We start from the raw sequence: 115,537 nt of genomic DNA, 5'->3' as shown, positions 1-115,537 counted from the left end.
TTACACCTATTCCCACACACTTGTGATAGTGGGTGAACTTGGTTTTTTAAATAACTTGCCATTATATGTCCCCAGATAGTAGTTAGAAATTTGCTGCTAATCTGCAATCCATGACACCAAGCTAAGGACTCTTTATGATCCACTTCCCTGGAACTAATAGCACCTCCACACCATTCACGCGCCGAAACACCCCTTCCCGAACCAAGCGGCACTTGTTGTACCAGCAGTAGGCACAAAGGTGCTAGACGTTAATCAGCGAGTTAGGACCCGGCATCTCTGTAGTGCAATCCGCTTTTGTTTATCCTAATGGCACGACTGAACCCACTAAGTTACTCCAGCACGGCTGAAACAACTATCGTCAAGTATAAACCAGGGCAGCTGGCAAGTCTTCTGTGTCTACCACATATTGTACAGTAGAACCATTTTAACAGAAAAGATTCTTTGTTAAAAACATTATCTGTTCAATGTTCTGATAATGAATTTGCATTGTCAAAAACGTGTCTTCTGTTTGCTTTCTTTCTAACAATAGCTTGAGGCCTTTAATCTCCGAGCACCAATCTTGGGACAATGTGTTTGCTGCATATTACCAAAGGTGCAGGCCGGGGCACTTTATAATTAATAAGGTTTCAGGGACATGGTGCTTTTGTTCAGGCAGGCCGCTCTAATCCTGCCTTATTACAGTCTTGATCACGGAACTGATAATGGGTGGAGTACACCCCAATTTTAGCGCTAGTTGATAATGGTGTTCTGAAAAAAGTATTAGTGCCTTTATGAAAAGCATGCAGTGGACATCTGAAAATCTACATGTGTGGTTGAGGGAAATGGCATGCCGCTGGTAGAGTTTTTCTCTGTAAGAGTCAGAACAACTGATAGTGCAAACCACCAATACAGTAGTTGCCTGAGTACTCCAGGATGCATTCTCAGAACAAATAAATAACTATCCGTGGAAAAACAGAGAAAAAACAGGTTCTTTGTAGAATTTAGTATGGGGAGAGTCGACCCACCACTGTGGCCAATTGCAGCCTCGATTGTTGAGGTTTCAGGCTGGGGCGGCCCACACACAACCGTGAACAACGTCCAATCCTAATTGTTGCATGGCTCAGTGGGGTATGAACATGCGAGCGCGCACAATGTCGTGGCTACCCATAAGGGTTAAGATGAGTGACCAGCAGTTCACTCAAAGCAATTGGGATTGATACTCAGGACTGCAATCCTGGTTGGCACGATGTGTGCGTGCCATTGCTGTGTACTATCAGCAGCTGCTTCTTGTTATTGTTGAGGAATCTCCTAGCTGTGAAGCCCCGAACAACCAAACTCGAAATGAGGAGGTGGCAAGTCAGCTTTCCATCATTATTTCCAATGAGAAGTGTGAGAATGACCATATGATTGATTGGTCTTCCAACATATCCAAGTAACGGCAGTGCCAGCCCCTTAGCAGTTGCTCCTTCCTGTTGTTGCTGGGCCAAGGTGCCAATGGCTGAAGACTGCATTTTAGCCTTGAGCTGCCGCACCTTTTCCCCCAGCCATTCAAATACTTTGTCCTTGCAGGCAGTCTTGGTGCGTTATTTAAAATACATAACATCCTTCACCATGAGATCACCGTCTTGTTGTTTATGGAAGTGCCTGGAGGGCCTGATTTACATCAGAATTCCACTGCACACGTCTGATTGGATATTCTTTTAAAAGTATATTATTGTGAGTGTTTCATCTTCCAGGACCTGTAGCGCCGCTACAATTAATCATCCAGAACTAAATGAGATTCCAGTATATGCAGAGGCTAGAACAATGCTTCCAATAGGCTTTAAACTTTCTTTGCTTTTTGGACTACTTGCGTTTATAATTGAAGCAATTATAAACCTGTTGAATATGCAACAAAAAAAGTAATATTCCAGGTCAACGTTGTACTATAACAATTTTTACGTTCTACAAGTGATTAATTTGTCAGAAGTTTTCAGACCTTTCAGCCCCCCTTTTCACTCACTTCAAAGAATTCTCAAAAGTTAAAAAACTCAAGAATGAGGACACTCCCTTGTTATGCTGCTTTACTTCCCCCATGTACCAGGACATTTAAACTGCTGGAAGCTGTAGAGACTGAATGTGGCCTCAACTTGCTGATTATGTCTAAATCTCATAGCGTCCAGGCACAAGTTTTCATGCATTAAACTTACTGTCTGTTCATGGCTACTCTGAGCAATACTAAACTACAGGTAATTTGTTTACTGGGGTAGCTCGGTTTTTCATGGTACAGTAGATCCTCTTGCTGCCTGCTTAGCGAAGATATGCACGCCTTTTTTGAAGCATTATCTTATTGCAACCTATATTTCTCACTTGCATAAAAATTAATTAAAAAAAAAACCTAATTTGAATTAACGATAGTCTTTCCTTGGTTAAAATCATAAAATCTTTCTTTCTGCGTCATCTCTTGGCGTTTGCAACACTTGTAAGCAAATAAAACACAGTTTGTTCTGAATCTGCGAATACGTGCTATATAAATAAAATAACTTACTTACTGTATTTGAAACTGTAAATAACATCTCAAAACTCATTTTCCTTTTTAAAAGAAAAATGTCATTTATGTTTGGCCCTCACATTTGTATGTTAAAGGGAGTCTGGTTCACAACCATTCCTTCCTTCATAGATGTGGCAGGTCATGCATTAAAACATATTGTAATAAAATGTGGGCAGAGCTATTGCCAGAACCAAACTGATGCAATTTCCCAGTAGTATAATAACTAATAATAATAATAATAATATATACCTTTATGGTCATTGCACAGAGGTACAACAAGATTTGGTATGCAACTTTCATCCGATGTAATAACTTAATTAGCTAAAAATTTAGACACCCAAAGAAACAAGATTAAAAAAACAGTTAATGCAGTATTAAGTGCAAGTAGGTCTGTGCCGGGTCGATGTGCGATGTGACCATCCGAGGGAGACAATTTATGGGGGGGTACACAGCAGGACCGGTTCAGAGCAGCTATAGCTCTGGGGATGAAGCTGTTCCTAAGTCTGAAGGTGCGGGCGTAGAAGGCCTTGTAACGTCTGCCAGGTGGTAGAAGTTTGAACAGACTATTGCAAGGGTGTGAGGAGTCTTTATGAATGCTGATGGCCTTCCTGAGGCACCGTGTATTGTAGATGCCCTCCAAGGCTGGTAGCTGTGTTCCAATTATCTTCTGCGCTCTGTGGACGACTCGCGGAAGAGCTCTCCTCTCCGCCTCCGTGCAGCTGAGATACCACACAAAGATGCCATATGTTAGGATGCTCTCTGTGGTGCAGCAGTAGAATATTGTCAGCAGCTGGTGGGGCAGAGCAGTCTTTTTCAGTGTTCTCAGGAAGAACAGTTGTTGCTTTATGCAATTCATCTCTTGAAATAAGCGAGTTTGGTCATTTTAACTGCGGTGCCCAGGTCATAGGTCATTCGGGATAAACATTCTCGCCAGCTGAGCTGTGTGTGTACGGACCTGCATATTCATTTCAATGAGATTTATAAATAAATTTGTCCGTCAAATTTGGCAGCAACAGGCCCAACGAACCAGCCTTGAAAACGCAAGAATGCCTGGAACGAACCTGTCAATTATCAAATCACTGGCATTAGCCTCACAGACATTCAAATTCGATATTAATTTACACGAATTGCAAGTGATGTGGTCAACCAATTTGAGACAGTCCTTACATTCCTATCTAAACAACCTTCCTGGATTGAAGGAAACATAGAAAATAGGTGCAGGAGTAGGCCATTCGGCCCTTCGAGCCTGCACCGCCATTCCATATGAGTGGGAGCATTTTCTCAGTCAGACCTTGTCGTTAACAATTGGGGGTGGGGGATCTGGGAGAGAGAGAGAGCCGGCGATGCCGCACAGTTAGAACAGTTGTATAACGACCCATTAAAATCCGCCTTTCAGCCACTCGGCAACCTGGGCTGATCTCATCTGACAGCCCTCTCTCTAGCTCGCTGCATGCCCGATCCTAACGCAGAACATCCACAAAACCTTTGGGCTTCAGGTAACACCTGCACAGAGAGCCTCTGCTAACAATGGCTGGCGAAATGCTGGTCAACGTGGGCACTGGGGGAAACGCACCGCAAACACCGCAAACTTGGGAACAGCACGGATTCTCCACTCAATCTATCCAATACTAACGGGCATGCATTTCGCAGTTAATTGTCTTTTACCGGATTGGCGGCTCCTTCTCAGGGCCAACCCAGTACTCGGTTTTCCTCGGAGATCTATCCCTTAGCGGTACATTCACACCGCCTGTAGGTACAGCATCAGTCATGGTGGCGCAGCGGTAGAGTTGCTGTCTTAGAGTACCTGAGACCCGGGTTCAATCTCGACCACGAACCGCTGTCTGTACGGAGTTTGAATGTTCTCCCCGTGACCTACGTGGGTTTTCTCTCCGAGAACTTCGGTTTCCTCCTCCCACATTCCAAAGACATACAGGTTTGTAGGTTAATTGGCTTGATAAATGTAAATGTAAAAATTGTCCAGTATAAAATTGTCCAACTTCCAGTGTAGTCCCTGGTGGACTCTTCGCAAGGTACAAGGTACATCACACTGAAACAGTCGCTGCTGCCTCAGATTAAATATATTTTTACCCATAAATTATGAATAAGATAAGAAAATGTTTCAAACACAAGTAATATTTGCTTATTCCAGTAGCAAACACATTAAGGATTCAATAAAAAGAATAACTTCTTTAACGTTTTTGAATATCTCATAATTGCAGATTAAAATGAACCGAACTAGAACTGGGACTGTAAGTAGTGTGTGAACCAGCAGAATAAGAATGGAAGCTATTGAGTTGACAGAATTCTACATTATTTCCTTGGTAGAATAGTTAACAATTTATATACAGTTTATACCACGCTGCGTTTGCTTTTTGAAAAATCCCGAATGACCTTTGACAAATCCCATTATTCCTTATGTTTATCGAAATACCAAACTCGCTTTATTGTTAAGAGTCGATGGAGGACATGCAGAACCTCATTAGTTCTTCTGAGGAAGTAGAGATGGACATAGGTTTAAGGTGAGGGGGGGAAAATTTAATAGGAACCTGTGGGGCATTTTTTTTTGCACAAAGGGTGCTGGATATATGGAACGAGCTGCCAGAGGAGGTAGTTGAGGCAGGTACTATTACAACATTTAAAAAAGACATTTGGATAGGAACATGGCTAAGATAGGTTTAGAAGCATATGGGCCGAACGCAGGCCGGTGGGGCAAGTGTAGATGGGGTATTTTGGTTGGTCAGTGACTGGAAAGTGAAGCATTAAAAATGTATACTAATGCAATTAAATGTTAAGTAAATAATGCTCACTATAGATAGTACTCAGAAAATTATATCAAGTACAGTGTGTACTTCAGAGCAGTTGATCAAAGATCCAAATGCAAAGTTTGAATTTTTCAAAGGTATTTTGTTTCCTTATTCTTTTATTCGTTTTTTTAGGATTTGGGCATTGCTGGAAAGACCATAATTTGTTATCCATCTGTAATTACTATTGAAAAGATGGGGGTGAACTGCCGACTAAGTTCGAAGTTCAAATCAAAGTCTCAGCAATGGAGGGAATTTCATCTCTGCTTTTTGTAAACACCAGAGTAGATCACTGGCAACAAAAACACAATCATAAATCAGCAAGCTTTTCTGATCAAAATGAACCATTTTACTCAGAGCATAAAATAAATAGAATGAAAAATCATTGGAACAATAGAATTCTTGAAGTTAAGGTGCTATTTTTCATAGGGAGCTTATTTCACTTGGAAGTGTTTGATCCTGACATTAAGTAAAGTGGAAGTATTTTCGCACATCCAACATTGATGTGATTTTTCTTTGAGATTTCAAATGTAAATTACTGCACTTTGATCATAGTGAGAAAACATGCTGTAGCGTGAATTTATTGGAGAAAAGATTTATTGTGCTATTTTAATATATTTTTGTTTTCTTAAAACTCCAGACCTAATCCCACTGCCAGTGTTCAGGTTCTGCAAGAGGTATCCATGTCACGTTACATCCCACATCCTTCACTTGTGGTATCAATAACTTTGACTTCTGTGAGAACAGAAACCGGCATCACCTTGAAAATGCCACAGCAGGTATCAGTCACTATCTATGCAATTCTGATGCTACTGTTTCATATGGTCATTAGTTCATGTTAATTTTACAAATGATATTTTGATTCATACTTTGTTGCAGCAGATCACATGTCGTCCCGAGATATTTGGGATTTAAAAAAAAAAATTACAGCTCATTTAAATTACTAATATTGGGATAGATTCACTGAAATAGGACATGCTCTTTCTTTAAATGCAGTACAAAAATTGCTCATCTATAGAAAATGTGACAAAATAAAATATGATTAGTCTAAATGGGTACATGATGGGTGGAGTAGGTTTGGTGGGCTGAAGGGCCTGTTTCCACACTGCATGTTTCTAGGAATCCATCTTTTTCCAGAAGGTCTCACCCTAACAAATAACAGAATTTGATAAACTCCAAGATTCTCCAAATTACTACATGCTGTAGATAGCTAGGCCTTTCCTTCTCGCTCCTTGCTACATAAATGATTTGATATCCTGCCAAACAATTTTATTGTTTTCATGACAGCAGATCAATCCAATGATTTGCTGCCTGCAACTTTCTCAAAGGACTAGAATATCACATGCCAGAAGGTAAATATGTCAACCTGCATTTTTAGCATTACCAACAGCATTGAGTTGACAGGTACAGTGCAGTCAAAAAGTATTCAGACCCCTTCCATATTTTGTTACGTTATAGTCTTATTTTAAAATGGATTAAATTCATTGTTTTAATCATCAATCTACACACAATACCCCAGAATGAGAAGCAAAAACAGGTGTATAGAGATTTTTGCAAGGTAATTAAAAATAAATAACTGAAAAATCACATTTATGTAAGTATTCAGACCCTTTGCTATGACACTCAAAATTGAGGTTATGTTCATCCTGTTTCCATTGATTATCCTTGAGATGTTTCTACAACTTGATTGGAGCACCAGTGGTAAATTAAATTGATTGGACATGATTTGGAAAAGCACACACCTGTCTGTATATAAGGTCCCACAGTTGACAGTGCATGTCAGAGCAAAAACCAAGCCATGAAGACGAAGGAATTGTCCGTAGACCTCCGAGACAGGATTGTGTCGAGACACAGATCTGGGGAAGGGTATAAAACAATTTCTGCAGCATCGTAGGTTTCGAAGAGCACAGTGGCCTCCGTTATTCTTAAATGGAAGAGAGGTGACCAAGAACCCGATGGTCACTCTGATAGAGCTCCAGAGTTCCTCTGGAGTGACCAGACGGAAGCTACTCCTCAGTAAAAGGTACTTGACAGCTGCTTGGAATTTGCCAAAAGGCACCTAAACGACTCTCAGACCATGAGAAACAAGATTATCTGGTCTGATGAAACCAAGGTATAACTCTTTAGCCTGATACAAAAGCAACTCAGTGGTGGAACATCATCACTAATTTTTGCACTTTACCATAACTCCACAGATCTGAAGCAGAATACTAAGTGACAGTGATTTATCACAAAACATAACATCTGCTTCCCTTATTGTTAAAGAGCAATTCATTAGATTAGAGTTTTTAAATGTTCAAAAATATGTTTTCCCACCAAGAATTCTCGTAAGTTTCAAAATTAAGAATGGTAACATTATTTTGGGGGATTGATTTATCATTCACAGCACTTAAAAAAAAATATTTACGGTACATCACCTTCGTTTAAAAAAAATAAAAAGCTGTTCCACAGTAACACTAGCCAGCATAAACATGAACACTGAAGACATTTTATTTTGAAACTCCATAGCTGTTGGTTATGCAGTTCAAATGGACGTTGATTATTGTGAAAGTAAACTGAAAGCAGTTAATAACGTTAAATTTTACTTTTTAATATTATTTACTGCTAAGGAAATTCCTACTTTATTAAGTGCCTTTGCCTAAATAATTTATCTTTCAGGCCTGTGCTGCAGAGAGCATTATGCTAAATTTGGCAGGTCAGCTTATCATGCTACAAAGGGATCGATCAGGTCCTCAGGTACGAGAGAAGGACAGTATTTCCAAACATAAGAAGCTGGTAAGTAAACACACTGGAAAAATGACCAAGCAGACTAGCAGAAAAGCATTACACACAGTGCCATCCACAATGTTTGGGACAAAGACCCATCATTTATTTATTTGCCTCTGTACTCCACAATTTGAGATTTGTAAGTTAAAAAATCGCATGTGCTTAAAGTGCACATTGTCAGATTTTATTAACGGTCATTTTTATACATTTTGGTTTCACATGTAGAAATTACAGCTGTGTTTATACAGTCTCCACATTTCAGGGCACCATAATGTTTGGGACACATGGTTTCCCAGGCGTTTGTAGTTGTTCAAGCGTGCTCAATTGCCTCCTTAATGCAAGTATATGATAGCTCTCAGTACCTAGTCTTTCCTCCAGTCTTTCCATCACCTTTGGAAACTTGTATTGCTGTTTATCAACATGAGGACTACATTTGTGCCAATTAAAGTAAAAAAAAACATTATGAGACTGAGAAACAAGAATAAAACTGTTAGAGACATCAGCCAAACCTTAGACTTATTGGCTGTTTGGAACTAATTAAGAAGAAAGAGAGCACTGGTGAGTTTACTAATTGCAAAGGGACTGGCAGGCCAAGGAAGACCTCCACAGCTGATGACAAGAATTCTCTCTATAATAAAGAAAAATCCCCAAACACCTGTCCGACAGATCAGAACCACTCTTCAGGTGTGGATGTGTCAATGACCACTGTCCGCAGAAGACTTCATGAACAGAAATATAGAGGCTACACTGCAAGATGCAAACCACTGGTTAGCCGCAAAAATAGGATGGCCGTATTACAGTTTGCCAAGAAGTACTTAAAAGAGCATCCACAGTTCTGGAAAAAGGTCTTGTGGACAGATGAGACGAAGATTAGCATATATCAGAATGATGACAAGAGCAAAGTATGGAGGAGAGGAGAGAAGCCAAGATCCAAGCATACCAGCTCATCTGTGCAACATGATGGTGGGGGTGTTATGGCCTGACATGTATGGCTGCTGAAGGTACTGGCTCAATTATCTTCATTGATGATTGAACTGCTGATGGGAGTAACATAATTAATTCTGAAGTGTATAGACACATCCTATCTGCTCAAGTTGAAACAAATGCTCAAAACACATTGGCCGGCGGTTCATTCTACAGCAAGACAATGATCCCAAACATACTGCTAAAGCAACAAAGGAGTTTTTCAAAGCTAAAAAATGGTCAGTGCTTGAGTGGCCAAGTCATCACCTGATCTGAACCCAATTGAGCATGCCTTTTATATGCTGAAGAGAAAACTGAAGGGGACTAGCCCTCAAAACAAGCACAAGCTAAAGATGGCTGCCCCGAAAAGTTGCCTATCTCCTTCGCTCCATAGATGCACCCGCTGAGTTTCTCCAGCATTTTTGTGTACTTTGGCTGCAATACAGGCCTGGCAGAGCATCACCAGAGAAGACACCCAGCAATTGGTGATGTGCATGAATCGCAGACTTCAAGCAGCCATTGCATGCAAAGGATATGCAAAAAAATACTAAACAAGACTACTTTCATTTACATGATATTACTGTGTCCCAAACATTATGGTGCCCTGAAATGGGGGGACTATGTAAAAACACTGCTGTAATTTCTGCATGGTGAAACTAAAATATATAAAAATGGCCTTTATTAAAATCTGACAATGTGCACTTTAACCAGATGTGATTTTTTTCATATTGCAATTCTCAAATTGTGGAGTACAAAGGCAAATAAATAAATGATGGGTCTTTGTCCCTTATGGAGGACACTGTATGCTTTAAATGTTTGAGTATTTTGGTCATTATAAATTAAAATAACCTGAAATAATATAGCTAATGATATTTTTGAATCACTTAAACAACTCTTCGGAGCAGCTCTGCTAATTTCACAACAAGAATTTTGTTATGTCTTTTAGCTCCCATCCTGTGCACCCATTGTACTTGCACAGTGTGTTGAAAATGTGTGGACAACTTGCCGATCCAACAAACACAAACGTCATTTGCTCGAAGCGCTCTGGCTCAGTTGTGGAGAAGCAGGAATGAAAGTTTGGCTCCCTCTTTTTCCTCGAGACAATCGCAAACCACATTCCTTCCTATCCAGGCGGATTATGTTGCCATTCCAAATCAATATCTATCCCTTGGCTGTTCTATTTGAAGATGCCCTAGTCCTTGGCGCAGTGAATGAAACTGTGCTATATGATAATTTATATGTACATAACAGTGAAAACGAACCATTAGAAGTCCTATTCCCTTTTTGTACTGTTGAGAGGACTTCCCAAATCTACCTCCACCATATTCTTCGCCAGCTCCTCGTCAGGAACCTTGGTGAGCAGGCTCTGCTCTTAGCTCAGTCCTGTGCTACATTGCCCTATTTCCCTCATGTACTGGAACTGATGCTTCACGAAGTATTGGAAGAAGAAGCTACCTCCCGGGAACCTATTCCTGACCCATTGCTTCCAACTGTGGCAAAGTTCATTACCGAATTCCCTCTGTTTCTGCAGACAGTAGTTCATTGTGCTAGAAAAACTGAATATGCCTTGTGGAATTATCTGTTTGCTGCTGTAGGCAATCCTAAAGATCTGTTTGAGGAATGTTTACTGGCACAAGATTTGGACACTGCTGCGTCTTATCTCATCATCCTGCAGGTAGGAACTTGGTGTATACTGATTTTTTAAATAATCGCAGGAAAAAAGGTGTAGCTTTGAAATTTACTGTAAATGCTTCAGAGTGTATGTTTTTGACATTTAAATCAAAATGTTGACAGATCCCAGTACTCTCAACTATTTCACATATATCACAGAGTGAATTGAATTGGCTAAAGTCTTCTGTGCAGGTGAGGACCTCGAAAGAGACCAAGATGGATCATTCATTCAGCAGTGATAGACACAAAAAGCAGCAGTAACTCAGCAGGACAGGCAGCATCTCTGGAAAGAAGGAATAGGTGACGTTTTTGGTCGAGACTCTTCTTCAGCAGTTCTGGCCGAAGATAATTGTAAATGCTTTTAAGCTTGGCTTTAAGAGGATGCGCATGCTCAAACCATCTTCACAGTAGAAGGCACTAAAAACACTCCAAACACAATAGATAATCAAGGGGCTATGGGGCAGGAGGAACGTAAAACAAGTTCTATCATTTGAGAAAAAACAGACTAGATAATTTAATGCGACCAAAGATGTAAGTCTCTTGGGGTGTGGGAGTGTTTGTTGTAATCTTCTAAAAGTGTCTGGATTTTGGAGAGGCCCTGGAATTGGAAAACCACAACTGCAATACCTCTTCTCCAAGGCACATGAAACACAAAACGTGCAGCTACAAGTAATTAGAAACGCTAGTGGAATGTTGGCCATTATTACATGTTTCATAGTATATATAAGATAGCTCGGATGTAGCCTTGCAATGCACTGGTGAGATTGCACCTTTACTTTACACTGTAGGCTTTAGAGATACAGCGTGGAAACGGATCCTTTAGCCCATCGAGTCCACGCCTACACTAGCACTGTCCTAAACACTAGGGACAATTTACAATTTTTACCGAAACCAATTAACCTACAAAGCTGTACGTTTATAGAGTGTGCAAGGAAACCAGAGGACCTAGAGAAAGCCAACGAGGTCACAGAAAGACATACAATCTCCATACAGACAGCATCTGTAGTCGGGATCGAACCTGGGTCTCTGGCACTGTAAGGCAGCTGCACCACTGTGCCACATCATCACCTGGATGGAAAAAAGATTGTTTAAGAAATGATGTGATTGAGGCAATGCAGAGAAGGTTCTTTAGGTTGGTTTGAAGGGCATATGAAGGAAGATGAGAGGTAATCTTGTTGAAGCATGTAAGATTCTGAGATGGATTGACAAAATAGATTTTCAGATCACCCTAATGGAATGGAGGCATCTAAAACTAGGGGGCATAGTTTCAGAATAAGGATTTGTGCATTTAAATCCAGGGTAAGGAGGTATTTCTTCCTAGGAGGTTGGTGATTTTATGGGAATTCTCTACCCCAGATGTGGAATCATTGAGTCACAGATTAACAGACATTAGAAATACAAAGGCATCAGAGTGGTATTGAAGAGAAAAACAGGCTTAAGCAGCCTAAAAACTTAGCCCTGTTTGTGTTTCTTATGATCTCATTTAAAAAAATATATATTTTGCTGGCTTTTTAGTGAAGCAGCAAATTGTTCTTGGGTTATTTCCAAGTAGGTAATTTCCATTGAAAGTTTCATGAGCTATTGTGCAATACTGTTTTAAGTTACGGTCCTTAGGAGCAGAACACATCTGCTGACAGATTAAACAAGCGGGCCTTGTGCACGTTTCATAAAACATGTAAAAATATTGAAACTAAGAACAGAGGACGGCCACTCCATCCTTCGAGCTGCTCTGCCATTCAACACAATCATAGCTGATCATCCATTTCAGTACTCTATTCCCACCTTCTTTGCATATCCCTTAATCCCTTTCGCATTAAGAAATATGCATGCTTCCTTCCTGAATATATTAGCCACTAAAGACTTAGCCACCACTGCCTTAATATATTTAAAGATTTTGCCACTGCTGCCATCTGAGATAGATTTCCATTGTTCATCACCTAGATGAAGACATTTCTCCTGATCTGCATTCTGAATGGTATATCCTGTATGCAAGGCTTTGGTCCCTGCTTCTGAATTCTACAACCATCAGAAGCATCCCATACTTAGCCTGCCTAGTGCAGTTGAATGTCTATGTTTCAATTGGATTCCTTTTCAGTCTTCTATAGTCCAGTGAGTATTAGACTAACCAATCCAATTTCTCTTTGGTGAGGCCATGTCACATGCGCAGTTTTGCATGCACAGTTGGTTTTAGTTGCCTTTTCTGAAGAAGGATGTTCTTGTCCTGGGGGAAAGTTCAACAAAGGTGTACAGACTAGGTCTTGGGACAACAGGACTGATGGAAATGGGAAATTTGGATCTTGTGCTTGTACTAATTTCCTCATATTGAACCCTCATTCTTGACGTTCTTTGAATTTTATTCATTACCAAATGAACTTACGATAGGAAAAGTTCTTCAATTCATACTTCATATCCCTAATTCACACTTCATATCCCTATAGTTACCTTTGTTCTGAACAGTCCGCATTTCTTGAAACTTTAGATTCCAGAGTGTGTACCTTGTTCTTGGGGTTGAGTCTAATTTATGGACTTATTACAACTTATCGTAACTACTTTCTCCAGTCTCTTCATTTTCTGTAGTTGTTCTTTGTTTCATTTTGGTTTTTTTTTCTCTCTTCAATCAAATTATAAAGTTAATCCATTTTTCCCAGTAACTCAATGGAGCCACAATTAATATGGTTTCACAAACAGTGTTGGTAGCAGTAGTGTTAAAGAAGGAACTGCAGATGCTGGAAAATCGAAGGTACACAAAAATGCTGGAGGAACTCAGCGGGTGCAGCAGCATCTATGGAGCGAAGGAAATAGGCAACGTTTCGGGTCAAAACCCTTCTTCAGACTGGCTTCAGACTGGACCTGCTGAGTTTCTCCAGCATTTTTGTGTACCTTTGGTAGCAGTAGTAATTGTTGCAAACAAATTTGGAAATCAGCGCTAAAAACAAAATGAGCCCTTGCAGTACTGATGCAAGAAAATACAAGCTCAAATGAGAATTTCACTGAATGGCACATACAGTTTTGACAAAATGGCAATAAATGACAGATGATTGATGACCCAGTGAAAGTCACCATGAACACATCTTGTGTACTAACAAATGCCTACTATTCTATATTGCACATACCTTACTGCACATACAGTAGCATAGTGAGATCCCTCAGAACATACAATAAATAAAAGGTTCCTTTGAAATCTTTAAAGTACAGAATAGAAAGACCAGATCAGATAGCATCTGTGGAAAGACAAACAGATAATCTACAGTTGTAAACTGACTGAGTGTTACAACAATTTCTGTCTTTATTTTAGATTTCTTGCACCTTATTTTTATTGTATACTAGACCAAGTGCAGACCCTTTGGGTCGGTTCCCCCAACGCGTGGTTTGCGGGGGAGGGGGGATGGGCTGGGGGGGGGGGGGGGGGGGCATGCGGCGTCACACACACTAACTACCCCCCCCCCCCGCACAAACGCTAACTGCCCCCCCTTAATATTATATTTATTATTACTTTGCTCCTTTTACCCCATAACCGCCCTATCCACTGATGCATAGCCCCCAACTCGCAGGCGCGTCTAGAGAGGGAGGGGAGGGGGGGTACAGAGTGAGGGCAGAGCGAGAATGGGGAGAGACAGATACAGAAGGGCAAGAGACAGAACCTGTGACAGGTAGAGAGCAAAGATCCTATAGGACGACAGATGGCGCAATGGGCTAAGTGTTCGTCTGGCAACCTGAAGGTGGCCGGTTCGAATCCTGCTTGGAGTGTGTACTGTCGTTGTGCCCTTGGGCAAGACACTTCACCTACCTTTGCCTGGGACTAGAGACGGAAATTAGCTACTGATTAGCTACAATCTCGCATATTTACATGCAAAATGTTAATTAATATGCACTGTCCCTATAAAAACAAAACATTAAACATTATAGCGGTATCAACAGCCGTTTAAAGCTGCTAAGGCAAGACGCGTTCGCCCAGGAGCGAGCGTTCACAGCAAAGAAGCACCGGCTTCTGACTCTCTGGAAACCCACGGCTGGGAGGGGCGGGGCTTCACAAGCTGCGCCGGCAGTGAGGGAAAGGTTCAGCGCGAGAGGCGCCACCGATCCGAGATCTGCAGAATCCTATAGCGGAACGGAGCTTTAGAATCTTTGTTCTGCAGAACTTTCTCAATCTTTCTGCGCCTTTAATCCGCAGCGGCGGGGGGGGGCGGGGCCAGGAGCCACGTGGGCCTTGATTGGTGGACATGTGGGCATTGTGATGTAGCAGCTAGCAAGCGGCGATTATATTTTAAAAAGTGAGTTTTGTGAACAACTTTATTCAAAATCTGGGGAAATAATTGACCGAATTTAGAGAGGAGTGCGTTTATGAAATTGTAAGATAAATCCATACCGAAATTGTAAAAATCTTCGCGTTTTTGCGTCTGGTTTTTGAGGAGATACGTTTCAAATGCAAAATGACATACACCCACACACACACAGAGTTTTAAAAGTATATAGATTATGGTTTAAAGTGCAGGGTATCTGCTATAGTTGTTAAATATAGTTTTTGATTATGTTTAAGATATGCTAGCCTTATATTGATGTTATTACTAATACTTTGGTTACATCGATTTTATTTTGCTGTAGAAACAATTTTTGAGTGCATTCCTCCGAAGAGAGAGTATCATTACTAATGTGTTGCTTGTAGTGTGAAGAACTAATGCTCTCCTGAATAAACTTTAAATCTCAAATACTGTAGTTGTTATGCAGGAAATCTAATAATCTGGCATCCGTTGGGTTAATAGCTTTCATCACTTTAATACATATCCAACATAGCTTCCAAAAACTAAGTTTGAGATTCTAAAATTGGGTTACCTGAATACCAGGTGTTCAGCGGCACAAATGTCATATTGGCTATGAGCTCAATATAAAATTTTAAATTTCCAAGCATATAGCTTGTGCATTTTCAATAAAGTCTATGGAAAGTTTTTGTTTAGTTCTATTTTCTCACCACTATTTCTCTCTCTCCTGGTAGAACATGGAGGTCCCAGCAGTTAGCAGACAGCATGCAACACTGCTCTTCAACACAGCTCTTGAACAAGGAAAATGGGATCTTTGTCGACATATGATCCGTTTCTTGAAAGCCATTGGCACAGGAGAATTAGAAACTCCTCCACCCACTCCGACAACTCAGGCAAGTATGAAAAATGCTTATTTTTGTGCATCATTTGAATGATTGACAGGTACAGTATTTAAGGCCCACCCTGATAGAGTATTATGGTAATGGTCTGTTGCTCCGCTGAACTACTGCACTCTTTGTGGTTTAGTATTTAGGCCCAACGATAGTGAAAGAATAGTGATGCATTTTTAAATGATAGCTAGTGGTTTGAACCAGAACTTGTGGTGGCATTCCTGATATCTTCGTGCCCTTGCTCTTCAGGAAATAGAGATTTCTGATTTGGAAGGTGGTATTGAGGAGGCAGAGCAAATTGCTACAGAGCTTTCTGTATGTGGCTGACAGTGTAGCCTTCTGCGGACGGAATGAATCTTCAGAATGCTAGATGAGGTGCCAGTGAAGTGGATTGTTTTGTTAACTAAAACATTCCCTAGGGATATTCGAGCTTCACTCACCCTAGCAACTGAAGAGTATTACATTACAGTCTTAAGTTTTGTTGAGAGTGGAAATATTTTGGAGATTCAAGAGGTGAGCTATTCTCGGCAGTAAACCTTGCCTCTTACCTTCCATTGATTCCACAATATTTATGTGATTTGATCCAGCTACATTTCTGGCCATCAATGATTCAATGTTGTTAGTGGGGGATTTGGTTCTGATTAAATAATTGAATGTCATGATTGAATTGAATTGAATCCTTTATTTATCATTCAGACCTTTCGGTCTGAACAAAATGTCGTTGCCTGCAGCCATACATGTAATAATAAACAACACACAATAAACACAAATTAACATCCACCACAGTGAGTTCACCAAGCACCTCCTCACTGTGATGGAGGCAAAAAGTCTTAGGGTTACTGTCTCTTCCCTCCTCTTCTCCCTTTGCGCTGAGGCGATACCCCACCGGGTGATGGTAAGTCAGTCCTGTGGTTCAAGCTCCGCGGCCCGGGGGTGGTCGAAGCTGCCGTCCTCCAGTCCAGCGGACACAGCTGCTGCCACGGGAGCTCCGGAAAACAGGCACCAGCCTGTGACCTGCGAGCTCCCGACGATGTCGTCCACTGGCCCGTGGCCGAGCCCCGGATTCAGGTCGTCGCCGCCTCAGCCACCGGAGCACCGTCTCCGCCCCGCACCGGGCCGCCCACACGGGTGCGTCTCAGCCCTGCACCTGGCCGCCCACATGGGAGCGCCTTCCAGCCGGGAGCCCGGAGCTGGGCCGCCCACACGGGAGCGCCTTCCACCCGGGAGCCGGGCTGCCCACACAGGAGTGTCTCAGCCCCGCGCCGTCCGCCCTCACCGGAGCGCCGAGTCGTGCCACTGCCCGAACGCTGCCGCAGCTTGAAGACGGCCAGCCTCGCGTTGGTAAGTCCTGGCTGGCTCTACCTCCGGAGCCTCGAGGTCGGTCGCAGGTTGGAGGTCGCCAGCTCCGCCATTAGGCCTCAGCTCAGACGGGGGGGGAAGAGAAGGGGGATACGACAAGAAAGTCGCATTCCCGCGAAGGGAGAGACAGAAAGCCCTGTTTTAGCCCCCCCCCCACACATACATAACACAACCTAATAACCAAAAGTATAACTGTACAAGACAAAAAAAAACAACACAAAAAGTAAAAACAGACAGACTGCAGGCGAGCCGCAGCCGTTTCACAGCGGCGCCGCCACTTCCGGAGAGAACGAGGAAGATGGTTGAGATGGTGAGATCAGTGCTTGGCATATATTTGGCACAAATGTTGCATGTTAAAAAATCAATCCTGATTCTTGTCCAGGTCTTCATATATGTAAGTGTAAACTGAGAAATTCATGACGAATTACAGTGCCCTCCATAATGTTTGGGACATAGACCCTTCATTTATTTATTTGCCTCTGTATTCCTCAATTTGAGATTTGTAATAGAAAAAATCACATGTGGTTAAAGTGCAAGTAGTCATGTTTAGTATTTTGTTACATATCTTTTGCATGCAATGACTGCTTGAAGTCTGTGATTCATGGACATCACCAGTTGCTGAGTGTCTCCTCTGGTGATGCTCTGCCAGGCCTGTATTGCAGCCATCTTTAGCTTATGCTTGATTTGGGGGCTAATCCCCTTCAGTTTTCTCTTCAGCATATAAAAGGCATGCTCAATTGGGTTCAGATCGGGTGATTGATTTGGCCACTCAAGAATTGACCATTGTTTAACTTTGTTGCTTTAGCAGTATGTTTGGGATCATTGTCTTGCTGTAGAATGCACCGTCAGCCAATGAATTTTGAGGCATTTGTTTGAACTTGAGCAGATGGGATGTGTCTATACACTTCTGATTTCACTCTGATCTGAAGAGTGTTTCTGATCTGTCAGACAGGTGTTTTGGGATTTTTCTTTATTATAGAGAGAATTCCTCTGTCATCAGCTGTGGAGATCTTCCTTGGCCTGCCAGTCCCTTTGCGATTACTAAGCTCACCGGTGCTCTCTTTCTTCTTAATGATGTTCCAAACAGTTGATTTTGGTAAGCTTACGATTTGGCTAAAATGTCTCTAACAGTTTTATTCCTGTTTCTCAGTCTCATAATGACATTTGACTTTCATTAGCACAACTTTGGTCCTCATATTGATAAACAGCAATAAAAGTTTCCAAATGTGATGGAAAGACTGGAGGAAAGACTAGGTGCTGAGAGCTCTCTTATACCTGCATTAAGGAGGCATTTAAACACACCTGAGCAATTACAAACACCTGTGAAGCCATGTGTCCCAAACATTATGGTGCCCTGAAATGGGGGGACTATGTATAAACACAGCTGTAATTTCTACATGGTGAAACCAAAATGTATAAAAATACCCTTTAATAAAATCTGACAATGTGCACTTTAACCATGCAATTTTTTTTCTACTACAAATCTCAAATTGTGGAGTACAGAGGCAAATAAATAAATGATGGGCCTTTGGCCCAAACATTATGGAGGGTAGAAACTTAGAAACATAGAAATTAGGTGCAGGAGTAGGCCATTCGGCCCTTCGAGCATGCACCGCTATTCAATATGATCATGGCTGATCATCCAACTCAGTATCCCGTACCTGCCTTCTCTCCATACCCTCTGATCCCCTTAGCCACAAGGGCCACATCTAACTCCCTCTTAAATATAGCCAATGAACTGGCCTCAACTACCCTCTGTGGCAGAGAGTTCCAGAGATTCACCACACTCTGTGTGAAAAAAAAAAAAAAACTGAAATGAAACTGGACAGTCATCAGTTGTAGCCAAATAGAAACATGAAAATAGGTGCAGGAGTAGGCCCTTCGAGCCAGCACCGGCATTCAATATGATCATGGCTGATCATCCAAAATCAGTACCCCGTTCCGGCTTTTTCCGCATATCCCTTGATTCCCGTAGCCCGAAGAGCTAAATCTAACCCTCTTGAAAACATCCAGTGAATTGACCACCACTGCCTTCTGTGACAGAGAATTCCACAGATTCACAACTCTCGGTAATAATGGGGCATGCTCATTAATGAAAATGGTTGGTCTTGGACACCACAGAAGACTGTCCTTATGATTAAACGATTGACCTCCAACAAACACTAATCTTCGGAATGTATTAAGATGTTGCTTTTTGCATCATTTTTTTAACATGAGTTCTTCTGTTATTTTGTGGTCTTTACAGTTTCAATTCCAAATGTATATAACTGACAAAATATTTTTTCCATAATACAGTATTGAGCTCAGCTTACAGAAATAAACTTAAACTTTGCTTTTTAAATTGGACATACCTTTAAAAGCCATCTGTCTAGTTTGTCTATTTTTCATGTGTGTTATTTAAACATTAGAGTATTGGGATTCTGGAGAAGTTTGGAACATGCAGATTAAGATGAACTTCACCCAGAATGAACAATCTTGCAATCAACATTGTGAATTAAATGTACTTGTTCTTATTTTACAAACATCAAACCACACTCTAATATAAACCTGAACCGTCGATCAGTCTTTCGTCCATCTTTACGCTGTAATGTTACAGGATGAAAATTGTTGGTTGTGTCTAATCTTCACGTAGTGTGGTTGATATGATTACTACTGCAAAATCAGTGAATAACCAAAACACACAGTACTAGTTGTAACTAGTTGAGGATTTAATTATTTATGTGGTCGGTTATTGAGAGAATTAGCTGATGAAACCTGAGGCATTCTTGAAGAACATTAGATGACTGAGCTGTCGGCTGTTGTGACTACTCTTACTGCAAATTTCATTGCTCATAGACCGTGCATTATCTAACTTTACCTTCACTTCGAAATTAATTTCAGGATGCTTCTAATGCTCGACCAGATAGTTTTCTGTTTGTTCCCAGGTGGTGTAAGGGAATAGAAAATATCTTGAATGTTTTTGAGTTAATGTATTGACTTTTGTTTCATCATAGGAACCTAGCTCAACTGGTGGTTTTGAGTTCTTCAAACATAGGAGCATTAGTTTTTCACAGTCAACAGAAGGGCTCAGTACTGGTAAATTTAACCTCCAGAAGACACTAAGCATGCCTTCAGGGCCCTCGGCCAAAAGGTAATCATACTCTTTCATTTTCCAATGAGATTTTTGAAGTGTTCAGATTGAAGTGTTTACGAATTATCGTAAATCATTCCTAGTTATTTGCCACTAATAAATTACACTGACCTACAAAATGCAAAGAGAAATTAAATATTCATCAAAATTGTCAGGTACCGCAAGACTAAATGCAGATTTATTGGCAACAATTGCCACAGTGAAACAAACTCATAAAAGATCAGTATTGATGTTACTTTGAACCACATTTCCTGGTTATCTGAAGAGAACATACATTAAATATTAGCAGTAGAAGCACGGAGAAGTTGAGAAAACTTTTTAAAAGTTCCCTGTGTTACATTATGTAAGTAGTTTTCCAAGTGTGGAATTATTTTAGATGTTCTAAGTCCCATTTAATGTTTTTGGCCCACTGCTCCCAAGTTTGGACTAAAGGGCCTGTCCCACTTAGGCGACTTTTTAGGCATATTCGCTGGTGATCTTTGGTGAGTCTCCTTCATGGTCTCGAGAAGTTCCCGCATTCTGGAAACTAGTCGCGGCCTCAGTATGGTCGCCACAAATTTTTCAACATGTTGGTCGCCATGGAGAAAATCGATAATCCTGTGGTCGTAGGTGCAGTTGTAGGGGGGTCGCCATGTAGTTATGGGTAGTCGAGGTGGTCGTAGGTAGTTTTAGTTAATCGCCTTTGCTGACCGGGCATTTTCATTGGCTCATTGGGGGAAAAAAAACATTTTCAGAACCAAAGAAACCGGTAATGTTAAATGCCCACCAAACTTCACAGCTGTGTATCTCTGGCTTATTAAAAGTTGGCTGGCTTCTTAAAAATGTCTCCACGCCTTCTCCCCATTCTCCCCATCCTTTTCCCCCCTTCTGATTCCATGCTGTATCTCAAAGCTAAACTAAATAATCGTAAACGCGAATTTTCCTCCTCCCACGTAATAACAAGCACATTAATAAACAAAAAAACACAGATACTGCTCTCAATGATTGGACATAATCTGCATGGAAAGAAACATGCTACCTGACTACTGAATATTTCCAGCAGTTTTTGTTCAGCAGATTTCCAGGTTTTGCTGGGGGGTGCTTTGCTTTATATTATTAAACTAACCTACACTTCCTGTTGACATTCACTAATAGAATATTTAAAAAGGTTGCAGGAATGTGATTTAGAAAATAAGTACAATAATTCCAAGCAACCCACTGGGGACAAATACTATTACTTTATATTTTTTCTTCAGGTGGAGTAAAGATGTTGATAGCGCTGAGAATATGTACATAGATGAAATGCTTTGGCGTCATGCACGAAGACTTTTGGAGGAGATGAGATTGAAAGATCTGAGCAGTTTTGCGGCACAGCTAGGTTTTGAGCTCATTGGGTGGCTCTGTAAAGAAAGGACTCGGGCAGCACGAGTTGAAGACTTTGTAAAGGCTTTAAAAAGACTTCATAAGGACTTCCTTTGGCCGTTTCCTGTTATTCCTTCCTGCTCCTTTGTAAACTCACCGTTCAAAAATGGTAAATACAAAACAGGTAATATAATTATTATTTCAGCCTGCATTTTAGAAAGATGCTTGTTATTTTATGTGTGAATGAATCACAGAATTTTCAGAATTATGCAACGTGCAAACACTGATGTGGTATCGTCAACTTTTAAAATGCCAGAGAAGATTTAATACCCACAGTGTAAAATTCTTTGAAGCTGTCAACCAAATGCAGCTTTTTCCGAGTGATTTTTCATATTTACTATAGACATTTAAGTTTGGTGTAGCTTTCAGAAGCCTACTTTATTTGTGTTCGTGCAAAATAAATGATTGTTTGCGACTTTGCTATGTTTCCTGCCCCCCTCATCTGAAGGGAATGACTCTTGCTAAAATAATGTACCATGAGTGCCTGGAGCCTCTGATAGCTCATCCAACATATAACCATATAACAATTACAGCACGGAAACAGGCCATCTCGACCCTTCTAGTCCGTGCCGAACACGTATTCTCCCTTAGTCCCATACACCTGCGTTCAGACCATAACCTTCCATTCCTTTCCCGTCCATATAACTATCCAATTTATTTTTAAATGTTAAAAACGAACCTGCCTCCACCACCTTCACTGGAAGCTCATTCCACACAGCCACCACTCTCTGAGTAAAGAAGTTACCCCTAAACTTCTGTCCCTTAATTCTCAAGTCATGTCCCCTTGTTTGAATTTTCCCTACTCTCAGTGGGAAAAGCTTATCCACGTCAACTCTGTCTATCCCTCTCATCATTTTAAAGACCTCTATCAAGTCCCCCCTTAATCTTCTGCGCTCCAAAGAATAAAGCCCTAATTTGTTCAACCTTTCTCTGTAGGTAAACCAGAAATAAACTATTGAATGAGGAAAGGTCCTGTGATCTTCTCCACACTCTGATCCAATAATTCCTGCAATACAACAGCGTAGCTTTTGAATGACTGGAGGAAAAGGAAATCTCCTGTATGGTGGGAGTGGGGATGAGTGGGTGCGATAGTGGGAGAAATTGGTCCACACTGGGCCAAGGAGGCCCAGGAAAACAAAGGTGGTGAGAAAAGGATAGCGTGTTACCTAAAATTGGAGAATTAATTGTTCATACTGCTGGTTTGTAAGCTACCCAAGCAGATATGAAGTGCTATTTCTTCCGTTTGCCTCACTATGACAATGGCAAAGGCCCAGGACAGAAAGGTCGATATGGAAATGGGAAGAAGGGTTAAAATGGTTAGCAACTAGTAGATCCAGCAAGTGGACCAAGTGCAACTGTTCGGCGAAATAGTCACTTAGTCCACACTTAGTCCCTGCAGTGCTGGGACCGCAGCTATTTACAATATACATCAATGATTTGGATGAAGGGATTCAAAGTAACATTAGCAAATTTGCAGATGACACAAAGCTGGGTGGCAGTGTGAACTGTGAGGAGGATGCTGTGAGAATGCAGGGTGACTTGGACAGGTTGGGGGGGGTGGGCAGATGCATGGCAGATGAAGTTTAATGCGGATAAATGTGAGGATATCCACTTTGGTAGCACAAACAGGAAGGCAGATTATTATCTAAATGGCATCAAGTTGGGAAAAGGGGAAGTACAACGGGATCTGGGGGACCTTGTACATTAATCTATGAAAGTAAGCATGCAGGTACAGCAGGCAGTGAAGAAAGTGAATGGCATGTTGGCCTATATAACAAGAGGAATCGAATATAGGAGCAAAGAGGTCCTTCTGCAGTTGCACAGAGCCCTAGTGGTACCACACCTGGAGTATTGTGTGCAGTTTTGGTCCCCTAATTTGAGGAAGGACATTCTTGCCATTGAGAGAGTGCAGTGTAGGTTTACAAGGTTAATTCCCGGGATGGTGGGACTGTCATATGCTTGGAGAATGGAGCAGCTTGTACACTCTGGAGTTTAGAATGATGAGAGGGGATCTTATTGAAACAAATAGATTATTAAGGGTTTGGACACACTGGAGGCAGGAAACATGTTCCCGATGTTGGGGGAGTCCAGAACCAGTGGCTACAGTTTAAGAATAAGGAGTAAGCCATTTAGAATGGAGACAAGGAAACACTTTTTCTCAATGAGAGTGGTGAGTCTGTGGAATTCTCAGGAACGGGGTACTGATTGGGGTTGATCACATTGAATGGCGGTGCTGGCTCGAAGGGCCAAATGGCCTACTCCTGCACCTATTGTCTATTGTTTATTGTCTATTTGGGCTCGCCAATATAAAAGATGCCACATCGGGAGCAGTCAGTGCAGTAGGTAACTTTACTGTAAGTGCAGATGAACCTCTGTCTCACTTGGAAGGATTGCTGGGGTCCCTGGATGGATGTGAGAGAGGAGGTATAGGTACAGTTGTCACATCTGCTGCGGTTGGAGGCGAAAGTTCCCTGGGAGGGGGCGTTTTGGATGGCAAGGGATTATTGAACCTAGGGGTTGCGGAGAGAGTGGACTGTGCGGAAAGTGAAAAGGAGTGGGGATGGGATGATTTGACAAGTGGTGGGATTGCGAAGCTTAGTTCTCTAATTTTTGTTTTAGGTTTTTATATTTTCTTTAGGTTTTTCACTCATTGAATTTAAGTGTCATCAATAAGGCCACAATATCTAAACTTGCCCCAAGAAGATGGTGGTAGACTTCAGGAAGTATTGCATCTTCTGAGATGTTGATGCTTCCACAGCAGTGGCCCTTCAGCCCCTTGTCAGTACTGCGCATCAAAAATCCATGCTTGTCCAAATCCTACTGTCATTTATTTTTTCCACATTCCCATCGACTGCCCCAGAATCTACTAGTCATCTCCACATGAAAGAAAATGTACAGTCTTACCAACGTGCACATCTTTGGGATGAGGAAGGAAATTGGAACACCAATGTGTGTGAGGAGAGGTTACAGAAAAACTTTGCAAAGTCCTCATAGACAGCATTGGACAGCACGGATGAACTTGAATCACTGGAGCTGTGAGGAAGCAGCTCTACCAGCTGTGTCACTGTGCTGCCCTTAATATTGTGTAGGAAAGTATTGTACAGAATATAGTTCCACAATACTCGCCTCTTGTAAGGGAATGGTGATGTATATCCAAGTTGTAATCATGCACTTCCCTAATGTTGATGCGATTTTTAGAAACATAGGCAGTCGGTGCAGGAGGAGGCCATTCGGCCCTTCAAGGCAATTGTGATCACGGCTGATCGTCCCCAATCAATAACCCGTGCCTGCCTTCTCCCCATATCCCTTGCTTCCACTAGCCCCTAGAGCTCTATCTAACTCTCTCTTAAATCCATCCAGTGACTTGGCCTCCACTTCCCCCTGTGGCAGGGAATTCCACAAATTCACAACTCTCTGGGTGAAAAAGTTTTTTCTCACCTCAGTCTTAAATGGCTTCCCCTTTATTCTAAGACTGTGGCCCCTGGTTCTTGACTTGCCCAACATTGGGAACATTTTTCCTGCATCTAGCTTGTCCAGTCCTTTTATAATTCTATATGTTTCTCTAAGATCCCCGCTCATCCTTCTAAACTCCAGTGAATACAAGCCTAGTCTTTTCAGTCTTTCCTCGTATGACAGTCCCGCCATCCCAGGGATCAATCTCATGAACCTACGCTGCACCTCAATCACAAGGATGTCTTCCTACTGATATCTATTGCAAAACTGGTAAATATAAATACATGCAGCAGGATTTATTTAGTCCCATAAAGAGCAACAGTGGGAACAGGTTATGAAAGGGTACCGTGTATATTTATACTCCTTGTACACTTAAAAAAAAATTATATTCTTCTACATTGTTCTGGAAAATTGTCAAACAAAATAACCCTACAAATAGATATCAGGGTAATGTGCTTTCACTGTGGCAGATTCATGCCGTAAATAATTAGTAATTATAATAAGATTGGATTTTTCAATTCTCAAGTGTTGAAAAGCACAGATGTTTTAATCAAAGGTAGACAAAAATGCTGGAGAAACTCAGCGGGTGAGGCAGCATCTATGGAGTGAAGGAAATAGGTGACGTTTCGGGTCAAGACCCTTATTCAGACTGATGTGAGGGGGGGGCGGGAAGAAGAAAGGAAGAGGCGAAGACAGTGGGGTGGGGGAGAGCTGGGAAGGGGAGGGGAAAGGAGAAAGCAGGGACTACCTAAAATTGGAGGTCAATGTTCATACCGCTGGGGTGTAAACTACCCAAGCGAAATATGAGGTGCTGCTCCTCCAATTTACGGTGTGCCTCACTCTGGCCATGGAGGAGGCCCAGGACAGAAAGGTCGGATTTGGAATGGGATGTGCAGTTGAAGTGCTGAGCCATCGGGAGATCAGGTTGGTTATTGCGAACCGAGCGGAGGTGTTGGGCGATGCGATCTCCAAGCCTACACTTGGTCTCATCGATGTAGAGCAGCTGACATCTAGAGCAGTGGATGCAATAGATGAGGTTGGAGGAGGTGCAGGTTTTACAACCTGGAAAGACTGCTTGGGTCCTGGATCTTTGCTGTTGTTAGACATTCTTTTTTTTAGTTTTATTCTATCCTGAATTTTTCAGCCGGTGTCATCCTACTCCCCGTAGAATCTTTCTCCTTTTTGGAATGAAAAATGATCCTGCGTCGTCTAGATAGTTCAGCCCAGAGATTGGTTTGGCACTAATGTGTCCACCATCATTCCTGCTAGATCTCTTTCCACAGCTACTTGGAGCAGATCCTCTCTTCAATGCCTTCATAGTTCCTTGTTCAACTGAGCACCCTTTGTGTCAATGTTTTGGTTCAAATTGTTTGGTCTATTTTTATTATTGTGGGTGGGGGGAATGTGTATTTGAGTTAATTTTTTTGGCTGTGGGAGTGTTGTGTATGTTTGGTTTATACAACTATGAGGGATTTTGTTTGTGATGGAAAGTGTTGTGTTATTGAGGGAGTGGCGGTGACGACAAACTTAAAAAAAAAAAAAAAAGAAAAAAGGGAGAGTTAGCCGCGAAATATGTGGAAGGTATTGAGAGGTGGGAAGACTCGGAGGATGGAGTTGGGGGCGGGGAGTACACACTCGGGGTAAGTCAAAGTTGAAGGGAAGGCACACAACATGGCAGAGGGACGAAGAAATGAATACACGTATAAAAGGGGTTGATTCAACGGAAAAGCAGAGAAGGGGAGCAATGACGAGATGCGAGTATGAAGCAGGGGGTTTTTAAATATAAGTGGGAGCGGGAACAGGTGGTTTTGAGAATGTGTGTTAGAGGTGACGGGAGGGTTGTTTGAGGAAAAAAAGAAAGCGAAGAAAACGATAAAACCAACCACCCAGCCACATTTTCCCCCATAAAAAGAATGAGCCGGCGAGGTAGCGAGAGGACCCGACCAGAGGGAGGCGGGGCGGGGAAGCAGTGAAGGGAGAAAAAGAAAGTGCAAAAGAAGGAGTGGGCGGTAATCTATTATTTGCATTGAGAAGTTAAGATTTTGTCACTTTTAAAGGCGAGGCGTTCACTTATGGGTATAAGGCTGTGTTGGAGCTGAGAACGACTAGGGGTGGTTTGTGCGGGGGCGAGTGCCGATGGAGATGGGGGTGCTGTGTATTTATGCATGTGATCTGGCGAGCATTAGGGGGAGTCAAGGGATGTGAAAGGGATACTAACGGAGGGTCTATACCTAGCCAAAGGGTTTGTCAAAGACAACAAACAATTTTGTTTCCTTTAAACCAAGATAAGGGGGTCCAGGGGTAAACGGGAGGAAACACGATGTAATGGGGGGGGGGAGAAAGGCACGAGGAGAAAATAAAGGGGGGGACAGGGGAAGGGGGAAGGGGAGGGAAAGTTGTGCGTGAACGTGTGAAAGGTGTTGTGTTGGTCGCTTTTGGTGGTTGGAAGCGGCAAGGACAGGCGCAAGTCGAAAAGAATGGATGGATACAAGTCGTGTCATGTAATGTGTCTACTGTGGGGTACTATGGGGAAACCGCTCGTAAGTGAGCACATAAGAATACGCCTAAAATAATCAGAAACTTGCATGGTTACTGAAGGGATACACATGGGGAGAAGGTTAGGACACAGAATAGGGAAGGGAAATGTGCAATGTACACATCGCGTTGTTCCCTATTGTTGTGAACTATACGGTGTGGAAAGTGTTGGGAAAGGGGGGGGATCTAATGAAGAGTTGAGGAATTTGAAAGTGGTGATTGATGCTTTTTAGGCAAAAGTAAAATGGGTTAGGATATACTACAAAAAGGAACTTCTTATCAGATAAGTCCGTAGATAGAAGTCAGGGGGTGAAAGAAAGGAGGAAAGAGGGAGTTTAAAAAGTTGTGGGGGGGTAGGTTGTGAAAAAGGAGAGGTGATGGGGTGGAGGAAATAGGGGGTATAAGGGAAGGGGTGAAGTAAGTCGTAGGGGAGGGAAAAAGAAGTCGTGGTACAGACTGTTGTAAGTGTGGTGCAGTGGAAATTAACAGGATAGGGGGAGGAGAGGAGAGGTTGGTAAAGGGAATGGGGGTGAACGAGTATTTAGGTTTGGAGATGTGTGGGGTGGGGAAGTTTTGATGTGGGGGTGAACCACTTTGTGACGAGTTGAACGTAGAGAACAAACTCGGGGAGGGGGGGTTTTGGGGACACATTTTGCTGTTATGTTGTTAAGAGGATCTTCCCAACAGCGGGACGCAGGGGTGTAGTGGAGACGGGCTAAGCATAGCGTAGATCAAACAAAAACACGGAGGAGATTTCAAAACTAATGCAAAGGCTGGTAAATAAACTGTGATTTGTGTGCAGGTGCTGTGGGGGTCACTAACTTGATCAGTGGAATGCAGGTGATGGTGGGACGGGGCTTTGGCGGGGGGTGATCTGCTGTCGGGGGGAGACGTGGGGAAATATAAATGTTGACAACGATAGGACGGGTGAAAAGCAAGTCAGTACGCGTTTCTTCTGGGTGGTCTTACTGGTTGTTGGGTGGAGAGCTTGGAAGGTGGGAAGATACTGGAGTGATGTTGTGATTTAATCTTGGGGTAAGGAGAGCATTTTTCGTGTTTGTTGTGGAAGTGTTGAAGTGAGCCTATTAACATGAGTTGGGGGGTTTGGAGCAAGATCTTTTTTCCAGACTGTTTCATATCACAACAAAATCCCCACTACGTCGCAGTGGTAAGTAGCAACGTCAAGAGAAACAGACCGTTGGGAGTGGGAGCTAAGCATATATGCCGAAAGGGGGTGACGCAACGGTTGTAGAAATACGACGAATGGTCGTCGACTCTAAACCAGAACATACCTCATCTGTCGGGGCGGGGCGAAGTCTCGGTTGAAGCATCCACCAGCACCACCTGTTACTTCTATAAATTCAGGATTTTGCAAGGCTTAATGGTGGGGGGATGAATTGGGGTTGAGGACATGGGCTAACAAGAGAGAAAAACGAAGGTGACAAGAGGGAGGAAATCATAAGCCCACAAAGAGACTAAAAAATTAGGTAAAGATAGATTGAAAGGCTGCCAAAGAACAAAGTCACTGGTGGCAAACGGCGAAGGCGAGATCCTACGAAAATGGGTAAAGAAAACCAAAATGAGGAACAGGTAAGTGAAGAAACAAATAAGCAAATGTGCAACGCGCGTGGAGAAGGAAAAACAAATACTCGAAAGGGCTAAGAACAATTATGGGGGGTGGGAGATACGCTATAAGATGCGAGTTTGCGGGTTGGAAGAAGGAAGGATGAAGCAAAAGGGGGAAAGTAGACATTGGAAATACATATCAAGTGAGGTAGCGTGGGAATATTAAGAGAGGTAACTAGTGTGAGGGCTGCAGAGTATAGGTTGTGGACACAACATAGAAGAACGACAAGCACCTTTTGTTTTACTTAGAGCCGTTTGGGGGGTGGTAAAAACACATTTTTCGGTAGTTTAAATATGATTAGGTGTGTAGACAATCAAAAAAAAAACGGTTGATGGTGTGATTTGAACTGGAACAGTGACAGGTTACACTCGGGTTCTTTGGTCAATGCTTCGCTTGGGTGACAAGCATCAGAGGGTTTGTTGGTTCACCGGACGATCGGGGTCCAGTTGTCCGTGGTGTAGGCGCCCTGAGCGGAAATACGGCTGTTGGGGAAAGGTGGGGTGGACAGTCTCAGACCTCGTTCCTAGAAAAAACACTCAAACAGAAGTAACGGGCCGGGGGAGCACTGTGAGAAGCAGTTTTCGCTCTAACTGCGCGTGGAGAACACGGGGGTTGTTTTCTATAGGGAAGTCACACGACGACTATTACACTAACTAACAGGCATGTTGGTAGAATATGGGGAGGCATTCCCAGACAGGAGACGACATAGGCGGGCAACTAAACGCGGCCTCGGTTCAGATGGGGAAAGAAACTACAGAATGAAACTGCTTATGGATTGTACTCATGATAGACCAAGTGGGTATGGCGCTGGGAAGGTGATACGTGATTTCCCAGGGAAACCAATAAACGCCGTTGGGCTGGGAGCTGGGCTCAAAATAAAACAGAAGACCGAGATTAACAGCTAAGTCAGAAGGTGGGAGGACCACCCTGCACAAAGTAAGCGACGGTGGGCTGTTTGGTTGAGCGGGCCCGATCGGATTAATCGGTTTGACAAATATACATCAGGAGATGGAGTGACTCTGCCGTGAATGGTTTTGAGGCTGTGACATAGGTTGTTGGGTTCGCGAAGTGCAGCTGAGGGTGCTGAACACATGGGTCAAGATAAAAGGGCGACAAGGGGACCACTAATGACGACACGTGATGTGGACATTGAGATGTAAAAACAACAACCTAATAACGCGACCGTGCGACGACGGGGAACACACGGAAGTCCAACCTTATAGGACAACGTCGGAGAACACTAAAAACCAGTGGCGAACGAGGGGAGGAAAAAGATCGGCAAGGAGAGAAAGAATGATATAGAAAATAAAACAGCTAAAACCGGTGAGGTGTGTTGCCTGAAGCGTGAAGGAAGCAAAGTCTGAAATTAATAGAAGACATAAGATGTGCAATGGCCAATGGAGACCGGGAGTAGGAGGCCAAGGACTTAAATGACTCCAGAGAATGGTGTGACCGATATGCTCATAGTGTGTGATTGAAACTGGCGGTCAAGTGAGGATTGGGACATCTACTAAAAGTCAGACTATGCATTGACCACTGTCTTAGATGTGAGCAGGTGACGCTCTTCACAAGGCAAAGCTGGCAGAATGGCACCAGTACGGGGCGACAGGCATATGTGTATCACATTCCTGCGCCTCCATAGAGAGCAAGAGCATGCCGGCCTATGACCCGCGAGAAAACTGAGGGGGTGTCGTCCTGACTGATAACTATGAGGAAGCTGTACAAGGTGGAGAGCGCTGTGAAGGGCATGTGCGTACCAGTAGCCTTATAATGAGATCTCAGAGTCGAAAGTCTATTTACCGATACCCCATGCTCAATCCACCACTGTCTCAGTTGAAATCAGCTAAATTGAGGTTTGAATGAGTGGAGTGAGAGGTGCCAGGCTGCACACACTTACAGGAAGCTTTGGAGAAGGTGTAGAAGAGGACGAGTTAGGAGAGTTTGGACAAAATTGGATGTTTGCTCTGGCAGGTTGGTGATTGGAGGGGGGGAGGGGGGGGGGGGGGGGGGGGTGGGAGAGAGACCTGATGGAGGCATAGATTGAGTAGATGGTCAGAGCTTTTTCACCAGGGTGGAAATGTCAAAGACTAGAGGGCATAGCTTTAAGAATCCTTCAAGGAGATGTGTGGGATAGGTTTTTTAAGTGGGTGGCTGGAACACATAGTAGAGGCAGATACAATAGTGGCATTTAAGAGGCTTTTAGATAGGCACGTGGATATGGTGGGATATAGATCACATGCAGGTAGAGACGATTAGTTAACATAGCATCATGATTGGCGCCGACATTCACTCTGTTTTTTATTAAACCTCTTGTCTGGAGTCCAGATGTTGAAATATTCGTACTTCCTTCTCAGTGCTGATCGTGGAGGGCAAATAAATGCAGCTGCTGTTCTCATTCACGCAAACTATTTTTGCAAGGCAGTTTCATGGTCAAATGAACAGTAACATATTTGGGAATGAAGCCAAAGTTACTGGGCCTAAAGAAAGGATTTGTGCATTTGCTCAATTAGGTCAAACACGACTAGCTGAAAAATCAAAATAAATTTGTGCACTTTTTACAATTTAGACAACACCAATAGCATTTATTTTGAGAGATCACACAATATGACATTAGCCTTCCATGCTTCTTTTGATATCTCTGTAAATTGTTAGTAACCTTGAGATTATTTTAAAACTTGTAACAGTGTGGAAGGAATGTTAAGAGTGTCTGCACTCGTTTATTTACATGTTATGAACAGCTGAATATATATTCCATTGGGGGAAAAAGACATATTGAAGGGGTAGCAGAATTCTGCTGTTGTTTCACACAGTATTCTTTCTTTATTTCCTATGCTGAATGAATGCGGCCAGCCCTGGATACAAGCCATTTCTGAATCGCATAAAGCCTCAGCTGCAAAAATTGAACACGGTCACGGAGGAGCAGATTCAGCCTGAAGCTTTTCAGCCTTCAAGTCGACTGAGCATATCAAAGGCAGTGGAGCCACCTAGTCCATGGTCAGAAGACAGTAGAAACACTGCGAGTCACGTTAATAGTAGCCAGAATGACAATGGTAGTGGCATCAGCAGGCAGGAAGATGATGGCCAGAGAGAGGAGGAAGAGGAACCACATGTGGATGAAGGGAGTTATGAGTGCTCTCTGTCGTGAATAGTTACTCTTCAGACAGCTGTAGTCCAAACTTTAAGAATGCAAATGAATCATTGGTGCCTTCCATCAGTGTTGTGCACATGTCTTGTGTGTTAAGGGAAAATTCCCTCTCACGTACAGAGCCAGTTTGCAACAAAATGTCAGCCTTCATAAAATCAAACTAGTGACATCTTGATCATTGAAAGAGACTGCTGATGTACATAATCTCTGGTAAGGTAACTCCACTCCTGTGATTTTTGTAAATACAATTTTTATCATTCTGTGCTCCTGGGCATCATGCAATGAAAATACATGAATTGTGCTAAGGACAATTGTATAAAAGTAACATCTTTCCAAAAGCCGTTTTCCATGCATTCATTGGAACTTGAGTCTGAAGCACCAGTGCCTTTTGAAAATGTGTTTTAATAATGCCTTGTTTTAGGCACAAGGTTGGTGTACTGTAACAGTGCTCACGGTTCAGATTCAAGTGTTTCCAAATTATTTTTTGGTATTCGTGGTCCGGAGAGCATTAAGAAATAGTACTGTACAAAACCGAAGATGATTTGGGTTAAGGCTCAAATTTTAGGCACAGATTTATTCATTGGCACTCATGAAACATTGAATGAATGGCCATATTTTGTGATATGAATTGAAACAAAAGTTTTTGTCCACATTTTCTAAGAAATGTTCTAAGGCATCAGTGAGAAATGCAGTGATTGCAGGAAAATTAGTTCTACAAAATTTATTACGTTTCTTTGTAGCACTCCACTTTAATTAATTTGGTTGCTTTAAGGATAACCAAGACATGTGATTTGTGAAAGATTACTTGCTTCCATGTAAAAATCTGAAGGATGAAACCATCAATCTAGTTAAAGAGCAACACTTATTATTGTAAAGCAAATTTTAAAAGACAGTGTTAAGTTCATTTGAAAGTGGACCCTAATTCTCCATTGTATTTGTTTTGCTTCCTGGCACTCAACCCTTAAATGACTCAAAATTTAGACGTTTATTCCCTCAAGTATTTCATTTTCACTTTATTTAGATAAAATGTATTACCACAGCTTTTGGTCATGAGTATCTCATTGAAATTGGTAATTAAATTGAACTTCTGGCCATAATTCTCCATTGGTTACCACGTGATTTAGCCCCAACTATAATTATAGTGGTCTGGAACCACTCAGTAATTAAGCTCTTAAAGAAATGGTTAAAAGAGAGGTCAGGAACTCTTTTCAAAATATCCGAGGTGATATAACCAACTGTACTCTCTGCTTGAACCCATTACCCCTGCAAAGTATGGGTTAGTACTACATAAGAACTAGGCATTGAAATGTTGGGATCTCTTCCCTCACCCCAGAACATCTGAATAGATTAATTGTTCATAACTGGAAGATTTGTAAAGTCAAGCACCTATTGGTAACAGTTTAAAATACGCTTGTTCTTTCTATCTGTGCTGAATTACCTGCTGGCTGGCAAGATCTTCTACAAATCATGCTGTTTGGTTCCACAATCACTGGATATTTCAATGCCACAAAATCACAGGTCATCAGCAAAACCCATTACCATTTTTGAAGTAAAAGACATGTGGGTGAGTTGTGAATGAGGCTCTATGTTAAACTTTGAAACCTGTGTTGGTGCTTAAGGAATTGATCTTCTGCCCTCAAGTATTTTATACAGAATTTTTTCTAAAATAAAGTGCATTTCAAATTTTGTTCAAAGCATAATCATTAACCAAACTGCTCATACATCTGTTTATATTGTATAGTGTTTGCGCATGTGTTGCATGAGCATTTGGCAGCTCAAACATTAAAATGTGATGCTGTTTGAATTTTGTACCCTGTTGTGAGATTTGCATTGTAAAATAAATACCATTGCTTTGTAGAAGGGAGGAGCTGGAAAATATCATTTATGAAAATTAGACCGTTTTAACAGGTTTGTGTTTAGAAATATCTTTATTTATTGCTTTCCCAAAAACTTAAGCTTTGTTCTAGATGCAAAAAGTATTTTTATGTAAATAAAATAAACCTATGTAATCATGGTTTTTTTTTAATACTTGGTTAGATTCTAGCAAGGTGTAAAATATGAACAGTAACAAGCAACATTATTTTAATAGCTTTTAACAAAACTTGTCATAACTAAAGCTTGATTATGATATTGATCCACTGTCAAGGGAATAAACCCAGACACCAATTAATTTCCTACTCAGATCAAAGTGCTGCCAAGTATGATCTTATGTAGTGGTACTATCTACATATCTTTTCCTTGCAACTCAATGCAGAAGTAAATGTACCTGAAGCAGTATTAAGAGAGCATATATTTGTTACTGTGCAATTTGAACAAAAAAAATGCAACATGTTGCTTATTTTGTACAACAATATTGAGTAGTATATTTTTATAGTTAAACTGAATTTAAATGAATTTTGATGTGGACCAAATTGGTAATCGTGCCCCAAATAATAATTAGTATATTAATTATAACTTTCAAAGATATGTTAGGCCTGTAGGATAATAATGGAAAGCTACAGAATTAATTAAAACGCAATATCTCTTTTAAAAGGGATTTTAACATTATTTTTGTTGAATGCTTGTTGGAATGGAGAGAATGAGTTGACACTGAATTAATATTGCACATGTACCATATAATAAGACTTAAGCTATTGTAATACAGCTAATATACACATGTGCATTATTTGGTTAACAGCCTCTATAATTGGCAGGGCTAAATTGAGGCCAGATTCTTAACTCATTTTGAAGTGTGCTTGGCTGCACATCCACACACGACAAGGTTAAGTATATTTTAGACAATCTTGTCTGTTTTGTGAGCAATTATGTTTTTTATGTGCGGTAGTAGCTTCATATTTAAATCTGCTTTTAAAGTTTCACGAGTGTACTCGATTCAGTTTGCTGACGTGACCTTCAAATAATTTACCTTTTAACCTGTTAAAACACCCCAGAGCAATTTGGAGCGCACTAAAATCTAGTTATTGCTTATTTAGAAAAACTTTAAATTAAGCAGTAATGCTACTATTAAGACATTTTCATTCAGTCCCAAACGTGATTGGAAGTCGTTTTTAGACATAAAGCTTTTAAATCAAAAAACAAAAATATCTACCTGTAACTGACAACTATTAAATTCATAGATGAGATGGTTAACAGCTGCACAGTTGAGCATGGTCTGGTGTTTAACAAGCCCTCAATGCTATAGTAACATGGGCATAGAGTTCTTTCTGCAAGAATCATTGATGGAATGAATGGCAGTTCTTCTCTGTTCTATTACTATCAAGATTATTTGCTTTTGTTTCCTGGCATATGTACAATTTTACAGCAATAAACATTTGATTACATAACTTTTGTTTATTGCATCATTGCATGTATGTGGCAGATATTTATGACAAAAATCATTAATCATTTTACTTCACAGGAAACAGTTCTGTTCCATCTTAAAACAAAAATTAGTGAAAACATCAAACTGCAAAAATACTAACACAAACATGTGTCTTTCTCTGCATAAAGATGGTTCTGTCTAACTATTTTTCCTGTGCAGTCATGACTTGCTTTAAATTTTTTAGATTTCTCATCCTTTCAGTGTGTTTAGTTACTGATACTGTCTGTGACTGAATATACTATAGTGGTTAACAGAATTGAAAGATTACATTGTAAACTGAGAAAACCCCATCAATTCTATTTTTCTTAAATGTAAACAGTCTAACTTATTTACTGAATATATTTCAACAAAATAGAAATGTAAAATGTGTGCATAAGGCCTGTAGAGTTATTTTCACAATAACCAAGGGCAGTTTGGTTCCAGTTAGGATGCCAGGACACAGATACAGGGTTAGATACGGCATTTGTAACCTGGCGGGGTTACACAAATTACGCCAGCATTGTGTGTCTATCTTTGGTTTAAACCAGCATCTGCGGTTCCAATTGCATAATTCAAACCCCATTTTCATTGTCCTGTAAAAGCCTGGAGACCTATTGTTTTCAACAATCCAATAAATAGTGTCATTTGAGGCGACTTGGTTAACCAGCTCTGTGCAAACTCAGATATTCACTGTCAATGATTCCACTAGAGTGCCCACCATAGTACTGCAGTATTAACAATTGCCCATCATTGAAGTACAACCAGCTGCTTAATTTGTCACAGAGCAGAAAAGCACCAAAAATAATAGCATCAGTGATCATGCAAGTTCAGCAGGTGCCACCCATCAAGTTGTTGAGACATAATGGATATCCAACTCGGAGTTTCCTTTCAGATTGCCCCTCAATTTGTGATCCGAGAGTAACAATTTCTACCTCAACAATCACAACATTTACTGGACACTTGGACAGGTGCATGAATAGGAAAAGTTTGGAAGGATAAGGACCAGCTCAGTTAGGCAACATGGGTGGCTTGGGCCCCAAGGCTTCCATGCTGTATAGCTCTGGTTCCATTATAATCCTATTTCTTCTGCATCTTCTATAAAGCATCTTTCCTCCAACATGGCAGACTCAATGACTCTGCTCTTGTATTCCATACCAGTATTTCTAAAGAATACAATTCCACATGATCTGTTTAAATGTTTACAAAGGGTTTGTGAATACAAGTATCACATTACAATTCAGTGGGCACTGTCATTTAATAATTGTTGTATGCATTGCCTTATTTTTTCCAAATTCAATCAAAAATAGTTTCTTAATACACAAGTCAGCAACAAAATTAAGAAATCCACAGAAAAACATAATGCCTCACAAAACATCCAAATGAAAAGGGCCAACAAGGATAAGCTGATAATTCCTGTAAATAAAAGCATACAGGATAAAAGGAGCAATTTCAATTGGCTCCAATACACTTCTACAGTTCTTAGCCACATCATCTTCAGCAACAGTCCTTTGCTGGTTTAGATAACCTACACCAGTAATCTTAGTCTTATCAGCATCACTATCTGTACCATCACTGGTTTCCACTCTGCCAAAAATACAAACTTAAGTAATTAATAGATGCATTATAGCTTTGGTAACATTAAGCTAAGAAAAAATGTCAAGTCAGTCAGGAAAAATAAATTTCCAAATTTAAAGAAATTGCCAAAAAGAGATTCAGACCCAAGCAAACCACCATTGAGAAGCAAGAGTTTGAAAAAAAACTTCTGGAAAAAGTATCTTACTGCAATGGAGCTTCATGTTAGATTAATTTTCATCCTTAACCCAATAACTTTTACGGATAAAGTATATTTCAGCTCTAACTAGTCCAAACATACAGTACTTCTCCGCACACTTCCAACCCAAACTTGAAACAAGAGCAGGTAAGAAAGCTGCATTGCATCATAAGCAGAAATGTTGCACACACATTTGTCATTAATAAAATTCTTTAAAATTCAACCAATCACATAGTGGTCTCGAAGTCCACAATAGTACAAAATGAAAAACAGATACCATATAACCATACATACCAGATACATACCAGTCAGGCTGCAAGAAATCTTGCATGCACTTTACTCTTCTTGTTGACCCAACAATTCCTTAAATCCTTCATGGTTCCATTCAACTTGAGCTCAAATGTTTTGATACCACGAAGTGTGGTCACAACACGATCAATGCACACTAATTTGCAGTATTTAAAGATATGAGTTCTCTTCATTTTCAATATCTTTATTTTTTTAATATTCAATTACACCAGAGTATCCTGAATAATCAGTATCCAACCAATAATTAAATTAATTTTACTGTTTATACAGATTATCAAAATCAAGAAATATCAGCTCAAATTATTGCAAGGCAGATGCAAAAAAAATCATAGCATAAAAGAAATTCATTTATATTAATCTAACACTAGATGTTTTTGTTCATGTATTTTTCCAGTTTTCCTTTCAATTGAGAAATCTAAAATTCATGCATTCCAGTGCAAACATAAATTTCAAGTTAGCAACTTCATTGCCTCCATTGTAAACTACTAAAACAACGCTTAGTTTAGAAAAGAGTGAACAGCAATATGTTATGTAACTCCGAGCAACATATTAGTCAAATGATATACAAATTAAACAAATTGGTTCATTTGGTTTTAAAATAATTGTTAAACCTTTAACAAACTCAATATGGTTCCATGCCATAAATGGATCCATGTGTACTAGCTGCCTAATATTGAGAATATTTATTCTGATGGAACACTTGTTCGATTGCAACTAGTGAACTACCCGCACCCCTCGTCCCAAATGTGCACGGCCCCGGAAGAGTGTATTTTGAGAATCTGCTCAAGCATCATATTTTAAATGCCATGAGCATGAACAGGTAACGCGTGTCCATGATCCAAATATTTAATATCTTCAGCAGTCTCCCTTATTCCTGTGAACACTTCGGAGTTAAGTTGTCTGAAAATTGAGGGAAAAACTAATGTCTTTGAAAACAAATTGAGTGCATTTATTCTATAGGCTCATATTTTATGAATCTTTCTGTAACTTTGAAATTCAAAGGTTAATGGCTTAGTTATTTCACAGTAATATTGCTACACCTCATCCATTAACCCATTAATTTTAATAGTTTGGTTCATAGGCATTAATTAAGTTACACATAAACCAAGGACACGCAGTTAACAAGAAAAAAATATATATCTTTACACTCATACATCTCAAGTCTTTTTCCTAAAAATCAACCTTCACATGTGACTTCTTACAACCAATTTGAATTTGAGAGGCCAACTATAGGAAAAATACTGGTTCTCTGAGGCATAGGCAATTAACACATTACAGCCACCATCAAAAGTACTTATCAAATGAGTCAAGTGATTTCCGCCCCCCCCAAAAATTGAGGTCAGGAAGATCCCAGCAATAGCTTGAAGTTTCACTTATTTCAATCTTTCCTTAAATTCCAAAATTTTTGTCATCAAATTTAATAATCATTGACATCTGGTCCCTTGTTTTAGATATTTCTCTGCCCTTACAGGGAAGCTGCAGCAGTAAGGAATATACCACAAGTATATTCTCAATCTCTTACCCCGATTTGCCATTCTAGACATTCAGAAGACAAACGAGTTGTAAGTACTGCACCAGCTAGATGTAAAGCACCATTCTGGAAACCTCTCTTCCAGAGCAATCAATTCTCTTGTCCTTTGTTCTTCTCCAAATAAATAATGAGAAGCTACAGCAATAATAACCTTCTCTTTAGGTGTCGGGTCAAGAGTCTGGAAAATAAAAATTTAAAGGATATTAATAGAGGCTGTGAAATTTTTCAATCACGGCTGACCAAAACAATAAAAATAAATTCAACAAGAAACTAGAACCTCAGGTTCAGAGCACGAGTCAAGCTGTGCACCATTTAGCCCCTCACGCCTAGTTCCAAATAAGTACAAGTCCTCTTTCCCCACCCCCAAACCAGCTGTGGAGTAAATCTTTGATTGACTTCAAACATAGTCCTTACTCGGGTGTGATGAGTAGAACTCGTATTGGTGTAGGTGCAATTAAATGATGCCTTTGCACAACTGTAATGTGTCTGCTACCACTGCCACATCTCCAAACCCAAACTAGCTTTCCAGACACAGGCCAGCTTGTCACAGGCATTCTTATTACTTTCTGCTGTTGCCCACAGCAGTGATTTTAAGCATACACATTAGGAGCAGGAATCAGCCATTCAGATCTTCTCGCAAGCCTCACCATTTAGTATGGTCATGGCCCCATCTAACCATGATAGCCTTTCACCCTTTTCTTAGTGTCCGGCCACTGCTTTACAAAAACAATACAAATACACTGATTCCACTACCCTTAGAGGAAGAGAGTTCCAAAAATGATGACTACCCACTGGACAATGTGATTTTTTCCCCCCATAAATGAGTGGAAGGGCCTGTATCAGTGCTGCAAGATGATGATACTTTATCATCGCTTGTACCTAGGTACAATAATATTCTGTTTTTACATACAAAGTATACAAAAGAGTCGCCATAAAGGAACTGACAAAGTTACAAAAGGTACCCATCCCTTCTTCGTCCTACCCACTGAGTCCCCTTAGGTTTTGAGGATGATAAAACACAAGGACGAGAAGCCAAAAAAGAGATTGTTTAAGGAAAGATGCAGGTTAAGAGGCTGGACTGGGGAGAGGCCTAGTTTGGCACAGTGGGGCAGAAGATGGGAAGCAAAATGCAGGGGCAGAAAACTGGATGGTCAGTATCCAAAATGTCCATAAGCTTCTTAGACAAGGCATGCGAAATGGGTTCTTGCTGCACAAATTAACTAAAAAAGGCAGGCATTATGATTACATGAATTGTAATTTGAATCGTAGGCGCAGCCTAGACATTGCAGAAAATTGTGGATGCAGACCATCACGCAAACCAAACAACCTTCCATTGACTTAATCTATACTTCCCGCTGCCTCGACAAGGCCACCAACATAATCAAGGAAGAGTCGCCCCCCCCCCCCCCCCCCCCCCCCCCCCCCCCCCCCCCCCCCCGGATACTCCCTCTTCTCCCCTCCCCGATCATGCAAGAGGTACAGAAGTGAGAAAATGCACACCACCAGATTCAGGGACAGTTTCTTCCCAACTGTTGTCAGGCAACTGAACTATCCCATCACCAACTAGATGCGGGGAGGGCAACCTGCGGCCCGTAACCCAAAATCATCCGGCCCGCAGCCTGGCGCCCCGACCCGGACAGCAGCGGCCGGGTGCCCTGAGCAGCAGCCCAAGCATGAGGCTGCCTCACACGCCGAGTTTCTCCAGCATTTTTATCTACCCTCTGTGAACACGTGATTTGATGCCTGCCATCCGGGGCGGGATGGGGACGGGATCCACGTGTACACGTGATAGATGTGGCCCGCCATCTGCTCAGACATGCGTCTCAGCCCCTATGCAGAACAAGGTTGCGGACCCCTGAACTAGAGAGTAGTCCTGACCTACCATCTACCTCATTGGAGACCCTCAAGACTATCTTTAAATCACATTACTGGACTTTATCTTGCACTAAAAGTTATTCCCTTTATCCTGTATCTGTGCACTATAGACGGCTTGATTGTAATCATGTATAGTCTTTCCACTTTCCCAGTCACCTCGGTACACGTGATAATAAACTAAAGTAAATTTCAATCAAAATAAAATCCCCGTTTATATGAAAAACTCACTGGTTACTGTTCTCTATCTCTATTCTCTATCTGAAATAATTCTGATCCAAAGACACATCTTGGCTCATCCCAGTTAATGCAGTCAAATTAGCATCATTGCCTATACCACAAGTTAACGCAAGGTGGCGACTAGAACAAATAGGTTTACCTGGATCTCCAACCAGAATTGCCAAGGGGGAGCCTGTAGTCCATGGGAATAGAAAAAGAAATAATCTCCATCACTGTTGTATAAAGAACTCCCATCCCCAACAGAGGTCGTGGTGATGGATGAGCCTTCACGTGGTCGTATGTACAGTGTCATGTGACTGGGACCTACACAAAGAGGAAACATATAATGAGAGGTGGAAAGTAGTCAAACTACTGAATATAATTGTTTCCTAAGTAAATTAATTGAACACAAGGCTCCCTCTTCAGAACTCTCCAGTCGCAACTTGCTTTTTGAACAAACAGACTGCAGTCGAACATCCTCAACAGCGACCACTCAGCACAACACTTAACTTATGTGCTAACGCTGGTTTATATCAAAGAGACACAAAATGCTGGAGTAACTCAGCGCGTCATGCTGCCTCACTGGAGAAAATGAATAGTAACGTTTCGGGCACATTTCAGATCTGAAGAAGGGTTACGACCCGAAACTCACCTATTCTTTTTCTCCAGAGAGGCTGCCTGAGCTACTTGAGCATTTTGTGTCCATCTTCACAACACTTAATTTACCATCTTGAGCAGTGAAGGAAATATCAGAGATACAACCTTATTAAAGTGCAGGCTTAAGACAAAAGTTGAATTAAAATGGAAGCAGGCATGACTCAGGTTTGTTTTACGAAAGTAATGCAATGATGATAGAGGAAGTTGATAAAATAAAGCTTGATATATATTCCTTAAAAATAATTGAACAACTATATCCTTAAATAAAAATGTAACATGCAGTTCAAACATTAGCCATAAGGTAGCGGTGAGGAGCAGACTAAAACTGATGCAGTCAGGGAAGGCATACTTCACACAATATTTTACCAGAATAATTATATATAATTTTTTTTTAAATAACAATATCCAGTTAGTTTAGTTTAGAGATACAGTGCAGAAACAGGCCCTTCGGCCCACTGGGTCTGCACCAGCCAGAGATCCCCGCACATTAACATTATCCAACACACACACACGCGACCATTTTTGTTATGTGAGCAAACAGATTGTTTCATGGAAAACAGTCACAGTTCAACTAATTCACAATATAAATATTGCAGTCTAGTAACAATGTACACAGTGAAACCCAGAAGGTGACCAAGGGCAAATAGGGCAAGGTAAAACCAAACTTAAAAGTCAAGTAGACACAAGGAACAGGAGATGCTGGGATATATATTAAAAAAAAGATGAAGTGCTAGAGTAACTGTCTATTTTCATATATACTAGCATCTGCAGTGCTAGTATATATGAAATAATTCTGATCCAGAGTAATTTGGCAGGTCGGGCACCATCTCTGGAGGATATGGATAGGCAACATTTTGGGTTGGGACTCCTCTTCAGTGATCATGGCAGAACAATCCAAGGGGAGAGAGCTGAAGGAGTGGCAGGAGAAAGCCTGGCAAGTGAGAGGTGGATACAGGAAAATAGGGTATTGATTGGCAGATGGTTAGACAACGGCCAGTCAAAAAGACAAAAGTAGTGAGATAAGCAAAGAAAATGCATGAAATATGAAGCCAGAGGAAGGAATACAGGCAGGAGATGAGTTGGGGAGGAGGAGAAATGAGTGCATCCAATGGGGCAAAGGAAAAGGGGGGGGGGGGGGGAGAATTCAACTGTTCATACTGTTGGGTTGTATGTTACTCAAGCAGAATGGTGCTGTTCTTCCAGTTTGTGTGTGACCTCACTCTGGCAATGGAGGCGGCCCAGGACAGAAAGGTCAGTATGGGAGTGGGAAGGGGAGTTAAAATGGCAGTGGTCTAGGGGTGGGTTTGAGGAGGTGTCAGAGTTGGCACCTGGGCTCAGCGTGGAGGCGAGTTCACCAGACTTCAACGTGTTTGATGACAATATGTGTGTTACTGAGTGAGCAGGGATCAGTGCACTCAAAGAGGGCGAGATTGGAGTGGGTAAGTGGAGTAGAAAAGTCAAGTGTGTCATGCCAGCAGTTGGAAATAAAAATGTCCAGAGAGGGGAAGGGAGGTTCATGAGGAGGGGGAATGTTGGGGACAGGAGAATGCGTCTTCACTGGGAGGAGAGGATTCCTTGCCAGAGGAAAAGGCACGGACACGGCGGAAGAAGAGCTCAAAATCTTCATGGGCTGGGAACTTGTTAAGGCATGGGCAGTTAAAGCAGCAACTCTATCGCTGCGCCACCGTGCCGCCCTGAATTCTCCAATTTTACGTAAACAACCGAAAACTCTCCCCCCCCGCCCCCTTTTCCCTTTCTCGCTCTTGCAGCCCTTCCACCTATATTCCTTCCTCTGGCTTCACATTTCACACCTCTTCTCTGTTAATCCTTATCTCACTTCCTTTTGCCTTTGTCATCTCAGTAACAGTCCAATGTTCTGCCTATAAATCCCCTTCCTGTCACCTGTATTCACCCAGGCTTTATTCTACCTCCACCTCCCTTCCAGCTTCACTCACCCCCCCCCACCCCCACCCCCTCAATTACAAAAGTCTGAAGAAGGTTCCCGACACAAGGAAATCACCCATCCATGTTATGCAGAGATGCTGCCTGACTTGTCGAGACAATCCAGCACAAATGTGTCTTTCTTATTTTTGTTGTTGCTGTTGATATTTTTTTAATTTATTGCAGACTTTGGAAGAACATGCAACTTGTAGTCCAGAGGCAACAGCTTATATATTTGTACAATAACTTTTATATGTACTTTGTGGAGAAAGTAAAAATTCATACCGTCCACCTCAATGGTCAAGTTCATATGCTGTGGAGACCGCTTATATTTGGAAATCAGCCTGAAAGCAACAGGAGCCCTGGTTGGAAGCTCTGAAGCAGGGAGATACCAGTTTTTCCTAGAAAACCATAAAACCTAGTTAATAAACATGCTAAACAAAACCAAAAACAACTGATATCAACTAACTATGTTACCAGAAAAGGCTGTTACTACTCCAATGGTATTTTTGCCTGCTCTAGGAACTTCTGACTGCATGTGATAATATACAAAATTATGTGCGTTATAGATAGTGTAGACAGTCATAACCTTTTTTCATAGGATTGAAATGTCAAAGACTAGGGGACATAACTTTAAGATTGGAAGTTTAAAAGAAGCGTGGGGAATGGTGGGTGTACAGGCAGAAAAAATTACTTTATCTTGGCATCATGTTCAGCACAGGTCTTGCTGTCCAAAGGGCCTATTCTTGCAGCTATACTATTTTATGTTCTAAAACACATTTGACCCTTGTAACATAGGGACAACAATCAGGGCAGGGCAGGTCCCCCCACCCCACCCCACCCCCCACCACCACATCTTTCACATCAACCCAGGGTCAAGCACCTCATGAGGTGTCATTTTGGACAAATGGAGGAAAACACAGCAGCCAGTCCCCTTAAAAGTCAATGATTGTATGCAAGGAGAAGTGGAAACGAGATTAAATGAGAGTAAATTCCTTACCTGATAAAACCATGAACAGGCAAATACCAAGGAAATCCACAAAAAGGTGCATCCTCACATGAACTCCTCACTGTATCATTTATTTCAGGTATATGTGGAGTAACATGAGACATTAGGGTGTAATCAAATCCATTAACCCATATGCCAGAATCTTTCTTGACTATTTCCCCATTAAGATCGTGAAAAATTCGTGTCGTATGCTGAAGTAGAGAGAGGAAGAGAAATTAACGCTTCTACCCTCTGCAATCTGCCCAAGGATATGTCACAATTCTCTGGTTTTCACATCAGTTACCATATTATGTCACAACTCAGATAAAGGTCAATTTTAACAAATTTCACCTTCTGCATCTCATCTTGTTGTCCAAATTAGAATCAGGTTGATAACATAAAATAACGAGTTGCCTACAAATATTGTTACAAAGCAGATTTGTGGCAAGAGATGCGATACAAGGTGCATCTGGAGAGTAAACAAGTCAATTTACACAGATGGTACCATGCTTTAAGTGTTGCAATTATTTAACATTTCACACAACAAATGAAAATAGTTTTATAGTAATACTACACTTCAAACATTCAATTTAGATCGCCCAAAAGGAGTGGAGTTCATATCAGATCACCTTTTGAAATGAAGTCAATATTGCAATGTTGGAATTGTGGCCATCAATTTGAACTCAGCAAGCTTCCACAGGTAGCAGTGTGATAACAATCAGATCAATTTTAATTGCCCATTGAACTCATCACAATTATAAGCTACCTCCAGCAACCTGACAATCCAACTTCAAGCAACCCCACACCCAGAATGAGAACAATTTACACTTTTGCAGCTCAAAACTACAAAAACAAATTGTTAAGAGAGTTTAAAAAAAAACTTCAATGCAATCTTGCTTTCCCTTTCTGCTATTTGTTTTTTTTCCCAAAAGGATTAATCTCATTAGTTATATAGAAACCAGTTAATTGACATCAGATGTGTTGTTTTTGCTGAGCTCTTGCAGCAACAAGCAGCTGGAGGGTACACTGGGCATGTACAAAATATACGACAGCACCACCTCACTCCTTCAATAAATTGAATTGTTAAAGTAATCAGACTGGTCATTTATTTAATTTTGAAGTTACATCCTAATGCTGCAGGCACAAAAGCTGATCTTCATCTAATACCTTTGAGAATACACAAAAATCATCTGTTGATGATGAAAATTTTAAATAAAGGAGGAAATGCTACAAACATCCAGCAGGTAGGGTAGCATGTGTAGAAAGAAAGAGTTAATGTTGCGAGATTATTCACTCTCACAGAGAGGAAAAAAAAGATGGCTATGTTTTGTCTTCATTGCTTGAAATTAATTTGATGGAGTTAAGCTGCCACTCATTATAGATCTTAATTCCATTCAGGGCTGGCAAAACAAAAACCGCTCTGATTGCCAGTGAGATGGTGAAAATTAAAATATATCCAGTAACATTCTGTTTTGTGCAGAACAGACAAGTGTTACTCCCCAAGAACTCCATGAAGTTGAGAAGATTCCACGAATGCTCCCACCATGAGACTCCACCCCAGTGCTGCTCAGTTAATCCAAGACATTTGTTGCTTGTATTGCAAGGGTTAAAACAGGCTTTCCTGCTAAAATGGAGTTGTCTGCTGATATATAGTCCCCATATCGGGCACGCTTAGAAATTCAATTAGGTGCTTTGGACAATATTTGGGCTCACTCAGAAGATCCAGGAAATCATGAGGCCTCAGCAAACAGCCTTACGAACCGATGGTAGTAAAAAAAAAAAACAGACATCTGAGATTAGCTGAAGAAACAAGGAACTACAGATGCTGGTTTGCAAAAAAAAGACACAAGTGCTGGGCCTCAACCTGAAATATTACTTATCTATGTCCTCCAGTGATGATGCCTGACCCTCAGAGTTACTCAAGCGTTTTATGTCTTTGTTTAAAAAAGATCATCAGAATCCCGATTCAATAAATTACCCCTAGGCCTATCACTAAAGGGAATATCTAATTTTAAAAACATAGGGAAGATACTGTTGGAAGGAGCTGACACACTCACATGCTGACATATAAGCTTGCAAATATAGTTTAATGAATCATACAGGATAATCGATGATTGGAAATTCAAGGTTCAATTCCCACTAATATGTACATTTTTGAGTTAATAATTTACCAATTCTCTCAAGATGAAATGTTATAAAAATTGTGTTTCATTACCCAATGTACAGAGTTATCAAGTCATGGAGCTGTGCAGCAGAGAAACAGGCTCTTTGGCTCACCTTGTACACATTGACATGGTGGGTTAGTCCCATTAGCCTGCATTTGACCCATATCCTTCTGATCCATACATCTTAAGAAGAATTTTTAAGAAGGGAGGGAGAGAGAAAACGGGGAATTACAGACCAGTTAGACTAACATCGGTAGTGGGGAAACTGCTAGAGTCAGTTATTAAAGATGGGATAGCAGCACATTTAGAAAATGGTGAAATCATTGGACAAAGTAAGCATGGATTTACGAAAGGTAAATCATGTCTGACGAATCTTATAGAATTTTTCGAGGATGTAACTAGTAGCGTGGATAGGGGAGAACCAGTGGATGTGGTGTATCTGGACTTCCAGAAGGCTTTCGACAAGGTCCCACATAAGAGATTAGTATACAAACTTAAAGCACATGGCATTGGGGGTTCAGTATTGATGTGGATAGAGAACTGGCTGGCAAACAGGAAGCAAAGAGTAGGAGTAAACGGGTCCTTTTCACAATGGCAGGCAGTGACTAGTGGGGTACCGCAAGGCTCAGTACTGGGACCCCAGCTATTTACAATATATATTAATGATCTGGATGAGGGAATTGAAGGCAATATCTCCAAGTTCGCGGATGACACTAAGCTGGGGGGCAGTGTTAGCTGTGAGGAGGATGCTAGGAGACTGCAAGGTGACTTGGATAGGCTGGGTGAGTGGGCAAATGTTTGGCAGATGCAGTATAATGTGGATAAATGTGAGGTTATCCATTTTGGTGGCAAAAACAGGAAAGCAGATTATTATCTAAACGGTGGCCGATTGGGAAAGGGGGAGATGCAGCGAGACCTGGTTGTCATGGTACACCAGTCATTGAAGGTAGGCATGCAGGTGCAGCAGGCAGTAAAGAAAGCGAATGGCATGTTGGCTTTCATAGCAAGAGGATTTGAGTATAGGAGCAGGGAGGTTCTACTGCAGTTGTATAGGGTCTTGGTGAGACCACACCTGGAGTATTGCGTGCAGTTTTGGTCTCCAAATCTGAGGAAGGACATTATTGCCATAGAGGGAGTGCAGAGAAGGTTCACCAGACTGATTCCTGGGATGTCAGGACTGTCTTATGAAGAAAGACTGGATAGACTCGGTTTATACTCTCTAGAGTTTAGGAGATTGAGAGGGGATCTTATAGAAACTTACAAAATTCTTAAGGGGTTGGACAGGCTAGATGCAGGAAGATTGTTCCCGATGTTGGGGAAGTCCAGGACAAGGGGTCACAGCTTAAGGGTAAGGGGGAAATCCTTTAAAACCGAGATGAGGAGAACTTTTTTCACACAGAGAGTGGTGAATCTCTGGAACTCTCTGCCACAGAGGGTAGTTGAGGCCAGTTCATTGGCTATATTTAAGAGTGAGTTAGATGTGGCCCTTGTGGCCAAGGGGATCAGAGGGTATGGAGAGAAGGCAGGTACGGGATACTGAGTTGGATGATCAGCCATGATCATATTAAATGGCGGTGCAGGCTCGAAGGGCCGAATGGCCTACTCCTGCACCTAATTTCTATGTTTCTATGTTTCTATCTGTCCAAATGTCTTTTAAAAGAGCAATTTCTTACACTTCTGCAGCTTCAATAGACAATAGGTGCAGGAGTAAGCTATTCGGCCCTTCGAGCCAGCACCGCCATTCAATGTGATCATGGTTGATCATCCCCAATCAGAACCCCGTTCCCATATCCTCTGACTATCTTTAAAAACCCCATCTAGCTCTCTATTGAAAGTATAGTGAACCGGCCTCCACCGTCCTCTGAGGCAGAGAATTCCACAGACTCACAACTCTCTATGTGAAAAAGTGTTTCCTCATCTCCGTTCTAAATGGCTTACCCCTTATTCCTAAACAGTAGCCCCTGGTTCTGGACTCCCCCAACATCGGGAACACGTTTCCTGCCTCTAGCGTGTCCAAACCCTTAACAATCTTATACGTTTCAATAAGATCCCTTTTCATCCTTCTAAACTCCAGAGTGTACAAACCCAGCCGCTCCATTCTCAGCATATGACAGTCCCGCCATCCCGGGAATTAACCTTGTAAACCTACTCTGCACTCCCACAATAGCAATAATGTCCTTCCTCAAATTAGGGAACCAAAACTGCACACAATCCTCTGGCAGCTCATCCCAGGTATGGATTGATCCCAGGTAAGGACTTAAGATGGCACCTGCCTGTGGCAACATTTTGCCAGTAGCGCAACAGAACAGAATTAAATATAGTTTTTCACAACTTACCTGGATCAAAGAAATGGCAGAAATCAGCGCTGTAACGGACAAGCTGCTAATGCATCTAACGGCACTAGCGATATCGTGATCTCCAGCAGCTGTGAGCGCTGCCGACTGTGAGCTGGAGAATACCTGACCCGGCTGAGGATCACAGGTACTGTACCTGGAAACATCGGGGTGACCTCCTGAGCCGACTGGGCTGGATCTCCCAGGAGCAACGGAGCTGGAGCTGCCGACTGAGGGAATCCTCGTCCCAGAGCAGGTTCGCAGAAACAGCAGGTACTGTAAGCACAGTACCTGGAAACAAAGGGGAGGCCTCCATTGTGTCCGGAAACATGGCCGAAGGCCAGGATTTCAGGTCAGACTGAAACGCAGGGGACTATGAACCCCTCTCCATACTATCCTACTGGCCAATGTACAATCCCTTGAAAATAAATTGGAGGACTTAAGGGCATGGCTGCTTTATCAAAGGGAACTGAGGGAATGCTCTGTGTTCCGTTTCACAGACATGGCTCCCAGCTCCCCAGACTCAGCAGTCCAGCCTGAAGGTTTCTCCATCCATCGCATGGACCGTACACTGGCATCTGGGAAAGGGAGAGGAGGGGGGGGGGCGTCTGCCACATGGTCAACTCTGCATGGTGATCGGACGTGGCAGTCCTGTCCAACTCCTGCTCTCCACATCTGGAACACCTGGCTGTGAAGTGCCATCCCTTCTGCCTACGAAGGGAATTCACCTCCATCATACTGATCGCTGTCTACATCCCACCCCAGGCAGACGTCCGTCTGGCACTGGAGGAGCTGCACGCCATGGTCAACAAGCAGCAGACACCCTACCTCGAGGCATTTACCACCATTGCTGGGGCCTTCAACAAAGCCAACCTGAAGAAATCGCTCCCCAACTTCCACCAAGATGTCTGGGGGTGGGAGATTGCAACCTTCATGTGGTCCGCCCTGTTTCGACAAATGCAATCAACCTGGCGTGCACAATCAAGTAAGATCAAATAGAGCAAGTTGTCCTACAACTTTAGGCTGTGCACGCCATACGCAAAAAGACCAAGATGTCTCCTGCAGCACCAGAGGATCAAACACCCTCGACCATTGCTACATGACCATCAAAGACACCTATCGCTCTATCCCTCGCCCTCACTTCGGAAAATCTGACCATTCAGCGGTGCTGCTTCTTCCTGCATACAGGCAGCAACTGAAGAAAGCACCCCCAGGTTGTTGTTTATAGACGACAGCTCAGCGTTTAATACCATCATCCCTACCAAGCTGGTTACCAAGCTCACGGAACTGGGTCTCTGCGCATCCCTCTGCGGACTTCCTCATCCACAGACCACAGTCTGCTCGAATTGGCGGAAACACCTCATCCTCATCAACAATTAGCTCGGGAGCACCTCAAGGTTGCATGCTCAGCCCCCTGCTCTACTCGCTCTAAACCCATGACTGCGTTGCCGGACACAGTGTCAACTCCATCATCAGGTTCCCCGACGACACCACTGTTGTTGGACGAATCACAGGTGGGGACGAGTCAGAGTATTGAAGTGAGATCGACCAACTGACCAAATGATGCCAGCACAATAACCTGGCTCTCAACATCAGTAAGACCAAGGAACTGATTGTGGACTTTGGTAGGGGAAGAATCACATCAATGGTGGAGAGGGTCAAAAACTTCAAATTCCTGGGCGTGCATATTTCCGAAGATCTTTCCTCGACCTAGCACACCGATTATAAAGAAGGCACATCAGCGAGTCTACTTCCTGAGAAGATTATGGAGATTTGGCATGTCGAACAGGATTCTTCTCCCCCCCCCCCCCCCCCCCCCCCCCCCCCCCCCCCCCCCCAGTCTGAAGAAGGGTTTTGGCCCGAAACGTTGCCTATTTCCTTCGCTCCATAGATGCTGCTGCACCCACCGAGTTTCTCCAGCATTTTTGTGTACCTTGTCCTAAACGTCTACTGGTGCACAGTAGAGAGCATTTTGACTGGCTGCATCGTGGCCTGGTTCAGCAACTTGAATGTCCAGGAGCGGAAAATACTACAAAAAGTTGTGACCACTGCCCAGTCCATCACCGACTTTGACCTCCCCACCGTCGAAGGGATCTATTGTAATCATCAAAGACCCACACCATCCTGGCCACACACTCAGCTCACCATTGCCATCAGGATAGGAAGAAGGTACAGGAGCCTGAAAACTGTAACGTCCAGGTTCAGGAACAGCTTCTTCCCTATAGCCATCAGGCTATTAAACACAACAACAAATGAGCTCCGAGCTCTGAACTGCAAAATACTATATTATTATTGCACTATATTTGTTATTTATTGAACTTTTTTTTTCCTCTTCCCCCATTATGTACTATGTTTACATATTCACATATTCTGTTGTGCTGCAGCAAGTAAGAATTTCATTGTCCCCTCCGGGACATATAACAATAAAACACTCTCGACTTGATTATCCTCCGGGTGATAAGTTGCCTCTTAAATAGTTCCTCTCTCACCTTAAGCCTCTGCTCTCCAGTTTTAGAATCCTCTCCCCTGAGAAAAAGGCGAGGGTTCACATTATCCATGTCACTCATGATCTTGTAGACATCAATAAGGTCACCTTTCTGCATCCCATGCACCAGTCTATCGAAACTCCCTATATCTCAAGCCTGCAAGCCTAGATAACATTCTGGTGAATCTCTTCAGCATCCTTTCCAACTTTCCAGTTCTGAATTTGTTGTTTCTACTTTGAATCTGTTAATTGTGTCTTCTCGAGGGACAATGATCACCTTCAGATCAGAGGCAGGAGGGTGCTTCAGATCCCGCACCGCATACTCAACCTCCTGATGTAACAAACTCCACATTCCAGCACCAGCACTGCAGATGTGCTCCACTGTTAATACAGCAGTAGTTTGTTTAGACCATATCTGCCCTTTTAGACGGTCACTTTTTTTTGGAAGATCATGAATGTTCTCTTACTTATTTATAGAACTACCATCCATCCAACATTACTTCACCAGTATCCATCTATCACATGCTAGACTTTGCCCCACCCCTACCTTTCTTACAATTACTCCTCCATTACTGCAATCAATCAGAAGGGCCCAAACTAAAACATGTCCCTCCAGAGAGGCTGCCTGAGCTGCTGAGTTACACCTGCATTTTGTGTTTCTTTTGCAAATCTGCAGTTCCTTGTGACTACATTTTGCTTGTGACGCTGATAGTGCAAGTGGTTATAATACAATATTCACTACATTTCAGAAATGCCTCTAACTGTGCTGGTACAATGCCCTAAATTGCAAAAGGCACGTTGTGAAAGACATGTCACCCTTACTTTGGGGCTTTCACTAGAACTGGCAAATTCTGCGGCTATAATACGAGGAGCTCTTACCTGCAGGAAGATTCGCTTGGGGCGGGGAGTAGCAGGATCGGCCGAATACGGGAAAAATACTCCACTGAACACAAGGGTGGCAGAACCCAGGAACACAATCCCCAAACTAAGCAGAGTCCACTTAGTGCTGCGGCACAGGTAAACCAGGCTCACCTGGAAAAGGAAACAGAAGAATATGTGCCAAGGATGCAGGGGTTGTCAGGATTAAAATGGAGGATCTGCACAAATACTCTATTTTTTTAAATTATTTATTAGATGTACAAAATGTACAAAAATAGAACCAACGGCATATAAAATCATAGTTATTATACAGCTTCAATTTTAACTTTTTAGCTATAGGTGGAAGAAAAGAAAGGAGAAAAAGCAAGAAAGAGAAAAAGTGAGATGTGCAAAGATAGAACCCCTAGACTACCAAAGTGGTGTAGCCAAAGAGTGAATAAATGAAAGAAAGAAAGAAGAGAAGAATAGAAAAAAAAAAAAAAATTAAATAAAAGGACAAAAAAAGAAAGAAAAAAAAGTGGTGAAATACCTGCCTCATATCCCTCCCCACCCATAATTAGATTTAAATCCAAAGTTGTGTTGTGCAATAAAAAGCTGGAGTAAATCAGCAGGACAGGCAGCATCTCTGGAGAGAAGGAATAGGTGATGTTTCGGCCCGAGACCCTTCTTCATAAAGAAGGTACTGCAGATGCTGGTTTAAACCGAAGGGTCTTGACCCGAAACATCACCCGTTCCTTCTCTCCAGAGATGCTGCCTGTCCTGCTGATTTACTCCAGCGTTTTGTGTCTATCTTCGGTTTAAACCAGCATCTGCGTTCCTTCCTACACAATAGTTTCAATAGATTGGATTGGGGGTGCAGGAAAGAGTAAGGGGGTATGGATTGGATGAGGGTTACTGTTAAAACATTAAACAATATAGCACAGGAACATTGCCCACTATGTCAGCACCGAACATTTTGCCATGTTAAACTAATCTCATCTGCTGCACATGATCTACATACCTTTGTTCCATGCATATCCATGTGCCCATCTAAAAGCTAGGCTTGGGGTGCCGTAAAGGGTTGTGCCTGGAGCAATCACTAACAAAAATCTAGGACATCTGACTGAGAATAAGTTGGGCATAATCATACTCCTCTGCAAGTCTCAAGACCCAGAATAAAAATCCAAATGTTCATTATGGACACACTAAGCTTTCAATAAAATACCATAAAACATGCATCCTGATCAGTACATACATAGTGAGCCAAAGGGCCCGTTCCCGTGCTGTACTGTTCTATGTTAAAGCGCTAAAAGAACACAATCTTGTGGCCTGGAAAGCCAAATGGAAAATTAAAGAAGCCTGGTACAGAAAGTGTTAGCTTGGATGCAACAACTTGCCCAAATACCCCATCATGCCAAACTGTCAGCACGCAGTGATATGGGGCAAGGACACACCTGAGCAGATGTGTTTACATATTTTACAATAAACTCATTTCCTAATCTCCAACAGAACACATGGAACAGAGGTTTCCATCGCAAAACACCCCTTTTGCGAAACTGCCATTTAATGCCTTAAAAAAAAAGTATATATTGTGTCATCTTGCAACTTTAATTTTTGTGGGATTAAAATCATCAACTCAAGTGAAGATTGGAAATATAAACTGTGAAGAATGACCAATAAACAATGCTGTGGGTCTCAATCAAATGGAATAACAAACTTTTTTTTCTAGAGAATACTACAACCACCTATTTTATCACCAAAGCATTTGATAAGCAAGTGCCCTCAGGAATGTTTTAAATAGACATTTGGGAAGATACTTGGATAGGAAAGGCACAGAAGGACATGGGCCTAACACAGGTAAATGTGATTGGCTTAGATACATATCACAGCAAATAGATAGATAGGCATGGATGACGTGGTTCCGAAGGGTTTATTTTTTGTGCTGTACTGTTGCACGATTCTAGTAACGTTTCTCAGATGAGGGGAGCATCTTAGGATGAAGCACGTGCAAAACATAATGATGAAATAAATCTGTTGGGTTGGTTACGAATTTCCAGCAGGTAACAATCTATGTAATGCTTTGTGAAGATTCATTTTGCAGTTAGTAGCTTACTTACACTGCAATTAAAACATAGAGACCATCTTACCATCTCATCAGAGCTTTGTAGGCAGCAAAGGGATGCGACACAGACTTTAATTAAGACATAACTGTGCCTTTAATGTTAATTAATAATAATTTTAATTTTCATTCAACAAGTCAATAATGGCATTGCTTTGCATTCTTAAAGTTCAAAAGTAATGTAGTGTGGTCACTTACAAAATAAGTAGTTAGAATAATTGCGCATGCTGCAATAATAGCAGCCATTACAATATCTGGAGGTATCTCAGTGCCACTGCGACCAAGGATGGGTGTGAACATTTCAAATGCAGACCAAAATAGATATAGGGTCAAAAGATGAGGAATAGACAGACCCAAGAAATAAATTGTTGTCAGCTTCAAAGTAGGACCTAGGTCAGACAGAAATAAATAGAAAACCATGAAACATTTCAAATATAGTGCTGATGACATACAAAAATCCCCCCCCCCCCCCACAGATTTATGCAACTTCTAAACACTGTCACGCGACACTGCATACTTCAGCAATGACACGCAGGAATTTCTTATACCTTAGGAGAAAAAAAGTTAGAAAATAAGCCTATAATTGAGAGAAAATCAAATCATCTCCATGGCAAAAATATTGAAAGATAAATACTGGATAAAAGAATGCTTTCACTCTTTCAATATTTCAATTTGACAATCTGTCCACGCACTTAGGTTGGTTGGGGGAAGAAAAGTTTCACATCGCTTTTGTTTCACATGTTTTTTAACTAGCAAAGTAACCCAACTTCAAAATTACACCAAGTACTACCTGTACTGAAATTAGTTCTCTCTCATATCAATCACACTTGATTAATTTTACTTCCCTCAGCTGAAGATTCAAAGCTTTGACGCCTTAAATGCAATATTGTTGCAGTAGAAAAAAAAGTCAAGTTCTTTACTCGGGTAATTTATTTTTTAAGGCGAGGAGAGAAAAATTTAATAGGAACCCGAGAGGTAACTTTTTCATACAAAGGGTGGTGGGTGACTGTAACGAGCTGCCAGAGGAGGTAGTTGTGGCAGGTACTATCGCAATGTTTAAGAAACATATGGATAAGTATATAGGATGGGTTTAGAGGGATATGGGCCAATCGCAGGCAGGTGGGACTAGTGTAGATGGAGCATGTTGGTCAGTGTGGGCAAGTTGGGCCAAAGGGCCTGTTTCCACACAGTATATGAATAATTAGGTTGTAGAACTAGCTAACAAATGAAATGACTGAAACAAGCTAAATGCTCGTAAAAAGTGCCTTGTGCGGGAGCGAAAAAATGATCAAAAGACAAGCCGAGAGACAAAATGAGGCTTGACTGATGGGAAGAAAAGTATCAAATTAATTGTCCGTTTCTATACTGTACATGCCATTGTTCTTATTTGTACATAAAAAAGATGCTGGTCCGCATATATAATAGTTCATGCAAAGCTTTTGGCTGCAGTGCATCAATCTAGATTTTAAACATTTTAAAGAGGTAGAAGAATAGAAATAGAATGCAATTTATTGTCATTCAAACCTAGGTTTGAACGAAATATCATTTCTACAGTTTTTTTTACAGAGGTGCCAGTGTACCAGCACGTACCATCACAAATAAAAGCACCCATACATACATGTACTTCTATGCGAACACAATATTCTATTCATGAAGATATGAGATAGCAATGCAGCATGTTCTTTGCTGGAAAGATGAGTTTGTCTCTAATGTTTTTTTACCTTGAAATACGTAGTGGCGGCATCCACCATAGGATTACTGCATCCTCAATCAGAAGCAAATGAGATCAAGTTTGAAGGCAGAAGACCAAATTTGGTAATGCTGCCAGCTTGTTTTGATTACACATACCACCTCAGCTGTATCCAACAAAGAAAATGGTGCACCAAGATAAATGAGGCACCTGCAAGAATACCGAATAGAAGCCTGTAAAAGTGCGATGGGACTGCAAAAAGTCCAAACAAGTTGCATTTTATTTTGGAACTACTTCCAATAAGCAAGCTAGCTGGTCTTCATAAAATCATCTGGGTGACGAAGATGTGAATGAGAACAAGCTTATTGGGAGGTGTTTGGAAGCCCATGCTTTACATTCTTTTGGACCAGTGTTGCCTACTATCATGCTATTAAACACTACAGCCTCCAAATAAAAATCCATTTACTGGTGCAATAAGAGAGTTCAGTATTCCGACTACGCATGCGCAGGTGATAGGTCACTCACGATAAACGTTCTCAGCAACTGTGCTGCTGCATGAATACAGACCTGCGTTTCATCCGTAGTCAGGATCGAACCCTGGTCTCCGGCGCTGCAAGCACTGTTGAATTGCTACTGGACCGTCCCCGTCCCCTACCGAGTGTCCCATCCCTGTCTGGGGGCGGCCAGAGATATCTGAGGTGACCATGGACTGATGGGATACTGGCCCGGAGCAGTGGCGGCCCAGGCTTACAGCCAGTACAGAGAAGAAGCGCTAAATCCAGCTCAACTCTGTCAGTCCCGCTGGGTTAACTGACAGCCCAGGACTGACGGGACACCGGCCCGGGGCAGTGGCGGCCCAGGCTTACAGCCAGTACTGAGAAGCGCTAAATCCAGCTCAACTCTGTCAGTCCCGCTGGGTTAGCCGACAGCCCAGGACTGACGGGACACCGGCGGCCCAGGATTACAGGCAGTGCAGAAGAAGTGCTAATTCCACTGCTCCGGGCCAGTGTTTCGTCAGTCCAGGGCTGTCGGTTAACCTGGCGGGACAGGCAGAGTTGAGCTGGAGTTAGCGCTTCTTCACCGTGCTGGCTGAAAGCCTGGGGTCGCCACTGGTGTCCCACAGCTGCCGAGAATGTTTATCGCGAGTGACCTTTGACAAATCCCATGATTTCTTGCGTTTTCGGAATACCAAACTGGCTTATTGGAAATCATGAGCCTTATGAGGAAAGGGAGTGGCAATTGAATTAATGACAAATAAAACATTCTTGACTCTTGACAATAAAGTTCAATTTACAACTCCTACAGCCTTAAATTAGCAAATAAGTATTTAGAATATATTAAACAATATTTTTCAATTGAATAAAGTTGTGTGCTGCATTGTTAATGTACATGAACAGGAGGTTAACACTGCCCTCATCAGTTGTCTCAGAACCCCCAAAACAGGGTTGAGGTCATCCTCGAATGAGGGTATTGCAGAGGAGAAATAATTGCATTAAAAATGTTATCAATAGTTTTCAAGAGTTTGAACATACTTGTGGAAAATGGAAATTTAACAGCATTTTATTGTAATACAGGTACCCTTAAAACCAGTGTGTAGTCACGAGTGTTAGTGATGACAGAGTATCACTAACAAACCAAGCCAAGGCCACTGAAAATTAACCAGCCATTCCAAACTTTTGGAGAATTCCACACCAACATCACTAAAACAAAAATCACTTGTTTCATCTGGTTTTAATTCTGGAAACTATTGGCGAATTCACTTCACAGCAAAATTATATCCAGCAAAAGGGGAAAAAATATTGTGGGTCCAAAAGGATCACAAAATATGCTAGGTTAACTGATTTAACATAGCAAAGTCTATAAACAATTTGAACATGGGAAAAAGGAAGCAAAAATTCTAGCAAAAACTGCAGAGCAAGAGGCAGCAAAAACAGAAATAAAAATCAATTTACAGGTAGAATTGGAAATTTTCAGGCTCATGAGAAAAGGGAGCGGTGACTTTACAGACAACTCAGTTTACTACTAACAACAAACATGTAGGTGAACCGGTCTGAATCTAAAAGTGTAGATAATGAAAATTACTCATCTTTCTAGGGGGTAACCAACAGGTGAAAGGTCACGGAAATTCAACATTAAACCCCTTCATTTCTGATGAAATTATTTCAAGAGGATTCCCAAAACAATGATAAAATGAGTTTTACATTATAACTGGAAAATTAAGTTGCACCTAAAAAGAAACATCAAATTAACATTGTTTCTCCTTGTGTGTTTCTATTCTAAGCAGAAATTAATTTATAGAAATTTTGAATAACAAAAGACAGCGCTATAGCGATGGTTTGTTTATTACATTCAACGGGTAATAAAAGGATGCAGCAAGGCCCCTTTCCTGATCTCACCACACCAACTGACAGAATGCTGATAACAGCTGAGAGGGGAAGGGGCGATCAGAGAGAGTTGTAGAATGACACGAGTCACAGATGAGGGGGGGGAGGGGGGAGAGAGAGAGAGAGAGAGATAGATGGGATATGGTCAGAATCTTTTCCCCACCAAGAGAAAGAAGGCATAGGTTTAAGTAGAAGGAAGTTTAAAAAGGGGGTTGGAGGGGGAAGACAGGCACACAGACCAACGATAACATTTCAGGGAAACTTCGACAAGTACATGGACAGGAAAGGTTCATAGGGATGCGACTCAAATGCGGGTAAATGAGACAAATCTAGATGGGTATCTTGGTCAGCATTGACGAGTTGGGTCAAAGGACCCTTTTCATTCTACAACTCTTTGACACACAAAGTGGTTGTCATCTGGAAATAATTGCCCACGGTGATGATGGTGGAGTCTAGATTTAAGAGATGTATATGGAGACAGATTCAAGAATTATTTTGTGCTTGACCAACTAGATTTGTAAAACAATTTTTAGGTGGGATGAGAAAGTGGGATAACAGAACTAGTGCAAATGACTCATGGATGGTCAGTGTGGACCCAATGTGCCAAAGGACCTGTTTCCATACTTTATGTTTGAAAAGGTACTTAGGATCTACCTTCAATAAGGAAGACACAAACAATCTCCCAGATGTACTCGAGGACAGAGGACCGAGGGTGGCGGCAGACCTGAAGGAAATTCAAATTAGGCAGGAAATGTCGGGTAGACTGATGGGACTGAAGGCTGATAAATCACCAGGGCCCGATGGTCTGCATCCCAGGGTACTTAACGAGGTGGCTCTAGAAATCGTGGCTTCATTGGTGATAATTTTCCAATGTTTTATCGATTCAGGATCAGTTCCTGTGGATTGGAGGGTAGCTAATGTTATCCCACGTTTTAAGAAAGGAGGGAGAGAGAAAACAGGGAATTATAGACCAGTTAGCCTGACATCGGTAGTGGGGAAGATGCTGGAGTCAATTATAAAAGATGGAACAGCGGCACATTTGGATAGCAGTAACAGGATCGGTCCGAGTCAGCATGGATTTACGAAGGGGAAATCATGCTTGACTAATCTTCTGGAATTTTTTGAGGATGTAACTAGGAACATGGACAAGGGGGAGCCAATGTAGTGTACCTGGACTTTCAGAAAGCCTTTGACAAGGTTCCACATAAGAGATTAGTTGGCAAAATTAGAGCACATGGTATTGGGGGTAGAGTGCTGACATGGATAGACAATTGGTTGGCAGACAGGAAACAAAGAGTAGGGATTAACGGGTCCCTTTCAGAATTGCAGGCAGTGACTAGTGGAGTACCGCAAGGCTCGGTGCTGGGACCGCAGCTATTTACAATATACATTAATGATTTAGATGAAGGGATTCAAAGTAACATTAGCATATTTGCAGATGATACATAGCTGGGTGGCAGTGTGAACTGTGAGGAGGATGCTATGAGGATGCAGGGTGACTTGGACAGGTTGGGTGAGTGGGCAGATGCAGTTTAATGTGGATAAATGCGAGATTATCCATTTTAGTGGCAAGAACAGGAAGGCAGATTAGTATCTGAATGGTGTCAAGTTATGAAAAGTACATTGAGATCTGGGTGTCCTTGTACATCAGTAACTGAAAGTAAGCATGCAGGTGCAGCAGGCAGTGAAGGAAGCCAATGACATGTTGGCCTTCATAACAAGAGGAGTTGAGTTTAGGAGCAAAGAGGTCCTTATGCAGTTGTACAGGGCCCTGGTGAGACCACACCTGGCGAATTGTGTGCAGTTTGTCTCCAAATTTGAGGAAGGTCATTCTTGCTATTGAGGGAGCGCAGCGTAGGTTCACGAGGTTAATTCCCGGGAATGGCGGGAATGCCATATGTTGAAGGAATGGAGCGACTGGGCTTGTATACACTGGAATTTAGAAGGATGAGAGGGAATCTTATTGAAACATACAAGGAATAGGACATGCTAGAGGCAGGAAACATGTTCCCAATTTTGGGGGAGACCAGAACCAGGGGCCACAGTTTAAGAATAAGGGGTAGGCCATTTAGAACAGAGATGAAGAAAAACTTTTTCCACCCAGAGAGTTGTGAATCTGTGGAATTCTCTGCCTCAGAAGGCAGTGGAGGCCAATTCTCTGGATGCTTTCAAGAGAGAGTTAGATGGAGCTCTTAAAGATTGGAGAGTCAAGGGATATGGGGAGAAGGCAGGAACAGGGTACCGATTGTGGATGATCAGCCATGATCACAGGAATAGGCCATTCGGCTCGAAGGGCCGAATGGCCTATTCTTGCACCTATTGTCTAAAATTGAAGCAGATTAACAGGTAATTAGTAGAACCAATGTAATATGAAACAACTCTGAATACAGGTGTTCAGTTTTCTTCATCCAATGCCCTTATTGAATTTATTTTGTATTCAACAAATAATTAATATTGCTATCTTTCAATTACTGTACAACACTGTTTGAAGGCATTGCAAAAAAGTGGGTAAAAAGTTTTCATTCACTATTTCATAACAAGAGGATTTCAGTATAGGAGTAAAGAGGTTCTTCTGCAGTTGTATATGGCTCTGGTAAGACTACATCTGGAGTATTGCGTACAGTTTTGGTCTCCTAATTTGAGGAAGGACATCTTTGTAATTGAGGCAGTGCAGCGTGGGTTCACGAGATTGATCCCTGGGATGGCGGGACTGTCATATGAGGAAAGATTGAAAAGACTAGGCTTGTAATCACTGGAGTTTAGAAGGATGAGGGGGAGATCTTATAGAGACATATACAATTATAAAAGGACTGGACAAGCTAAATGCAGAAAAAAATGTTCCCAATGTTGGGCGAGTCCAGAACCAGGGGCCACAGTCTTAGAAGGGAGAAATGGGAGGCCATTTAACACTGAGAAAAGACGTTTTCACCTAGAGTTGTGAATTTGTGGAATTCCCTGCCACAGAGGGCAGTGGAGGCTAAATCACTAGATGGATTTAAGAGAGAGTTAGATGTAGCTCTAGGGGCTAGTGGAATCAAGGAATACGAGGAGAATGCAGGCACAGGTTATTGATTTGGGACGATCAGCCATGATCACAATGAATGGCGGTGCTGGCTTGAAGGGCTGATTGGCCTCTTCCTGCACCTATTTTCTACTTTTCTATTAAATAATTGATCCACAATGGTCAGTGCAGCTCGATTGTGTGCGGCCTTTTACAAAGAGTTTGAGAGCTTTCAATAGTGCAGAGAGTTAAAGAGAGCAAAGTACAAACAGAGAGGAACTCAGTGGGCTAGGCAGCATCTCTGCAGGGAAATGGGCTATCAACATTCCGGGTCAAGATTCTTCACCTGGGCTGCAAAAGTATGAGGGGAGATACCAGTATAAAGAGGTGATGGGGAGGGGTGGGATGGGAAGGGAACTGCAAACACATGGTTGTGGTGATGAGTCTGGGTGAGAACATTGTAGAGGAACAGTAGAACACACAGGATTTTATTTTTTAAAGAAGTGCACAAATTATCTAGCAAAATACACAAAGTGTAGTCAATGTAACTTTTCGATTTTGTTTATTTATACTCATTTATTTTTGAGAAACAATAATTCAAATGTGAGAGTTTACCTTTTTGTTTCAGCTCTTCGCTAATCAATAACTTCATGAGCAAAGGAAAAGCCACCCACAATGCTGGCACATAAGCAGAGCACAGGTCTCGTTGGGTAAAGCAAATCAAAGTGCAGCACCAGATTGTCAGTGAGACATCAAAGTACAGTTCCGATAGGTAAACCTTGCTCACGTTCTGTGCACGAGTAGAAAAAAGAATTCAAGTCAAGTCAAGAGAGTTTATTGTCATGTGTCCCAGATAGGACAATGACATTCTTGCTTTGCTTCAGCACAACAAAATATAGTATGCATGAATACAGAACAGATCAGCGAGTCCATAGTCCATAAATATATACACACATCAATAAATAAGCAGGTAAAGTGCAAATAAACAGATAATGGTCTATTAATGTTCAGAGATTTGTTTCAGTTGAGTTTAATTGCCTGATGGCTGTGGGGAAGAGCTGTTTCTGAACCTGTTTCTGAACCTGGACGTTGCAGTCTTCAGGCTCCTGCACCTTCTACCTGAAGGTAGCGGGGAGATGAGTGTGTGACCAGGATGGTGTGGGTCCTTGATGATGCTGCCAGCCTTTTTGAGGCAGCGACTGTGATTTAATACCAGTGACAAAATTCATCACAAAATTGTGTATGCTTCTTTGTCAAAAAATTAAAAAAAACTGGGAACTACCATCTACTACCTGTGCAAGATACAGTTGACAGTGAGACTGATTACCTCTCAGAGGGGAAGCTCCCTGCCCAATACCTCTTCAACGGCCGAGAAAACACACCAATGCCTCTACTTCCTTAGAAGGCTTAAGAGGTTCAGCATGCATCTCACGACTCTCACCAACTTCTACAGATCCACCATAGAAAGCATTTTATTAGAATGCATCACAGGTTGGTTTGGGAACAGCTCCATCCAAGACCGCAAGAAATTGCAGCAAATTGTGACACAGCCCAGACCATCACACAAGCCAATCTCCCTTCTATTGACACCATTTATACCTTGCGCTACCTCGGCAAGGCCAGCAGCATAATCAAGAACGAGTCGCATCCTGGCCACTCCCTCTTCCACCAGGCAAAAGGTGTAGATGTTTGAAAACCCACACCACCAGATTCAGGGACAGCTTCTTCTTTGAGGCAACTGAATCATCCTGCCACAACCAGAGAGCAGTCCTGAACTATCTACTTCTTTAATGACCCTCGGATTATCCTTGATCAGAATCTGCTGGCTTACCATGCACTAAACGTTATTCCCTTATCATGTATTTAGACACTGTAAATGGATCAATTGTAATGACGTATTGCCTTTCTGCTGACAGCACGCAACAAAAGCTTTTCACTGGACCTCGGTACACGTGACAATAAGCTAAACTGAACTGAAACTGAACAACGTTTGAGACACTGCAAAACAAACAATGGCAATTTACTGCAGTACTGTAATGTCACGCTAAATAAGCATGGGAACAAATTGAGAATTTCTTTGTTAATTTACTAAATTTTAAAATTGTGGATCTTGCTATCAAATGTGCCCATATTTATTGCCAATCATTAACAAGAGAAAGTGCTTGTGAACCTACTATAACCAAGTGACTTATAGGCTTGTCCCACTTAGGCGAATTTTTAAGCGACTGCAGGAGACTATGCAGTCCCCACATGGTCGCCACATGTTCGCGGGTGGTTGCCAGGGAGTCGCCTTCATAGTCGTGAAGAGTTCACGACCAGGGTCCGAATGAAAGGATTTGGCATTGCTAATCCAGTCACCTTTTCCAAGGGTGGAAATATCCACTAGAGGGCGTAGTTATAAAATGAGAGGGGGAAAGTTTAATGAAGATGTGCACGGTTAGTTTTTTAGGTTTTTTTTTTTTTTTTTTACACAGAGTGTTTTGGGGGCCTGGCATGCATTGCCAGGGATGGTGGTGGAGGCAGATGGTGGTATTTAAGAAGCTTTTACATCGGCACATGGAAGTGCAGGAAATAGAGGGATGTGTAGGCGGATGAGGTCAGTTAAGCTCAGCATCATGTTTGGCATTAATATTGTGGGCTGAAGGGCTGTACTGTTCTATGTCAATTGCTCAGCCACCAGTCAATCCAAATATTAAGCTTTGTTCCCCATTTAGGTAGTACAGGGAATAAACGCAGTAATATCTGCAACGATTCTTAAAAAAATCATTACACAACGTGATAATGCCAAACGGTTAATTAGGCAAATTGCAGAACACACAATCAGGCAGCAAAACCACTAATGTTTTATCAGCCAGAGACATGGAGTGGGGTTAAGAGGAAATAGAAATTATTATAGAAATTAAATAGAGGAAATAGAAATTATTGATCAAGTATTCAATGATAAAACAGCCCATACACTAACCCTTCCCCATCCCCATTCTATTTTACCAACCCATTCTACTTAATCTCCCCAGCTCAGTAAACCTCCCCACCGTCTCAGATCTCCTCCCTTCTGTAACTTCCCACCTCTGTAACCCCTCCCCATCTCTGTTACACTCCCTCTCCATCACTGTAACCCTTTCCAAAAACAAAAGGTATCAGTATACTTACTCCATAGTAGAAATTTTTGGCCAGTGTATGAATCAGCATAAGTTTAAGGAGGGCGACTGAGCCATACAAGATGATGGAAACGTAGAAGTGGCTGTACCAAGACATGGAGTGTCCAGTTAGGGACACAAATACTGATACAATGAGAACGGCCACAAAGATGATAAACCAGCATAATATTGTGATGCCAATTCCATACAGTAGATCACTCCTATAGTGAGATCCTGTAAATAAATCACACCAGTTAACATTCTGCAAAAACAAAACCAAGATAGCCAAAGGTATTTATCACTGAGACCATGCTGACCACCAACCACCCAATTCCTACATCAATACCATTCTATTTATCCCACATTCTTATCAACCCCCCCCCCCTCAAAAATTCTATCACATATTAGGTAAATTTAGTTGCCAATTAACCAGTCAATGCATGCATCTTTGGGATGTGGAAGGAAACCGGTGCACCCAGAGGAAACGCATGTGGTCAGAGGGAGAACATACAAAGTCCACACAGTGTGACTGAGTTACTTAATGATGATTAAGAGAGAGAATTCCAGAGGTTGGGATTTAGGCAACAGAAAACATGGGTGTTGGAGTGCTGAAAAACAGGGACATGCAAGAAGCCAAAATTGGAGATTCCCAAGACGTTTGTAAGGCAAATGTTTATAACAGAAATGGGGAGAAGTCAAGTTGTGGGAATATGTGTATAAGTTGAGATATTTAAAAATAAAGTTGTTGCCAGATCCTGATTCAGTGCAGATCAGGAAGCATGTGAGTGAAAAGGATTAGTGGAAATTAGGATTTGGAGAGAAAACTTTTAGATGACCTAACATCCATTTTCTGTCCTTGTCATTATTCCATTGTTGACTCTTGCACAGCAAGACTCAACAATCTACAAGATTGCCACCATGACCATTTTTAGGCTTGCCACAGAGACCTGCAAGTGAATCTTAAACTCTGCATCTTCAGATATTGATGAGGCAATGTTAAAATGTTCACTTCACAAAACAGCCCAGCACCACAGAACTGAAATTGGTTAAGATTAATTAATTCAGCACAAAGCAGGAAACCCCTGGTCTGTTATCAATCAACACTTCCCCATGAGCATGTTTTACTCCCGCCAAAGAACTTCCCATATTCCCAAAATATTAATGCTACATTCTAATTCATAAACATGTTAAATTTAGACATCAGATATCCTACATAAATTTGATAGGTGTCTTTTTTTTTTAATGTATCTCTTTTTTTTTTTTAATGTATCCAGATATAAAGTTAGCATTTACCATCAAAACCTTTACTGTTAATCTGCCTATAACAAACATTGAACAACAAATATTTTTAAACAGAGAAATCAAAAATTCTACATATATTTTAAAATAATATTTCTTCACATCAAGGAACTGTTATGGTGATTAAAAAACATTTCTGTGAGATACACTCAAAGGGACAGCTTGTTTTGGTGATATCATAGTAATGGGGCATTGAGTGCAAGTCTCTGGAAGCTTTATAAATGCATTGGTTACATCACATTTGAAGTATTGTGCACAGTTCTCGTCACACCATTGTAGGAAAGATGTTGAGGTGACAAACTTTGCTTGTTTTCTCTACCGCATTAGAGGCTGAGGGGCAACCTGATGGAAGTTAATAAAATTGCGAGAAGCATAGGTAGGGTAGACTAGGGGTGGTGGTGACGGAAGCAGATACAATCGTGCATTGAATAGACTTTTAGATAGACACATAGATATGCAGCACTGACAACGTGGACTGAGGCGTCAGTTCCTGTGCTGTACCTTTGTCACCATAAACCTCCCTTACAAAAATATATTAATTTCAATTATGACTATGTCCGTTCTTATCAAATATGTCAAACTCCTTCACATGCACCTATGAAAGTCTAACATGGTCTGGTCTAACACAGTGAATGAGTAGGGCTCTGGGGAGTGTTGCAGAGCAGAGGGATCTAAGAATACGTACACAGTTCCTGGGTGGTGGCATCACAGGTAGATAGGTGGTCAAAAAGGATTTTGGCACATTGGCCTTCATCAGTCAGAGTGCTGAGTTTAGAAGTTGGGAGGTCATGTTGCAGTTACATAAGACATAAGAATTAGACTCATCACCACCTTCTCAAGAGCAATTGCGGCAAGTTCCATCAAGATGCAGTACAGAACGCTGCAGGAGATCCTTTTTCCCTGTGGCTATCAAATTGTACAACTCCGCCCCCTTCTGTCGTGGGGGTAGACTGACCCCCCCCCCCCCAATCTTTGCACATCCCCCCCGATCCTTTCCACTTGTTGCATTAATTTCACGTTTCATGCATCTTGTGTTTTATGACTGTTGGCAGATCAATTTCCTTCCTGGGATAAATAAAGTTATATTGTATCGTATTGTATTGTATTAGAAATGGTCACTAAATGCAGCCTTCTCAAAATATATATTTTTTTAAACTTAAGATAACAAAAAAAAATTGTCTTACCATAAGTTTTTGATACAGAGAACTTTCTACCCAAGTAGAGCACAGTAGCTGCAGCAACCAGACAGTTTATTATAGTACCAATTCGTTTTGGATAGGCCACAGCAAACAATCCAAGCACATCAAAAAACACCATAGAGCCGTGACGATACAGTGTGGAGTGAGCCAACTCCTCAGATGTTGCCAAGTACTGCAGTACAGCCAATATATTATCACCTACAAATAGCACAAGATACTTTAGAATAAAATGGCTTTTAAAAAAAAAACCATATGCAGTGCATGCAAATAAAGGCTCAAGAAATTGTGATCAATTACTTAAGCCTCATTTTGAAAATTCTGCTTAGATAAAAACAGAGCAGATAGACAAAAAACAAAACATACACGTTTACACAACATTGATTTTTTTTTTTTTTTAAACTTTCTCGACTTAGAAGTTTGGCCTGGGAGACAAGTTTACCCTGCATGAGAAATTAAATTGTTAGGACGCTGATAGCAATCCATTGCCAAAGTTTGGGAGCCTCTTCTCAAACTTGTAACCTTTAACATCAAGTACCACCAGGGATGAGACACATGAATGTCCCAATCAATACATCATCCGAACTTGGAAATATACCACCCCTTCGTCAGCTCTGGATTCATATCCTGGAACTCTCTACCCACCACCACTGTGGGGATATCTTCACAAGAGGGGCAATAGTTTCAGACCTTCTCTAGAGCAATTAGGGGTGGACAATAAATGTTGCCCTTGTCAGCGACACCCATATCCCACAAAAAATTCAATACGTTTTTATAAAAGCCTTTATAACTGAATGATTAGGGCTGTGGTTTTACTTGGTGTCAAAATTGTTAATTCCCCACATTTGAAAATCATCCTTAATTGGTAGTTATCTTTAACCTTTTGCAGCACAATTCAGACCAAGTTCACTAAGTTTACTTCAGTTACAATAATATCCAGTCATCTCACAACTGATAAGTTTAATCTTTGAAGAATGGCCAGCCTTGGTAGTCCTTTGACTTCCAGAATTTGGCTTTCATCCAAGCATAACTCAACCCCGCTGAAAGGCTACGGACAGTAAAGTTCTGAACAAGGAAGGCCATAAAAAAAAGCGTAAAGTCACGTTAGCGAGGCAAAACAGAGCAGCTTTTTAAAAATCTATCACAGGTTTGATGTAAGAATGCTTGGGGCAAAGTGTGAACAAAATGCTCTGACCCCGAGAGGAGAACTTGAAGCATCAAGATCAGAGCAATATAAACCTGCTGACTGCAACACAAAAATACAAGCATTATTTAAAAAATAAGTAAAAATTAGAAATTATTTTGCAATGAGGAATAGCTACAAATTGCTTTTCTGGAAATTAATATTGTTATATTCTCCTGCATGCAAGGTTTGCAAGTGAATAAACATAAACTTTTTCTATTTTTTTTTTTTTTTTAAACTTACCATACATTAAATATGACTATACAAGTAGATTTGTAGAAAGGTATGGCATGTAAACATGCCTTTCAGCACACCATCAGTTACTATCAGTTACTTATTTACACTAATCCCATGTTAATCCCATTTTCTCTATATTCCATCAGATCCACAGATTCCACCAATCTTCTTACACGAGGGGCAATTTGCAGTGCTATTTACAGTGCAATTGCAATAGTGCAACATTACGCCCGAGATATGTTGCACTATTACCAAATAAAGAGAATTACATTATTTGCAATTAACGGAAACATTAGCTCAAACCTATAATAGAAGTAGCAAATAGATACCGATGAGGCAACCTACCATAAGAAATTGCAGAATAACAGATCCTGTTGGATACATCACCAAACAATGATAGAACATCAAATTTAAAGAAATAATACACACAACATATCACCCTAAAGAATGCCAGATAGGACAAAGTAAATCATAACCACTTTCAAAAGTGGTTAGATATTTGAAGAATGTGGAGAAAGGTTACACATTTCCAAAGAGCCAATGCAGGTACAATCCAACAATCTGCATTGTAAAACCTTGCAAGCTATTGGAAAGGGCCTAATAAAGGTATGAATCTTGACGTCTCCTTTGGAAAATATGAGCCAAATGCAATAACTCTCTTCCAATAGATCAACTGCAGCTAATAGAAAGATAAACATGCATTTATAATTAGTTAGTCCGGAAGTGGCGGCGCTGTGAAACAGCTGCGGCTAGCCTGCAGTCTGTCTGTTTTTACTTATTTTGTGTTGTTTTTTTTGTCTAGTTCAGTTAAACTTTTGGTTATTAGGTGGTGTTATGTGTGTGGGGGTGAGGGGGGTGGGCTGAAACAGGGCTTTCTGTCTCTCCCTTCGCGGGAATGCGACTTTTTTGTCGTATCCCCCTTCTCTTCCCCCGCCTGAGCTGAGGCCTAATGGCGGAGCTGGCTGCCTCCAACCTGCGACCGACCTCGAGGCTCCGGAGGTAGAGCCAGCCAGGACTTACCAACGCGAGGCTGGCCGTCTTCGAGCTGCATCGACGTTCGGGCAGCGGCACGACTCGGCGCTCCGGTGAGGGCAGACGGCGCGGGGCTGAGACACTCCTGTGTGGGCGGCCCGGCTCCGGCTGGAAGGCGCTCCCGTGTGGGCGGCCTGGCTCCCGGCTGGAAGGCGCTCCCGTGTGGGCGGCCTGGTGCGGGGCTGAGACGCTCCCGTGTGGGCGGCCCGGTGCGGGGCGGAGACGCTCTCGGGCGGTGCGAGGAGGAGACGCTCCCGTGTGGGTGGCCCTGGGGCGGTGCTCCGGTGGCTGAGGCGGCGGCGACCTGAATCCGGGGCCGGCCGCGGGCCAGTGGACGACATCGTCAGGAGCTCGCAGGTCACAGGCTGGTGCCTGTTTTCCGGAGCTCTCGTGGCAACAGCTGCGTCCGCTGGACTGGAGGGCGGCAGCTTCGACCACCCCCGGGCCGCGGAGCTTGAACCACAGGACTGACTTACCATCGCCCGGTGGGGTATCGCCTCAGCACAGAGGGAGAAGAGGAGGGAAGAGACAGTAACTCTAAGACTTTTGCCTCCATCACAGTGAGGAGGTGCTTGGTGAACTCACTGTGGTGGATGTTAATTTGTGTTTATTGTGTGTTGTTATTATTACATGTATGGCTGCAGGCAACAACATTTTGTTCAGACCGAAAGGTCTGAATGACAAATAAAGCGTTCAATTCAATTCAATTCAATAGTCTTGGCTATAAAACAAACATAATGTTACACAAAGTCCTTCTTATTTTAAAAGTCCCAGAATACTGACCAGCCCTCTGAATGGAGTCCAAATGGATTCGGTCTGCTGTGTCATATTTTGTATGGTAAATGTAACCATTCTCAATGAAAGCCAAATCTATTCCTAAAAAAGAAAATACACAATTATATGGTCTCAAGAAAATTATTTGCACGGAAATATTTTTGTAAGAGAATGAATCTGTTGGTTTAAAAAAAGCAACAAACATAGAAACTACAATGCAATCTTAATTACCTACTAATGTTTTTGTTTGTTCAGTTTCGGCAGTTTGTACAGTAGCCAGATCTTGCACTAATGCCAGTTTATTTCTTGGTATTATGGAATTTCTTTCCAAGAATAGAAATTACTACATTACAATATTAAATAAGTAATAAATTAAATTAAAGTTCGATAACAATTCTGGATACGTGGATAGACAATACAAACAAATAGATTTATAGCAATGGTAAGAAAGAAGATCAGAATCTCAATTATCATTTGCAATAAAAAAAGCTTTACGGGAAACTTGATGAGCAAGCAGGAAATAGAGGAATTTGGACCACGAATAGGCAGATGTGCAGTTTACACTGGCATAATGGCCAGCACAGACATAGTGGGCCAAATGGTACATTCCTGTACTCCACAGACTGTCCCTAAGAGGTCTTATGGACACCCCTACATATTATTAAACTCAAAATTTTCCCACACATATTCCTATGTTCGTTCCTTTGTTCTTAGCAACTGCTCTTTCTCATCAGTCTATGTGCTTTTGATGCCACCCATTACAGAGATATGGTTATGCTATAGTGATGTTTTGCATTTTCTGACATGGGCCTCTGCAAATATGTATTCCATTTGTCATAGCCCATACATACATCTATCTATAGAATGCATAATTTACAAAAGATTGGGTCAAATTATCCCATCATGAGAACAGACAATTTGCTACCTATTCACTAGTGATTGGGGCCAAGACCTTTATATATTTTTTATTTTTAAAGACACCATTTTTCATAGTTACATATACTGTTACGCTCCTATAAAAAGGTTTGCACCTTCAAATTTTGAAGTAGAGTGTGGGCAAATTCCAACTACAATCCTTCTTTGGACAGCTATCAGAAGATGTGTAGCACCAATCCCCGTCCCAGGCATCTGGATTATTCATTTGACCTACAGGATACCACCAAGCTGCCACTCACAATGCTCAGGAAAGGAAACAAACACAGTGGGAACTGAAAACCATTGTTTTCCATTCTCTGGTATTTAGTTTAAGTTCACACAATTGCAAAGCACAACCCAACTCCTTGATTCAACACTGTGCATTCAAAAAATGTACATGACAAATTAGTTTGAAAGATTAAATTAAACTCTGATATTTTACAAAGCCAGCAATACCAGAGTTTAAAGATAGAGCGTGGAAACAAGCCCTTCGGCCCACCGAGTCCACTAACGTGGACTCGGTGGACCGAAGGGCTTGTTTCCACGCTGTATCCAACATCCAACCTGAATAAAATAAATAATTACCCGTCTTGCATCCGCTGTTCAAATGTAGAATCCTTGACCCGAAATATCAACCCTTTCTCTCTACAACACAGCCTAATCTACTGAGTGCTTCCAGCATTTTCCATGTTTGCTTCAGATTTACAGCATCCAAAGAATTTTGCTTCAATTACTTTCTAGCTTTCTTTCCTCCTTAAAACTTGTAAAACAATAAGCCTGGAAGCCAAGTTTAACCCAACATCCAACCTGAATAAAATAAATAATTACCCATCTGAAAAACAAGCTCCTTCCCTCCTACACCAGCAGCTTCTAGATTAACAAATGCCCTTATTAGCTTAGCCCAAGGGTGCTGTGTAATAAACCTATGATCACCTATACACTAGTTCTATCTTTTTTAATATATATATAAATTTATGATGCTTTTATAAGTGATATACTAAGATTGTATATGTACTTTATGATGTTTTTTAATATGCAATGCATTTTTATGTGATGTTGTCCCTTGTCTGGACCTTGAGTCGGAAATGAAGTTTATTATTATTATTATTATTTATCCTACACACTAGCGACAATTTACAGAAGGCAATTAAACTACAAAATCTGCTCATCTTTGTATTGTGGGAGGAAATTGGACGACTCAGAGGAAACACACGTGGTCACAGGGAGAATGTACAAACTCTGTAAGACTGCGCCCATAGTCAAAATCAAACCCGAGTCCCTGGCATTGCAAGGCAGCAACATAACTGCTGCCCAACTGTGCTGACCCGTTGCAATCATTTTATTGAGAAATCACCAGAGAAACACACTTTACCTGGAATATTGCCAAAGTCCCGATAGATTCGAAAATCTGTGTCAGAAGGAATGATCCCACTCTGAAATACTTCCTGACCAACAACAGACGCAAAAGGATGTTTTGCTGCACGTGCATACGCCCGGACCAACCAGGGATTTTCAGGACCTTTGAGTTCAGATGGAGAATAACAGAATGTCAAAGAAAGCCAGTCATTCCAGCAAGCAAACAGGAGTGGAATGTTCCAGATTCACAGCAATACATCCAGCACCCATACACCCACCCCTACCTGCTATACATGAAAGATTGGCAATATTCATTAGTGTAGATTGGTTATTGCATGTGAACAAATCATAGTAGATGATTGGTCCACTAACCCCACCTTACTGTACGATTTATACCAACATCCACATCCTATACAGGTCAGTCTTGGAAGCGGTAACAATGAACTAACAACTAACGACCTGCTATAATATGGGTACTGATTAAAGATGATCATGAACTTCAGGTTGTACAGTTTGCTTATTTACAATTAGGGAGCTTCAGCTGACTGCTTTCAGATTGGTCTGCAGTCTCACCCCTTCTCTAATCTGCTCAAGGTCTGGAACTCTCCATGCTCCTCCTTGCTTTGCCCTAAATCAAATCTCATCACCATTGGCAATGGTACCTTCAACTGCCAAGGCTCTAAATTCTGGAATACCCTCCCAAACCTGCTTTCTTGCATCCGCTGTTCAAATGTAGAATCCTTGACCCGAAATATCAACTCTTTCTCTCGACAACACAGCCTAATCTACTGAGTGCTTCCAGCATTTTCCATGTTTGCTTCAGATTTACAGCATCCAAAGAATTTTGCTTCAATTACTTTCTAGCTTTCTTTCCTCCTTAAAACTTGTAAAACAATAAGCCTGGAAGCCAAGTTTAACCCAACATCCAAACTGAATAAAATAAATATTTACCCGTCTGAAAAACAAGCTCCTTCCCTCCTACACCAGCAGCTTCTAGATTAACAAATGCCCTTATTAGCTTAGCCCAAGGGTGCTGTGTAATAAATCCATGGCTTGCCTGCCGAGAAAAAAGACAGAAACTGGTTGATGCATTCAAAGTCAAGCAGATTTAACATTCCTCTACTTTTGGTTCTCTATTTTTCACTACATTTCACCTGTAAAATATTTTCTTCTGCACCATTGAAAACAAATATGATTGCATGTTGCAGAGGGGATGAAGACTTGGACAACACATTCAGAATTTCCAGCAAAACTGCACAACTGACTGCATCATCACTGGCACCTGTCCAAAAGAGAAGCAACAAGGTCATTCTTCACTAAACAGAATTATTTGACATGCTGGTATTTATAATAATCATCCAAAAGTTAGTCAGCAAATCCATAACAACATGGGACTATTTATATTTTAAAGCAGTCCCAATTTTCTAACCCATCTCATTGCAGCCCTTGTACATTTTTTTTAAATTGAATTGAATAAACTTTATTAGCCAAGTCTGTATATATACACACAAGGAATTTGCCTTGGTGCTTTACTCGCAAGGATAACAACATGATATACAGTAGACACTTAAAAATAGAACATTACAATTTAAACATGTGAAGATTAAAATAAAATACCAGAGCAAAAGGAGACTACAGACTTTTGGTTGTTGAGTAGAGCTACTACTCGTGGAAAAAAGCTGTATTTATGTCTGGCTGTGGCGGCTTTGACAGTCCGGAGTCGCCTCTCAGAGGGAAGTGATTCAAAGAGTTTGTGGCCATGGTGAGAGGGGTCAGAGATGATCTTACCCGCTCGCTTCCTGGCCCTTGCAGTGTACAGTTCATCAATGGGGGGGGGGTTTGTGATATTTTTCAGATGGGACAGCACACATCTTTCAAGGGTTTTCATGATTACAGAGGTCAGTGCGACAGGCCTGTAGTCATTAAGACCAGTAATCCTTGGCTTTTTGGGGACACTTTATCTGCACTTTCTCTGTTATGTTATAATGCTGTTGCACTATCTTCTGCACTCTGGTATCTTTCTCCTTGCACTACCCTGTTGTATTTGTGTCTGGCTCCATTGTACTCGCGTATAGTATGATTTGAATGGATACAAGTCAAACAACTTTTTCAGTGCTATCTCAGTACACGTGACAGTAATAACCAACACCAATGTTACATGGCATGCAATAGAGAGAACTAAGCAACCTCACACAAATGACTCAGATAGAACAATCAAAAGAACATGCAGTGGTTGCAGGCACGGAAATTGCTATCAAAACATGGGGGGGACACAATTTCTTGGCGGCCGTGCACACGCACACACACAAGGTTTTGGCCGTGGGCCCTGTGGACGGTAACATCGGAAGCTGACCTGGCCGACTCCGAACTCCAGCAACAGCAGCTTGGTCCGCCCCGAATCGAAGAGCTTGAATCGGCCCGTTCGCGGGGGCTTTCATCGGTTGGCGGGGGCTTCAACATCGGGAGCCTCGATCGCCTCGATGCAGCAGTTTGATTTTAAATCGCGCCGGGCGCTGAAAGGCCCCGCGAACGGACCCGATTCAGCCCTTAGAAAGCATCTGAGAAAGTCCAGATTACAAAACATGGGGGGGAGATTGTCCCGCAACTCTCAAAGCACGCGTCCCCCCAGGATTTCGGCCCATGAGCGGTTGTCTGCAGGGGCTGGTGGTAGATAGGCTGGTCGAGTAAACAGCTCTGTCCCTGGCTTCTGAGAGTGGAGCTCCATCAACATTACTTCAGCTCCCTTTGCCTTCTAGCCACAAGGCTTATTGACAGCAGCACACAGATATTTCTGCCCACTCAAACAGAGGTCTAAATCTGCCTTTATGGAAGGAAACTGGTTCAATAACACAGGTTCCTTGAAAAGAGAAATCAAGCACGTTTGCAGAAAGTTGCAAATAATTTTACCAGGCCATTTGAAAAGCACGTGTTAATGGAATAGTGGAAGTGGATAAGTATTGTTTGCTGATTATAGTACCAAAGCCACATTGTATCATTGGATAACCGCTAAAAGAACAAGAGAAGCCTATGTTCATGAAATTAATGCCAGCTTCATGCTAAGCTTCATTGTCTATCACAATCTCACTAAAAAAAAGGAGCTCTTTTTATTTGCTAATCATTTGGTCTTAAATTTCTCCCCCACCCCCAATTTACAGGCCAGACAAACAAAACGTTGCCCCATCCCATGTTCTATGGCTTGATGTTACATTGGAAAGGATGTTGTTAAGCTGTTACATTTAAAAGGATGTTGCCTGGACTCCAGAGCCTGAGCGATAGGGAGAGGTTGAGCAGGTGAGGAACTTGGAGAGCAGGAGGTTGAGGGCGATTTCATAGGGGGTGTATAAAAATGAGGGAAATAGATAGGATAAATGCTATTGAGCCAGATTAGGGAAATCAAGAACCAGAGGACATAGGTTTAAGGTGAGCGGGTAAGATTTAATAGCAACCTGATGGGCAAATTTGTTTATAAAATAAATAAAGGGTGGTGGATATACAGAACGAGCTGCCAGGGGAGGTAGTTGATGCAGGTACTATAACAATTATTTAAAAGACAATTGGACAGATACATTGATAGGACAGGTTTCAAAGGATATGGGCAAAATGCAGGCAAGGGGGACTGGTGCAGATGAGGTATATTGATCAGCATGGGCAGGTTGGGCAAAAGGGCCAGTTTCCACACTGTACGACTCTAAGACATGAGGTCAGAGAACAGAAGAAGGGTCTCGAGCCAAAACATCACACATTCCTTCTCTCCAGAGATGCTGCCTGTCCCGCTGAGTTATTCCAGCTTTTTATGTCCATCTTCGGTTTAAACCAGCATCTGCAGTTCCTCCTTACACAGTAGATTTATGCATGGAATACCAATTCCAATAAGATTGGTTGGATATAAACACAACACAGATCACTAAATTATTTAGAGAAATGGATAGAAAGAAGATACAAAAATAAATTCTGCTTCAAACACGATTTTTCAATGCACCTGTAGCTCACCACGTGCATAAATAAATACCTGGGCTATTGGCCACAGAATCAAAATGGCAGTTTGCAAGGACAGCATGCTTCGCTCCATTTACTGGCTCCAACTTCACAACAACATTAGCAATTTTAGAATAGTAACTGGTGAAACCACCCAGGAAATCAATGCTGAAAAAGCCAGTCGGTCTCTGAACATCCACTGCAATGCTGTGCTTTGCTGTACTTTCAACTTTGATCTTTTGGATCTGGTCCAGGAGGTAGGTCACCGTCAGCATTTCATTGGCAGGGCTCCCAGTAGGCCTGGCTCCAAAATCAGTGATATCCTGGAGATATTTCCTATTTATAAAAAAAAAAGGATTTGTTATCTGATTACATGCAAAATACATTACTATTCTAAAGTAATGTGGCAAAAACATCCTGCATCGCCCTTCTCGTGTACATTTTGAATGCATGTTCGAATACATTTTGAACGGGCTACTCTGGTACATCAGTTAGCACTCAAGACTTACTCCCGGCAACAGGTGCACCAGGGGCATAAGAATCGAAAGAGGCCATTGCAGCATTATAGAGGGGGGCATGTATTATCTATACTGCACAGAGAGCTGGTGAGGGCTCAGGTGGCAGCCCTGTAGCAATGAAACAGCTCATATTGTACTATTGCCTCATGACATTTGCATGAGGCCAGGCCCGTACGAAGCTTTCCATGACAGGATTACAAAATATTTAATGTGAAATAATGTGCGCGCTGTGCACATCACGAGCGCGAAGCGTGAAGTCCCTCGACGCCAGGGTCCAGGGCCTGCTTAAGGGGTTTTAGATGCTTACTGATGCATTCTGAGCCTTATTTTGGAGCATTTTTGCACCAAATATATGACCAGTAATTAACAGGAATTTGAGAGGTAGCTTTTTCACACAAAGAGTGCTGGGTGTATGGAACTAGCTGCCAGAGGAGGTAGTTAAGGCTGGGACTATCCTAATGTTTAAGAGACATTTGGACACGTAAATGCATAGGACAGATTTAGATGGATAAGGGTCAAACGCATGTGAGTGGGACTAGTGTAGATGGGGCATGTCGGTCGGTGTGGGCAAGTTGGGCTGAAGGGCCTGCTTCCACACTGCATCACTCTATGACTAAAAAGTTAAGAAGAAAAATGCATGTAGATAAGTAGAGCAGATTTGAAAGAGGAGTGAAATGTAAAGGCAGAGAGAGGTTTATGGGTGGAAAGGAACATAAGAAAGGAGGGGGGAGAGTGGGCTTGGGCAGATGGATGAAGGGAAAATAGACACAAAGTGCTGGAGTACCTCAGTGGGTCAGGCAGCATCTCTGGATAACATGGATAGATGACATGTCACAGAGTGCTGGAGTAGCTCAGTGAGTCAGGCAGCATTTCTGGAAAAAGGCATAGATTATATTTCGGGTCAAGACCGTTCTTCAGTAATATTCATGATGTGACATGCATCGATATTCCTGAATGTTACCCAAACCATCGTGAGCTACTTTGTTACGGTGCTTGCCCTCTCTTATAACGTCTCTGCTGCCTTGGGTGATGCAGGGCAGGACACATGCTTTGGAACAGGGTGTGAAGCTGTTGCCGTCTGTCCCAGCCTGGTAAAAACTTGGATGAGTGGATGTGGAGAGGATGTTTCCACTAGTGGGAGAGTCTAGGACCAGTGGCCACAGCCTCGGAATTAAAAGACATTCCTTTAGGAAGGAGATGAGCAGGAATTTCTTAAGTCAGAGGGTGGTGAACTGTGGAATTCATTGCCGGACAGCTGTGGAGGTCAAGTCAATGGACATTATTCAGGAGGAGATTGATAGATTCTTGATCCCTTTTTTTTTCCTCTGGATTTTTTCTTACTCTGTGGAGAAGGGGGGGGGGGGAGGCCATGGAGGCACCTGCTAATGCTGCCTGCAAGGGCTACTGCTGAGTGGATAAAGGGAGTGAGCAGTGTAGCCCTAAGTAAGTAAGTAAGTTTATTGGCCAAGTATTAAGGATAAGGGGGAAATCCTTTAAAACCGAGATGAGAAGAACTTTTTTCACACAGAGAGTGGTGAATCTCTGGAACTCTCTGCCGCAGAGGGTAGTCGAGGCCAGTTCATTGGCTATATATTAAGAGGGAGTTAGATGTGGCCCTTGTGGCTAAGGGGATCAGAGGGTATGGAGAGAAGGCAGGTACGGGATACTGAGTTGGATGATCAGCCATGATCATATTGAATGGCGGTGCAGGCTCGAAGGGCCGAATGGCCTACTCCTGCACCTAATTTCTATGTTTCTATGTTTCTAAAATAGCCAGGCTGCAGAGAGCTCTGCAGCAAGTCCTGCTGACATCGGTCAGAGAGCAAACAAAGGCTCCAGGAAGTCTATCAACACAGAGACCAGCCACTGTTGCTTGTCCCCAGCCATGGCCTCATTCATCCGGAGCCCCATATCTCAGCACAGAGCAGCCATGTTGCGGCCTTGCATCAACTCTCAAAGTCACCCACCTCAGTAAGTCGTATTACCGCCATTTCATCGCTGCAGAGGACAGAGTTTTGTACCAGCTGCTTGCATTCCCAGTGGATGTCTTTTATAAAATACAAGGGATATGTACCAGTATGCAACCAGTTTCCAGGACCTAATTCAGAATGAATTATTGCTCCAACTCTAATCTGTCTATTTTTTCCAAGCATCTCCAGTTCCCTTAGTCTCACTATTTTTATTTTCAGTTGTCCCCATCACCCATCCAAAATTAAACATTATTACCATGCTTGCAATGATTTTATATTCCCACATTCAGCAGTAAACATAAGGCTGCCAATAATAAGCAATAGAATGGAGCTCAACATTTTTGCACACTCCTTTAATCATTGTTAGAATTGCAATCTAGGGCACAAGTGAAGAGAAAACATTCTTGCAACACATTCCCTTGATATTAAATGGCTTGCTCAGGATCACACAAAATGTAACTGTTCTAGTTGAAAACAGACCCAAAAATGGGGAACAGCATTCCAAGGGAAATTAAACACTCTTCCACAACAATAACTGCTCAATAAAGTTTCGATACATCTTACACACAAGATTACTCTTCCTGTTTAAGCCTCAATAAGCAATTCAGCTGATGAAGTCGACACTGACAAAACCAGCTCATATTCACTATTAAAGAAATGCAGTCAAGAATACACGCAAACCAACCCCCCTTCCAACGACACCGTCCACACTTCACGCTGCCTCGCGAGGCCGCCAGCATAATCAAGGACCAGTCTCACCCTGGTCACTCCCTCTTCCATCGGGCAGGAGGTTCAGAAGTTTTAAAACGCATATCTCCGGATTCAGAGGCGGTTTCTTCCCAGCTGTTATCAGGCAACTCAACCGTCCTCTGATCAGCGATAGTGTAGTCCTAACCTCTAATCTACGTCATTGGAGATCTTTGAACTTTCTTTAATCAGACTTTAATTTGCACTAATGTTGTACCCTTTATCTGTGCACTGTGGACAGCTGGATTGTAATCATGTATAGTATTTTCTTTGACTAGATAGCACGCAAACAAAAGCTTTGAACTGCACCTCGGTATACGTGACATAATAATAAACTGAACTAGAAACTGTGCAGGAAGGAACTGCAGATGCTGGTTTATACCAAAGATAGGCACAAAATGCTGGAGTAACTCAGCGGGAAATGCTGCATGATCTGCTGAGTTACTCCAGTATTTTGTGTCTAAACTAGAAACCCTTATATGACACAATTATAGTAACCCTATATTTAGGCCTTAGGCTGATATAGATTATGCAAATAATCTAATTGTTCACCAGTCTATTTCACTTTTACTAATCTGCTGGTGGTTGTCTGACAAGCAAAATTGCAGATATGAAAGTTTTAGCTAACACATCTGAATAATTGTTGAATAATCATCAATTTTACACTCCTATTTCAGCTCAGAAGATGCCAGATTCAACAATGCTTCAATGACAAGATGAAATGCCCTGCACCTCCCAAGGACTAAGTGAAAGTCTTTTCAATGGCAAGGTCTCCCTCCAGCAGTAAGCCACGGACACTTACAAATCTAACAAATCAACTATTTGTTGTTACTTCAGTCTAACTATTTCCTTACAGTTAACTAAAATAAAAAACGTGAATAGATGTATTAATCAGTTTGCAGCCTGTAGATTTCTAAATGTTGCTTCAATTCTGCTCAGTTTTCCTTTTAACTACCAGTAACTCTAATCACCCACCACTTCCAGATTCATGGCAGGACCCACAGAGAAAACACAGGCTCCATCAGTTTCTCAAGGACCCCGAATTGACATTCAAGAGGCTTGTTGATGGGCATGTGGATATGTAGGGAATTAGAGGGATATGGATCATGTGCAAGCAGATGTGATTAGTTTATCTTGGCATCATATTTGGCACCGATACCAAGAAAGGCCAAAGAGCCTGATCTTGTACTTAAGTTTTCTATGTTTTAGTACTTCAGGCACCAAGACCAAAGCATTAATATTACCAAAGAATAGTTCCACGTCAATGGTGCCCCCCCCCCCTTAAAGGTTAAAACTTTATTTGGATGGCATTGTAACAACCCAACCTTTGGAAGGACAAAGTATTCAGAAGGGAATAAACACCATTCCAAAACATGAATCAATGGGGTCCATGGCCCAACGTTCAACTGGTACCAGTGGCCCAATGGGGCCCCTCAATTGCAGTGACCCAGTGGGGTCTACAGCTCGATGTCCAACCGATTTAGTGGCCCAAAGGGATCCACAACTTGATGTCCAACTGGAACCAGTAGCATAGTCGCGCCTCACTTTGTGCAAATAGGGAAATGCATAGTCAGCGAGCAACGGGTACAAGCAGGCGGGTTGTAAACCTGAAGCCATTTACCTTGCTCTAGGTGCATAGAAGACGTCCTCGCCATCTGCGGGCACCGGGCCCGGACACCAGCTGCTGCAGTGACAGCTGGACTGCAGCCCAGAGCAGCAGCATGTAGACGGCCACTAGCGGCCAGGCTGCCGCCTCTGATACCGATGCCGGCGCCTGCACGCCATGCAGGCCTCTCCTCGGCTGCTTCCTCGATCCGCTCTCCCACTTGTCAGAGGGAGGATCGGAGCCTCGGCCGCGACCCCCGCGGATCCGCACCTCGCGCCCCGGGCCCGGGCCCGCAGCCGGCTCGAGCCCCGCACCCGCACCCTCCCTAACGACCGCCGCCATCGGAACACGAGCCCTAATGACCAAAGATCCGATAGCGGATCTATGCAAACGACGGGCGGGCGGGCGGCCCCAGTTACACCAAGAGGAGAGCAACAGCCCAATTCCTGGCCGAGACGTGGGCCTCTTAATAAACCCCCGCCCACTTCTGTGCAGATAACAACGTAACATCAAATTTCATTTTTGTATGTACACTGATTTGTTTATTCCTTTTGGGTAAATACGTTTTTGCACTCTTTTCGAAATTTTACGTGCAATTTGTCTTTGCGTGTTGCTCTCAGTCTATGTGAAAGTGGTTCTGCTTCAAACACGATTTTCCAATGCACCTGTAGCTCACCATGTGCATATGACAATAAATTGGACGAGATTGAAAAAGCAAAATTAGGTAATCGCCCTTCAAGAAAGTTACTGCGCCTGCTTCTTGGAATATCAAATTTGTTTACAACTTGCATTTTCCCTTTTATTTTGTTCTTGCCGACAATTTTTTAACCAAAATATTACATTCAAGTTCTGTGTCGATGCAATTATTTTGTAGGGAAGGCTTCCACATAGAATCCCTTGAAAGCTGTTAATGGAACGAAAGACAATTCCCTTTCATGTGCCCCATAATATAATACAATTGAGTCCACACATCTTGGATATTCTGGCCAATGAAATGTGCAATGCATAATTCAAAATTATAGGCATACTTCAAATGGACAAATGTGTTTTATATGAAGGACCATAGTAATCATAAACATGAGTTTCAAAACAGTCTCAAAAGAAATTTGAAACCATGTTCAAGTCACAGATTCGAGCCTCACTTCCGGGTTTGTGTTTTGAATGGGCGGGCAATTCAATGTTTTTTTTTGTATTCAAGGAATTGCCTTTTGTTCCACCAACCAGCAGACTTGTTTTTGAAATAGTTTCCGATTACAACTTGAAAGTGGCAGATAATTGTTCTCTGATCTGTCCCTGAAGCCACTCAAATAATTAAAATATCTACCAGTGACTAGCGGAGTTCCGGAGGGGTCGATGCTGGGGTCACTGCTTTTCACGTTGTTTATAAATGATTTGGATGAGAGGATTAAAGGCTTTGTGGCCAGGTTCAAAGATCCTATAGCAGAGCTATAGGATCTTTGGCCAGGTTTGTAGATTATACGAAGATACGTGAGGGGCAGAAGGACTTGTACAGTTTGGGAGGGAGGGACTTGGACAGTTTGGGAGGGAGGAAGGGAGGGAAGGACTTGGACAGTTTGGGAGGGAAGGTGCAGGATTCCTAAAAAGTTAATTTGCAAGTCAAATCGGTACGAAAGAAGGCGAACGCAATGCTAGCATTTATCTCGAAAGGGCGAGAATACAAAAACAAGGATGTAATTATGAGGCTCTAGAAGGTGCTGGTCAGGCCTCATTTTGAGTATTCTGCATAATTTCAGGCACGATATTTTAGGAAGGATGTGATGGCGGTAGAGAGTCCAGGGGAGATTTATGAGAACGATTCCAGTTAAATTCTGCGTCCACGTGGGTGAGGATCTATGATCCAGTGACCTTTTGTGAAATCACCCTATAGCACTCAACAAGCAATATTTTCACTGTACCATGGGAGACGTGACAATAGCCTAAACTAAACTAAACTAGCGCCTACTATCCAGAGGCTCTGACATTCACCTTCCAGCTTCAAGAGGCTGGTCTGGCACACATAGTTCCACAGCAGACTACCCCTCCATGGACCTACTGTCATCGTTTAAAATTTGACAACAAGGAAGCCTAAGCAGACCTAAGCAGATGACAGTAGTTGAGGCTGGAACTATCCCAATGTTTAAGAAACAGTTAGACAGGTACATGGATAGGACAGGTTTGGAGGGTTATGGACCAAGTGCAGGCAGGTGGAACTAGTCTAGCTGGTGTGGGCAAGTTGGGCCGAAGGGCCTGTTTCCACACTGTATCACTCTATGAGTCTATGACTAACTGTCCTAGGGCCATTGCTGAAGCTACCCTTAAAAAACAGATTAACAAGTAATTTATTTCACCACCAATCTTTGAAGAGTGGCCATGACATTTTTCTGCAAAACAGTGTTGGCATTTTGGAACTATTTCATATTAAACAACGTATTCATCCAGAATGATTGGGTATGACAGTGAGTGAGGGAGTACAACAGTCAGACCCCTAGTTACTGAAACTCTGATAATCTGGTACTCTCAGGACTCCGGGCTAATGGATTTCAGATGATTGATCGGTTGATTGAAAGCTGCAGCATAGAAACAAGCCTTTCATCCCTCAGTGTCCATGCCGATCACAGATCACTTGTTCACACTTGTTCTGTGCTAATCCACCTTCGTACCTACTCCCTACACGGTGGGAGAAATTTACTGAGGCCAATTCGCCTACAAACCAACGAGGAAACTGGAGAACCCAGAGAAAACCCATGTGGTCACAGAGAGAACGTACAGACTCCACCCAGACAGGAGCTGGGGTTAAGATCGAACCTGTATATCTGGTGTTGCGAGACAGTAGCTCGACCAGCAATGCCACTGTGCTGCCTTCAATTGGATGCAATTAGTTCCTAAACATGCTTCTATTTCACTTTGATATGTATTTTTTGTGAATCTGTGAGTTTGAACGCAGCGCCAAATAGAATTGGATGAGTTTCAGCTTGTAAATTACATAGAAACATTAAAAAATAGATGCAGGAGTAGGCCATTCGGCCCTTCGAGCCAGCACTGCCATTCAATATGATCATGGCTGATCATCTAAAATCAGTACTCTGTTCCTGCTTTTTCCCCATATCCCTCGATTCCTTTAGCCCTAAGAGCTAAGTCTAACTCTCTCTTGAAAACATCCAATGAATTGGCCTCCACTGCCTTCTGTGGCAAAGAATTCCAGATTCACAATTCTCTGGGTGAAGTAGTTTTTCCTCATCTCAGTCCTAAATAGCCTACCCCTTATTCTTAAACTGTGACCCCAGGTTCAGGACTCCCTCAACATCAGGAACATTTTTCCTGCATCTATCCCGTCTAATCCTTTAAGAATTTTATATGTTTCTATAAGATCTCCTCTCATCCTTATAAATTCCAGTGAATACAAACCCAGCCGAATCCATTCTTACAGCATATGTCAGTCCCGCCATCCCTGGGAATTTACCTGGTGAACCTACGCTGCACTCCCTCAAAAGCAATAATATCCTTCCTCTAATTAGGAGACCAAAATTGCTCACAATACTACAGGTGCGGTCTCACCAGGGATCTGTACAACTGCAGTAGGACCACCTTGCTCCGAAACTCAAATTCTCTCGCAATAATGCCAACACGCCATTAGCTTTCTTCACTGCCTTCTGTACATACATGCTTACTTTCAGTGACTGATGTACAAGTACACCGAGGTCTTGTTGCACCTCCCTTTTACCAAATCTGACACCATTCAGATAATAATCTGCCTTCCAGGTGTTGCCACCAAAGTGGATAACCTCATTACCACTTTACCTCATATCCACATTATACTGCATCAGCCCACTCACTCAACCTATCAAAGTCACCCTGCAGCCTCATAGAATCCTCATCGCAGTTCACACTGCCACCCAGCTTTGTGTCATCCGCAAACTTGGAGATGTCACATTTAATACCCCCGTCAAAATCGTTAATGTTTGTGATTGATCCACAACAACACACATAGTGAAAGATCAGTCTTTATTCCATAAGCAAACAGGAACATTTAAACTGCCAGCCATTCTCATCAAGCTCGGCGTGGCTTGTGAGAGAGAGCAGGCTGACCTTGCTAGTGTAAAGCTGTGTAGTACCGTAATACCATGTAATGGGTGGCCTGCACATATGTGTAGAGATTATAAATGGCATGGATTAATACGGGTTAATCTACATCCTTCCTCTTAAAGAAGCAAAGCATATATAGAGAGGTTAGTGGAACATATTGTAAAACACCAGTATAAGGTGTGAGCATTTATTATTTTACATGTACATCTTGTGCATATGTGAGCACATAAAACAAGATGGGTCATGCACAGTTCAAGTGTAGCCGGATTAATTTTCCAATGAGCAGGTTTGGCTTGCAGACTCGACCTGCACATGTATGGTAGTAGCCCTCATGCACCTTATCCTTCTCTGAGGGAGCAAGTCCCTGATCGGGTGAACGTGGAGAAGAAGACACCGGTGGCGATGGGGGCACTGGGGAAGGCAGGGATGGTGCTGGCACCGGCAGAGGAATCGCTGGAGTGGCATTCACGAAGCGTGAGGGAAGACCAGCAGGCTGGTCCGGGTAAGGACATGGAGGTGCCGATTCATTAACCGGGAGGAGGTGTTGGTGGGTTCGCCGATAGATGCCGTTGTCAATACTGACCAGGTACGAGCGTGGCTCTGATGTTGACCCCAGAATGACTCCAAGGCGGTCGTAACCTCGGAGTGACAGTAAGCGGACAACCTGTCCCTTGTTGAGCGGTTATAGCGGAGAACTGGTTTTATCGTAGGATTTTTGTTGTATGTTGCGACGGCGTTGGAGCTGGGATTGGATAACAGACGATGCACAAACTTGTGGTTCTAGTAGTTGCTTGGCCATAGGCAGAGTGGAGCAGGTTTGCCGTGACACGAGTCGTTCGGCCGAAGATCCCAGGAGAGGTGCGCGGACGATGTTATGTAGGTTGAGAAAGTTGAGATAGACATCAGAGCCAGCCCTGTGTGAGAGTTCCATTAGTTCTTTTGCACTTGTTACCGCGCATTCGGCCAGGCCATTGGACTGTGGATACTCGGGGCTGCTGGTGGTGTGGTGAAAGTCCCAGCGTTTCGCGAAATCTCTGAAGAGCTGACTGGAGAATTGAGTTCCGTTGTCTGAGAGTAGCTTGAGGGGTGCTCCGTGGACAGAGATGTGGCGAGTGAGTTTTTGAATGACCATGGCTGAGGTCAGGCCACAGAGCAGGGCGATTTCGAACCATCCTGAGTAGGAATCGACTAGAACCAGGTATTGTTTGCCGTCCCACTCAAAGATGTCGGCTGCTACTGTGGACCAGGGTAAGTCTGGTGTGGGGTGCGGGAGAAGTGGTTGTTTCTGTTGGTGCGGGGTCAGGCTGTTGCAAATCGGGCAGGCAGCAACTTTCTTGAGAATGTAGTCAGCCATGTCAGGCCAGAAAAGTATCCTTTTGCATGTTGGAGGGTTATTTCTGCAGCAGGATGGCCCCCATGGACAATATCAAAGTGGTTGCTGTGAAGAGACGTTGGGATAACTGCATTATGTCCTTTCATTATAATGCCGTCTTGAATGACCAGTTCGTCGTGGACAGGGTAGAATGGGCGGACAGCCTACGGCAGGTGGTGCTGTTTGTCTGGCCAGCCGCGGCGGATGACAGTGGCCAGCTATTGTAACATTTCGTCTGCAGCTGTTTGTGACACTAGGATGTCTAAACCAGCAGGTGGGAGGCAGGAGACCATCATAACCATGTACCCCTTGTGCTTACCATCAGACAGGTGTTTTCCGCAGGTTGTGCGAGGTGCCCGTGAGAGGATGTCAGCTAAGTGCATGTCCTTACCGTGTTTGTAGGTTAGTCTGATGTCATATCTCTGTAGTTCCATCATAATGCTTTGTAAACGCATTATGTAAACTCACTTGGACATCCGGTGGCGCTGTTACTGGCTGCCTCCGCCTTCAGTCCGGTATCTTTGTTATTTTTGAAGTATGGTTTTTTGGGGGTTTTTTTATGTGGGGGGAAGAGGGTACTGTACGGGGGAAACCGTCCTTCAGTCGTTCCTGGAGAGGATGCGACTATTATTCAAGTCGTGTCCTCGCCCCTTCCCCCCTCCCACCCCACGGCCTACCTACGGGATTGGCACGGCCTTTCCTGCCGGGACCGACCAGAGCTCCAGCAACGGCGGTGCAGCGCTGGATACATCACGGGGCGGGCGATGCCTCACCTGGGATCGCCACTTGGAGCTCCGGAGTGTTGAGCCTGCTGCATCGACATCGCGGAGCTCCCAACGCGGGCGGCGCTGACCAACATCGCGGAGTCCTGCGACCCTTTGTCGGGGGTCACCAGCGTGAATCTCCGCCCAGCTCGGCCTGTGGACTGCGGGAGCCGCGGACTCCAGTGGGAGGTGGACGATTTGGAGGTCCGGGCCGCAGAGAATGTTCTCCCGTTCGACGTCGGGGTTCCATCATTCGCGGCGAGAGGGCCTGAACATCAGGCCACCCTTAGCGGCGACTACGGGGTGCTCAGGAGGCCCCGACCACGGGTGAACATCTGGGAAGATCAGCGAGGAGGCTGACATGCACTTTGGTTCCTTCCTCACAGTGGGGAACTTTGGTGCCGCTGTGGGGATGTTGTGTCGTGGAATTCTGTGTTTTGTGCTTTTTAAAATTTATTTGTATGACTGTACGGAAAATAACATTTCGGTGTCTCTTAATTGAGACAATGACAATAAATTGAATCCAATCCAATCCAATCCAAACGCGCTGGTGCCGTGTGGATCGGTTTACTGAGGATACTGAGCAGGGGCTGATGATCGGTTTCAACCATGATCGGGTTGCCAAAGTCTTTGAATTTCTTGCAGGCAAAAGTTACTGTGAGTAGCTCCTCTCTCAATTTGAGCAGAGCACTGTTCAGTGTTGGTCATCGTGCGGGAGGCATAGGCAACTGGTCTGGGACCTTTCCCATTGTCTTGTAGGCAAGCAGCGCCCAGTCCAAACTGGGAGGCATCACAGGTGAGGGTGACGGGTAACTAGCCATCGAAGTATGTGAGGGTTGGAGCGCAAGACATTAGTTGTTTGAGGGTTTCAAATGCCCTCTGCTGGTGTTGGTGCCAGGACCAATGTGTATCCTTGTGGGTCAGTTGTCTCTCCCTGAAGTTTGGGATGAATTTTCCCAGGTAGTTTAACATTCATTGTTGAGCTGTCACGTCCATAGGTGCTGGCATTTTGTTGATGGCAATGGTTTTAGACGGGTCTGGCCTGAGTCCGTTGTTGGTGGACATGTGGCCCGTGTAAGTTACTTCGTCGACCCGAAACCTGCACTTATGGAGGTTGAGTTTGAGATTTACTTCTCTGGCACGATACAGGACCTGCTTCAGGTATGAGTCATGTTCTTGTCATCCACAATTATGTTGAATGGGTAGCCAGTAAAGAGTTGTTCCATCGTACGTTGGAAAACTTCACTGGCTGAATTGATGCCAAACAGCATTCGTAAGAATCGGTAGCATCCGAAGGGTGTTGCGAATGTGGTTAACATGGAAGATGCATGGTCTGGTGGCATTTTCCAAAATGAGTTATTTGCGCCTAGGACAGAAAAGATTGTGGCTTTACCCAGTTCGGCTGCGACCTCTTCCACCGTCCGCATCGGGTGGTGTGGTCGTTTGATGGCAGTATTTAAATCTTTAGGGTTGATGCAAATCCTTAAAGGGGAGCAGAGAGAGGGGGGAGATAGAGGGGGGGGGGAGGGGGGAGGGGAGAGGAGGGGGGGAGAGGTAGGAGAGGAGGGGGAGAGGAGGGGGGAGAGGAGGAGGGGGGGAGGAGAAGGAGGGGAGAGAGGAGGAGGGGAGGAGGGAGGAGGAGGAGGAGGGGGGAGGAGGGGGGAGAGGAGAGGGGGGAGGGGGGGAGAGGAGGAGGAGGAGGAGGAGGGGGAGAAGGGGGTGAGGAGGAGGGTGGGAGAAAAGGAGACGGAGAGAGGAAGAGGGGGGAGAGGAGGAGGGGGGAGGAGGAGGAGGAGGGGGAGAGGAGGAGGGGGGAGAGGAGGAGGGGGAGGAGAGTGGAGGGGAGGAAGGAGGAGGGGGGGGAGAGGAGGAGGGGGGACAGAGGAGAAGGAGGGATGGGGGAGGGGAGGAGGAGGAGGAGGGGGGGAGGAGGAGGAGGGGGAGGGGGGGGAGGAGGGGGGGGAGGAGGAGGAGGAGGGGGGGGAGAGGGGAGAGGGGAGAGGGGGAGAGGGGGGAGAGCAGGGGGGAGGAGGAGGGGGAGAGGGGAATGGGGGAGGAGGAAGGGGGAGAGAGGAGGAGCGAGGGGGGGTGGAGGAGGAGGAGAGGGTGGGGAGTGGGGAGGATGGTTGGAGCGGAGAGGGGGCAGCGGGGAGGGGACCAAAGGACTTGGTGTTGGGGGAGCGGCTTCAATGGGGGGGAGCAGGCAGTCGGGGGAGGGGCAGGGGGCAGCGGGGCGGGCGTCACCAAAAGTACTGGTGGTGTTCAGCGGCGGCTTCAATCAGAGGAGCCTGGTGGGGGGGGGGGGGGGGGGGGGGGGGGGTCGTCAGGGGATGGCTGGTTCCCAAACACAATACTCCAGGCTGCTGGCTCCAGGGCCGAGTACGTGGGGGAGTGGTAGGGGGGGGGGGGGGGGGGGGGGGGGGGTGACGTCACTCGCAGCGCGTGGAACTCAGCGCAGGCCATGTGAAGCAGATCCATTGTGACGTCATCAGCCGGTTTTATTTTCTAAGTAATTTCAGATTTTTGAACATTTTGATTAATAACTCGAGAAATAATGCATGAATTTTTCAGATGAGGCTCAATTTCGGAGTTCACGGGATAAATCTCTGCAGGAATATGTGAAGATTTTACCATTAGCGGTCGATTTTTCGAGAAGATGTGATTATACACAAACACACACATCTAAGATCAGAGTTTTGTAATTATAGAGATTACAGTAAAACCATCTGAAAAGCACAATCCTCCAGACCTCAGCTCCTCCTTAAATTGCCAATGTTCCTGATCTACCCCCCTCTCTGTGTTCCTAACCCCAATCATGGCTCCACTAACACACTCTACCCATAGTCCAGACTCAATTTTATATGTCAGATTAAAGAGCGAACAATCAGATGCAGGATTACCGGAGATTTCAAATTACACTGATTATACACAAGTGCTTTACAAAATGTCGTCAATGTTTTAACTCCCTCAAGACCCCACTTCACGTTTCCATGAGAGTAGGTGTGATCTAGTCTCCCAGTCAATTAGCTTTCAGCTTCCATACTTTGCAAATAAAGGCGATGAAAAAATTGAGATTATATGGTCATGTCTGTAGCAAAAAAAAGTGTTGGAGGAACTCAACGGGTCAGATAGCATCTGTAGAGGGAATGAACAGATGACATTTTGGGTCTGTACGTTATCTCGACAAACCTGAAATGCTGACTGTCCATTCTTTCCACAGATGCTGCCTGACCCAGAGTTTTTCCAGCATTTTGTTTTTGGCCCAAGATTCTAGCATCTGCAGTTTCTTACGTCTTTATTTCGCCTCATGTCCGTACTCTGGCCCAGAACAGTGACATCCTTCAATTCTGGCAAGACGAGGCAATAGTTCTGCATAAATTACCAATGCATCAGAAAGAAAATCAGCTAAAAAGTGGAGTGAAAACAGCTCCTTTCAGTAAAAAAAAATAATCGATGATAAGAATCCTTTATACGTTCGCCTGCATTAATTTGACTTATCCATTCTCTTCTTTAAGCTTTCTGATCACAGAACTCCCTCTGGCTATCTTTTGGAAGAAGTGTGAGCATTTTTGTTTCGTTTAGTTTACAGATACGGCATGGAAACAGGCCCTTCGGCCCACCGAGTCTGCAACGATCAGCGATCCCCACACATTAACACCATCCTATACACACTAGGGATGATTTTACATTCATACCAAGCCAATTAACCTACAAACCTGTACGTCTTTGGAATGTGGGAGTAAACCAAAGATTTCGGAGAAAATCCATGCGATCACCCGGAGTACGTACAAACTCCTTACAGACAGCACCCATAGTCAGGATCGAACCCGGGTCTCCGGCACTGTGCCACCATGCCTCCCATTTCTTATTGTGCTCAAAAATGGGACACAGATTTAGAAGATTATGTTGGAGAACTTCAAGGAAAAAATGTGTTGGCTCTTTATCTCTCGGCACTCATTCTCCATCAACTGCCAAAGTAGTTTTTTTTCCTGGAGTTGGCATGTCACTCTTGCTTTCTCAAAATTCTTACAAGAACCTCTTGAAGTATGCCCTTGATTGCTTCCCAGCAGTGTATCAAGCAATCAGACCAAAGCTCCACAGATCTTGAGCAGGTCTCTCTCCTGACTGTGGTAATTTCACCAAAAGGGTGTAATTCAACCCTCACCTCCACTGCACCACATGAAGGCAATGAGTGACAGAAATGGGGAACCAAGCCAAAGCACAAAGATAATCACATTTTGTGCAAGCTGCATTGTTTGCAAATGAGTAAATAAAAATGTAAACTTTGGCAGCAAATCAATTGTGGCAAATAGCAACGTGCAGTAATATCCTAATCACAAATTCCAGTTAATAGAGGTTCCAAAATATCCAGAGTACATGGCTACAAATGCAATCAATGCCTTTAATAAAGGTGTCAAAGTAAAATATTCCTCCTTTAGAATTATCTTAATATTTGTATTCAATTGTAGTAAGCACCATCATCCAGGTTGGAGAGCAATAACAACTTCAAGTATGATGCTTAATTGTAGTAAAGGCTTTATAAACTTTAGAGGGACCCAAAGATTAGCAAGATATGACCCTGAAGGCAAAACACTTGAGCTATATGAATGTGACAGGGTGTAATCTTGTTAAGACACATTAAGCAATAAAATGACATTTGAAGTTAAGGGTAAATCCTTCTTGTAAATTCAAAGAAAGATGTACAGCCTAAGAAAGTGAATTGAAACGAAGGAGTAAAATCCAGCTGCCTGGTATGATCTTTTTACTGAAAAAGACTAGTTCTTAAGAAAAATCAGCTGATCATTTTGGTGGAAATGGAGGCATTGGGATTATCAAACACAATTTGATACTTGATTATGTAGGAAGGAACTGCAGATGCTGGTTTCAACGGAAGATAGACACAGAATGCTGGAATAACTCAGTGGGACAGGCAGCATCTCTGGAGAGAAGGAATGGGTGACGTTTCAGGTCAAGACCTGTCTTGTTCTTTGCTGCAAGTGTTGTTTGATATAGATGTCTTTGATGAATAAAGATGTTAAGGTAGAATATATTCTTCCTTTAGTATTGCCAAATGTCAATAGCTCTATTTACCTCTAATTAACAAAAGAGAGCCTATGAGCAGAGATCATAATCTGCAATTGGTTTGGATTTTTGGGTTGGTGAACTAATTAGACAATTGGAAGGACCAATCTTACCAGAATGTTGCGAGTGAACCTCCATCTGTCAGTACCCCGTTACCCTCTATTGGGATTTGGGAGTTTGGCGGATTCCTGGCTGGAAGCGCAAAGTGCAGAGAAAGTAGCAAAGTGCATTAAACTCAAAGTTCACTTGGAATGTGATAACATAAAGTCTTCATCTTAAAGTGAAGAATTGAATAAAAGGATATGCAATGATACATTGCACCATATTTTTCCAAGAAATGACATTAGTTCAGTTTAGCTTAGTTTAGAGTTACCGCACACAAACAGACCCTTTGGCTGACCACTCCAACCATTAGTAAACCTGTGTACACAAGTTTTATGTTATTCCACTGTCTCATCCATTCCCTACGGTGACTGATGATTGCCGTGGGCTCAGTTGTCCAACGGACTTGTTTCCATGTTGTATCTCCAAATTAAACTAAACTAAAATCTGTCCCTGGCTCCTATTTCCCATCCAAGTAATTCCTCTTGGCTACATCATTTGACTTTGGTTTCCATGTGCATGCTAATAACAGCAAATAACTCTCTTTGCATGCTCCATTATTTCTATACAGTCTGTATGTCCAACATCCAATACTAATTGAGCAGAATTTTCTTGTAACTATTAGAAAAGCAAATAATATTTCTGCCAAAAAATCCTTTCCCTAATCTTCAACTCTATGCCTATCCACTGCACTGCCTGGCACTGTGCTCTGGTGTGACCTTGGGACATATGTGCCATCATTATGTCAACTTGTTTCCACCTCAGTGTCAACGTGCTTAGGTATATCTACCACTCCACCACATTCCAAAATGTGGTCTCCTTCAGTTAGAAATAATCATTTTCACAAAATTAATAATCCATAAAATGTTGTAAAGAGAAACTAATTGAATCAATGAATATAACAGCATAATGGAGCAAAATAAACATTTGTACATTTTTCCTATTAAATTAACTTAAAAATATTGTCATTGTTCACATAGACAAATAGAGCAGTTAATCTGCATACAACCGTGTACCACAACCAACAATGAGACGAATGATTAGGCAATTTTTCAATGCAGATGACTATTAACCAAGGGTCATGTAGCTTTGGACATTTCCTTATATTACTTCTCAGTTCATTCATTAGATAGCATAATGCAAGAAATTAAGATGGTAGAGCTGCTGCTGAAATTAAGATGGTAGATCCTGAGCTCGGGTGCTGCCTGTGTAGAGTTTGCACATTCTCCCTGAGACCACGTGGGTTTCTTCTGGGTGCTCTGGTTTCCTCCCACATACCAAAGACATGCAGGTCTGTAGGTTAATTGGCCTCTATAAATTGCCCCTAGTGTGTAGGGAGTAGTACTAGCTGCCCATGTGAAATATGAGACGTTTATTATTTATTATTCTATAATACACAAAAACATTAAAAATTGTTCTGGGTTGGGAGGTTGTGGCTGAATGCAACCATGTCCTCATCAATGGAGCTGGTGTAGAAATAGTTGACAGCAAACCTGGTCCGTTCACATGTGATGATACAAAAAAAAGTATCAGCATATTTAATTTCCTAGGCATCTGAGAAGACTCAACATGTCCACGAGGATTCTTCTGAACCTCCATTCAGTTCCACTAACTGAAAGTAATCTATTAGCAATCAGTGGCAACTGCTCTGCTCTTGAATTTCTGAACTTGCAGAGAGTGGTGAACATAGCCCATTCCATCATAGGCTTGATACTTCCTTCCATTCAGTTCATCTTCACATCTTCAGATTTCAAGTCAAGTTTATTCGTCACATACACATACGAGATGTGCAGTGAAATGAAAAGTGGCAATGCTCGCGGACTTTGTGCAAAAAGACAAACAAACAAACAACCAAACAAACTATAAACACAATCATAAAAAGGAACATGAAAGTTAAAAACACACACAATTTTCCCCACTGTTGTCAGATTCTTGAAACAATCACTTCTTTCATATCCCCTTCCAGAGCTGCTGCCATATACTTCCATTCTTAACTTATTATATTTTAGTATTTCTTGCGCTACTTTGGATTGCACTACAATTCATGCATAATTCTGCTGATTTGCACTCATCATTGTATTTATTATATTTATCATCAATAGGTGTACTATTCACTCTGTGAGCTTCATGTGAACAAAGAACCCTGGTTTATATCAATCTGAATTTGAAATTGAACAACGTGCTACAATGCTTCTTCTTCTTGCGTATGGCATGCACAGCCTAAAGTTGTAGGACAACTTGTTCTATTTGATCTTATTTGATTGTGCACGCCGGGTTAATTGCATTCGTCGAAACAGGGCAGACCACGTGAAGGTTGCAATATTCCACCTCGCCTCAATGCTGATCTATATTCTGCATTCTATGTCTTCCACTTTGCTCTAACTATTATACTTGAGTTTGATCTGATTATATTTGTGTAAGGTGTATCTGATCTGTTTGCAGAGCATGCAAAACAAACATTTTCACTGTATCTTTGCACATGGGACAGTAATAAACCTACAGGACTCCTTAAGAACATCATCTGAAGCCAGAACTAATTCCAGAATTGCAGAGTCCCAATGAGACTGTTATGACCTTGATATTACAACTTTTAGCAACTTTTTATGTCTCTATTTTACAACAGGACTGGTTTGGGGCATTTTTCCTAACCTGAAATGACTCGCTTTAAAAGGTCAATTGTGCATGATCTGTGGCAGAAGGTTTCCGTACCATGCTCTTTTACTGTTGCAATGTTTCCAGATTCTTTTATTCTTTGCTATTCCCATAACTGTTGGAATTTATCACGAGGCTGTCAGAGTGAGCTTTTATTTTGTTGAGTTAGAAACTAATTGAGTCAGCTGACATACTTTCAGAGTCATAATGCTCTTTTTACTTAACAGAAGACTTTTGTTTAAAGATGCCTATTACATCCACAGCTCCTGTGCTGCAATAGCCTCACATGGATCAGAGGATTAAAATCCAAAGAAATTAGTAAGTGAACGACAAATAATACATTCCATATTCGGACCCCATGGGGTGAGAGTGAAAATGTGCTGCATCATCTTATACAAAGAATTGTTTGTAAATTAAAATCCAAAGATGTAATGATATGTGAATATCTTGTCAGTGGTTGAAAAAAAATGAAAGGAGAAACTGATTCTCCTGTGCAGCTTTAACCATTTATTCTGAGTGCAATTCCAATATCATAAAAAGAAATACATCCATTTTGCCTAAATATTACTGCTTGCCCAAGTTGTACATTGTAAATGTTTGGAGGGCAATGAGGGAAAAATGAGAAAAAGATGGAAAAGATGAATTAGTTTATCTTTTAAAATAATTTATTTTGCTAATTGCACAAACATTTCCTCACCAGGTATCAAGAAAATGTCTTAAAGCTTGGTGTAGACAATGCATTTATTACTCTACTCCTTCAGTCAATTCACACAATACCTTCTGTATTATATAGAAACACAGAAACATAGAAATTAGGTGCAGGAGTAGGCCATTCGGCCCTTTTGAGCCTGCACCGCCATTCAATATTTCATCCAACTCAACTCAGTATCCCGTACCTGCCTTCTCTCCATACCCTCTGATCCCCTTAGCCACAAGGGCCACATCTAACTCCCTCTTAAATATAGCCAATGAACTGGCCTCAACTACCCTCTGTGGCAGAGAGTTCCAGAGATTCACCACTCTCTGTGTGCAAAAAGTTTTTCTCATCTCGATTTTAAAGGATTTCCCCCTTATCCTTAAACTGTGACCCCTTGTCCTGGACTTCCCCAACATCGGGAACAATCATCCTGCATCTAGCCTGTCCAACCCTTTAAGAATTTTGTAAATTTCTATAAGATCCCCTCTCAATCTCCAAAATTCTAGAGAGTATAAACCAAGTCTATCCAGTCTTTCTTCATAAGACAGTCCTGACATCCCAGGAATCAGTCTGGTGAACCTTCTCTGCACTCCCTCTATGGCAATAATGTCCTTCCTCAGATTTAGAGACCAAAACTGTACGCAATACTCCAGGTGTGGTTTCACCAAGACCCTGTACAACTGCAGTAGAACCTCCCTGCTCCTATACTCAAATCCTTTTGCTATGAAAGCTAACATACCATTCGCTTTCTTCACTGCCTGCTGCACCTGCATGCCTACTTTCAATGGCTGGTGTACCATGACACCCAGGTCTCGCTGCATCTCCCCTTTTCCTAATCGGCCACCATTTAGGTAATAGTCTGCTTTCCTGTTTTTGCCACCAAAATGGATAACCTCACATTTATCCACATTATACTTCAACTACAATTTTTGCTGAATAATTTTTTAGATTAAACAATTATCTGATAGAATTAAAATGTTGTGGCTGACACTAGACCTAATTGGGAAGGACCAGACTCATGTGAGTCCAACACTTACGACATTATTGCATTCAATATTGGATGGATCACAGCTCTCACGCCAGGGTGAATTGGTATGCCTAGTGCCAAAGTAGTCAAGTATTTCTTCCAATCTTCCAGGCGCTTATTAACCATACTTAGCAGTCTCATCAGAGACTGGGCAATAAATCATCACCGCATGTAAGTTTTTAAAAAAGGCTTAAAGAATTGACTTGCAAGCACAATCTCTTGCTTAGATTTGAGGACGTTACACAAACTAACACTGTGTGCAAATGGAATCATCATGCTCAATGATCACACAAAGTCAAGTAAGATTGCCTTCCTGGAGGGTGGGTCTTGAGATGGCTGAAGAGGCTGATACTGGAGACGCAGACTTTATTATAGTGGGCATGGATGAGTCTTATTGGTGGTGGGGTGTGGTTGGGCCTTCTTGCTGGTGAGTCATTTCCTTGCTAGCCCTTATAATTTACAGCCTGTCAGAGTGCATGAAGTGCAGCTTGTTTGTGAACAGTGATTCTCCATGTTGCTCCATCTTATGCTAAGGTCTCCATGTTGGTGTGGCTGATGTGCCATTTTTTTGAGTATGTTTATGTATGTATGCACATATGTATGTATGTATGTATGTATGTATGTATGTATGGATGTGTGTGATGTAACGTTATCAAGGTCTGTATTGGAGGGGAGGTGGGTACTAAGATATGGAAAGTGATTCACATTTGCTAGACGACAATTGTTGATATGTATTGTTGAAGGTGATGGCAAGTTGTCAAATGGTGGTTGGTGGAGGATCTTGGTCCTTTTATCTTTAGAGCCAAGCCAAACCTTGTCTGTGTTTGCAAATAAGGATGTATCACAGATAATCCTCCAAGTAAAGACAACTGGCTTTATCATCCACATATTACAGCTCCATGATGGAAGTGGTGGAGCCCTTACTTTTGATTCTGTTTAGGTTGAAGAGCTGTTGTCTGTCCTGGTGATAATCTGGATGCCTGGTGGCAGGTTTCGTCTGGTGACTCGTAAGATGGCTGCAATGAAGAGGGCAAACAGGGTTGGAGCTATAATGCACCCTTGCTTGACATCAGTTTCCATTTTAAATGGTCTTGATTTGTTGCCACTGTTTGGGAGAATGGTTGCAGAGCAGACATGTGATCTTGAAATACTCTCAGCACGTTTATGTATTTCTCTGGCTTTTCAGTTTTTGACATCCCAGGCAGAATTACATCAACTCCATTGTCGAAGACTTTTGGGAAGTCCAGGACGGCCACATACAATGGCTGTTCTTGCTCTTTGTATTTTTATTGTGGAAACCGTGTCTTCTGTGCCTCTGGCTAGGCGGATGCTTCATTAGGATTTGTGAAGGATTTCTTCTGACAAAGGAAGGGGTCTGTTGAAAAGAACACAGATGATTATCTTTCTGGTACTGGACGGTAGGGTGATGCCCCTTTAGATTTCACTGTCCTGCTTTTTAAAGATGGCGACAATCAGGGCAGCTCGGAAGTCTTTAGTTATAATTTCATTCTGCCAGATTTTTTTTTAAGGGATGGATGAAGTGCAGGATATCGGCTCCACCTTCCTTCAGAATCTCGGTTAGGACCCCGTCAGGACCCGCAATCTTGTTGTTCCTCATCTTCAGTATATTGCAAGTTTAGATGATTTCTCATATGCTTCTTCATCGACCTCTGCTCAATGTGATCGAAAAGCATGTCAACAGCTCTCTTGTGGTTAAGCAGCTCGTCAAAGTCTTCTCTCCATCAGTAAGGGCTGCCTCATCCTCCTTCAGAAGAGTTTGTCCATCTTTGAGGTATGTGTCTATGCAAGATGGGCCCAATGACTGCATTGAAAAAGACCTTGGTGTCACCAAAGACCCTGGTGTCAGTAAAATGCTGGGTCTCTTGGGCTATATTAATCCACCATTTGTTCTTATGTTCCCATACTCAGTACTGCACATTAGGCTTGGGTACTTTGGCCCGGCAGTTGATGTAATTCTTGCTTGGGATGTCTGAAAGAATTTGGTCCAGGCTGTAAAAGCAAACCCAGATGTAGAAACAAGGAACTACAGATGATGGTTAATACACAAAAGTGCAGAAGTAACTCAACAGGTCAGGCAGCATCTCTGGAGAACATGGATAGGTGATGTTTTGTGTCAGGACCCCCCTCAGACCCCTGAAGAAGTCTGGTCTGAAAAAGGATCTCAAGCAGAAACGTCGCCTATTCATGTTCTCCAAAGAAACTGCCTGCTTTGCCGAGTTACCACAGCACTTTGTGTCCTTTTGACATTGATAACCTCGTTGACTTCCTCCTGCAAGTGGGGCGCAGTGGGGCGCAGTCGCTCACCACAGTGACCATCTTGATGCTCACAGGGAGTTCAGGAAGCAGGCAAACCAGTTTGCTACAAATAGCAAAGCCAGTGCCATGCACCATCAGTTTGTCTTTTCCAGAAGGTGTAACCCCCCTCCCCCCCCATTTCCTCCCTCAGCTGCCTTCTTCTGCAGTCTGGTCTTAATGAATGCTGCAATATCAATTTGAACCTCTGCAATCCCCTCTGCAATAGTTGTTCTTCTTTCGGGCTGATTACTGGTTTTAATGTCAAGAAGTGTCCGTACATACCAGGCTCCAAAATCATATTTTGTTTTCTTCTGTCCACATGGAGGGAGATCCCACTGGGAACAGTCATCCATTAAGTGATGTTGCAAAGCTGGCTGTTTAGGGCTGTGTTTTCCAGCTCCCTCCTCTATTGGAGTGAGCAGAGTGGAAGAGCCCAGCGACTGAATCTGACAGCCACCAGCCGTGTGTCAGTTCATGATTGGGAGATGCCAGACGATCACTGTCCTCCTCATGATCTCCACAGATCTCTCACAAAGATGTACAGACGGTCTGTCCCTCCAGGTGGAAGCCTGTGCGGGACATCTTTTAACATGGGAAGATCGGTGCATGGACAGCCACAACACAAAATAGACAGACTTAGGCCCAAAGAGCGTGGATACCAAGAGATGTTCAAGAAGGAACTGCAGATGCTGGAAGAAGGGAGGTACACAAAAATGCTGGAGAAACTCAGCGGGTGCAGCAGCATCTATGGAGCGAAGGAAATAGGCAACGTTTCGGGCCGAAACCCTTCTTCAGACTGGTGGGGGGTGGGGGGGGGGGAGAAGGAAGGAAAAGAGGGAGGAGGAGGAGCCCGAGGGAATGGGAGGAGACAGCTCGAGGGTTAAGGAAGGGGAGGAGACAGCAAGGGATAGCAAAACTGGGAGAATTCAACGTTCATGCCATCCGGACGCAAGCAACCCAGGCGGAATATGAGGTGCTGTTCCTCCAATTTCCGGTGTTGCTCACTCTGGCAATGGAGGAGACCCAGGACAGAGAGGTCGGATTGGTAATGGGAGGGGGAGTTGAAGTGCTGAGCCACCGGGAGTTCAGGTATGTTATTGCGGATTACAATTCTTTGTTTCTAAACATATACCAGCGTTGACTCTCATTCCTGACAGCACAATCCCTTTAATTCATTTTCATCATCTAGATAATTGATCCATCCCATGGGAGCTGTGACATTTTTGATCTTGTGCTAAGTATTATACTTGGGATTAGTGTCACAAAAGTCTTGTTTTGCGCTTTGATTTGTGTGTGTAATTTTCTGGGTGAATTCTGGATTCTAAACTGTCCATGGGAGCTGGAATGTGGTGGAGACAAGGAAAGAGAAAGTAAAGCCTATGGTCAGGAATAGTGAAAACAAATGTTTGCATAAAGCTTTCAAATTGAATGGAACGTGTGCCTCTTACAGAGCAGGCACTGGAAGAAGTAATATGCTAGAAAGTGCCACAGGGAGGTGCTGTTTGGTTTTAGAACTGAATTTCGTTCTTGTGGCCATGAAGTAGGCAGATTAGCTTGAAAATGCAGACAGTTTTCATTTTTTTCATGCTGGTTTGCTGCTTATTCATGTCAATAAGAGCTAAAAAAAACCTCTTGCTGGTCAGGCCTTGATCTCATGATAGTCATGAGAATTCCATACAGAGGTTTAGGGGTGGAAAACAAGAAGCAGTATTGCAAATACCATCACTAAGTCCTGGAATATAGACCTTAACGGACGTGAACACAAGCTTCTAACAAGGGTAAATTACTCATTAGTGCAATCAAAATAATTTGTTTTTAATTAGTTTTAATTCAATCAAATAATCATTAAATATACAAGATTTGTTCAGCATTTAATTATGTGATTGAGACTGTTCATGTTTTATAACATGATTAAGAATTTTCACTGAGTGATATTGATGTTTTTATTGCCATTACTAATGATCGCTTATCTTAGGACAGACAAAATGTATTCCGTTGAATATATTCCAGGAATACTTTCATGGTTGTACATTTTTTTGCTTCTTAGACAGACTGCAGAAATGCCAAAAACTGATTACACTCTGGGAGGAGGTTTTGGTTTGAGGGGAGATGGACTTCACCTAAAATTAGAAGAGTAAGTTTGAATATTCTTTGATTGAAAATGCAAGTATTTGGATCACTTTTTCTCCTTCTCTATTTGTGAACTAACTTAATGCATTTAATATTATTCACTGAAACACCATTAAACTGTTTTTTATTTTTTATTTTATTAATCTACTGTCTCAGCCAAGATCTGATTCTGACAATTATCTGTAAATTACAAAATGAGTTGACATTTGAAAGATCTCTGCCATAAAAAAAGTAAGTTTACAGTAACTTTATCTGAAGCATTGGCGATTCCCCATACATATGGTTTCTTCAATTGTTCTAAAGAATAAAAATAACATTGCTGGATTTATGGAAGGGGCCATTACTGGAACCAAAATGTTATTGTCATAAATTATCTTTGTATAGCTAACCATGCAAAATGAGTAACTTTGCCTAAGGAATGTGTTATTACATGTTTTTATTGAATTATAGCTTGTTATGACCTAATCATTTACTACTAGGTAAAACATGTATTGACAGTGTCTCCTTATTAAAATGGTTATATTTAAGGATGTCAGTAAAGTGCACAAGGATGACTGAAATAGCAAGTGTTGATGGAACAAGATAAAACAAAGCAAGAGAAGGAAACTGTGGAGTACCAACATATATCTGTTCAGCTACATGATCTGATTCTGTGATATAAATATTACATTCTGGCACATTTTCCATGAAATTACAAACATGGAAGATGAGAACTTTATACATTGAGACTGAAGAACAAATCAGGAAACAAGCCTTTTTGCTACTGTGGAACAAATGTAACTTTGGTACCTAGAGCTGCACTCACATTGCCCACCATCTCGATTTCTAGAATCTCGTATAAAGCAGCAGACTTAAATCATATGTCAGGAAGACCCACTTTTAGCATAGCTTTCTGGAGATCGTTTATTTTGGTCCAACAATTTAAAAAAAGCTTTAGTGCAACATCAAAGACAGGCCAGTATTATTCCAAAAGACGATGGAAATGTTGCAGCTTGTGTACAAAATGAGACTACCTTTTAAACAAAGTACCGCGAGGAATTTTCCTTGTAAAATGATATATGGAAACCAGAGGTAGTCAAAAATGCTGGAGAAACTCAGCGGATGAGGCAACATCTATGGAGCGAAGGAAAAGGTGACGTTTTGGGCCGAGACCCTTCTTCAGACTATGGAAACCAGGTCTTTTAATGTAATAAACACTATATTTTTACAATAGTTTTCTCAATATGCTTATTATTTAATGCATAAATGTATGTTCTAACCTGCTAGAGGTCTATGAGTTCAATTTGTTTTGGTAAAGTCATGTCAAGTTGAAATAATTTTCTGTCATTAAAAGTCTTTGGCGATTGTTCATAAACTGACCCTGGGCAGTATGCAACCAAGATTTACCAAATCTTTAACAGGACTAAAGAGGTTACATTATAAATAATACTATGCTTTCAAAGGAAACAAAAATCAAAGGGAGATTTTGATTAAATATTTACGATTAATAAAGGATAAACGACATCTTCTGTCCGAAGAAACCAGAGCAAGGAGAAATAATCTTTAAATTAAATATTAGAGAAACATAACAAAACACTTTTTTCACACAACAGTTAATCAAAATCTGGAACAGGTTATCAACCCAACAAAAATGTAGGAGAAAAATGTACAAGGCATTGGTGAGGCCAATTCTGGAGTATGGTGTACAATTTTGGTCGCCTAATTATAGGAAGGATGTCAACAAAATAGAGAGAGTACAGAGGAGATTTACTAGAATGTTGCCTGGGTTTCAGCAACTAAGTTACAGAGAAAGGTTGAACAAGTTAGGCCTTTATTCTTTGGAGCGCAGAAGGTTAAGGGGGGACTTGATAGAGGTTTTTAAAATGATGAGAGGGATAGACAGAGTTGACGTGGAAAAGCTTTTCCCACTGAGAGTAGGGAAGATTCAAACAAGGGGACATGACTTGAGAATTAAGGGACTGAAGTTTAGGGGTAACATGAGGGGGAACTTCTTTACTCAGAGAGTGGTACCTGTGTGGAATGAACTTCCAGTGAAGGTGGTGGAGGCAGGTTCGTTATTATCATTTAAAAATAAATTGGATAGTTATATGGATGGGAAGTTATGGTCTGAGTGCAGGTATATGGGACTAGGGGAGATTATGTGTTCGGCACGGACTAGAAGGGTCGAGATGGCCTGTTTCCGTGCTGTAATTGTTATATGGTTATATGGTTATATGGTTAAAATGAGGGCCAACTTTCCTAAATAAGACTGAGATTAATGAAAGGGAACGCTATTAATTATTACAAAACTAAAGTAAGTAGATAGAATTAAGACAAAACAGCTGAGATAAAAGCCTACAATGAAATGGTAGTTCAGGCTCAATCCTGGATATTAAGGCAGAATATAACAATCAGTAAAACACTTTCACAATAAAAACTACATTTTCTAATCCCAAAACAGTCAAGGTGCCAGAATAGGGTTAGATCTAATCAAAATTTATGTGCAATAATTTGCTAGTAATTATTGAAATAAATTAAAAATTGCATTAAAAAAATCAGATAGAGGGTAGATGAAACTTTAATAATGGTATAAATTGACATCCCCTTTTCTTCTTTTCAGGGCCGTTGGCATTGCTATTCTGGTAATAATCATTTTAATCCTACTGATAATCGGTTGCTGGTACTACAAGAAACGTAATGGATACTTGATACTCCAGGTAGATTTTTTTTGTGGACCTGATTTTGCAGTTTCAAGGTTGATGACCAATTTATTGAAAAACAATAAAGTAATAGTATATTCCGTCAAGAAAACTTGTTAAAAGTTGAAAGCAATTAACTGCAGATGCTGAAAATCTGAAATAATAGCAGGAAATGCTGGAAGTGCTCAGCAAGTCAGACACCATTAGTGGAGAGATAAACATAGTTAGTATCTCTAGGTATATCTAGTATTTCTCATAGATTTTTTACGTGACAGAGAAGACGGGAGGGTGAAGAGAACAATGGGAATATCTATGCTCAAGTGGAACTCTCCTCGCCCGTCTGAAGGACCTCGGCCCGAAACGTCACCCATTCCTTCGCTCCAAAGATGCTGCCTGTTCCGCTGAGTTACTCCAGCATTTTGTGTCAAGTGGAGACAGGGATGACCTATGACACAGATGGTGTTAGTGCTGACTGGGAAAGGTTGGAGAAGATATGAAGCTGATCTGCCTGACAGAGGTGTAAGCAGAAGATGAATGACGATACAGGATAGAAAACAAAGCAATGGAACTATGGAGTCATAGGGCGGCACAGTGGCACAGCGGTAGAGTTGCAGCCTTACAGCGTTACAGCACCAGAGACCCGGGTTTAATTCCGACTATCTGTACGGGATCTTCCCGAGATCTTCGGTTTCCCTCACACTCCAAAGTCGTACAGGTTTGCAGGTTAATTGGCTTTTTATAAATGTGTGTAGGATAGTGTTAATATGCAGGAATTGCAGGTCAGCACAGGCTTGATGGGCCGAAGGACCTGTTTCCGCGCTGTAGCTCTAAAACTGAAACTAAAATTAAACCAGTTACCTAACCTGACATATACTGTGTGTATGTTGGAAATACCCTGCAGATCAGGCAGCATCTGTAGAAATGAAAAATTTAATATTTTCTAAGAGCCGAGTTGAATTTATAGGTACTTCAGTCCTAAGAATCCAGCAACGGCTGTTAGTTTACTTCAGTCATTACATACTTTTTTCAGTATGTATTTGTATTAGCTATTGTATTTCATAGACACTGAAGATTAGCCTAAAACATTTGCCGCAAAAAAAAACGAGTTTGATATGAAAATACATTATTTTTTTTAAAACAGTCCAAAAGCAAAATGCTATAGATGTTGGAAGTCTGAAATAAAAACAGGAAATACTAAAAATACACAGCAGGTGAGTTATTTATTTCTATTGGTGTAGAAAGAAACAGCTGATTTTTCATCTGAAGTCAGAATGGTCAGTTATATCAACATTTTGTTTATAAATTTGCAAACCATATATTTCATTTTTTTCTTACTTGCATTAATAATTGTATTATCCATTTCTGGAAACAGCAGTCATGTTCTGTGGTGTACTTATTAATATATTTATCATCTCAGAGTCGACAAGCACCTAATAGTGCAGTTAGTTCCTTCATGCCATCACTCCATCACAGTGAAGAAGGAACACCTTTGGAGACCAAAGATACGATGAAAGATTACACTCATTCAAATCTGGTAAGAACTTGCCTCTTCCATAAATTTATGCAATGGACAAACTTATATTTGCAGAACTTATAAATGTGTTTCTTGGTAAGCGTGATGTACAAACTTGAAGATTAAATTATATCCTGGATATTAAGGCAGAATATAACAATCAGTAAAACACTTTCACAATAAAAATCAAAAGCGATGTCAGTAATAAAGTGGACTTGGAGGTTGAAAATATAAAGAGGTATGCAGGATTGTTATAAAACTAGTCCAGTCGCATTGACTGCATAAGTCAAATTTGGAACCAGAAAAGAGTAAATGGTGGTTGGTAAGACCAGAGGTATACCACGAGCTGCACCTTACTATGACTTATATCCACAACTCTTTGTCAGGAGAGTGCCTTTTGGCATTAATTGCAGAGACCAAACAGTTAAAAACCTCAATAAAGTCAATGGGTGGCACAGTGGTAGAATCGCTGTTCCACTTGGGCGACCTAATCCGTGAGTTAAGAAGAGTGTCTTCGACCTTCAAGCTCGAGGGCACTCGCCTGGAAAGCCTCGAGCTGGATCGACCATCCGCGTTGAAACCACGAGCTGGATCGACCGTCCGCACACACGCTCGCACACACACACACACACATCGCAAAGGCGGGGGCCAGGGAAAGCGGGGGAGCGCTGTCTGAAATTCATACCCGCGATGAAGAGGAAGGTAAAATGGCTGCACAGTGTACGGTGAGTCCTTTAGAGAGAGCGGAGGAGAGAAGGGGGGAGGGGAGAGGGGGGGAGGAGTGGAAACACTTTTAAGAAATATAATAAAGTTTAGCGGGCATTTTACCTACCGCTAGGTTTCCCTTGGTCCTGAAAACTCCAATGAGTCAATCAAAATGCCCGGTCAGCGAAGGAGATTGCCTACGGCTGCCCTCGACTGCCTGTAACTAAATAGCGACCCACTCCACTGCACTACGAGTCAAAAAGAACCATGCCGACCAAATTTTACTGGCGGAATATTTTTCAACAAGCTGAAACATTTTCCGCGACCTAGCTGAGGCCACGAGTAATCGGGAACTTCCCTCGAGCATGAAGGAGAGTTCCAGCGACTTCATAGGACCTCCTCGGACCACGTGTCGACCATGCTGCGAGTTTGAAGGTTGAAGACATTCTTCTAAACTCGCAGATTAGGTCGCCCAAGTGGGACAGCCCCTTAACGGCACCAGAGACCCGGGTTCGATCCTGTCTACGGGTGCTGTCTGTATGGAGTTTGTACGTTCTCCCTGTGACTGCGTGGGCTTTCTCAGTGTGCTCCGGTTTCCTCCCACGCTTCAAATAAGTACAGGGTTGTAGGCTTCTGTAACTTGACTCCTACTGTAGGATAGTGCTAGTGTATGGGTGATCACTGGGTGGCGGGGATCGGTGGGCCTGTTCCCACGCTGTATCTCTAAAGTCTAAAGGCTCAGCAGATGCACACTTGAAATCTGATGTATCATTGGATTTATTTGATACATTGTCCACTGTAAACCATCCTCAATAAAATCTGGATTTTATATCATGCTTCAAAATCACAATACCCAACTCACAACATTGTTCCTTTCATATTGATGCAGAATTAAAGCCTACAGACTAATAGTGTGTAGACCACGTACTTTTTTTAAAAATAATTAACAATGTTTAACTTGTTTCTGCGTCATTCTAAATTAAGCACTGTAACATTAAAGTGATGCTGTACTCTTCACTGTATTAAACAGTTCATTGGCTCCTGCCCTTTTGATTATCACGCGCTTCCTTACAAATAATGAATCTTTGTTTTCCCACTCAACAGATTGCAAATGCTCCTCCTGCGTATGAGAAAACTGCTCCAGAGCAAATGCCACCGGCATATTATCCTTGAATTGACAGTGCACAATAGTTCATCACTGCTGACGAATCATCTATTTCCATTCATAGAAATGTAACCTTTGTATGGTGTGCATTAATAACTTGCACATTAATGTCCTGTTTGCATGTGCTGCAATAAACAAAGTTAATCTGTCTATGTGTAAATTCTCAAGATTATATAAAAAAGAGTGGAGGCTCTTCTGAATACTCCAGCAGCAAACACTAAGGAGAATATTTAAATGTTGGTAAATGACTCAAACTGCACAGGACGTGTGAAATAAATGCTTGTTATCCAATATTATAAATGGCTACCTGATGCACAGATAGCACCATAAAATTTCACTTTGTTGCAAATGTGGAAACCCTCATCAAATCATGGCGCATGTAATAACTTTCATCCCATAACACAGTGATATCTTGGAGTTGCATTTACTTTCTGCACAAACGTCAGACTGAGCAGTCATCTGAAATGAAAACCCTGTTTGCTTTTGCTCCAAGTCATAAGAAAGAAGGTGGCAGCAAAAAGTACATTTTTAATATGTTTTCAATCAAGTTTTAAGTAAATTTGGCTTCCTCTGACAAAAATCTCAACAGATCAATATATACATATATAATTCTTAAGCTGCCTTTCCTGCTGCAATAATTAAAAAAAAAGTAGAGTACTGATATTTTACCTGCTGAGAGGATTAAGTAGGATTCTGGATTTTAAAAAGTCACGAGAAATCAATTAGAATGGGGCTGCAAGTATTTTTGTTCGGAAGTATTAGTTCACTTATGTTATTAAACAAGTAAAAGATCAGGTGAAGCAATCAGGAGGACTTACTCAATGTTGATCATGAGTTATGCAAGGACAGAATGGCATATCACATCCAGCTCCACACAATACTCAACTAGAAGTGTCATCAGAGACATGTAAAGTATTATTTTTCTCCTTTTCCCTCAGCCCTTCAAAGCACAAAGACATACGTGAGCTCACCATGCAGTGAATTACAGAAAGATATTGACAAGATTGTGCCTGATTTGTTACCCATATTTTTTTATTAACCCAGATTATCTAATAAGGAGGTAGATAGCATCAAGGGAAATGTAAAAGTGTCTGTAGAATATTTATCACAAGGAGCAGAGAGACTGAATAGCTTGGATTTATATTGGGTTAGTCATGCCTCTAACTTATTCTTGTGGCTAACGTATTTATGCATCTGATCCAAAGTTTCTGGTCTCTGGTGATCCTCGGGATATTGCTTGTTTGTCTAAGTGTAATTCTGTTAAATATCTAAAGGTGGTGCTAAGACTCTATCTTGCTGGAGATGGGTTGATTGACATGTTGTACAAATGGCACCTGCCCTCCATCAGATATTATTCCGATTTAACAGCATTCCATTGTAGCTGCTTTCTTAAGTGTAGGGAATGGAAATGTACATGATGGAGTAAACAATGGGTTAAGTTTAATCTCTGACTTTTTGATGGAGGTATGTTCATTGAAGCAGCTGAAGATGGTTGGATCAAGGTCTCAATCCTGAAGCAACATCTTAAGGCACCTGGGAAAGAGGGAGTTATTCTGCTGGGACAGATTTTTCCTGAATTGGCTGGAACCAGCAACTTTGTGAATCAAACAATTAATTTGGGCTGTAGATGAAGCTTTGAACCAGATAGTGAGGAGTATTTGGACAAGAGGAAATGCATTAAATTAGAGAAAGGACAAACAAATCACCAGCTAAATTTCAGAATAACAAATTTGTTTTATTCAGCGAGATTAAGCAAACCAGGTATGCACTTCCAATTAGCTAAATTAGCAATTATTTAATTAAAATGCACCAAATTCTCAAGGATTTGGCAGACTTGATGCTGAATGATGTTTACTTCTGGCTAGTGTTGAGAACCAGTAGCCAAGTCTCAAAATAAGGGATCAGGCGGTTAGATTAATTAGAAGATATTTATTCACCAAGACTGAATTTTGCTTGCAACTGAAAGCTCAAGATTCACCAAGACTGAATTTTGCTTGCAACTGAAAGCAAAAGATTAAGAAGATTTTTTTTTAAGATATCAAGGGAATCATTGGATATAGTAGTGGTACAGAAAACGTGAGGGGTAAAAGATCGGCCGTGATTTTATTGAACGGCACGGCAGGTACAAGAGACAGAATGTTTCTCTTGCTTCTATTTCTGGTATTGTGGAGATTAGTAGTAAGTATAGTTTGGTAATATGGCTAGTATGGTAGCTAATGCATTTTTTAATGAACATTCCCTTCTAACTTCAGTTTTACTAGGAGTCCTTGATAAAACATTCAGCCAAATTATACCTTGATGACAAGGGCAGATTATCTCAAATGATTTAGTTCTGCAGCTATAATGAGACCTGAAGTTATAAGGGAATCTTAAGGGGTTGGACAGGCTAGATGCAGGAAGATTGTTCCCGATCTTAGGGAAGTCCAGGACAAGGGGTCACAGCTTAAGGATAAAGGGGAAATCCTTTAAAACCGAGATGAGAAGAACTTTTTTCACGCAGAGTGGTGAATCTCTGGAACTCTCTGCCACAGAGGGTAGTTGAGGCCAGTTCATTGGCTATATTTAAGAGGGAGTTAGATGTGGCCCTTGTGGCTAAGGGGATCAGGGGGGTATGGAGAGAAGGCAGGTACGGGATACTGAGTTGGATGATCAGCCATGATCATATTGAATGGCGGTGCAGGCTCGAAGGGCCGAATGGCCTACTCCTGCACCTAATTTCTATGTTTCTATGTTTCTATGTATAGTCATAGAGCGATACAGTGTGGAAACAGGCCCTTTTCGGCCCAACTTGGCCACACCGGCCAACATGTCCCAGCTATAGTCCCACCTGCCTGCGCTTGGCCCATATCCCTCCAAACTTGTCATATCCATGTACCTGTCTGTTTCTTAAATGGTGGGATAGTCCCGGCCTCAACTACCTCCTCTGGCAGCTTGTTCCATACACCCACCACCCTATGTGTGAAAAAGATTCCTATTAAATCTTTTCCCCTTCATCTTGAACCTCGATTCCCCTACTCTGGGCAAGAAATTCTGTGCATCTAAGTTAAGTGATGTAATGATACTGACATTGAACAGATAACATTGTAAACGTAACATCAAATGGGGAAAAATCCACCAGTGGGAGTCACAAACAAGGGGAAATAATGACAAAATTAAGGGCCCAGTCATTTAAAACTAAGGTGCATAGGCATTTCCTCTCTCAGAGGGATGGGATTCTCAAGAATTAGCTGCCCCTGGGCAGAAGTGGAAGCCAGAACATTAGATAAGTTTAAAGAGGAGATAGATTCATAGATGAGGAATTGAGGACTGTTGGCAACAGGAGTTGAGGCTAGCATAGATTGGCCATGATTAGATTAGATTAGATTCAATTTTATTGTCATTGCACTTTTCAGTGCAACAAAATGGTTTAGCCTGCAATCATAACATAGAATAAATAACAAAACAAACTCTCAACATAGTTTAAAGTCGCAAAGTCATTGTCTCTTCCCTCCTTGCTCTCCCTCTGCGCTGAGGCAATCCAGGCCTCCGATGTTGTGACCCCGCTGGGTGATGGTAAGTAATGTCAGTCATGACCATGGTGAAAGGCAGGGGAGGCTTGAGACACTGAGTGGCCTACTCCTACTATTTCCTTGTATTTTTGTGGAAGCAATTTTAGACATTTTCTGTAATACTGCTGGATCATCAAGTGATGATAGCCATCAGATTATATTTGTCAAATTATATGGTAATGATTCATGTAGTTTGGGGGTGGAGAAATAGGAAGGAAGGGATGTGAGAAAATGACACTGGAGTAAATAGTGTGATCATGTCTGAATGTGGCCAGAGTGAATGCTTATATGTTTAAAGTGTGCATGTTTCCAATAATGTGTGTGCCAGGTCGTCCAACAGAGTTTGGCCTTCAATTGTCCTGGACCAAAACGGTAGGTAAGTTGGTTTACAAGTCCCTCCCCCATTAAAGAATTCACGATGCAGCGTTAACTCCCATTTCTATGAACTACAGAAATGGAAATAAGTCATCATACAATCCCAAGAGACTGCCAAAGAATATTAACCCTGCTCTCTGTGAACAGGGTGTATCTAGGTATTTTCTTGGTTAAGTAGCAATTCAAACAGCATTGGAACCATTTAACTGGAGGCACGGCTAATGCTGGTAGCAATAGCTTCAGTATAACAAGCAATGCCAATGGGTGCATAATGGTCAGCACAGAATGATGGACTGATACGAGAGCTTCCATACTGTGACACGAGAATGCAGTGCACAAGAATTCCGGGTCAATGTCGCTGTTTCAGGATAACAGAGTGAATAGACTTGACTTCTTTAATAAAGGGCACCTTGAGAAGATGGAAACTCTTCAGCTTTGTTAGTTTTGCTCATCTGTACAGGATCAGCCTCCTTCTACTAGTTGTTCACAACCGTTCATGGCAGCATGAGACAGGACTGCAGAACCTTGGTTGATCCTTTGATTGAGATTACTTTGTTATTTTTTGGGCCTGTCCCACTTAAGACGATTTTTTAGGCAACTACAGGCGACTAGTTTGCTGTGTTCACCGGAAACATAGAAACTAGGTGCAGGAGGAGGCCATTCGGCCCTTCGAGCCAGCACCGCCATTCATTGTGATCATGGCTGATCGTCCCCTATCAATAACCTGTGCCTGCCTTCTCCCCATTTCCCTTGACTCCACTAGCCCCAAGAGCTCTATCTAGGGAGTCGTCTCCTCAGTCGCGCAAAAAGTCGTAGCGTCTTTCTGGTCGCGGCTAAATTTTCAACATGTTGAAAATTTTACGCCGACATTGGGTTTAACGCCAATGAGCATAGCTTGACTTCTCCTGACGTAGGTGCTGTCGTAGGTTGTCGCCAGGATGACGTAGGTTGTCGCTGGTTTTTCGGCAACCTGCTACGACTATGACAGTCGTTGGCAGTTGCCTAAAAAAGTGCCAAGTGGGACAGGCCCATAACACTTACACAGTCGCAATTTGCACATTCATTAAGATCACAGCCTGTTTAAGGTATGCATGAGGTTGCTTCCGTTATCATGGTTGGTTCCCTTGACTTGGTGGCATCCTTATGGAGAGTGGTCATTTTGTCATAAAATACAATTCTAATACCAACAACAGTCCAATACCTCCCTGTGCTTCCACACAGACATTGTGTCACACATGATTACAAGCTGTGAACAGTAACAAGACAGGATATCGTTTGGGCAGACTGAACAGTTGTAATTCTTTCCAAATGCTGTTATGAATCTCTGATACGGCAGTCAAGTGATACAAGGAGATTGGTGACGACAAGGTAGTTATTTTTTCTCTCTTCTGCTGATTCAAATACAGGGTAAGAAAGAGGAATGCAAGCAGGCAAATAGCTCCTTGAGTAAGTACTGCAATATAATTATGGTTGATCATGACTTTAATGTCTTGGCTTTCCAATTCCATAAATCCCGAAGACGTAAACATATTCAGTTTTACTATATAGTGGAACAGCCATAGCTCTCTGGTGCAGAGAGTCTAGGACTACAGGTCATAGCTTCAGAATTAAATGGCGTTCTTTTAAGAAGATGAGGAGGAATTTCTTTAGTCAGGGGGTGGTGAATCTGTGGAACTCTTTGCCACAGAAGGTTGTGGAGGCAAAGTCAGTGGATATATTTAAGGCAGAGATAGATGGATTCTTGATTAATATGGGTGTGAGAGGTTGTGGGGAGAAGGCAGGAGAATGGGATTAGGAGGAAGAGATATATCAGCCATGATTGAATGGCGGAGTAGACTTGATGGGCCAAATGGCCTAATTCTACTCCTATCACATGAAATATTCTGCGATTTCATTTTAATTCCATGTCAAAACACCCAGATAAGGAAAATATCCCCGCATTCTATTTTGCCTTCAGAATCTTATGTATCGTTGAAATCTCCCGTTATTCCATAAAGACCATTCCGCTGTTTTTTTTCTTCACTGATTTTCACCTAATAAATCATTCTAATGAAACTATGCCTCATTATTTTGCCTACATCCTTAAATATGGTCTTATCCATAAGCACTCCAGCTGCAGTCTTCTCAATGAACTTTACGATTGTAGCTAAACTTCCTCATAGTACTCCATTATTCTTGATGCAATGGTCAACTTTCTATTTTCCTTAAATGCTGCACAAGTATATCTTTGTTTCTTGCATATGGACACACAGTTTACACAGAATAAGACACTTAAAAGGTCTCAACATCTAAAAACATGATTTTAAAATCTAACAATGGCAGGATCCAGCATGCCAGTGCTAAGCATTCGCAACTGCATTCAGCCAAAAAGCCATGTAGTTGATTCGAATTGGCTTCACCCTCACACACCTATCAGAATAGAAGCCAGCCTTCAGTGAGTTACATGCACTTTACATAGCATTATAAATGGCTGAGAACTCTTGTGAAGGCTCTGGTATCAGATACCATTACTGTAGTACCGAAGACCAGTGCTCCGAATCAACATGCCTCCACCCGAGGTACAAATAAGAAGTGTTATTTAATGCTCACCATTGCTGGAGATGATCCAGGAAGTTTGCCTGCTTCACTGACATCACATCCAACACCCAAAATGTTTAATCCCTTTAACACCACTGCATAATGGATGCTGTGAGCACCATCTATCAAATGCACGGCAGTTGGTTCTGACACCTTCTAAACTTGCAGTCACTACAGCCAGGAAGAAAAAGGGTAGGTGCATGGAAGTCCTCTAACTGCAGTTTTAATTCCAAGCAGCACATCATTCTGACTTGAAAATATATCACTGTCCCTTCATCGTCACTAGGTCTAAATTATGCAGCTCTCGAAACAATAGCACTGCAGGATATCCTCACCAACAGGTCAATAATGTGCTGCATCACCATCTTCTCAACTGCAGTTATGGATAGGCAATGAAGGCCAAACTTACCAGAGATGCACGGATCCTGAAAACTGAACAAATAAAAAATCTGGAATGAATTACCCATTCTATTAACAACTGCTCAGAAACAAATATCCCTAAAGTGTTGAAGAGAAAATGAACAAAATTGGACTTATTTTGAAAATACAAGACAACGACCTGTGTACTTAAAAAAAGTGTAAGCTGAAAGACCAAATGCAAGAACCAGCATTTCCTGACACACTGAATATAGGAAGT

The 115,537-nt window shown here is 42.1% G+C and overlaps 3 protein-coding genes across 6 annotated transcripts; 2 read left to right on the top strand and 1 right to left on the bottom strand.

Annotated features, from left to right (window-relative positions):
- The first annotated feature begins 5,462 nt into the window (after positions 1-5,462).
- Positions 5,463-23,338, top strand: LOC129695562 (guanine nucleotide exchange factor subunit RIC1-like). Its single transcript, XM_055632637.1, has 6 exons — positions 5,463-6,089; positions 7,969-8,085; positions 9,986-10,714; positions 15,701-15,859; positions 20,209-20,345; positions 21,581-23,338. Exons 1-6 carry the CDS (start codon positions 5,994-5,996, stop codon positions 21,927-21,929), a joined length of 1,587 nt encoding a protein of 528 aa, XP_055488612.1. The 5' UTR covers positions 5,463-5,993; the 3' UTR covers positions 21,930-23,338.
- Positions 23,339-38,089: 14,751 nt separating this feature from the next.
- Positions 38,090-82,624, bottom strand: LOC129695560 (endoplasmic reticulum metallopeptidase 1). Its single transcript, XM_055632631.1, is given in 16 exon segments — positions 38,090-39,635; positions 41,709-41,872; positions 44,432-44,547; positions 45,147-45,346; positions 52,997-53,149; positions 55,293-55,483; positions 62,785-62,959; positions 65,320-65,540; positions 67,790-68,002; positions 71,037-71,129; positions 73,315-73,461; positions 74,250-74,355; positions 74,453-74,580; positions 77,308-77,609; positions 82,130-82,176; positions 82,178-82,624. Coding segments are annotated over 16 exon segments (2,868 nt in total). The 3' UTR covers positions 38,090-39,470.
- Positions 82,503-108,872, top strand: mlana (melan-A). 4 transcript variants are annotated; one of them, XM_055632632.1, is made up of 6 exons: positions 82,503-82,638; positions 96,433-96,487; positions 102,257-102,343; positions 104,939-105,035; positions 106,435-106,551; positions 108,340-108,868. In XM_055632632.1, the coding sequence occupies exons 3-6, from the start codon at positions 102,270-102,272 to the stop codon at positions 108,406-108,408; spliced, it is 357 nt and encodes a 118-aa protein (XP_055488607.1). In that variant the 5' UTR covers positions 82,503-82,638; positions 96,433-96,487; positions 102,257-102,269; the 3' UTR covers positions 108,409-108,868. The 4 variants fall into 4 exon arrangements, with proteins under 4 accessions (XP_055488607.1, XP_055488611.1, XP_055488609.1 ...); XM_055632634.1 differs by having other exon boundaries at positions 82,572-82,669; positions 108,340-108,869; XM_055632636.1 differs by lacking the exon at positions 96,433-96,487 and having other exon boundaries at positions 108,340-108,872.
- Positions 108,873-115,537: the final 6,665 nt, after the last annotated feature.

This window comes from Leucoraja erinacea, chromosome 3 (genome assembly GCF_028641065.1).
Source record: "Leucoraja erinacea ecotype New England chromosome 3, Leri_hhj_1, whole genome shotgun sequence".
Classification (NCBI taxonomy): domain Eukaryota; kingdom Metazoa; phylum Chordata; class Chondrichthyes; order Rajiformes; family Rajidae; genus Leucoraja; species Leucoraja erinaceus.
Note: the sequence above shows the minus strand (reverse complement) of the source record. Positions and strands in the feature narration are given on the sequence as shown.

What these genes read in the sequence shown, in the direction of transcription:
- LOC129695562 (XM_055632637.1), top strand. Translation starts at nt 5,994, where the DNA reads ATGTCACGTTACATCCCACATCCTTCACTTGTGGTATCAATAACTTTG. An exon ending in CCTTGAAAATGCCACAGCAG is followed by an intron (nt 6,090 to 7,968) that starts GTATCAGTCACT and finishes TTTATCTTTCAG; the next exon opens with GCCTGTGCTGCAGAGAGCAT. An exon ending in TCAGGGCCCTCGGCCAAAAG is followed by an intron (nt 20,346 to 21,580) that starts GTAATCATACTC and finishes TTTTTTCTTCAG; the next exon opens with GTGGAGTAAAGATGTTGATA.
- mlana (XM_055632636.1), top strand. Translation starts at nt 102,270, where the DNA reads ATGCCAAAAACTGATTACACTCTGGGAGGAGGTTTTGGTTTGAGGGGA. An exon ending in CTTCACCTAAAATTAGAAGA is followed by an intron (nt 102,344 to 104,938) that starts GTAAGTTTGAAT and finishes TCTTCTTTTCAG; the next exon opens with GGCCGTTGGCATTGCTATTC. An exon ending in ATTACACTCATTCAAATCTG is followed by an intron (nt 106,552 to 108,339) that starts GTAAGAACTTGC and finishes CCCACTCAACAG; the next exon opens with ATTGCAAATGCTCCTCCTGC.